We start from the raw sequence: 144179 nt of genomic DNA, 5'->3' as shown, positions 1-144179 counted from the left end.
CACAAATTTAAGAAAAATTGCTGTAAACTAAACTGTACAATAAGAGACAGACTAAAAACTACAATAACAGACTATAAATTAAACTGGGCTTTAGTTAATAAAATAACTTGAGTACCTGTACATTCCATTAAAGAATTTGGGATTCAGTGAAATAATAGTGATTACAGTTTTCCTAATGTTTCAATCTTGTGACTGGTTGGCAGCTCTTTGAATTTGTAGTAGTAACCTATTCTTTTTATTGCTGAATCAATTTCAGATTCATCATATTAGAGATTTAGTTGAATATTACAGTGGCATCCTTTCTTGGGACCTTTGTCCAAATATTATATTTTACACAATGCAGATTGTGTACATTTAACAGCCTCTAAAATTTTGAATTCATTTAATCAATATATGAAAATTAAAAAGTCTATTATTTAATAGATTTATTCTTTCCCTTTAATGTGAAGTATGGTGTTCGACTGTATTTTAAACGGCATCTTTCATTTCAGCTTAGCAAGAATACAAGTAATATTATTTCATTTTAAAAATATATTCTCTGACCTAAAAAATACTTTTTTACTGTAAAGATGTTAAAAACTGATGATAATAATTTCAGTAAAGTTATTACTGTGATGGTTGTTAATAGGTGGATGCAATAGGAGTGAGAAAAAGAATGGACAGATTTGGAAACAGAATATTCACTCTTATAATAACATAAATTTATTTATTTATTTTTAAATTAAAAATAATGATAAAAAATAACAGGCATAGTAATAACAGTATAAATAACCAGCAACATTAAATATATGGCTGATAATAATTATTAAATTTCTGAATAATAACTTATATAATTAAATGTTATCTTTCACAACATCAAAGCAGTAAATACTTTAGCTTTTAAAGCTATAGTATATCTTGATTAAAAATAAATGGCAATTGCATTTGCAATTTGACATAATTAGATGGATGACAAGTTGGACTGCACATGAAGAATATGTTGCTTTTTTTTAAAAAAATACAAAAAGGCACACTTTTTTCATCACCCGGTTAACTCATACATTTGAAAAATTAAAAATTATGAATATATTGTCATATAAAATTATATTTTTTAACTGTAAGTTTAGTAATAAGATTCAATCCTTCATGTTATTTGGTCCCTCCTTTCACCTTTTCATTCTGTCAGATTTCTATGATTATTTTAAAAGAAACAATGTATGTATGAATTACATAAAGTTAATTAAATGATAAAAATAATTGTATTAATACATTATTAATGCTAATTATAAAAGCCAAATAGTCCTTAACATACGAAAAAGTTCATATATAAAACATTCATTTCTCACTTTGTTAAAACTACAACATAAAGAAAAAATCATTTGCTATGATAAATTTAAAACAAAACAAAATGATGTTTTTTTTATGCCAAAAAGCTTTAGTACTGTAACAATGCAGCGTTTATCCCGTTTTCACACTCTAATTATTTTTTACTTAAGTAAAACAAATTTTCAAGTTCATGCCAGAACATTTTAGTACATTCATTTATATTGTTAATAATAACAGAGAAAGGTTTTTAAAAAGTATTAAAATAAATTCATTTTGTGGATTAATAAAAATTAGTTGTGTTTTATAATAATGTTATATAACTACCATAATTTTGCTTTTATTTTTAAGAAAAAAAAATATGTAGAAATGTATTCTGTCTAATGCATTATTAGAGGCAGATTCCACTGGATTGATTTTTAACCGTGGTGCCTGTATTTACATTGTATTTTGCATGCAGCATAGTATCGTCTCACTGGTTTCAGATAACTAATATTTTAAGTGTGGTGATATTACAGTTAGATTTAATATGTACTTTTGTGTAATGTTTTACGTAATAGGGACTAAAGTTTATGCAAACTAAAAGTTATACAGATTAAAAGTTTATACTACTTTTTTCTGTCATCCTAGCTAACAGTAGGACATATATTACTTTATTATACTCTGTTAATTAAAAAATCCAGTAAAGAAAAATTAATTTTATATCAATCTGTGAATAAAATATTTATGTTTTAAAATTACCTGAAGCCTTCATAAAATTGGAAGGGGGTGCAATATTATATAATGAACTGATGAAATTAATTTATAAAATTAAAATGTTTTTATTTACTTAGGAAGTCTTTAAACAAACTGTATATGATAAAAAATCAAATCTTTCAAACAGCTATTCCAGAGGATCAGAGAGGCCAATCTATTATCTATGTTTTGTACGTCTTATTCCAGAGAGATACACGTAACTTTGTGCATGAGAGGTACATAAGAAAGGTTTGTGAGGTCTTTATATGTGTGTGTTCTGTTTCTATGAGTCACTACACATATATTAGAATCAGCCTTTTAAAATCACCTCGCAGAAGCAGAACACATGTATAAGGTTATTAATCAGAATACATATTCTATTCAAACCATGCAAAAACCAAGATCTCTGTACACTTGCAAAATATGAAAATTTATAAATACAATAAATTTGACAAAAACAACATATATGAATTTACACAATATAGACTGAACATATTTGGCTACATATTAAAGGAGTTTACAACTTTATAAAGTCTATTACTGTTAATGAGAGTGCCACCAATTACTTCATTAAAGAAGGAGCTGTATAATTAGCTTTTGAAAGTTCTTCTAAAACAATTGCCATACAATTTATTTATGCCATACTTATTATTTTTTTTTTACTATCAAGTTTTTTAAAGCTGTTCAATGAAATTCTTTCAGTTATGGCCTTTGTGATTAAACATTAAAATAATATATACATTCTCTCAACCTTTTTTACATACTATTTTATTTCATTATTTGATTTTGACAAATAGAAAATCCTCTGAATTAAGAATCCAAAGTTTCTCCAAAGAAATCTTTGAAAAAAAAAATGTTCAAAGATATCAAAGAATTTCTGAATATGAATTACAGATTATGTTTAAATTATTTTTAATTACAAGTAAGTAAGTGTATTATTTCCCTAAGCCATTCTTTGACATCAAATTTCACATATTCATTAATATTTTTTCAGTAATATTATTGTTTTAAAGTGCAAGCAATGAAAACATAATTAATAACAAGTTCATTTGAAAATAATTATTATCTTAGGGAAAAAAAACATTTCAAATCAATACATTTAATTTAAAAATATGTCTAAAAAAGTACCAACATTAGTTTCATTATCTACCAGTAGAGTTTAACAGCAGCAGAGCAGTTTATTTTAATTCAATGACAGATACTAAACTTAATTTCCATAGTTTTTAAGGTATTTTAAAATTGTTTTTTGTAAAAAAAGTTTGTTCTGAAGAAGCAGAAATCTATGCATTAGCAATAAAAGGAAATTACAAGAAAAAGAGCAGGAAGTAGTAATAATTAATTTTGACATATATTCTGCTGTTAGGATGAAGTTTGCCAATATTATGCATGTTGTTAATAATAGTTCAGGAAATTAAATCCTAGCAACTGAGTATGATTATTTACTAAAAGTAATTAACACCTACTTACTGCTTAAAATTATTATTTCTTTCTCTTTTCTTCACATTTATGTCAGTTATTGAGCTGGTAAGCATACCTCCCTATATTTTAATTTTTCAAGATATGTTTTTAATCTAATAATTTCATATGTTCTGATAAAGCATGAAATTCTCTGAAAGAGAATTGCCATGAAGAATAGAGAAAGGAATAAAGATATAATAGGTGACAATTAGTTTTTGTAAATTTTATATTTGAAGTTATACTTCTTCTGGCGTGTTAGGAGAAATTGATCAGTGTATTTTTAGCAAGTTACAGAGGTTGCGCGCGCCGATGTAACACACCATGAAGATTTGCGCAGGCCCAAGTGGACCAGTTTGCACGCAAACTCATGTAGTGTATAATTCAGTCAGTCGTTCAATGCAATTAAGTGATTTGCACATGTTTTAAACATAACAGATGTTGAGTCGTAATAAATGTTTATTTATATATGTATTTATATACACGGATTTCTGAAGACGGATATTTTAAACTGTGAATATTGTTCATATTCATAAAATTTTATTTATATTACAGCGTATAGTTATTTATTTTTTGTGTATCAAGATTTGAGGTTATATTTATGTACGTATTATTTTTTTATGAGTAAAATTATATTTTTAAATGACAGAAAATAGCACACATCACATAAATTCTTGATTTTGCATAAGTAATTTTAAATTTACCTAAAACAAAATTTTTGACAAAATACACTATTATAAAATAAAACTATTTGTATCATATTTTTTATATCATAAGCCGCTGATAACCCTCGTGCTTATTCAATCGTCATCCGATGAATTAATGGCACTAGAATATATTCGATGAACTTTGTTTTATATGACAAGGAATACGTCTATACTTTTTAAACTGTATAAAAAAAAAAATATTAATTTAATTTTTTATTCAAACCTTTATACATGGTATTTAATGTCACCTATCAATCGTTTGTTCAATTCAAATTTGTTTGAATGCGTAAAAAATTCCTTTTTTAATTCACGCCAAAGAAGTATAACTTCTTACGTGCATATAAAGTACACACAAAATTTTTTTTTGTATATAAATAACTGAACTTTAGTAAATTTTCCTCAGTTTAATTATGATAACATGAATGTAATGAACTACATTTAAAAAAAACACCAAGCATCTGTTAGTCAAATAAATTATAATCTAACAATTACTTTATTTTAGTGAAACACCAGTAGTTGCATCAGTAAACTCTTAATTCATACATGTAGAACTGACCAAATAATTACTAAAAACCTTTTAACTGGAGAGTAATAAGTAACTGTGTATAAGGATGTGATGTTCCATTACTATATGGAAAAATTTTCATCCAGCTTTTCACACAACTGCCCAAAAAGGAGTGTAATGTTTTTAGGGTGTATGTATGAATGTTTGTTTCATCGAAGCAGCTCAACGGTTGAACCGATTTTGATATATGACCCTGCGTTGTTATCCTTATGTTACTGGTAGTGTCATAATCTATACAAATATATTCAGTAGTGGAGATTTGCCAATTGAAGCACAAACTTTAATGAATTTAATTACTGAACTGTGAAGTGTGAGCCTCTGTCACTGTGTTAGCTGGGTTTGAATTGAATGATTCAAATCAGTTGAAATTATAAAATTACAAAAATATAAGAATTAAATTTACGTTAAATAAAATAAAATAATATTAAATAAATTAAAAATATTTCTGTTTAATAATAATGGGTTTCCTCTGGAAACTACAGGTGAGAAATGGAATGGAATGCAAAGTTGGCGGGAGTTTATAGATTCTCCCTACGGATTGCAGAACCTGGACAGTGTCCCTTGCTGCTGGATGATTCTATCGGGCGTGTTTTTAAAGGTTTATTTTAGGTGACGGGTCTAATTTTTCAATTTTTGTCTTATTTAATATTTTGTGTTTTTAAGGACGGATTTAATTGCATTCCAATCCGTTGTTAAACCAGCGTTATCAAACCCATTTTATGGGCCGACCGCGGAAGGCTAGGCTTATGAAACCTGTCCTCCCGACGTAATTCCCCTTCAGACCGTCCACTGAAGTCCTTTCGGTGCTAACGCTTCATAGGCTAGCAGGAATACGCCACAATGGGGCACTAACTGTATGGAGGGAGCAATGCGCCCCCTTCTTCGGAGGAGTTGCAATTGCTGATTTAAGTTAATTTAAATGTAAGTTTTAAAAGGAGAGGTTGAGTAGAAGCTCTTCATCCACTTCTGTGATGGCTGCCTTTCGGGACGCATCTCTGCTGGGCTCTTTTCCGGACTCCCTACAGGTGAGGCTAGAGTGTTGAGATGATGGGTGAACCTCGTATGAGGCTAGACCAATCATCATCATCAACTGGTAATGAACAGAGTATACCCCTGGGGTGTTGCTTTGGAGGTGCAATGGGGAATGCTCTTATAATATCTCTGCAAACAATTGTCTGATTTTCAAAATTCAAATGGGGTATTTGTTAGTAGGTTAAAGGCTAATTTTTGGATGCATCAGGTACACTCTCAATCTCACAGATCACAGTTGTATGGAAATGCTGTTATATATTTGCAACCAATGCTCTGATTTTCAAAATTTAAACAGGGTATTTGCTAGTTAATACAAAACCATGATGGAACCAAACCAGAACATAAGAGCAATGTTTTTTTGGCAGTCATGTTTTTAAAATTTTTAATATCTATCTCTTGTTCTATTCTGCAATATGTAGCAGAATAAAATCTATCATTTTCCATAGTTAAGCAACTGTGTGTAGGAGATTATTTGGCCATATTTCAGGCATCGTCAAAGACTCACTTTTGACTTTTAATTCATCATTGTCATTATGTGTAATCAATAAAAAGTTCTCAGGAAAAGGAAAAATAATGCTGTCATTTCATTACCAGTACTTAACTCTACAACATGAGATCTGTCATTTATTTGAGTAATGAATATGTTTATTTTAAAAACTAGGGCAAGATTTTTATATCGTAGGTCTAATCTAATAATTATAAAAGTCTTATTTATGAAAAAAATCTAATTTAGTTTCCTTAATCTGTATTATATATCTGAGTGTAAACAAGCAATAATTAAAAAAAAAATTTTTTTTAAATAAAGCAATTTAAAAAGATTTTTGAGAAATTTTAGTATAGCTCACAAAATTTTATTTTTATCTTAATTGTTTTTCGGTTGATAATTTTTGTTACAAACTGTTCAGCAATTTATACAATTTTTTTCTAGATGAAGTGTTGATAGAAATGTTATTTGAAAACAAATCATTAATCACTTTATCAAGAGAATAATAATAAAAAACAAGACTTTGTTGAAGGAAAAGAGATTTTTTTATCGTTTGATTTTTATAAATTTTGTTTTTTATCTTTCATTCGATCCAACACACTTGTAAGTACAGTATTATTATTTACAAATGAATAACAAATTTAAATGAGTCCTGTCATCCAATATACAAACTTTATTAGATAATTATATATATATATATATATATATATATATATATATATACATGATTAACTACATGAAGTAGAATGAATTTTTATTAAATGCTAAACTAATTCATACATAAAGCTATGAAATATTCATTCCTTCCATGCTGTAATTGGAATAAACTGATTATACTAATCCCTTATGAGGTATAGGGTCGAAATCAAAATGACACGAAAATTTGATCACCCATGCCTGATGCAGGAACCACTGCAGGTGTAAATATTACACAAGCCACTTTATTATGTTTTCAATAAACTCAGTCATGGCAGCCGGCCTACTAGGTATAGTGTGGTAATCAAGAAGTTAATAATAAAATGTCAAAAAGCAATATTCTAAAATTTAAGAATTGCCATAAAAAGCAACATTTTTCATTAAATCACAATTTGCTACAAAAACATTTATTAGAACAATTCTTATTATTGGTCAAAAACATGTCATTTACAAGATAAATGTTTTTTTACATATTCTTTTTGTGTACAGTACATCAATAGTATACTGTAATAACCAGTTACACCAAAGTAAACACAAAAGTTACCAGTTAACACCAAAGTAAACACAAATTATTTATTTCAATGTATTAATTTTTGAAACCGTTATAACAATAATAATAATAATAATAATAATAATAATAATAATAATAAGTACTTACAATGACATATAATACAACATAATTTAATTTATTTATTATATAAATAAATTATAAATTTATAAATTACCAATTTATAACAAATAAAGTATACAATTATATCAATTTTAATTATACTCTGTAATCAAGTGGAACATTAGGTGGGAAGAAAGAGCTGCGATCACATTCAGCTTCACTTAGTTCATCACAAAGCTTCATTCGTGTTGTTGGGCTTGAAAATGTAAAAGCAGTTTCCTTGGTCATGTTATTACTTGTGCCGTAATTCCTCTCCCCTCTAGCAGACATTAAACTCTTCTTTTTTGGAGAATTCATTCTAAGATTAAACAGAGAATCAAATGTTAATAGTGCTTTTGTAATACCAAAATAGAACAGTGTTAAAACATACATGTGTGTATATTTACATAGATATACAAGTATGTGTATGTATATCTGTAGGTAAAATTTAAACTTCATTGAATATATCATTCACTAGACTACTACATCAAAAAATAATCAGGTGCCTAGGTAAAGCACAGATTTAACTGCTATTCTTTAAACCAAATAGGGCTATTCTTTAAGCCCTTTTGGGCTTAATGTCAAAGAAAAAATCCTGAACAACATCATTTTTGTCATAGTATAATAGTGTATTTTCACTAACAGAACTACAGAGAAAAATTTTTATGTATGTCAACTAATAAACAACATTATTAAAGTATATGTTTCAAAACTTTTTCATCAAATTTCTTTAGATTTATCCTTATTGTACCCTGTTTCTTAGCAACAAATAGTACAGGAACATTTCATAAATACAAACGGTAAAAAAATAAATAAACCAAAAACAATTCGATGCAATAATTCTATAGATGGAAAGTTGTTTCATTCACAGAATAAAAGAAAGTAAAAATCCTATTTTCACAGTGAAGTTGGTAAAAAATAAAAGCAAAATATTATGATTATATGCCTATTTCAATGAGATTCATTAACTGGAAACATGGAACTGTTTTTGTATTTTTTGTCTTATAATCACTTCTCTTGTCATATTGATTAATGAATAAATTTCAAAAATTATTTGCTCAAGATATTCATAAACATACTTAAATCTTCCTTGCTTAGGCTGTTGAAATCTGTCATCTGGGCTAGGAGAATTTTCAATAGATGTGCTAGATTCCAAAACGCTCCTCAAACGATCTGAAAATATAAAAAAAATTCCAGTTGTTTTCTAACTTTGTAGTATTTATTCATTACAACTTGAGAAATTTAATGTCACTTTATTACTGTATTCAGCTATCATAATTCATGGGTCAGTAACTGACCAATAAGTATAAGTGTATATAATAATCATCTACTAAAACGATCTACAAAAATTACCCTTTACAGCTAATTAAAAAGATTTTGAGATTAATATAAAATACTTTATCAAAGCTTCATAAAATATAAAACTGCATTCAACTGTGGTCAAAGATTGATTGAATTGTTCTTTAAAGTAAGCATAACTAATCTTGTTAGTTTATACAGGAAGTATAAAATTGTTAGGTAGTTTAAACATTTAGCTTTATCTTTAAATTTACATATTTTTTTTTTAGAAATCAGTTTTTTACTATTTTTAGTTTATTTCTGTAATTTCAATTTTATTTTGATGTTTGTGTTCTTTTGAAAAATATTAGAAGTTGAGCTGTGTTTGAAAATTTCTGATTCTATTCTCATACATTCTGTAATGTTCTGAAAATCTTTTAGGTAGATTTCATAAGAAAGCTACCTATTATAATGGGTATCATGATTCAACTTCTGGAAAATTTTGACATCTTTGCATTTCACATCCCCCAGACTCCAAAACCACTGTCAGTTCAAAAGTTTACATGTACATTTATATATATATTTCACTCTTGTAGACATGATAACTGCTGTAATTTTGCACCATCACTTTCAACTTGATACATAAAATATAACAACCCAGAATCTCTGTTGAGTTCATTAATGGGCAAAATTTAACCATGGGTGTAGAAATGGGGGCCTTTTGATATCACCAACCATTATTGGCTCAGGAGGTGGAAAAAATGGGAATTGGAAGAAAAAAAATCATACCATCCTTAATAGGCACAGTACTGAATTGGTTTTAAGTGGTCATTAGTCCTCTAAACAATACCTAAAACTTTTTTCTGAAACAATTTTTTATATGACCAACCCTTATGAGAAGGGAAGACCAAAATGTTGCTGGAATTGTAAGAAGGTTGTTGTATGCTAAACATGTGCAACTTTTTTCCATATGCAACCATTGTCCTAATGATTAAATTTGAAGTTTTTCTTAACTTTAAGGTGGAAATATTTTTTGTCTCCTACTTAGCACTGGTGAAATCTACCAACAACTTTTGGCATGCTGAAAGGGATTTTTTTTATTTGTGGTGGCTTAGTAGTGTATAATATTATTAATGATGGTGTTTAATAAATTATATTAATAGAGACAGGTGGTCCAATTTGTTTGATTATATATATAAAATCATAACTAGGATTCCCAGTAATTCAAACCTAGGTTTACTACTATTTCCCTTATTTTATAGCAGTCTTTTCTTTTATATTAAGTATTTATTGTCTTATATTTGTGGATGTTGCTATTTGAACTGATGTTATATACTGGTAAGATAAGTTTAATACAAATTTGGTGTAGGATGACATTAAGTGACTGTTGGGTTAAATTGACTATATTATTATTTTATAATAATAATAATAATTTTTTTATAATGAGTGACCTCCTATCACCAATACAACCATCTGCCGCCTCCATGAAAATACCTAATCTATAAATAAGGAAGAGAGGTAGACGAAAAGTGCAGCAGAACAGTTGAAAAACCATAATGTGTGAAAAAACTGTAATGTGTACTATCCTATCAGGAGCATAGTAGATCACCAAAAAATACATCTCATGCACAAGTTGCTGCAGCTCCTGCAATTTCTTTCAAACTAAAAGACATATCTCTGAACTAGCACTAGCTAATAGGGTTGAACGCATCATCAATGAAAAATTAAAAAGTTGGCCAACTAGAGAAAGAAGCCCAAACAGGTACAGAAAATAGCAGATGTCACTAAATGCAGGTAGAGAAAATCTTCAATCATAGAAGACAGAAAAATATTGAAAGTAAAACCTGATAATGAGATAATGATTGGAAATAAGAGACTGTTTAAAAAGGAGTTATGGAACCTATAAAAGAACAAAGAATTCCAAGAGACATCCCAACCTCGTAGGAGGAAAACACCCATCTTGTGACGTTACCGGTCGCCACACCACCCCCTCTCTTCCAAGCCCTGAGGGGCTTTACTGGAGGTCGTCTTTAGACCCTCTAACTGATTACATCTCACAGTTATCAGCCAGGCCTCAGTCAGGATGCCATCGATGTAAATGCCTCGGTACACATTGGCATCAGTAAAATACATATCAAATTTATGTAGGCTTGAAATGGACATCTTTACATCCAACCTAACATGATTCCCTCAAACTAACTGACCGAAACTGCAGAAGCGCCAACCCCGCGCCTAGTAAAGATTTGACAACACCATTTGTGACTGTGAATGCCTCAGAGAACGAACGAGTTTAAAGTTAAATCAGTGCTACATTCATACCAATCAAAATTATGTCTTACACAACGTAGAAATTCAGACCTACACCCAAATAAGTCGATCAATTTAGGTCACCTAACAAGGGGAACACAACCTCATTCCGCAATGAGCTGCTGGAATTTCAGTGCAGGAGCTGGGACAAACCCCGCATCACCACCCGGTCCCATCATGGTGTTTCACATGGCATTCCTTCTGCCACCGGCAGGGGGAAGCCATACCCCCAGTCACACGGGTTAACATACCTCGGCGGCATGGCCATCCCCACCAGCAGGAGCCCCAAATCAAATCACAAACAATACCAATACCAATATAACTGTGGCACGATGCCAATGCGCCTACTTCAACCAATCCAATGCCTAAGTCAGAACCCTAGCCACCCATGATCCTACCACGACCAAGTACCTCGATTAAGTGAGTACCTCGTTTGTCAAATGTGAGTGAGTTGCAGCCATTGATTATAGAATTAAATCCTTTATGTATTTGCTTACAAGAAACACATTTTAGGAATGCTAATTCTTCGAGATTGAAGGGGTACAACGTAGCTTGATCAAACACCTAATCATAGATCAATAGGAGGAGTTTCCATCATTTCAGCAACTTGTGCCTTTGAAGAAGTTTATTTTGCACTGATTTACAAGCATTAACTATACATATACATTGTCCAGTCAACATCACCTTATGTAAAATGTACTTGCCTAAGTTTAACTGGAGAGAGAAGATTTACATAAGGACAACTGCCTGTTCCTAACACTTTGTAGGAGATTTCAGTACTCATAACCTACTTTGGGGGTCTGAGCATTTAGACCCCAGAGACAACTTCCTAACAAATTCAGATCTAGTATTACTGAATACTGTACAGGAACTTTCTTTAATGCTAGAGAGGGTTCTTCATCCTGCATTGATTTCGCTTTTGCCAGCACTGCCATAGCACATAAATTAGACTGGAAAGTTGTTGAGGATTTACATGAAAGTGATCACTTTTCAATAGTGGTATCATAAAATACTCCTGTAAAATTTTCATCTATGTGCTTGCGAGCACATTGATAAAAAGTTTGTGAGTCTTTATGAAGCTGTAAGTGTAATAAAAAATTATTTTGATGGTTTCTTAAACCATAAAGCTGCAACTGAAAAGGATATATTATTTTATACTCAGAATAATTCGTATATAATGAAGATTTTACTGAAGAACAGTTCAATTACGCTTTAAGTAAATCAGCAAATACTGCTGCATATTCAGACAATATCTGATACAAAATCATTATTCAAATCATTTCAAACAAGATTCAAAAAGTATAAATGTCCTAATGCTAGATGTCCTTTGCAGTGACATCAAGCAGGTCACTAGCATTATTTTCTGCAAAGAAGAAAATACTAAAGTTCTTTAATGAAATTTGATTTTCCGGCATATACCCAAGAACATGGAAAAAAACAATTACAGCTCCTATCCTCAAAAACAGGAAAGATCCCTTGAATGTACAGAGTTACCGCTATCTCTCTAACTTGTGCCTAAAGAAAATTTTTAGGGTGTTTGATAAATTATCGATTCATGTGGGTGCTTGAAAAAGGAAAATGGATTTTCCCCCTTCAGATGGGATATAGAAAGTTGCATTCTATCACAGACCAGCAATTAATATTGAAAATGAAATATTAAATAGTTTCTTGACAAATAAACACTGCATTGCCATCTTTTCTGATTTAGAAAAAGCTTTTGACATGACTTGGAGATACAACATTTTAAAACAGTTACAGGATTGGGGAATAAGAAGGCTTCAAAATCATTAAAAATTATTCAATGATAAATAAATACTGCTTTAAATACCATTAAATACTATCAGGAAGGAAAATTCTTTTGTGTTAGAATTGTGAACCAATATATATCACTTGTGAAGTTGGAAAATGGTAAACTTCAAGGATCCTTTTGCAAGTTGCAATGAACAAGCCAGTTACTGCTATACCATCTGATATTGAAAGAAGTTTATGGTAGATAGCAATTTTCTATGCTAGCAGTCAAATTGCAATGGTTAAATACAAGCTACAGATGGCTATTAACAAGCTTGTTGAAGTAGCAAGTACTGGATTCCAGTTCTCAATTGAGAAAATATGTTGTGTATATTTTAGCAGAAAAAAAAATCAGCTAACAGAATCCCAATTTTAATAATAGATGATAGCATTATTAAATACAAAGAAACAGTTTGTTTCATAGGTCTCACTTTGGATAAATATCTTTCATGGAGGGTGCACATAATGGAAATATTAATGAAGAATAATAAAACCCTAATTGTTATCATGTATCTGTCAAACTTGAATTGGGGCTATAATAAAAAAGTATTGTTGAGACTTTGTAATGCGTTGGGCCAATCTAGAATAAATTACGGATCAATAGTGCATGACTCTGCCAAAAACTTTCATCCAAGGAAACTTGATGAGGTGCATAATAAAAGAATCAGGCTTGCTACAGGAGCCTACTGTAGAAGCCTGATTGACAGTATTTTGTCAGAAGCTGGAGTTATGCTGCTGAATTATAGAAGGGAAATTTTATTATTAAGTTATGCAGCTCATGTCTTGGCTATCCCAAGACAAATAGACTTTGCTTCTCTTTATAGACATGATATGGCTGAACAGTATTGAAAAAGATCTACCTTTTCCAGACTTACTGGTATGAGAAGATTGGAAATCTGTGGGTACTATGGTATTGATTTACCAGACATCCTGCTAGTTTCCACTATGGCTAATGCCAACAGTGGAGGGCCACAAGGACTTAAAAAATGGGATAGAACAGGGAATACAGGATGTTTACATTTAGAATTCTTTTCAACAATTGGTATCTGAATACAAAAACTACACTAATATATTCACCAATGGGTCAAAGATCGAGATTGGCATTGGAAGCTCTGTAGTTGTACAAAATGAATCTTAGTTTTGGAGATATCTAAAATAGCCAGTGTCTATACAGCAGTTATACATTATTCAGCATGCTCTTTGCTTTGAATTCAATCTGTAAGGTTATACTGTATAAACGATGCCACTCCAACGTTTGAGGTCAGAGGTGACCTGGCCATATTGGACCTGGACCTGGCAATATTGGATGGACGGTGGAATCACAACGTGTGAAATGTCATCAGGCTACGGAGACTGCACAGGTGGCTACCTGTGGAGTAATTTACACAGGAGGCTATTAGGGGTAACTTCTGCTTATTGTACACTGTCATATAACGCAGTGTGCGTATTGGCACCTACCCCGCCAATCGAATTAATGGTGAGCGATCAGACAAGAGGGTCTGAATAAAACAGAGGCAAAACAAATCACTTGCAATTACTGGGCTAACAAGTGGAGAACCAGTGTAACATCAGAGTGGACCAGACAGGTGATCCCCAACCTGGATTTGTGGTGTGAGAGAACACACGGTGAAACAAATTTTTGCCTAACTCAAATGTTCACGGACAATGGTGAATTTGAATAGTTTTTGTACCACATTGGGAGACACGAGTGTCTCAATTGTATGTTTTGCCATGCTGAAGACACAGTTGAACACACTTTTTTTGATGGACTGAATGGGTAGATCAGAGGGCTAGGGCTGGTGTGGCTGGCTTGACACCTGGGCTCCTTTTTCCATACATGCTGGCTTCGTCAGAGGATTGGAGGCTGGTGGATTCGTTTGCGATGAAGTGTTGAATACCAAAGGCATGGAGGCTAGGAGAAGGGGATACTACTTTAGGGACGAGTGGATAGCCCCAGTCGCGAGGGCTGGTATGCTTAGGTGTACCGATTCCAATGAACTGCTGGGGACTCCATGGGAGAATAGGTGGGGATAAAATAAAGACTACTAGGTGGGGTTCTGGGAATGACATAGTCGGGACTGGTTCCCCTCCCTGGTGATTAGAGGCAGGCATACGAAAAGACTGAGTCCGGTCTCTGGACGGGTGGAGGGTGGGTGGAATGATTGGAGGCAGGAATGTAAACGATCCAACCGGGAAGCCGACCTGCCATGCCGGTAGGTGGAGAGGCTCCTTAGAGTTCAAAGGACACTCCCCTGGGCTGAGCTTTACTTCATTGTATGTCCAGCCCAGGGGAGTAGGGTAAAAAAAAACGCTAATCAAAATGAAAGAAAAGTTTAAAAAAATAGTACAAATTTTAAACATCAATAATATTTACTCTGACAATTGTCTATAGTGAAAAATTTACAATAATTTATAAATCTCAGGATTATATAAAATGTATTCATGAGTTGATGGGAATGTATGCAACAGTTACTTAGACTAGACGAATATCTTCTTTTTAGAAATTGTATTTTTTACAGTTTTGGTGAGTACAAAGAAACTAGAACCAAAATTAAATTTCTGAAAAAAATATGGCAAATAAATAATTTAGTAGACTTCCTTCTACAGTTTCACAAGCTGAGTAAAAATTTTAAAAGAAACGAGATTAATATTCTGTCCAACTCAAAAAATAATTAATTGGTAGTGAATACAATCACACATGATAAGAAATATATCAATGTTACAGAACTATTATAGTGTGGTAATTGCATGTTACTTGGTCTGCATTTTTTAAATTGTAGATTCAACACAAAGTTGTGGCCCATGATGTAATAGGTAATAGGCTCAATTGGGTAGCAGCTGTCAGTAATTATAGCTTACGATCAATAGTTACTAGTGTATCAATAGTAAAGATAACTTTGGTATGAAATTGGGTTAATATCACTATTACTCTTATGTGCTAATAAATTATTATTGCCTTTAGCTGGTGTGTAAAATCCTGTTTAACCATTGGTACGTTAAAAAAATCTTGCTTAGTACTTAATTTAAACTGAAAAATTAAAAAATTTTGGGTTCAGGTCAGCTGAATCATTGGATTGTGTCATTTGGCCAAAAACTGTGTGTAGTTGTATAAGCAGAGACATTGCTGCCCAGGAACACAAATTTCTACAAGTGTTTAAATAATGTCTGTAGTATCCTCATCATTTCAAAAGTGATTTCATAAACTCTAAATGAAATAGAATTATCCACAGTTTGTCAGACTTCAACATTAGAAGTTGTTGAACATTGTCTTTAATCTTTATTTTTCTTGACAAACATATGGTGCTTGCTTTTCCTTAGCTGAACCATGCAGAAAATATTTTTTTAAATAAAAATACTACACATGTTTTTTCATATATGATGAGAAATCAGCACTTTTCATTATAAGATATAATTTACTATAAACATTCTGGTTCTCTGTCTGTAGTTTCAACAAAATTACAAGAATTTATGTGTATTTCCTTGTATTCAGGGGTAAAAAATGTGAGGTGAAGCAGGCACAAATCTTTTTGTGCTTAAAGCTTTTATGAATAATGTTTGATAGCAGAGTCTTTGTTACTGATATTTTAATGATCAGTTGTTTTTAATATTCAGAGGTGGGGTGTCATTTATAAGACGGGGATCACATCCTGCTTGGTTTCATTTGTTTACATCACTGAAGGATGACAGCACCTTTCTCATCGTTTTCTAATGATTCCTTGTCATCCTTAAAATGTTTATATTAATTGAAAAATGATCCTTCCTATATGCCACTTTCATCATTTTTACACTTTTTTGAGTTTTATATAAAATTTAATACTCAGTTGTTTCTCTCTTTGAAAACTAGATGAGCAGGAAAACATGCAGGATGAAGCACTTTCTTATTTGCGAATAACTATTCTGATGAAACAAATTGAGCACATGAAGTATCATTCTACTTATTTCAGCCAGCAGCCATTACATAGCAACCATTTACCTACACAGAAATTCTATTTCTTAATTTTTAAATAATTTTATTTTAAAGGATAATAACTAGGAAGTTTATCACTTAAAATATCAGTTTTGGAAACTTTTCAGACATACTTTATAACTATGGATATGTCACTTTTGTAAAGTAATGGATATTATTACATTATACTAATTGACACATTACATAAATGTGATTTAATGACATGGTAATGTCACTACATATTTATATGTGAAATACAGGTGATTCAAAGAAACAGGAAATTTTAAAAATGAAATAACGTTAATGAAAAATTTTTTTAGAAAATGAATTTTATTTCATGTAATTGTACAAATGTTGCCATTTTAGGATACTCACATTTTAGTTTATTTTTTAAAGATGACATCTTGCAGATGACCTCCTCTTCTATGTAAACACGCTCGAAGTCTCTTCGTTAAATTGTTCATGGTTTGATGTAACATCTCAACTGGAATTTCCGCAATTGTTTCTCGGATCTTTGCCTTCAGTTCTTCTGTTGTAGCAGGTCTACTGTGGATCACTTTGCTTTTAAGGTGACCCCACAAAAAGTAATCGCAAGCTGAGAGATCAGGCGATCTGGGAGGCCATCTAATGTCACCATTTTGTGAAATGACACGTCCAAACAATCGGTGTACAGCTGCCATCGATATTCGTGCAGTATGTGACGTTGCTCCATCTTGTTGAAACCAGGCTGTGTTAAGAATTGGTGGAAATTTCTTTTGTTGTTCCACAACAAAGGTTTCAAGCACGGCTACATAACGACCCGACGTCACTGTAATCGCAAGACCGTTGTCATCCTCAAAAAAATAAGGGCCTATAACACCGTAAGATGACATAGCACACCACACGATCACTTTCTGGCTGTGCAACGGATGCTGGTGTAGCTGCGTAGAATTTTCTTGTGTCCAGTATCTGAAATTTTGCTTGTTAACAAATTCACTGAGGTGGAAATGCGCTTCGTCTGACATCCACAGTTCGTGAACAAACTCTTCGTTATCATTTATCTTCTGAAGCATTACATTACAGAATTTTGCTCGCCCAACTGCATCGTTCGGTTTCAGTTCCTGGACGATCTGCAACTTGTATGGATGGAATTGCAAGTCCTTCACTAACATTCTTCCAACACTTGAACTATGCAATTGTAAAGATGCTGAGAGACGACAAATTGACCTATGTGGACTTCGTGTGACAGCATCTTGTAAAGCTTGAACATTCTGTGGTGTACGGACGGTTCGCTCACGGCCTGGAGGTTTATTTTTCATTGCCGAACCAGTTTCCTCAAAATTAGATATCCATGTTTTAATTGCATGTGCTGATGGAACACGGTCGTGCCATCCCAGATTAAAATGACGGCGAAATTCTCTACGCGCTCCCTCCACACTGTCATTGCTTTTGTAAAACGCTTTGATAGCAAATGCACATTGTGCACCACTCCAAGGATACATGACAACTAAATGGCAGGTTAGGTTAGAGAGGCTGGCGCCACTTATCAAGTGGTACCAATCGCCCACGGCTACCAACACAACTTTCAAAATTTCCCATTTCTTTGAATCACTCTGTATAATATGTTTTGGAAATCCTCAAATACTCAATAACTCTGTCGTTTGGTTACTGGAAATGTAACAAAAAGTTATGAAGATACTAAAAGAAAGTGTTTGTTGATCTTTATAAATTGCATTTTGAACAGTATTCATGAGTAAAACAGTTAGTTCATCACCTTAATACCTCATGTCTGCAAAATATATGGATCATCTTAGGAAGCAATAATTTGAAAATTGTTCATCATAGATAAAAACAGTAAGGTCTGTAAAGTAATGATTAAATACTGACTCCCAGACATATGCGAATAACTAAATTTAAACAACTTGAATATAGTTTCCTTAAGTGTCATTGGTTCCAATGACAATTGATACCACTTAAGATTTTAAATAAAACAAAGCTTAATAGCAATATAAAAATATAACATAAATAATAGGAATAATAATACGTAAACAGACTATGCCTAATATTGCTGTAGTGGCGGTGGAAGGAATCTAATCTTGTATCAGAATCTGATCCTAATGAATCATAGTCTTCTATATCAGAATGGCCATATTCCTGTAAAAAATAACAACAAATTATAAGTCTAAAAAACTTTGGATCAAAAAATCACTAATATAGATTATTAAATTTACATTTCTCTTGTCACTGTTTCACAATGGAGAACGCACATTTCTCGTGACGTTATCCATAAATATACATAGCTGAAGTTGGAGAGATAACAATTTGATAGATTGGTGGATTTCCAAGGTTGTAGTTTAACATGAAACTGCAGCACATTTGGATTTTTTTCTTTGATCAATTGAATTTTATATTCTGAATGTCTCCAAATATAAAAACACTGCAGATTTAACTGCAGTTTTCTTAAGTTGAGGCAGATAGGTAGTCACTTCCTCGTACATGTAATGAGTGTTCCTGTAGTTTGTTATATTCATCGATTGCTAGGGTAGCATGTACTATTACTTAGAAACTAACAACAGAATGGGGGCTAGAGGCCTTTTAGAAAAGCCATTAGTGTTAAAATGTAAAGGGTCTCATTGGACTTTAAAATATCAATCTCTTTCATAGGTAAGCTAATGTTTTCCTTCATAGGAAAACTATTGGAACTACTCAGACACAAAACTTTACTTTTTGGAATAACTCGTTTATAACTTCTCTTTTCTGATTTTAAAATCCATCATTTTATCTAATTATAATTCTAAGCTTAATATCTCTTAAATCTTGTTTTTATAATGATTTTATAAAAAAAAATGTACCTACAGTTATGAATGTAACTATATTCGGAGATTATATGTAAGCTTGGTTAATTTCTTTCATTCTGAACAAACAAGCAACATTATAAAAAGTTTGAGTTTTAGAATTTGTAAGAAGTACAAGCTACTTTTTCATTTCTCAATAACTGAGTTTACTAATACTTATATTTTGATTTTAAACAGGTATGTTAGAAAATTTTTACTTTAAAATTATTTTTAATGGACACTGATTGGCAGGTTTGAAATTGACAAACCTGCAAATCAATATTGCAATGTATTTTATTGCCTCATATATATATATATATATAATCAAGCATTTTTTCCACTGTTCTGAATTATTAAAATTTAGTCAATAATAAAATTATAAAATCAAAACCACCAAATACAATACATTAAAAAATAAGAAACGCAAACTGTATCACTTTTAAAGTCAATACTGTGTCATCACCAGTTAAAATTATAAATTAGAACTATATGTGGATATTTTTTATGAGTAATTTATTATTTTAATCTCTGGCAATGAAGTATTGACTTCAAAAGCACTACATTTGGCAAGTGTTTTACATTTTAATGTACTGCATTTGGTGGTTTTTATAATTTTACTATTAATTAAATTATATATATAAACCCACTGCTGTTAAAGTGATCTGACATGAGATGTCAGTTAGTGACATCCAAAAACGGCACAGCCATTCTTGCTGGGAATAGCAACCATCTCATGCCAGGAGACTTACTGCAGAGAGGACTGAAGTGGTTTCCTTCTTCACTAAGACAAATATACTGTTGCATAACCAGTATGTTAAGCTTACTGAAATGCAAGTGATATCTACAAGTGATAGCACCTTCATTTTGTTCACAACAGTACTGGGTATATAATAAACACCATTATTCTCAGAAAAAGCATCTCTGACTAGTTCTGCCACAATTTAGTATGTTTTATATGGGTCATAGTCATAATTATGACTGGGATAGATAGTATAAGACATAATGTAAAAAGAATAAATTAATCCCCTTCTGTGGGAAACTAACAAGTCAGTAGGGGAAAAGTATTATTTATAAATAAATTTGGCCAACAACAAAAAATGAAAAATTATAATTTTCCTAAAAAAACTATCTATAAATTATGATTTAAATTTAAATGTACTTATAGATTTAAAAGTTGTTAAATCTATAAACTGTGGTAAAAATTTAATTACCAACCATGAATGATAATGTTACATGCTAAATCTAAGACTGTCCTGAAATTAAACAATTAATTTATATTCAGTGATACATATCAGTGCTGCTATTTCTGCCATAACCTACAAAGGTAGTCCAAGAACACTATCAATTTCTTATATATAGCATTAATATAACTAAGAAAAAGTGTTTTAATACTGTTATTGATATTATTATTAACTTTTAAAATAACAAAGATGGTAATTCCTTTTTTAATATTATTGTTTAATAATGAATAGGTGATACAATTTTTTATTTTCAAAATATTATTCATTCCACTTAAATTATATAAGCTATATGAATATTTACAAAAGAAAACAACATATAAATGAATTAAATTATAGAACTTAAGCTATATCTTTTGACTAACAAACAATAAAAACTCACAGGTTTGTCAGCATAGCATTCAACACCAGTTAAACCAGATCCTTGAAATACAAATGTCTGAAAAGCTCTTTGGCTAGAAACAAGGTGTGGTCTGTTTGGATTTGATAGCTGAAATGTAGCATATGGATACACCTCATCTTCATACTCTGCAATATAAAACGGAAAAACTATTTTAGAAAATGTAAAATAATTACCAAAAATCATAAAATTAAAATCAAATAGATATAGTAATGAATTGCTGATTATTCAGGAAATAAAGTTTTGTAATGTTTCATTCATGCAATTCAAAACAGAAAATAATACACCATATGAGTAAGTTAGTGTCACAACTGTAATGATTGTAGGTGACCTGACATGAGTTAAAATCTCATGCAAAAATGGTAGGGCCATTCTTACCAATAATATTTGTCAACCATACTGAGCAGATTGAAGAATGAATTGGATTTCTGTTGCTTCTTTGTCGAGTCAAACATGTTGTAGCTTATTAACAGGTCAAGCCCTCTGAATGCAGACGATCATTGGCATACAAGTGATGCCTTCAATCTATTCACCACACAGCCTGACTGTGTAATGAAAATCATTACTATCAGAAAAAACAACTCTCATTGTGTCACTTGTACTCGGTAGATAATATAAAGCAACAATTACTGCAAATAAATAAACAATATGTAAAAAATGAACATCTAAATTATAGTAGAACAGTAGAACCTGGTTATAACATTTAGTTACACACTGGTTTTAAATATAAGTAGGTTCAGTCATATGTTCATCATGAGATAGATAGAACAGAGAGCACCTCTAATCACAGAACTTATTATTTTATGTTAATATTGATTTTTAGTTTATAAAAAAATTTAAATTTCTAACTTAAAGCAGTTAAAAGTAAAGAAACTGGACTTCAAACATTTCAATGCTTTAATGTCCCTTTTGGTTCTTAATGTCACTCAGAAATGTATTGATAATGTTTTCTTTATTACCGCAATTTTGAAAGCCTATATTTGTTAGCTATATCTATAAAAATATCGTTTAGATATGAACTACAAAAAATTTAATTTAAATAAATTATTAATAAAAATATTGTTATACACTTATTTGTATAGAGAATTAATCTTCTTTTTTAATTTTATGTGATCAGGTTTTACTGTAAAATGAATGCAAAAGAATTCATTAACATGCATAAGTGATGCATGTAGGGTGGTGTTTTCTGGTCTTGCCAACTCCCCTTCATGTAAATTCTCCAGCTTTCTTCTTGATCTTCTCTCTAAGTAAAGGAACAGTCCTAAAATTTAAATCCATTTAGTCATTTGAAATAAATTTATTAACTGTCTAATAAACTTGAATACAAGTCGTGGACGAATGTAGAATTAACAATGACATAGGCATTTTTTGCTTGATTAATTCTCAAATGAATTTTACAGGTAAATGAATAAAATTATCTTAAGATATTGAATGATGAGAATTTTTTATAAATGTGGATATCGATTTTGAACTGTACTGAGTGCCACAGATGAGGTAAAGATATCACCAATATTCTGATGAGATAAAGAATTCTTAAGAGATTTACCTGGAATAACATCTTCACAACTGTCTCTATCTTCATGAACAACAACTTTCTTTTGCAGAGCAGCATAATATTCTTGTTTTAGGCCTTCAGGTGGTTTTTCAGGTTCTCCAATCACTGTATTCCCTTTCCAGACCTCTGTAAATGAAAATGGTTTTCATTTTAGTGAAAATAATTACTAGACTATTACTTTTCTACTCTATTATTTTATAATATTATTACATTAGCTAGTTATTCAACCTAATATAGTTATATCACAGGAAGTAAATAAAACTATCGGTTGTTGTGCCAACTTCATGTACAACAAGAGACCAGCAAGTGCCAGTAATAATATACAACTTGATATAGAAAATTATGCTTTCTAGTAAGTTACAGGTAATAAATAATATTCTTATTCATTTTTTAATATGAATGAACAATGCTGCACAAAATAATAGCTATATTTTATTTAAACATCATAAAAGGCAAAAAACATAAGTATTTCAACACAAAAACACACTGTAATCTGATATACATACTTGTATGTAGGCAGATGGTGACAGTAGCTAGTGTCAAAATTAAAGCTGAGAGTGAAGCAACTATGGGAAGACTTACACGCAGATCCCAGTATAATGATTTCTTGTTTTCACTAAATTCATTCACTTCTGAAAATAACAGAATATTTTTATTCATCTGTAATGCAAATGACAAACCTTTATTGTAACTTTTGTCATTCTGAAAATTACAAAAAAAAAATATTAATTAAAAAACTCATTTAATACAAAGGTACACAGTCCCAAACGTTTTGGAAATTATAAGTACAGTATTTACAAATTTTAAAATGTAAGGAAGGCGAGCAACAAAAATATAAGAACCTTTTCTTTTTAACCCACAACTATTAATGGAAAAATTTTCATATGTAGAATACAATCTTTATGGTGCATATTCATCTCAGACATGTTTTTGCAGGTAGAATGAAGCCTTGGAGCAAAAAATTATGATGGAAGTTTTTAAGTAGTATGTTTTGACATTCTTAGAACTGTTATCTAAATCAGGCTGCAATCCTGAGGATGGCAGTTTGTTCAGAAGGATAGCAAATAGATTTTAAAAATTGCAAATTTGAGATCTACCTCTGTTGAGCTGCCACAATCCAAAAACCTGAAAAAATACAAATGGCACCTCAAGGTACTAATCCCATTACAAAAGAATGTTTTTACTATAGCAGAAAAATGCACTCTAAAATAATATAGTACTCTTGCATGGACTCCGGTGAAAAGTAGACATTAAATTATTCCCCTTTTTTTCTATAATGACTTGGTTTAATTTTGACAATACCTTTTTATCTATTGCTGCAACTATTTCATGGATTGTATTGTTGTTTAAATAATTGTAACAATTTACAGACGATTTAACATGGCCTACATTATGATATACAAGGCATTTCTTGCAGTATAATAGCAGTTCATTTTAAAGAATGCTTTTAATGTAGATTATGCCCGTGCTGTGATGATTTACAATGGCCCTAAAAAGAATGTAACTCAACATTTTTAATTAAAAAAATTTTTTAAGAGATGGTCATTTAAATATAAACTGAAATTTGTGTACATAGATTTATTGACATAAGATAAAATTACATATAAATTACCTTATTTTTCTGTACAGTTTCCTTCAATAAAAATACATTTTCTTTACCAGATATGTAGCTTCCTGATCCCCTCTTCAAAAAACAAAGATGGCTACCTCAACAACCAACTACACACATAATGCTAGACTGTGGCATTGTCTTTGAATCTTTCCCCTCTTAAAGCATCTTTCAGCAAAGTAAAAATGTGGAAATCACATGGTGACAAGTCTGAATTGTATGGTGGGTATTCAAGAGCTGTCCAATGAATTTTAGTGAGTTTATCAGGAGTCTGAGTTGCTGTATGCGGCTGTGCGTTGTCGTGGAGTGCCTGGAGTAGAGTAAAAATTTCAGAGGCTATAACAATTTTGTTGGCAAGAGATTGGGTTATAATTCATTGCATAGTGGACGATGGTACCTCCTACTCAGACATTCTGCTATTGACATGGGAACGTAACCTAAAGGGTGTGTCTGGCTGGTTGCTCCCCTCCACACATATCCATCTAACTACCCACAGTGCTCTGCCACATTTGCTACTCTTCATCAGTTCGAGTAGCAAAAATCCACTTTATATTTGAATGACCCTCATAGTTAAACTACTTGCATTGGGCATGGAGGTTCTTGGGGAAAGAATCCCTCCAGATCATGATGCGACATATGTATATGTTGATGATGATACATACGTACGTATTTGTATGTATATATAAAGAGAGAGAGAGAGAGAGAGAGAGAGAGAGAGAGAGAGAGAGATTAATTTTAATTAGGTGTGCTAATATAGTAGATACGCAAGTTAGTTATTTGTCTTCAAAGTCTAAATGACCGCAGGAAAATTCATACATTTGGTGTGAAAATGTCCATAATTGTCAAAAGTGACTTTTGCCACATTCCAACATCCAGTTTCTTATAGTTATCAAGTTAATGATGTAAGAACTGTAAATTGATGACTGAAACTGCAGCCCATCAATTAATAAACCAAAAAAAAACTATCCTTTTAATCCTCAGAATTTAGCGTTTACAGGTTTTCTGATTAAATCTTAGATCAGACAATTGCAAAATATCATTAAATATTAATAGTAATGTATTGTAATGTATTGTGAAAATAAAACAAAATATCCAAAACATCCTCCATCAGAACTGAAAAATCACAAATTCACAAATAACATTTACATTTTACATATCTGTACTATTCGACAAGCAATATTTTCATGTTTGTTATGTGCCATATTGGGCTCAATGAATCGTAGACTTTTGTTCACAAATTATCATTGCTTTCTTATTTATAAGTAATGATAATTGTTATAATAATTCACATGCATAAGCAGAACTGATTCATTGGAGATATTGTAAAGGTCAAGTTCCAACTTGCATCAATGTTATCTGATTTACCAATTTAATTGTTTTTTTAATTTTTCTGTGAACTTAATACAACCAGTTTTGACTTGAAACAGTTTAGTTGTTTTATCAATGTTTCAAGCTTCTATGGTTTTTTTTGGAATGAATAAACAGTTATGGAGCTAATTGTTTTCTTTCCATGTATGAGTATTAGCTCTTACATCCTTAATGTGACTAGTTTTTGCATTAAATTCTAAACAAACATTAAAATAAATATTCTAATCACAAATTTGTAAACAAGTGACATAATAAATAAGGGATTACTAGTAATGCAGTGAAATAATAATAAATGAAAAGAATATTGAATAATACCTCCACTAGCAGTAAGTGTTGAAACAAAAAAATATGTTTCAGAACTTCCCGCATCATTATGGGCAGTAATTTGCAAGTGATAGAAGGTGGCTGGATGTAACCCTGATATTGTGTAGCTGCTCCCATCTTGTACAGATTCACTTACTGAAAGTTAAATAAATGCATTTTTGTTAAATAATGCTGGAACATTAATAAATAAATACATGCATAAATTTAAGGATGAGTAAACAAAGTAAATTTTAAAAATGTATTATAAAATTATTCTTTCTAGTAATACTGAGATTCTTCTAGATCTAGAGCATTTAAAAGAAATTTTCCTGTTTCAGTAAACATGGTTTGAAATTCAATATTTAAATATTATATGAGTACAATGAGAAATTTTCATAAATTTCTTTAGTGAACTAGCAGTTTGAATAGTGAAGAGTATGTAAATGAAAGCAGAAGTAAGTCATGTTATGTCATTTAAATTGATAGTATGTGCCATGTAGGTCTTGAATCATGAAAATGTTTATATCATCATATTATTATATTTGTTTCAACTGTAAATTTTTTTAAACGAAAAGTAAGCTTCTAAATGTATAAAATAATACTGTTGAAATTTATCATGTTTTTCCATGATAACTGGGGATGAAAAGTATCTAAAATCATAAACTTTGAATAACTTACTAAAACTTTCTTCAGTCATTCCTGCAACATCAGTGCAATTTTCAGTGAATGTTGCTGTTGTTCTCATCCTGGCATCAAGTGATGTTATTTGTTGGTTTTTTTTTAATTAGGCAAGGACATGTTTAAAATGGGTTGAAAGTGTGTTGATTTCTAATTCTGTTCATCTAATGTATTGTGTGTCAGTTAATATATTTCATATTGGGCTGTGTTGAGATGTGGTTGTTTTTGAGTATAAATCCAACAGTATTGTTGGATTTGCAATTTGAGGCTACAAGGGGGTTGGTGAATATTGACTATGGTGGTATAGAGGGCTTTCAATGTTCATTCTATCTTTGTTGTTCGAAGCTGCTTGTTTGATCAGTGTAGAATGTTACATAGTCAGAACAGTTAAGTTTGTTTATTCTAATGTAATTGTGTTTGTTTGGGATAGTGTTCTATATGTAATGATTTGTTTAATTTAACTTGTGAGCTATTTTCTTTGAGTCTTTGTTTACATATATTTATAAATTAATGTGATATGTTTATATATCACCTTAGATAATTGTCTAAATTTTATTTGATATCATGAAGTTATATAGGAGTTTCAGGATAACATCCTCACAATTTTTTTTTGTCAGAATCTGTATATCTGTCACCAGATTAAAATAAATCTGCACTGAAAATGTATGTTTTTTATCATTAACAAGGTGAAACAATCCCCTCATATAAATCTAGCAAACACTAAGCACTAACAAACATAAGTTGTACAAGATAAGAAAGCAGGCAATGGAGTAGGACAGTATGTATATATAATACATATGCATAGTCTAATGAATGTGAAAAGCTGGTGCCCACTCTCTTTGGAGGGGTGTTTTGAATACACTGTATGAACAATTAAAGTGATCATTTCAGTAGAAAAAAACTTAAGCCTGCATTTCTGAACCCTTGTCACAAAAAAAGTGGAGAAGATAATATCACTTTAACTCATAGAATACCATCATTTAACTTTTGGAGAAGCACATTCATGTTCACAAATTATTCATTGGTTTTTCTGAATTCAAAATTGCATTAACATGGCTGCCTGCAGCTTCATTACTAAAAATAATCTATTCATGAAGATATTTTTGAAAATTCTGTGTTTCTAAAAATATTTCATAGCACTGAATATGGTTGAGCTTATCATCATTACTGAAAACCTGATTATTTGTTTGTGATAAGTTTTCAGTCACGGATCTTTACAAAATATTCATCAGTATACAGTGTGTTCAATTTAAATTGTGTTTTATAATTTTAGAAATCAGAACTTTGTAAAAATGCCTTTTAAAATACAGTAATGTTTATATCATTCTAATAATTTATTTTTATCCATTCTTATAGTAGTTATCACCTACAGATCTGATTGTTTTGAAGTTTTCAGAAATGTGAAAAAATGGATAGCCAAGAATTTTTAGCAAGATATATAAAAAAATCTTTTTTCCATTGTTGTTGAATTAATAACATCTATCAAATTAGCTAGCAATCTTCTTCCTTATTAATTGATATACACTGTCATTTTAAAGCTTGCTGAAATAAATTAAATGAACAAAATCAATTAAGTCATATCACCTTTCTACAGTTAAATTAACATTAAAAATTTATTTAATTAAATTAGAAGCAGTGCTGACAAAATATGCTGAATGGTACTCACTAAATTTTTATGCGTGTGTTGTTTAATTCATATAATTTTAAGCATCCATTTAACATTTTTATATTAATGCATTTTAATACCAATAAAAAAACATTATTTTATTTCATCACATTAGTTAAAAAGTTTAAAATGTATAATTGCACAAATACATTGAGAGAATAATCAACAGAGTAATTTAAAAAAGAGATTTACCAGTGACCCAGTCTTCTGATTCTCTTTTCTGTTTCACAATGAAATGTAATATCTGGCAGTCACCATCTTGCCACCTTTCCAGATGTATTGTTAAACCGTGCGTTAAACTTGTTATGGCCTGAAAAAAGGTATTGTATTAAGTCATCCAGTAGGTTACAATAAATGCCTTATTTTATAAATTAGAAGTATGTCGTTAATATGCTAAGTTACAGCTTTGTTTAAGTTTAAACAAGAATAGCTCAAAATTAGTTTTTTCAATATTCTTTAATTAAACTTTTGTTGGTTCTATCCTTAGTTCATGATTTTTGATCCAATAAAAATTTTATATAACATAACTAACAACTATTTGTTTAATATTTCTGGAAAATAGAAAATCTTTTACAAAGACTGATTCATAAATATGTAGGTCAAAATTTAGATTTACAGTGATCCACACATTAGAATTTACTTCTAATGTGTAATGTACTTCTAATATGCAAAATAATTTTGCATATATTCTTAAAAATTTAGCATTTACTGATGTAGTATATTGAAATGCATTACAGATATAAAACATTATCATTCATAGGATATGAGCAGCATTTGGTGTTATTACATTAACAGAGACTGTTAAATAGAACATGAAAGACCAAGACAGATAAAGATTTTCCTACAGCTTTTTTTTTTTATAAAGCTTTTAATACAAACATTTAACATTTTATAATATAAATTTTGGAGAGATTTGACTCTATTCACATACTGTACATAATAAAATAAAATTATATATGAAATTGATGTAAAAAGTTTAAGCAGAGTATAGTATACATCTTTTTGTTGATAAAATAGATCTGAAGCACCTATAAATTGTATGAAGTTAATATGTTTCTTGAGACACGGAGTGTTTTAATTACATATCACAACTACCATTAAAAGTACATGTGTAATTATGACATTTAATGTAGATTCTTCTTCTTAAGAGTTTAATCGGTTTCTGCATTGTCATTTTTTTTGAATTCATAAAGAAAAAGGATAAGATAATAAAAAATTTAATACCAGGTGGGGTGGAGGAGCAGCTGGCTCATTTCCTAATGTACGAACTCTCAATATTGGTCCAGGACTGCCTTCACCCACCCTTGTTATAGCAGTTAAATATGCTTCAACATCAGCACCACAAGGCAATCCTTCAATGGAATAATATTGTAACCTTTTACCAATTCGAATTTTTGTCCACTCTTCCTGAAATAAAAATAAAAGTGCTATGAAACAGCATACTTCATCATCTTAGAACAAAAAATATATTCATCAACAGCTATGATTATATTTCATCAAACTTAACTATAATAAATTGTTAGAATTAATATAAAAATATTATTAATAATAAATAATGACAAAATTTAGTAAACTCCTCAGTTACATTTGAATATCCAAATATAACATATATGTATTTAAAATTATTAGTCACACATTTTTTGCCAGAGTAAGAATTGTGTTTATTTTTATAAGAGTATTTAAAATAAACGAGAAAATAAATGATAAATTAAATAACCAATATTACAATTTAAATATAATAAATATTCCTACACCAAACAAAAATTTTCTCTATATTTAATGGATTTTAAAATTTATGTACAGTAGGTATAACTGAAATTTTAAAATTTATATTTATTTTTATTTTATACTTATAAAAAAAGATTAACTGTTCATTAAGTAATTAAAATAGTGTACATGATGTTTTTTCAGAGATATAGTGTTAAATTTATTGAAAAATCTTCTTTTTTTTTGTCTTCAGTCATTTGACTGGTTTGATGCAGCACTCCAAGATTCCCTATCTAGTGCTAGTCGTTTCATTTCAGTATACCCTCTACATCCTACATCCCTAACAATTTATTTTACATATTCCAAACGTGGCCTGCCTACACAATTTTTTCCTTCTACCTGTCCTTCCAATATTAAAGCGACTATTCCAGGATGCCTTAGTATGTGGCCTATAAGTCTGTCTCTTCTTTTAACTATATTTTTCCAAATGCTTCTTTCTTCATCTATTTGCCGCAATACCTCTTCATTTGTCACTTTATCCACCCATCTGATTTTTAACATTCTCCTATAGCATCACATTTCAAAAGCTTCTAATCTTTTCTTCTCAGATACTCCGATTGTCCAAGTTTCACTTCCATATAAAGCGACACTCCAAACATACACTTTCAAAAATCTTTTCCTGACATTTAAATTAATTTTTGATGTAAACAAATTATATTTCTTACTGAAGGCTCGTTTCGCTTGTGCTATTCGGCATTTTAAATCGCTTCTGCTTCGTCCATCTTTAGTAATTCTACTTCCCAAATAACAAAATTCTTCTACCTCCATAATCTTTTCTCCTCCTATTTTCACATTCAGTTGTCCATCTTTGTTATTTCTACTACATTTCATTACTTTTGTTTTCTTCTTGTTTGTTTTCATGCGATAGTTCTTGCGTAGGACTTCATCTATGCCGTTCATTGTTTCTTCTAAATCCTTTTTATTCTCGGCTAGAATTACTATATCATCAGCAAATCGTAGCATCTTTATCTTTTCACCTTGTACTGTTACTCCGAATCTAAATTGTTCTTTAACATCATTAACTGTTCCATGTAAAGATTAAAAAGTAACGGAGATAGGGAACATCCTTGTCGGAATCCCTTTCTTATTACGGCTTCTTTCTTTAATTATTACTTCTATTATTTCTTTAATTATGTTCTTCAATTATTACTGTTGCTGTTTGGTTCCTGTACATGTTAGCAATTGTTCTTCTATCTCTGTATTTGAACCCTAACTTTTTTAAAATGCTGAACATTTTATTCCAGTCTACGTTATCGAATGCATTTTCTAGGTCTATAAACGCCAAGTATGTTGGTTTGTTTTTCTTTAATCTTCCTTCTACTATTAATCTGAGGCCTAAAATTGCTTCCCTTGTCCCTATACTTTTCCTGAAACCAAATTGATCTTCTCCTAACACTTCTTCCACTCTCCTCTCAATTCTTCAGTATAGAATTCTTGTTAAGATTTTTCATGCATGGCTAGTTAAACTAATTGTTCTGTATTCTTCACATTTATCTAAACTTTAAAAAATTTTAAATCTTGAACATGGTACTGTGGATATGTTAATTATATAATATTAGCTATTATAAAAATGCACCTTATCAGCACATAATTCCTTATCAGGAAATATCCTCTAGATCTTTTGGCTTACTTGAAAGTCATCATCAGGAGTTAAAATATCAAATCAAAGTCAAAAATTAAAAATCATAAGTTAAAATGTGTAAACAGTTATGACTATCTGGTCCTAACAGTATACTGAAGGAAAAATATATATGTACTCTGGTGGATTAAAATGAAATCAAACGGAACCATGTTATTAAGAAGATAATTATTAGATTAAATTATTATTTATTTATATTTAGTATGTTTTTAAATAATATATAATCTTTTAACATTTTTTGTTCATTAATTAACTTTTTATTATTACAGTAAATATGACCATATAAAAAGGATAAAATTATTACCAGATAAAAAGGATACTGGTAAAGGATCTGGTAATAAAATTATTACCAGATAAATTATTACCAAAATATGCATAAAAAATGAATATACACCTTTTAGTCAAAAAATTGAATAAAAATATATATAAAAAAAGTGGCATAACACCTGCATATTCTACTAATAATAAATTAATTAAATGCATTAATAATAATTATAATAAAAAATCATACAATAATGATACCAAATTTGATAAAAAGGAGTATACAATCTTGTTTGTGAGGACGGTATGTGACATGATATACATGGGTATGACTAATCGCAAATTCTCCATCTGTTTTTAATTGTTAATATTATTTAAATTAAAAAATTTGTGCAGATTAAATTTGTTATGATTAGATAAAAAAAAAAGAAGTTTGGTAACATACTCCAGGTGTCTGACAATTCCATCATAGATTAACTATTATTAAGTTTCCTGAGCTATACAGTTAACTGCAACTTGTTAGATCCTGGTTGGTCTACAATGTCTCTTATATGACAGGTGTGAAGTAATAGGAAATTCCAATCCATGTTTAGTAAACCAATTCCTGTACATCACTAAAGTTTTAATAATGAAAGGTGTAATTTTTTATTTATTTTGTTATTAACTAATGGCTACAGCAGTTGATATCTGTCATTAACAAAAAAATAATTTGTCAACGGTTACACGGTGAAGATTGCATTTTCTTTGGATATACAGCTTTTATTGGTATCATTTATTTTTTGTATAATATGTATGTGCACATTATATTGAATATGAATCTAATAAGATTATTTTCTCAGTTTTGAAGAATATACGTTAAAAACAAACTAAACAATTAATTCTTAGTTTTTTGTCTAAATAGGTAGGCATAGTTTTCTCACACTTTGAATAGGAACTATGTTACTAGCGAGAATAAAACTAGACTTACTCTAATGAATAATTTATTGTAAATATTATTGATATATATTAAAAATTAAAATAAATACAATATGTTTTCATTAAAATTATCATCTCTAATATTCTACAATTTTTTTTTTTTTATTGATGGCTTTGAGTGCTAAAACATTAGCTAACATCTAACATCACATACATGGCTAAAAGGCCATGGATGTACCTAACCACAGACAACATTGAGCAAAGCATTCTAGATGGAGAGATATAACCAGTAAACTCTTCAATTGTCTGCTACTCTCCACAGATATTATTTTAGATATTAATAATTGTTTTGCTAATGTACTTCTACACAACAAAACAAATATATTTGAATGATTATGTTGCCTTACATGTAAAAAATAACTTCTCTTGAGTGATAAAATATTTACTAATTTTTCTTACCATTAAAAAACTTATTGTCAGAGGTGTCCATTCTTCCTAAAATCAATAATATAATAATCCATTTAAAATTTGTTATTTTCCCCAGATTATGTATATCCTAGGAAAAACTTCCATGACTGCGAGCAAAAATATTGTTCACTAGTTTAGGTATTACTGCTTTAAGTAGTATGGTAACAGAATTGGTAAATTAATGAATTTTTAAGAAATTTAATCATAGTACATATTCATGTAGATCTTTACATCAATAGCAAAGAAATAAATCATATATTTTCACGATTACATTAGTTATTAGCCTATTTTAATTCTAGGAATTTTACACTTGTTAAAAATTTCACTAACAGTGTTAAACTCTGTATGTAACTATAAATGAAAAATACCTGTGGATGCAGTCTGTAAGATAAAGAAAATTCAACTAATCCCACTGCATCAGTCAGCTTTGACCAACTTAAAGATACATTTCTCCAACTAATGCTATTAACATCTAACTTTGGTCCAACTGGAGGCACTGTAATGTAAAAATACTATAAATACTAAATACCAATTAAGAAACAGATGGATATATATTTAAACACAAACACACACACACACACTCACAAACACACACATAAACAATATTTTATTAAATATTATAGACTTAATGTAATACATTCTTAATCTTTTAAAGTATTTTGTTCAAAGGAGTACAAAACATGTACAGCATTTCTTAATGATTCAAAATAAAAGTATAAAAATTATTTGAAATAATATACAGTTACAGCAGATTAAATCTTTGATATTAATAATTATAATAAATAATTACATAATAACAGAACATTATTAAAACTTTTCTTAACTGCCAAGTATCTAAAAACGACAAAAGTAAGCAAAATTTTCTTTATCATCATGTGGTCTATGACATTATTCAAGCAAGTATAAAACAAATGCAGTCTCTTCTACTGTTCATTAATATGACATTTTTATTTGTCAGCCCTAAAAATGTAATCAGATGAGAACCTGTTTATTATCAAGAATTTCAGTAGTGAATAATGACATTTACTCATAAATGTTAAAATAACAGCTTAATTAAGCTCAAAAATAGACTACATTACTAATTTGTTAAAACAAACTTGATGATCTAAGTATAAAATGAATAAATCTGTACTAAAAGCTTGTTGTGCAAAGAATAAATGAATAAAGGAATTTAAGAAAAGTAATTATAGGTAATATTATATAATATAATAAGTAATATAATTATATTTATAGGTAATATTTACAAAAATTAACAAATAAATGAATTAAGTAATTACAAAATTATAATTCTATACGCATACCTATAACAATTAAAGAGTGAGTTGTTGTTCCTGTGTTGTGTATATTATGCACAACGCATGTGTAATTTCCAGAGTGTGCAGCTTGAACTTTATCAATTCTCAAAGTACCATTATTCATTAGAATACCAGTATTTCCTGTTATAACATGTCCATTGTGTGACCAAGATAATGAAGGCTTTGGCATTCCAACAGATTGGCAGTGCAGAAATACTTGAGTTTTCCATGCAACTACAAAATTCTGTCCAACAGTCACAATATTTGCTGGGACTGGAAAATAAATACAATTTTTTTTTCTTTAGTTTAGTTTTATTTTATACATTATTGTTATGCAGCAATATAACAAAATTAATTTAAAATTTTTGTGATTTTATATATATATATATATATATACATATATTAAAATAACAAACACAACCAAATACATGTGCAATGTGTTGCTGAATTAATATGTTTAATAAGTAAAAAAAAAAAAAATTAGTCAAAATTTTTAAGTGTACATTTTCTAAAATCATTGAAATAAAATCAAATGATCAAAAAATGATTTTTTAATAATGTACCTCACATCACTTACTTTCTTTACTGTTATGGTATATAAATTCTCTAAAAATTATGCTCCCAGAATTTTGTGTTTCTTAGTGTTTTGAGTTTCTAGATTCAAAAAATGCGGAAATCTTGATCACATACAGTTATTTATGTATGAACATAAGTATAAGTATTGGAGTCTATTTTAGCTTATGTTTCAGAATGGTTTTATTTGTAATACTAAAATTTAATAGGGTAAGTTGAGTATTAGAAGATTGATTCCATTCAATTTTTGAAAAAAAAGAATCAAGTGAAGGAGTTGGAAAATATGGGGTTGATTTATCTTGAAGGGACTTGAAATGTGGGACAATGCTATTCACGCAGATTTTTAGTTTATGCTAAGTAATGTAACGTTATTTCCCGTTGAACCCCTAAAACGTTGTGTTTTGAAATTAAAGAGCTTAGAACTCTATTTAATGTTTTAAATCATCAAATGTTAGTGTGTAATATTGTAAGCTCTGTTCCAACCTTGACCTTTGACCTCTGCTCTATGCAAATAACAGCTACAAAAACACAAATAACACGCCAAATTGTAATAACAAATAATAAGCAAATTTTAATGCACTTCGGTTCTGTGACGAAACGGAAATAACAAACGGGTGGTGTTACTTGCACTAGTAAATAAAAATAAAACCGGTTGATCGAGAGTGTACTGATGTGTACAACAGTATAAAATAGTTTGTGCGGATTAAAATGTTCTTTGAATCTTTTAAATCATACGAACGGTTGTCGAGATATAATTAAATTTCCGGATAACTGAGATTCGGTTTATCAAGTTACTTGATGTATAACTGTTAGCCCTTAACCTAGATACACATACACCGTTTGAATCGTGAAAATCGAACGAACGGTTGCGGAGATATAACAAAATTTCCTATTAACCGAGATCCGGTTGAACAAAAGTGTACCTGACAAGTTAAACAGTTAGCACTCAACCCACTAACACATGCGACGTTCAAATCGTGAAAATCGGAGGAGTGGTTGCCGACATAATGTAAGTGCACCTCATTGCACCTCCTAAAATAAGCACCCCAGGGGCACCTCAATGTTACTGATTGATGGTGTGTGATGAGATTAGGTGGCGAGAAATTATCCCTAGGGAAGTTAAATTTTTTTTCAGACATCCAGGACCAACCGTTTTCGAGATATTTGCGAATTTCGTTCGATAAATTCGGGTATTATAAATATTTTCCACATTTGAGTCGCTATTACAGTCGCAATCTATTATAAACCTTCTGTTTATACGAGGTTCTGATAAATTTTGCTTATACTCGCGAGTATGGCGGATGCGGATTAGGCTCAAATTTCAACTTACGGAGAGCCATCGGAGAGTTTGCGCGGTACCAATCCTGCACAGATTTTACGGTAATCCAATCGCTCGATAATATGGCCTACTCGTTCTTTAGATGTGCCTAACTGAATAGCGATGCGTTGCTGGATGATTCGTCGGTCACATTGAAGCAAATTGTCCACCTCCTTTCGATGTTTCTCGTCAGCCACAGAAACTGGTCGTCCGCTGCGAGATGCGTCCTTAATTGTCGCTTTACTAGCTTCACATTCGCGAAATTTCAACAGTTTCATTACCGTAAACTGCTTTTAAACGATGAAAAATATTCGTAGGATTCACATTTTCTACTATCAAAAATTCGATCACGCGCGCTGCTTTAACCGTATTGACTTATTGGCCGTACTCGACTTCATTTTAACTGCTACTGAAAACAAACGGGTAAACGGATTTCAACGCATTATCGAAGGTTTTTAGGGGGGGGGGGGTAGTTTACCCATAATGTGCTGTCACGCCTACCTCGATAGTACCTTTTGTCTCCGTGTAGTACGCTAGCGTGCAAACTTTATCAGCCGAGCCTCGTACATTGTACTCCTGTTTAGTGTAGTATATACTAAACAAACATATGAGTATATAACTAAACATATGTTAATGTATTTAGTTCTTGTAGTAGTCGTATTTCCTAATTTATATTTCACTTGTTTATAAAACTTATATCGAGTGATGATTAGATTACCTGCTGTTATAGTTGAAACCATACATACAGCGTGTTTAGTCGTAATAACCACTGTATATTCTAATATATATTTCACTAGCTTGTTATATTTAACTATTGTTCGAGATGATACCGTACGCAAACCAGAATAAAGGATACTGCTGCATTATAATTGTCTTTTCAAATTTTGGTTCTGTAATATCCATCAAAAGGAAAACTGCAGAAGATATAGTCGCAGCATTCAAACCCATATTGAAAAAGCACAAGATGAATCGTTTTCAAACGGACGCATCGATTTGAAACCGTTGTAACGACGACGGAAAAGAATGGCACAACTCCAAATGAAAAACTTGCTAAAACATTACAATATTAATCAGTATTCTATTTACTTCAGCAAGAAAGCCTCCATAGTAGAGCGTTTCAATCGCACTCTGAAAACTAGAATATGGAGGAAATTCACGGAACTGGGTTCTCGTAAATGGCTGGACTTGCTACATAAATTAATCAATGAATACAATGGCACAAAACATAGTACTATATAATACAATGATACAAAACATAAGACATAAACAAAAACATCAAAGAACTAGTATAGCGCTGGACAAACGTGAGAACTATGAGACCCGCTCAGATAAAATAGCCGGGATTCAAAATTGATGATCACGTACGCATAAGTAAACCAAAAGGAGTGTTCAAGAAGGGTTATCTGCCCAACTGGAGCAACCAGATATTCGTTATCGATGTTGTACACATTGAAAGAAGACCGTTCACTTATGAACTTACCGATATATTGGGCGAACGTATACTAGGTAGGTTTTGGCAAAAACTAAATATCCGGACAGAAACCTGATAGAAAAGGTCGTATGCCGCGAGAGTGATAGGATGGTGGTTAAATGGTTAGGTTGGACGACGCGTATAACAATGGGTACTCAACATGGGTCGATAAATCTAAAGTTATAAATATGTAGAAGATCTAAAAGAAAAAATTATGAAGTTAACGAAATAGAAGCGAAACATACCCAATTTCGATATGTTTACTAATATTGTTGATATCGACAAGAAGAAGAATAGACACGAACCTTTGTTACCAAACACAATACGATGGATCATTTGCAACAGTTCAGGCTGCGGTAAAAATAACGCTGTGTTAAGTCTATTAGTCGATCTTAACTGGTTACGTTATAAAAATTTGAACTTGTACTCGAAATCGCTTCACTAGTCAAAATATCTATTGTTGGGAAAATTAATGGAAACACTGCCAGAAATTTTGTATATAATAATGAACAGTTTATCACACCGCAAGAGGCGAGATCGCATTTGATGATGTTGCAAAGAGGATCAATATATAATGAAATGTATTTCAGTATGGGCAGACACAAATACATAGATTGTTTTTATATGACACAATCGTACTTTAAAACACCAAGATGACATCAGAAACAACTGTAACGCTTTGATATTATTCGAACTGTCGGGTAAAGATGTGCGACACGTTTACAAGGACCATGTCAGAAAGGATATTTCATTTGACGATTTCAATAACGTTTGAAGACGTGGGTTAAACCGTACGGCTTTTTAGTTACTGACAAATCCACCGGGCTGGTCTAGTGGTTAACGCGTCTTCCCTAATTAGCTGATTTGGAAGTCGAGAGTTACAGCGTTCAAGTCCTAGTAAAGCCATTTATTTTTACACGGATTTGAATACTAGATCGTAGATACCGGTGTTCTTTGGCGTTCTACAGCGATTGTAGCAGTGGGTTGAGTGCTAACTGTTGTATACACCAAGTACACTCGATGAACCGGATCTCAGTTATTCGGAAATTTAATTATATTTCGGTAACTGGTCGTACGATTTAAAGGATTCAAAGGTCATTGTAATCCATAGGCTATTTTATAATATTATGCTATCAGGTACACTCACGATCAACCGGTTTACTTTTATTACAGTGCAAGTAACACCACTCACCATAAAACGTTTCAATTTGATTTTACTTTTATTGCTTGTTTGTTATTTGCGTTTTGCCACAGAACCGGCATTTCTAGCAAATTAAGTTCGATACGATTAAGGTGGTGTTACTAGTATTTACTGTAAATGAAAACAAGAAATGATTTGGTGAGTTACTGTTAGACTGTAAGTGAAAGAGATGAACTAGATTTCATTTGTAAATTCTCAGGGTAATTTTATTTGAACAGCAAAGATATTTGCAGTATAAGAACTTTATACTTGTCTTATCTATTGTACTTAAAAGTGTTAAGACTAGCGGTCATGCTAATGTCTTTTGTCAATGGGACTGAATTCTGCTTTTCATTATTTAAGTAAGTGTGAATAAATCCAGACGATTACTTTTAATTCTGTTTTGTATGTAACCACTGTCTGTTATTATTATTATTATTATTGTTGTGACTACTATATTTACTATTTGTTTATTATTGACTTTATTATTATTAGTGTTTGCTATTGCAATTGTTATTAACCTCATTATTATGAGTTGTTTTTTTATTGTCTTTTATTATTCTTATTGTCATTGTTGTTATTGATTTGTTTTTGTCTTACTTATGTTTTTTAACTAATAAATTGCAATCATATAAACATTTTCAACCGTCAATCTCTCAATATCCTAATCGAGCCGTGAACATGCGACAATATGTACTCTTATAAGAGACATTATTACTGTGTTCACCACTATGACTGGCTGTGGTGAGGCTTATGATTAAGGGCTTTATTATGATTTCATTGTCATTTTTAATAAATTGCCGAACCATTTGAAAAATCTACCCACAAATTTACTTAAAAAACAATTTTCTTTTATGGAAACAATATTACTTTGTTTTGAATTTTTTTAAATAATACTTAAAAAAAACAAAAAAGACAAGATTTAATATATTAATCATAACATTATTTCATGTGTTTCTATTTAAATAATTAATATGGGCTTAAAACACATCTTTTTAGTCTCATAATTTCTTTTTGTATTTTTAATTCAGTTTATAATGACAAGACTATATAATGTACAAGTTAATTATTATCTGCAATTTAGTTATATTTTTGTTTATGTTGGTAGTACTGTCGTGTTGCGTAGATGATGCATGCAAGGTTTAATTGTTATGTCTGTGCAGGTCTGATGCTACTAGGTTAGTTCCATTATCGTTGCACTGCTGTTAACCATGGCTGCTCCGCTTTCTGTTTGCACCAAAGAAGAGCAACATTAGTGATCCGGTTTTTGTAGTCGGAAGGTGTATCAGGGGCCGAAATTCATCGAAGACTTTCAGTATAGTTTGGGAACAGTGTGTTGTGCCACAACAGAATGTCTACGATTGGACTGAAAAATTCAAAAATGGTCGCACAAGTATTACACATGACGAAGGACAATGCCCGTCCACTTACTGCTGCCCTCACTGCTGAAACGCTCCAGAAACTCAACTTTGAAGTACTGGCTCATCCTTCGTATAGTTCTGAACTTGCCTCTTCTTACTACCACTTGTTTGGTCCACTCAGAGGCATTAAGAGGCTGTTGATTTATCTCGGATGAAACTGTGAAAGAAGCGGTGCATTCCCAGCTCGCAGCTCAACCGAAAACCTACTTTTATGAGGGCATCAGGAAGCTTGTGCAACGATGGACCAAGTGCGTTGAAATGCAAGGGGACTATGTTGAAAAATGATGTACATGTAAGTTTCCTATTTGTACTGGAATAAAATTTATAACTACATTACGGATAATAATTGATATCCTCGTGATAATAATATCCTGATAATAATTAATATCCTCGTATTATTCTATATCGATCAGAAGAAAAAATTAATTTATTTACTGAACTGAAAGTAGTATACATAAAATTAGAAATCTATAAATGGTAATAAATAATAATTGCATTATATATCCTGCATCAGTTCAGCACATACCATTTAACATTCTCTTTTCTTGCAACTTAAATTTGAAATTTTACCAAATAATTTGGTATGTAAAGATAAATATATTTCTGAAAGTATTTCTCCTTCAAAATTTTAATATTTATTTCCTGTGTGTTAAATGTTTCACTAGCCACTAACATTTTTGGAAACCATTATGAGTGCTGAGCAACGGATCCCTTTGTACTCATTTATTTGAGATGCAAAACTTTAATAATATTTACTTACCTCTGGTACTGGGAGTGACTGTAACAATTCTTGATGAGGGGCCTTCCCCAACAGATGTTACAGCAGATACCCACCACTCATATCGAGTATGTTCTCTTAATTGGCTGACTGATAGTTGTGTTGTTGTAGGAGAGAGTGATCTTTTACTAGGATCTTTCTGAACACCTCCTTGGACCTAAATTAAAAATGAATTACCTAAACTTTCTAACTAAAACAAAAAAATCATCATTACTCTAACACCAGGAGATAGCTGAATAATAATATTAAATACAAACAAGGAGTTATCTCTTAACAGGATTAAACACTCAAGCACAGAAACTACAATAATTAACTAACACATTTACTAATGGAATAATACAGTAATAATAATAAAAATGCCCTGAGGTAGATAATCCCCACGTCTGGAACATACTATCTACATTCCATATCCAGAGTGGGAACAGGTGTGCATAAACACAATACATATAGCTGGCTAATGGGACTTCGAGTTATTTTCCTTGGAAATGCTAATTTTTTTCTCTGACCTAATTCCATCTACAGGTCATTACAAGGACTGGAGTTTTTTGCCACCAGCATATGTGAATCTCAGAACAATTAGGAAGTAGATTCACACCATCTTTAGAGCTGGCGATGTGGCAGCCAGGGTCGAGGTGATTGTAGGTGTAATGGAGACCCTTTCACTGTAAAAATTCCCCCCCCTCCACAAGCAAGCATGTAGCTAAGGTGCCTCTATATGCTGGTGTATGGGAGCCCTGAAAGCTTTGGTGTGTAGGGGCCTGTAGTCAGTGCAGAGATAGCACATCTGCTCTCTGCCAGGACTTATGCCGGTTCCACTGGAGTACCGGATCAGACCTTCAAGGTTAGTAGCCCTGGAGTGTGGGTGTACCCTGGTGGCTAAGCTTGCTACAGAAGGGATCATATATACTGCAGAACCTTGAACAATTCAATGTGACAGGGGGTGCATGATTTTAGAGAGGAAAATTGTTAGCAGTTGAACATCTCGACCGACAATGATTTATGCAGAGGCAGCTGCTGCCCCTTCTTCAACCAAAGTTAACATGGAGCAATTGTTTTCTGATCTTGCGCCAAGTCTTGCTACTATAATAGAAAAAATCATTGATACTAAGATGGAATCTACTCAGAGAAAGGAACCATTAAAACCTACGAAGATGCAGCCACAGATGGACATTGTACATAAGTATAAGAAGACATCTGAAAAAGCCAAAGACATGTCCTTTGACCAATCATAGGCAAAAGAAGGTGTGGCAAGGGTGCAGAAAATGTTTGAGCTTGGTGTGATGCAGGTGCAAGTTACAAAAGAGAAAGTATTGGGTACAGAGACTGTCAACACACAGTTATGGAACCTCCAAAAGCCCAGAGGGCACTTGTGGAGAGGGCAAGTACTTTGGCCACTCCAAATATGTTATTGGAGAGTGCATCAAGTTTGGACTTAATACAACCATGTTAACCACTCCATCTAGGTTGGCATCACCTGATACTAACCGCAGAACATCACTGGCAACTGAAATAGAAGAAGATACCATGTCGAAGGCCTCGGATACCTGTCATCAAGGTGGAGGCCATAAGGAGGGTGGAGATAAGGAGGGTGGATGTAAGAAAGGATGGTCAAAAGGAAAGCCTAGGCAATAAACAAATGTTATATGTATATGAATTAAGATTTTCAGTTTGTATATTTTTTTATCAAGAATGATTTAATAGTCTTGAGTTCTTAATGACCAAATTGAAAGTATTTTATTTTTATTTATTTTGTTTTTCGGAAAAAAGGACTAATGACCATTGATGCCACTAATGACAGTTGATGCCCATAACCTTCCCAAAAAAAAATCCTTAACAATTCATACAGTTCTTCAGAATCTACTTTTCTGGGTTATTTACTAGATCTCTGAAATATAAAGTCTGATTGCATATGGTTGAGTATTTAAATAATCTATTATATTACTTTTGTTAAGCTTATACTTACTTCTCTCTGATACAGGTAATATCTTGTGATTTCTCCATTTGTATGAATAGGTGGTACCCAACTAATTAAAGCTGACCATGGAGCACTAACTGCTGCACAAATTCCAGCTGGTTTGTCTGGAACTATTAATTATAACTTGGTATTACCAAAATAATAGTATTATTACTGTTTGCTCAATCTCATAAATAATTAAAGATTGATACCCAGTTACAGTTCATTAATTTTTTTTAAACCTAAAAAAAGTAAAAGTTATTTTTTCAGCAGTGCTTTTATATTTTTAAAATTATTTCTCTTTTTTCAACAATTTTTTCCTTAGCAATTCTTTTCTTATTTTGTATTTTTTACATAAAGTATATTTGAGATCTATTTTATTTGAAATTATTTATTTTTCTTTTTTTTATCTTTAATTATATTCTCTCAGTATTATTTTTATTTTCTTCTGTGCTGATTCTTGTATATTTAATATTAATATTGTTTCATTAAGTAGTGCTTGATGTGTAAATATGAATTCTGTCAAAACAAAGTTGCAATAATTCTTTTTATTTAATAAAGACTAATAAAAACTTGAAGGTGAGAGCTCTAATTTTTTGTCTGCATTACGCTCTTTTTTGTGAAGAAAAAATTGAAATTTATTAAATATGGAACTATAATTTATAATGTGTACAAGAATTAAGTAAATATAGAAAGCCAGGAAAGGTAAGCTGCCAAAAAGAAGAGATAAAAAAGTGATTTTCTCCACTGCTTCTAATTTCTAGATTGGACAGTAAGAAAGAAAGAGAGAAAAAATATATAACTTAAAGTTGGAATCTAGGATGTAAAATAAACTTTAAAGTTCTGTTGATTATTTGGTACTTTTGGCAGAGAGAGAAATGATTCAGAAGTTTGGAATGTTATGGACATACAATATAAATAAAATTCAATTTGGAAATAAATATAAATTATCCTGAATATATTTACAATTTTTGAAATTTTACAAAATTTCAGGAAAAAAGGTTGTAGTAGTTTAAAAAACAACTATTTTTAATCATTAGACTTGGAGACTAATGAATATTAGTAACCTATATGTTTGATTTATGAAAGATCTAAATAAAAATATTTCTTTTGTTGTATTTTCGATGTGTTTATTTTTTCTTGATGTACGTTGTTTCATGACTAAAAGATCTTTTATCAAAATGTGGGTTCTAAAACGTGCATCAGAAAATTCTAATAATGACTGTACAGTAATGTACATGCAGAATAAGAATTAATCTTTCATCTCACATACTGGTGGAAATTTCCTTTATAAAGAGCTATCAGTGTAATTTTTTTCATGTATTACATTTATTTACTTGTAGCTTAAGACCATTATATGATATTTCTAATTGTCAGCCACAAGAAATGACTACAGTCCCTTCCTTCACCCAGAGAGAGTACTCTGATTTTGAAAATTATGAGAGAGGATTTTTTTTTGTATATAACCACTAGGTGAATTCAGTCATTTTGATTACCTCTATTGCAGTAGCCTGCCATTACATCCTTGGCATTCTAGTTTATAAGTGAATATAATGTAATGTCTATTTTCATGTGGGATAGAGAATGCATATATATTTTAATTTTTTTTTATTCTATTCCATGTACTATAATAGATAAATTTATTGAACTATTGGGATCAAGATGTTTTGGTTATGATATTGTGCTTATTAATGTGAATAGTTTGTGACAAAAATATACAAGTAATATCTATTATATTTTATTCGAGGAATTAATCTCTTTTCATGTTTATTTTAACCAATACTCAAGTGAGAGGTGACAATGTGTATAATACATTCTTTTCCACAAAAAAGAATATGTTAATTTGTTACCTGATAATATCTATTTCAGTCTTATTTATAACTGTAACAATGTAAAACCATTAAGGTACAAGTGGCTCCAATCAGAGGTTGTTTCTAAGAATAATGGTGTTCATTAGGCAGCCGTTCCTTTGGATGAACAGAGTCAATGTGTCCTGGCAAGGCTGAATATCACCAGCATTTCAGTGGACTCATACAGATAAGCAACACTGTATTCAACTTAGTGAAGAAGGCAAAAGGAAACCATTTCATTCTTACTTTCCTTAATAAGCAGCCATGGGATGCTTATTATTCTATGAATATGAAATTTTCAGGAGCGACTTTGTCTGATATCAGGTTGCCTAAAACCATTACAGTTATGTTACCTACACACATAAACTTAAAAAAAAAAAAACATTAAACAAAGCTTTTGTTTAATACAAAAACATAATTTAAAATAGTTTCAATGGACCAAAGTGCATATGGGAGCTATAAAGTAGTACATAAATATCTAGTACTTATGATGATGTAAAAATTAAAACATTTTGGAAGCATAAGTTTGAGGTTACTTATAGTCAAAATTGGCTGACTCCAGCATCTATTTTTATGATTTGTCAGATTCTTTAGAAAAATATCTAATAATTTTGTTAAGTGATAAAAACACTCATTCTATATAAAGGACCAAGATAAGCGTTATTAATCCTAATATTAATGTATTTATATTTAAAACGTGAATTACCTACAACAGGTGAAAAATTTCCAACAAGTACATTATGAGGAACAAGAACCATGAATTAAAAATTTCATTTTGTGAAATGATCGAATGTTAAATGTGAAACAACATTTTTGTTTCCTAATGTAACTAATTTTCTACAGTTCTGCTTAATTAGGACCTTACTGATCTTATTGGTTGCTAAAATATTGTCCCCTTTTAATCCTATTGACCATGAAAGAACTCATTATAAGCTTTTTCTAGGAATAGTGATTTTTAAGCAGGTAAATTCATTGTTGTTTGTATTTTATAATCAAAACTTTTAACTACACAATCTATATTTATCATTAATATTTTTTTATTACATTCAGGAAATTAGTTTAAAAGCATACCATCCTGAGTAGTGTGACAGAAGAGTGGTGGGCTCTGTAGTCCGACTCCAGCTGAAGTAAAGGCAGCAACCTGTATCGAATAATTGGAATATTTTTCCAGATTTGATAGGGTGATTTTCTCATCTGAAGTTTCAGTCATCATTGGCTCACTTTCATCTCAAAAAAATTAAAAACTTATTTTAAGTATTTAATTAACTGCTATATGAGGGGTGGCTATTAAATAATGAGACTAATGCTGTAAAATATTTAATTTTAAATTTATACATATTTAGATATTATCCCCTTTGCTATCCCTACAACGCTCCATGCGAATTTTCCATTGTTCGAAACAGTGCTGGAAGTCTTCTTCTGTGAGCTCTTTCATGACGCGTGCCGCTTTTTCTTTCACAGCTTCAACGGTCTGAAACTTGTTCCTTTTCATACAGATTTGACCTTAGGGAACAGATAAAAGTCACATGTTGCCAGGTCAGGTGAATAAGGTGGATGGGATGGTCTAACATTAGGATGTTATACTTGGCTAGGAACATCTTGACAGATAATGCAGTGTGAGCTGGTGTGTTGTCCTGATGAAGAACCCATGACTTGTTCTTTCACAATTTGGGTCGTATTTTTCTTATTTTTTCACAGAGCAAGGACCTCAAGGTAATAATGTTGGTTAATAGTTTGACTTTCAGGAACCCAGTGATGGTACACAATCCCATGAATATCTAAAAAAACAATAATCATCACTTTGAATTTTGATCATCATCTTCAATGTCTTCTCGGCCATCTTGGAAATGCTTAAACCACTCAAAAAGTCGTGCACATAATACAAATTTATTGCCATATACTTTTTTTAATAAAAGATAGTTTCAGTAACGGTTTTTCAAAGTTTCATATGAAATTTCATGACAATTCTTTGTTCTAATAAAACACTTAAAATTTTTTTGGCAAAACAAAAACACAGATGTTATTCAAACAAAGGCCACGGTCACACTAATAGGTTTACAGAAACTGGAGTGGCAACAATCGAAAGAGAAGGCTTCATGCTTTACAGCTGTCGGTTTTATGAATTTGGCGCATGTGCAGTTCTTCTGTAGCAGCATTAGTCTCGTTATTTAATAGCCACACCTTGTGTGTAATTTAAGTTTTAAATATAATAAATTAATATGTAACAGTACTACAGTACTCATTATTCCTAATTAAAAAATAAAATAAAATAAATAAATCAGTCATATGAGTTTGGCGACAACTATAGAGGTTAGATACTGAACTATGTTGCATTCTTCATTGTAAAGTGATAGGGATGTCTGTATGATTACATGCATTAATTACATTATATACATTAGTTACAGGCTAAAGAAAAAAAAATTTACTTTCTTTTTTGTTCATTGAGGTACTGCACCAAATTTGCTAGTGTTACAGCAGATAGACCTACTGATGAAAAAGTAAAAACAGCAAAATTTTTTGGTGTCAATTTAATATATATCTAAATATAAAATTTTCTGTGATGGGATCATTGTATTGAGGCATTTTCATTATTAAAAAGTTATCAAGGTATAATGTGAAAACCTTAAATACATCTATTTATCATGTATTTCTTCATACACATAATTCCTATTCTATACATTTTTGTAAAACTTAGAGAAGTCATTTACAAGAGATATTTATTTTTAAAAAAAAATGACTATATGAACTATGAAAATTTTGGATAGAGAGAGCGTATTCTAAAACTGGAATTTATCACTATTCCTTCAATTTTCATTTGAGAATATATTAATTACGTTGTAGGAAAATATTTTTTACTTCCCATTAAATTATGTTCAAAACACCAAGTTTAGTCATAGGTAAACACACACTCATAATTCAAAACTATATGAGTGGAAAAAATCTTTTATTGTTGTAAAAGATATTTTCTGATTTGACATTTAAAGGATGTAGCCATGAATAATTTAAGAGACTTCATGTCTCAAAAAACAAATCTTTTTCTAAATAAATCCTATTATGAAAATTAAAATTAAATTATTAAATTAATTAATTTAAATTTATTTAATTTATTATTATTTTAATTAAATTTAAATTAATTAATTAAATTATTATGAATGAGTTGTTGTAAAGTATTTAATTTGGTAGATGAGTTACTTATATTGACAGCTAATATAACTTAAATATTATCGGCATGGGTTGATGTTATAAACAAGTAATTTAGTATTTAATTTGCTTTAAAAATTCTGTATTGAGTTTTGTCATGAACACTGCAAAACTACAAAATTAAATGAAGAATTACTGTTTAAAAAAAAAAAAAATTAGCAGAGGAAAGCTACAGAGATCCAGAAAAAAACATTACCTTCTAAAAAAATTTAAAATGGTTAAATACACTTACAAAAATGGTATAACAATTATTAAAATACATATTTCTTCTAAGACTGTCATATCAATAAACAGAAATTGCTTGTTGATAATCTTTCCGTTACTTTAACAACAAAGCCAGTGTGCTAATGACAGCAGAAAATAAAACTAATGATAACTAGGTATGTACAGACAGAATAGTACATTTATTTTTAGATTTTTTAGAATGTGCAAATGACGGGATATAACATTGTATTAATATTATGAAAAATTATAAACACTCATTTCAAATTATATGGAAATTGTTCATCCAAAGGAAATTATGAAGCAACACAATTTCTTCTTTAGTAGAGATACTCCACTAAAAACAGCACCATAGGTGGTGCTGTTTTTAATCATCCCTTCTTCTGAAAGGTAGGAAACCTTTAATATGTAGCTGAATAATATATCTGATCTATATATTGTTTATTCATTTCACATAATATTTTTTTAATGTAGTTATTTGTAAGTTTATTTTGTTCAAGTATATAGAGATCATGATTTTTATGTGCTGTGGTTAATGTTTTTACATATGTGTCCTATTTCTGTGAGATGATTTGAAAAATTTGATTCTACTATGTGTTCAGTTTATAAATTAAAAAAAAAATACATTAAATGAATAAACATAATATAGCTTAAGTGCTTTATTATACTGCATCCTAAAGTGGTAACTTTTTAGATGGGTGCCATTAACAAGACTGTTACCGTTAACTCCTTCGAAGAAGTTGCTACCTAAATTTATTTGAAAGGCTTTTAAAAGAAGAAACAATTGAAAATTTTCATATAATTTGAAAGTGAGTAGTTTATAATAAATTTAAAATGTAATGTTTCATCATGCTGTTCAACAAATTGTGTATTATCAAATTAGAATTTGTTAATAATAAATGAGGATAAAGTTAATACTCACAAAAAAGGTCATGTGGCGGGGGAAGATAATTATAGAATATTTTATAACCCTTAATTATTCCATTATGGGTACCAACAGGAGGAGAAAGCCATGAGAGATGAAGGCTGATTGAACTAACTGCTTTGCATTCTATATCCTGAGGAGCCTCTTCTGGTGCTGTTAAACAAATTAAATAGTCACAGATTTTCATGAAAACTAATAAGACTATTATGTTACACTTAAATAGCACAGAACCATTAAAGGAAATATCAAATTTATTTTTGTAATGTGTGCTCTCTAAACTTGGGTAGCCAGCTAAAAAAAAAACTAATTAAAAAAAAAAAATGGGATTGTTATTTAGTGTTTTACAAGAAAAGTAGTACGCACATAGGGTAAATATATTTTCAGTCAAAATTGGTTAATTTAGTTAGTTAATTTAAAACCTACTGTTTCTTTATTATTTTTTATAGGTTAAATTTAATATTTCTGTTTCTCTATTCCAAATGTTTGATATGCTTCATTTTTAAAATTCTTATCGATTAACTATTTAAGTATTTTAACCCTTGCTGTTTTCCCCCAGAGAGAAAATAAATTTCTAAAATAAATTTTAATTTTATGTGTTCGGGTTAGATTATGGTTGTTATTCATCCATCATCTGTTTACAACACATCTCTTTAATAAATTTTGACTAGGCTATTATCCAAATGATGTAACATAGACGTCACTCTTTCTGGTATGACAGCCATGTCAGTTTTATTTTCTTCAAAAAATATTCTCGTTTCTCTTCTTGTGTGCCTATGAAGATTATCTGAAACTTAACTGAACTCACATATGTTAACATATACATAAGTTAGAACACTTCAGTTAATAATCAAATCAGTATACTACAATTAAATTACTGGAATGAAAATATTTATAGCTTATTTGCATGTGTTGTTCATATACACCAACATCTATTCAGGTGATGATAATTCTCATGCGTTTCCCCCACCAAAAAAAAAAAAAACAAAAAAAAAACATCTATTCATCTATGTGTTGATGATATTTGTCCTGAGTTTGATATAAATGGTAGTTCTTATTGGCACCTAACAGATGCTATATCACTTGATTTAGGCGGTAGACAACTTTATTATAATCTGATTTCAATTAAAAAACCATTTCTGTCTGAGGGTGTAAAAAAATATAAATGTAACTTTTTATATGTTATGTATTCTTATTCTTCATTGATTTCCTAAATAATAATTATGTTCTGTTATTCAATGAATACTTTCCTGAAAAAAAATGTGCATATATATACACAACAGGGGTTTTTTTTTTAACTAATGACAGAAATTGTTTTTTTTTAACCTTTTTGTAAGTTTTTCTTATTTATTTATTTATTTTTTGCATTATATGAAAAAAACAACTGAAACAGCAAACCTTATTGAATCATAATACGTAAAATTTTGTTATTATACTTTAATATGTCAACCAACCATTTATCTATACCGATCTAAATAGTTTCTCTCTTTAGTTGTATAATGCACCTCAGGGGTAATTTTATTCTTGATAGATTCTATCTTTTTAAAAACTTAAGCAGTTACTCAGAACAGAAATATTATCCTTAAAAGTTGCTAAGAATAGTTCCATCCACTATGATTTTACTGTTACTAAGCATAACTTTATTGTTATTAGTGATGTGTGTGTATTTTATAAGGAATGATGTAACATAGGATACAAAGAATGATGATTAAAGTTTATCATAAACTTTAAGCATAACAACTTTAGGATCTTCTGCATTTGCCACTGATAACCTTTTTTAATTTTTAATAAATAGATAAATAATTTTTCATGTTATTTCCGTGTAGAAATAAAACTTTTACCTGCTTGTTCTGTAGTTGCAGTTATTTCTTGGCTTGTAGGACCTGCTCCTACTCTGTTGAATGCCTGTAGGGCTAATTTGTATTGTGTATAACTATTTAAACCATTGAACACGTATGGTGGTGGATGAGCATTTGGAATAACAGTCTGAACTGTACTAAAATTATATCGTCCTTCACTATAAAATAAGGAAATAAATAAATAAGGAGGATAATATAAATATAATAATAATTATGCATATCTATACACAAATTAAATAGCAGTCATTTACCAAAATAATTACAGTTACTTCATTCATCATTCTCACATAAATATAAAAGCCGAATCACAAATCACTTTTTTAAATACTGATTGCTTTACCTTTTACTTATAACCATAAGCACTGATACACTGTAAGATCAATGAAAAATGTGTCTGTGAATTCATGATTATATCATAAAGATTTTGTTCAGCCAGGAGATTTGATAATATCCCTCACTTTCTGTTTTTTTTAAACTATCTAAAATCATGTTCTTATCCATAGGATCATCTTGATTATATGTATAAGATATTGCTGTTTAACTGCAATAACTGATTTAAATTTAGTGTATAAAATCACACACTGTGTTTTCTGATGGAACACTGCCATTACACTAACTGAGACAGTAAGTGTGCTAACCAATTTGCATCTTTACAGGGCAAAGTTGCTGCAATGACCAAAACAAAAACTCTGAACTTTTCAACACAGTTCACTGAATAATCAAATAACCTTAGCTATTTTACATTTAAATCATCTAAATTTTTTTCAGTGTTCCTTTATTTTTACATTATACTGCTATGGAAACCAGTTAAGGCTAAACTTAAGATGATAAATTATATTTAACAGACTTTATTAAAATGGTGATTGTTTACATTGATTAAGCTGTAATTTTCATAACAGACATACTCACAAAAAAAAAATCGTAATTATACAGTAATATGAAAGGAAAATTACTAATACATAACATATTTATCATTATTATTAACAAGAAAGACCGAATCATTCTATAGGGGTTATAAAATAATATGTTCTAGAATAAATAAATTTAGCTAAAAATCAAAAATCAGTTAATTGGTTGATGATCTGATTTTGATAAAAAGTAACAATGAATTTATCTATTGAAAACTGTCAAGAGTGAACAGTCAGTAAAAAAAAAATCAAATTATCTACTTTTAAGTTTTTCAGCGTATAATAAAAGAAAATCAGAAATGGGAAACAATTCTAAAACTAAATGTGCCACAAAAACATACTATTAGAAGGAAAAAAGGTAGTAAAATAAATTATTTTAAATCTCATTAAATACTGGTATTTATAAAGCCAAAATTCTGCTGGGTGGATGTAGTGTATATAATATGTTGTTTCCCATAGCAAGTGAGATTTGTGTATTTACTACATTTCATAGTCAGCGTTGAATTATTAGAGCAGTGATTTTCCCCCCTTGGGGACATTAAATGACTCAAAGATGGACTAAATAATAAAGAAGGATTATATATACTTGCAGTATAACTGTTTAAAATTCAGAGTTATAATAAATACATTGATAATCTTAATAAATAAATAAATAAATCATAAGTAAATCAACAACTTACAGCTGATTTAAAAGCCCTAGAAATTTTCTTCAGACAAAATATATTTTTCACATTTTAATCTATATGAAAATCGATTCAAAAATAAAATAATTACTATTCTCTCTAGTTGCAAGAAAAATGAACAGTTAACTTCTATGACTCCTTAATTAATAGAAGATTGATTTTAGAACTTGATTAATAGAACTTGATTTTGTTCAGTTGCATCTTTGTTTAAAAATAAACATTTGATTATTAATTTTTTGTCCCATTCCCAACAAAATTTATGGAGGAGTTAATGATAAAATTTTACCCTAAAAGGAGACACCAGTTAGAAAATATTTAGGAATTACTGTGCTAGAGGATGAAGTGGCAGTTGGATAAATCCAATCTAAAGGCAGAAAAAAAAATAATAAAATTAAATCTAAAGGCAGTTGGGTAAGATCCTAATCTTACCCAAGAATGAAGTTCCTATTCCTAATCTTAAGAGTGAAGTTCAGGCTGGGAGGTCATACAAAAAATTTGACTTTGAATCCAGTCTTAGCTAGATCTAAACTAGCAAGCTCTGGAGTGAAAATGAGTGCTTTGAACTGTCTAGACCCTATTCAGCATATTCAAATGAATAATAAATTACTCATTATTAATTAAAATGATTGATGAAAGGTTCAAAATGATAATGAATGTCATAAGCTCATACCTAGCTTGCTTTATTCCTATGTAGTAACCTAGAATAGGGCCATTTCTTTCATCTGGATGAGGCGGTGACCATGATAGCTGTAAACTTGTTGGCCCAACACTTGATATAATAACATCAACTGGAGGTCCTGATGGCACTTCAGATTCAGTCATAGCACTCACTGTCATACTGGGTTGGCTTGGACCTAATGCATTGACGGCTATCACACGAATAAAATAAGTCTTATGTGGTTTTAAGTCACTAATAACAACCCAAGTGTTTAATTCACCATATTTTGGGAATTCTGGCCAATTATCTGGAAAATTAAATTGAATATAATGTTATTCTCATAGATAATACAATTTTTTAAATACAAACTAAGCAGTTATTGAAACAAAGTGAACAAAAGTATGTTCAAAACTAAAAATATTTTTGTTTACATTAACTTAGTCATTTTATATTAAACAATCATCAGTAAACTATGAAGAAAAAGTATAAATAAATAAAAAAAGAAGAAATTATAATAATAATAATTTATATATTAGTGTTATTGTAATATTAATAATAATTGGTAATAGTGTTCATGAGTTCTGTTTATTTGTCAATTAATGTATTTTTATAAGTATAAAAAAAGAGCATGAATCCAACTAGGCCAACTAGGTTTAGATTTTAATAAATATCTTTGTAAATGATTTTTAAGCATACTTTTTCCACTTCAATAAACAGGTTTCAATTGAAGCATATCAATAAGAAATAAAATTCCAGAGTAAGATTTTGGAAGTGACTAAACAGCCACTTTTTTCTTTTTCTCTACAGGTTACTGTGTAAGTCTGAATTGCAAGGTATTATTTGTATGTTTTTGCTTTCTATTACAGTAGAAATGATTTCATCTCTGAAAACCTCTTGCAATAACTTCGTGGACTGCCTGGCTGTATGTGTGGTTGTGTTGTGTTGTTGAATCCAAGCATTATTAATTTCATCCTTGGTTAGCTCTCCCATGAACTGGTGAATAATTTCATAATAACAAGCTGAATTTATTGTTTTTGCATAGAATATTGGGCAAACTATTCTTATCCTATTCAATCCTAACCATTCTTATCCTTGCAACCCACACCCCAATCTTCTTGTCATGTAGAGGAATTTCATATACAGCATGTGGGTTGTTCGTAGACTATAAATGTGAGTACTTTATGTGTATGCACATACCTTAATAAATGGAACCATGACTCATTGGTACAGAAAACATAATTCAAAAAATTGTCAGAATTGTCCATTAGGAACTGTTGAAACCATTCACAATATTTAATTAGTTTTCTGGAGTCTATGGCCAAAACTTTTGTACGACTTTCACTTTATGTGGGGTGAGACTAAGGTTCTTATGAATTGCCTTGTGTGCGTTACAACAGCCATATTTTTCTGTTGGGAAAAATTTTCATGGACTTGCTGGTGCTATATTGTTTAGCAATTGATATGTCTTGCAGTTTTTCATTGAGTATTGATGTTCTACCACTTTGCTCATAGCCCTTTACCGATCCCAACTCCCTAAATTTCTTGATTTGCACTTTTATACTATGTTGATGTGGAATTGGTGTACTTTGAAATCTAACAGAAAACTGGTCTTTCATTGTCTGTAAAGTCATTATGCTCACAGAAAATGTATTCAATGAGAAATATTCACTATTTTAAAGTTAACACCATTCTGAGTGCACATGGAAAGACGCGGAATCAACTGTTCAAGGGTAACAAACACACAATGAACAAAAAAACCAGATATACCTTATCATTTCAAGATCACCAGCCTGACTGGCTCATAGGAGTAAACTTCACACAACGCAGGGTTACCAACCTTTGCAGAAAACATTACTCATAGCACATGGAATACAATCCCTCAACATATAATCATGTTTATATAGGTGTATAGTTACTTTTTGAATGCACTATACTTTTCTTACATCATGCTCATAGCTTCATATTTTAAAGACTAAAAATAAATTTAATTATAGTTTTAAACAATTACATTATTATTTCAAAATATTACTGTAAACAATATCTACAACTTGAAAATGTCTTAGTAATGAGTGATTTAAGGAGGAAATTTTTTTTGTATTATTCTAGGTATTAGAATTGAAAACATTTTGAGATGAGTCAGCAGTTTCATATACAATTTAATTACAATATAACAATTATGCTTTTCTGAGAATTCAGTTTGTGTTATATGAATAGGAACTGAAAATTCTGATGTAGTACATATTTTATATATATATATATATATATATATATATATATATATTTTATTATGGTTTATTTAATACCAAATGCTGTAAACATTTCAGTTAATTAGTGGGGGTGCTGCCCCAGAAAATGTTTTTCTGGGCATTTTCAAGGCCATGGTTAAAGTTTTCTGTAAAATAAAAGAACTGAAAAAAAATGAATCAAATAGAATAGTTGGAAGTGGGATAATAATCTAATTCTACACTTGATAACATCAAGTGGAAATAGGGGATGCTGCAGTTCCACAGTGCTTATAGATGAGTCGCCACTGATTTTAATGTGATCAAGTATTTAAAAACCAAATATGAAAGTTATTATTAGCAATGTTTCTTGCAAAATAACTGCTGATGAGGTACTAAAAATGATCAGAGTAGATACAAAATAAAAATGATCTTTAATATTACTTTCAGTAACTTAAAACATGTATTCCTTCAGCTGAAGGTAATACTTCACCCAAAATAATGCCATGTACAGCTATAGAAAAACGTTTTACATTATAACATACATTAATTACCAAATTGTTCTTAAAGTACATCACAATACAGCATAAAATTGTTCTCAATAAACCTATAAACTTCCTAGCATAATATATTTTATAGGATTTGAAGTGAAGTCATCAATGAATTTTATCTTCTAGTAGTAAACTAAAAAATAAAAATTTTATCTTCTAGTAGTAAAATATGCTAGCAGTTACAAAATTTCCATCCTACTGCATCATAACTGTTATTGCTAGCTCTAAAATAGTTTGAACAAGGTTTAAAAGAAAAAATATGTTTTATAAGTAATTAAAGAATGAAAACAAGTTTAAACAATATTGTTGCACATTTAATGAACAATATGTAATAAATAAATAATAACTTAAATAAATAAATAAATAATAACAATAAATAATACAATTTTTACTTTTACTATTTTTTCTTGAAATCTGATTGTTAGATTGCTCTTTAATACAGGATAATAACTAACACAGGATAATTAAAGAGCGTGCAGGTGACAATTTTGTATGTAGTATAATATTTTTTCAATTTTTAAAAATTTATTTAAATATATATATGTAAAATCTATGACACTCCCCCAGTAACATAAGGATTTGAACGCAGGGTCATACATCTAAATCAGTTTGGCTGTTGAGTTGCTGCAGTGGAAGAAGCATACATACATATACCCTAAATACATTACTTCCTTTTTGGGCAGTACAAAACAAATTTTGGCAGTGCAAATATATATTACTGATCAGTTTGCCCTTTAAACAAAGATTTAAAGTTGTAAAGAAACCATTTTAAGAAACTCTAAACCAGTATTATTTAAGGAATATTTGCCCTTAAATTCTTTGTATTAAAACAATTTCACTGATCCTAGTTAGCATCTTTGGTGTGTCTATTTTGTTTTTAATTTTTAAATAACATTATTTCCAGTTTCTAAAAGAAGTATGTTCAGTTACAATTTCAACTCAAGCAGCTGCAGTGAATGTGGATTCCTTTCTTTTTGTTTATAAGTATGCTTAAAATATGGTGGTCAACTGATGAGGATTCTCTATCATATTTACTACTCATGGAGTGTCAAATGATATTAGAAATGCTATAAATGTATATAACATTGCTACTACTATCTCTCTCTCCCTCTTTTTTATATATATGTATGTGTGCGTGCATGCATATGTATGTATATATATATATATATATATATATATATATATATTCCCTGAATCATATGTTCTTCTTCTTTAAAGAAATGCAAATCTTTTGAGCAAATTTTTTATTCAGCCACAAAAAATATCTTAAATTTGCAGCAAATTTAACCAGAGCATACACTGCAGAGCTGCAGATAATGCTACTACTATCTCAATAAATTTATGAATCTACTATTTTCATTAAGAATTACCTCGACATGTATGCATGTACAAAGAATTTCTGTAGCCCATAAGCAACAGAGAAAACATTTAGTTCTTATCATGTAGAACCACATTTTGCTACATTAGATCATATCATTCTTCCACTCCTTTATGAAATAAGATTTACACAAATAAAATTCCAAATATTTAAAAAGCAGGAAACCAAGTTTAAAAAACGATTATTTTTACCTAGTTAATGAGTAATATTAATTCTACTCAGCTGTAACTGAAAGTATATAAATAATGATGCAATACATTACTTAAATGAGGGAGTTTAAGGTTCTTGAATTCATTAACTATATGATCAACCATTTAACTTTTTTCATTCACTTGTTAATAAATTTATAAAAATCTTAAAACCTATATATTTATACAATAAATATAATAATTATATTCAATAATTTATTGTATGCTATTTTTTATCATAATAAAATGAATATAAATATAAATTGTACATGTTGATATTGTAAACTGAAGTTGAAACATATGTATTAAATAAAGTGAAATAGAGTGAGATAAAGATAATTAATGATCAATTAATTAAGATTGTAATAAGAAAGATTTACTCTATAATTACAAAGATTTGACATTATAGATAACTCTGTATGTTTGTTGTCATTAAAGAATGGTAATTTGATTTTCAATAAATTACTCCACAATTCCATGAGCAAAAATCCTGCTCCTCTTTTCAGCTCACATCATTAATTCTTACTACAACCAGTTCTAACCTACTCACATCTCCCTTTAAATCATATAGGCTACTAATGTATATCGACTTCTAGTACGTCATTCTCTGGCTTGAATGAAATACTTCAGGATTATTTTCCTGTATGAGCTTCGATACTTTCTGATGACAATCTTTTGAGCCATTCAAAAAAATTGACCAGAAATTCAAATGGGAGAGTATTTTATTTCCAGAATGTTTTTCCCACAGGACGTCATCACTAAAAATTATTAAAAAAAAAGTGGAATGAGGAAAAATTCCGTCAGAAAATATGGCTACAATTTTATACTGATTTCAGCCATACAATACTCAAAACCTGAAATATATAAGTTCTAATTTTTTATAGTTCAGGCTAAATTGATTAACTGGTGCCAACAGCTACTGAGAGTTTTGCTGCTGTATAAGAGAAATTATTATTTAATATGATCTCTCCACAGATATACACTTGTTATGCTAGCACCTCTTATGCAGCTGTCTACTTTTTAAACTTATATAAGCTCTCTTATCGAAGACAAGTTCCACTATTTGATACAGGATAGAGGGAGATTAAATTAATATTCAATAAGTAATTTTTCATTCATGTAAACAGTTATAATGTAAAGACATTACCTGTATTAATGGTATAAGCTATGCTATAATATAGAATGGGGCTATTGTTGTCAGTTGGTTCACTCCATGCCACTTTTATCTCCCTGCTTTTACATTCAATAATATGAACATCCCATGGTGGTTCAGGTGCATCTGAAAAATGATAAAATTCTACAGTACTTATTTTATAAAAAATCGAATATACTAGGAGTATGCTAGAGTATACTAGAGAATGCTAGGTGCAGGAGTAATTAGATGAGTAAACTGTTGAAAATAGTTTACTGTTCGAAACTGAAATACGTCAGTTTACTTTCTTGGATTAGCTTACGTTTTAACCTTAGCAAAAAAAGCCTATTTAATGACAGAGATTACGTATTATGTTATAGTGTTATCTAATTTTAAAAGGCCTATAACAGATAAAGTATTTATAAGACTGTAATAATAAATGATACTACTTTTTTTTAATGAGTTTTTATTTCTTTAAAACCTAAACAAATATTAGTTAATGCTTTTAATATCTTTTCTCAACAGTTTACCATTTTTATAAAGAAAAAACTTTACAAGATTATTTGGATACTGCTGTTTTCAAAGACTGAATATGATCATTTTTTTAAAGATGTGTCACTTCAGTGGTTCATTTTAGAATGACAGGGATGTCTACAAAATTTATTAAAGGAGTTCTACTTTTATCGACCATTTTGATATACTCAGAACAGATAACTTTCGGTCTGTTTATACATACACTACACACGGTCTTTTGTACATTCACTATTCGCAAACACAGCAGCTTTTGAGTAGCACATGGGATGAAGAGACCATGAGTAATAATATTTTGTGTATGTACGAGGGTTATTTTTTTTCAAGGTCCGATTGGCCACGAAATTAAAACCACAGTGAAAATAAAAAATTGTTTATTTGTAAAAAGTACTTACATAGTTACGCTATTTCTCTACATAGTCGCCACTCCGATTTAGATTTTTGTCATAGTGTGGTACCAACTTTCCAATACCCTCGTCATAGAACGGAGCCACCTGTGTTTTCAGCCATGTTTCTACGCTGGTCTGCAGCTCGATGTCTGTGCCAAAATGTTGTCCTCCTAGCCAGTGTTTCATGTGAGCAATGAGGTAAAAATCGGATGGAGCCAATTCCGAGCTGTATGGTGGGTGAATAAGAAGCGGAGAGGAATGTTGTCATCAGGCATTGTCTTTCTCCATGGCAATCCTCGGCTGCACACTGCAGCTGTAACAAAGAAGCTCCTGCAGTGTTTTCGTTGGGAAGTGTTTGATCACCCACCATACAGCACGGATTGGCAACTATGTAGAGAAGTAGCGTAACTATGTAAGTACTTGTTAAAAATAAAAAAATTTTTAATTTCACTCTGGTTTTATTTTCGTGACCGATCGGACCTTGAAAAAAAATAACTCTTGTACATTGTAATAATTTTCTTCAAATATTTTATTAAGTTTAAAGAAATTTCAAAAAAAAAAAAATTAAAATATAGTACTGCAATGCAAAGTTTAATTTTCTATTTTCATTATGAGATTATACTGCCAAATAGTAGGCAATAAGACTAATTTATTTTGGCAATTTTTCTTGGGAACCCTAGGTATACAAATGACCACAAGAGGTTTTAACTGGTTACCAAATTTACATTACCCTAGAGTATATAAACTGAAATTTTATAAATAATTTTATTTTAATCTTATAGTAGGCTAATGTTTTGTTATTATTCTAATATTTACAGTAAGACCACAAAATTGTTAAATTGAATATTAAAATGGATCTTCTGCTATTTGTATACATCTGGCACCACAAGTCTAACCTTATTTTAGTGCAGTAACTTTTTGTAATATATCTGTTGCTTTAATGTGATATAGTAATAATTTATTTTGAAAATCAAATTGTAATTAAATAAACATGGAGTATTAGATATGATTTAATTTCATAGTTACTCTTACAACCATTCATATGCTACTATAAAGAAGTTTTAATAAGAGAAGCATCCTAAAGAGGTCAGGAATTATTATTGTAACGTGTACCTACTGCGCAACTGGTAGGAGCAGTTGTCACAGTAACTTGGCATCTATATTGCCAAGGTTTAGTGGACAGAAAGAACTGAATAACTGGCTGACCTTTAGCATACAATTGCTTTTTTAAGTTAGAAAGGAATGAAAGAGTAAGGGAAGGAGAATAGAAATGGAGAAAGAATCCGAAGCCAGGTTTAAATAAGGAGCTAGAACTGTGTCAATATTTTTCCTCAAACAGCATTCATTGTTAGAGCAAAACATATGTCATAAGTTGCTTCTATCATCAAGGATACTTTAGCTGACCTAGAGTTTCAGGGTTATTCATTCTTTGAATACAAGACATTAACAAATAAACACATTCTTACTAATCTTTTGAATGATTTTTTATTTCTACAGTCTTTATTTAATTTAGAAATTTTTTTTAAATTTAATCTCATGTATAACAGGTCTTTTGATGATCATATTATGTTATTTGATTTGAATATTATCCTTATTCATTGATTACTATCACTGACATCTTTATTTTTTTTAAAGATTTTACTTAAATATCAGTTTCATACGTATGGCAGCTGCATATATCAATTTCATACATGGAACTGTCAGTAAACCTAGAGATACAAAAATTTATTCTAATGACTTTATTTTATATTCAGAGATCTAATAGTGTTTCCTGAATTTAAAAAATTTTTTTTTGTGATTTTGAATATGATGATACCTCAAAAAAAGATTTTGTATCTAATTTAGCAGTTTAATGTATGTATATTTTATTACATCCATTTTACTGAATTTTTTTTAAAGATTCACATTATTCCTCTGTACTGTTAAATTATATTTAAATTCTATTAAGTAAACCACCTAGTACAGAATATTGAGATAAGACATATCTTACCTAAATTGTTCATCAAAGTACTTTTGTGGGCTCCCACATCCTCAGTCACCATTGAAATGATTCTGTTATTACTTTATTATGCAATATTTGCATAAATATTGCTTACAACACTTAAATTAAGGTAAAATATGTCTTATCTTGGTATTCTGTACTAGGTGGTCTATTTAATAGAATTTAATTTTATATATATATATATATATATATATAGCCAAGCAATTGTAGCAAGGCGCTTGCAGAGGGGAGTAGATGTACGGCTGTAAATAGAGGAAAAAGTCCCTTGCTAGAATGGCTCTGCTCTGTATATATATATATATATATATATATATACACAGTATATGTGAGATGTTACTTTACCATATAAAACTTTTCCCTGAAATTAAGTTAGTCAATTTTTTAATCACTAGAAATTATAGCTATCATTTTATTATATATTTTACTGTAGCTTTGTATAAGTAAGTTGTGTTGTTGTTTTTATTCTGAATGTCATCAGCATATGTAATAGTTTATTAATCAAGTCCATAAATCAATATTAAAACTTTTACTAGACTACTCCTTTATTTGATCATGGATATAAGAAATCAAATGGGACAAGAATAAACTATGAAACATGTAGTTTCGATTTAAGAAGCTGAAGTATGTGTTATAATTTCATCTTCAACAAGCGTATATTTAACCTCAATACATTATTAACTGTTACTAAAGTAAGAATTAAACCACTCAAGTGTAAGGAAATTTTATAGCAGGTTTCCAATGGTCATTAAGATGAGAGTTATATAACTAACTTTTAAAATGTATTAAACATCTCTTGATTGACAATTACTTGTCGAAAGTGAATGAAATGTACAGAAAGCATGTATTATATTAATTTTTAATATAAAAGTTCTAATTATAAGTGATTGTAAGTATACGTTTTAATTCTGCTTATTATAGTCAATCGTGCCACTAATATAAACAAAAATTTGATTTATGATTTATTGCGAATAATTTACTTAAATACAATTAATTATTGTTTTTTAAAAATTTATAAATAGCTCATTGAATGTTACAGTCATTAACCACAAATAAATGCTGTTAAGCATATAGTGAGACTATTCACAACATTGCTTAACTTCAATGAGCTATAGAAACTGCTTTATTAAATGATGTTACAGAATTCGGGATTTTATCCTTCCTTCACATCCTTAAATTTCCAAGATGCTACTCCCTCAATGGTTCTGGTATTATTGACCCATAAACTGTAAGGGAAAAAAAGGTAGGGAAAAATAAAAAAAATTGTGAGGGAAAATATATTATTAATTTACGATTTACACGTATTGGAAAAGGAAAAACTGATAAATTTAATAAATTTTTTATAGATTTTAAAAATAATAAAATATTTGAATTTAAATTACAAGTTGCATAATAAGAAAATAAGACATTCTGGACACAGGAAAAGACAATTAACCCTTAAAAACTAGCGGTTTTCAATATCTAGAATTTTTTCCAGAGTAGAAAATATAAGAGGTTATAAAATAAGATAGAAAATATAAGAGGTTATAAAATAAGAATACAATGTTGAAAGTTGAAGCCACTTCTAATTGACTAGTTAGATCACTTATATTAATTAATGTTGTATAGTCTCAATCTGATTGGGTTATGGTATACTGTTGGTAATATTTTGGAATTGATGATTCTACTACTATAGGAATGTCATAAGGAGTAGCGATTTAGAATAAAAAGAATTAAAAGTGGAAACAAATCACAAATTATGTAGCCACTTTTTATACATCAGTTGCTGTATATCACAAAAGATATAAACATTTTTGATTAATAATTAAAAACTATGCTATAATTTACTAAGTGTACATGAATCCAAGCAGAAGAATATATAAAAAACACTATAAAATTTTCAATAGCTTATGAAATTTTGGTCAATTACCCTGAACATATAAACTGATAGCAATTTCATCTCTTCCGAAAGCATTTGTTGCAATGCAGACATACTTTCCTGAATCAGAAGCAGTAGCTTGCTTGATAGTCAACTGAGAGGACACAGAATTTTCAGTTATAGTTTCCTTATTCTGATACCTAAAAAAAAATGCATAAAATTTATTAATGAAGTCCGTAAATCAATATTAAAATTTAAAAAATTTAAAGGTCCAAATACATTTAAATTAAAGGATATATTCTTTGTTATAGAATTTTTGGACAAATGATTTACTAGACACCAGCTGCAAGATGTAATGTGTAATTATCAAATTAAAAAGGAGAAAATTTCTCCAAAAGCCTACAACTTACTAATTTTATGTCTCTTTTATTGGAAACTAATTCAATAAAGAACTAATAAAGAAACTAATTCATCTTCTAGTGAATCGTCGCAATATCAGTACTACAAAATATAATTTTTCAACATAATCTAATTATAATGTAGATGAATTCACTTATAATGACACTGATTACAGAAACCTGTCATTTTTTATATAATTTGAAGATTTCTTAAAAATCACATCTGAGTAGTGTTAAAATTGATGACTATAAACATAATGGTATATAAAGACTATTCAGAGAATTTTGTTAAAAAAAACTTACTTGTTAATTTAAAAGTTATTTTAGGTTACCTCCTTTACTCTTCCCAGGAGAGTATAGTATTTCCAGCAGTGTTAGTGTACTTGTCTCAGAAAATGTTTCATTGCTGGAGTGCTTCATGAAAGTCTGTTTTGCAGAATTGTACATATACTCCATGATACATTTCCTTTAATAACTTTAATGTTTGAAATCAGTGGCTGTTTAATGTTGATTTCTGTTTAAACACATTAATGTTCATAGAACCAAGTTGAGAGAATAGGATTGATGAAAAAAATAATCATCATGTGTTTTGCTAAAATCCCTTTTGACTATGAACAAGATGTAGGTCCATTGTTTTAATGCAGCATCCATGAACTGCTATCCCATGCCTCTTGACAATTCTTTCAGTTTGTCTCTAGATAATTGATATGATGTGAAATAGAATTCTATGTTGACTATTTATCCTCACAGGACTAACTCCTAATAAATCTCATACCAGTAAAAAAAAACAAACAATAATACAAACACTGTGAGTATCTTTATCATTCTTTTATTTATATAATGTGATGGTTGTGCTTAGGCATCTACATTGTAATCAATACTACAGTTCCATTTTTCTAATGAAATTTATCAGCCGCCTTTTATCAACCTTTATTTGGACAATCCAGAAGCTACTGACAGTTGACAACTAATGTAGTTTTCTTTTGGCTTTTTCTGTAGTTTTCTTTCAGCTGTTGTGTGATAAATTTTGCACGTAATGAACATGAACAGTACATGAACAGTTTTTCTCTTAAAATTAATAAACACAAAATGTTACAAATTCCTATTTCTTCTTACAATAGATACTAAATTTTTCCAGACAATAACATGCAATTTTCTGGGAATATTGTGACTCAGTAACAGTGTGGCTTAGTAAAGCTATTGAGGTCATGGTCTTCAGTTATTATTCTGCCTAATTTGAAACAAATAATTCATAACATGGCGTGATGCATGACTCGTATATTCCTCTTTATTATTTTATGTTAACGTTTAAAAGGCCTCAATTAAAGATTTCTAAAATTTAAAACAATGCTTGACATGTTCATCAATATTCATGTTTGACAGCGTTCATCTTCATTCATCTTTTTCAACAAAAAAAATTAAAAAAGAACATAAACTCACTTAAAAAACTATAAAACATATGCTATGAGTAACAGTGTTGCTTGGTTACATAAGTAATGAGGGAAATATAGTACAAAAGAAACTAAAAAACAATTCACTACTTAATACATAGCAAATTTGGATGCTTTCTTCAAAGATCTATTTTCTTGATAGACCTTACTTATATAACTTAAAAATAACAAAAATTTTGTATACAAAAATTCAAAATATGCTTTTATAATGAACACTGTTTACACTGCAGTAGTTTATTTATTAAAAAATAGATAAATATTAATAAGAAAACAAACAAAAATTTTACACCATTTTGATAAATGCTTAATACAACACTTTGTACTACTTGTAAGATACTGTTTTAATGAGTTACTGTAATTATCTGAAAGATATTCTCCTTACAACTGCTAAATAAATGTTTGAACTACACAAAAGATAAAGAAGTTATAAAATATAATTTAGCTACAAGACTACAGTCAGCTAAAAAATAACATTCAGTTGTCATTCGATGAAAAATTTTAAATACTTATACCTGATTCATCACAATAGTAAAACAATAAGTATTTTATCTTTAATAATATCAGGCAGCTAAAACCTGGCAACAGGTTATATGCAACAGGATTTTTTTTTCACCTTTGCTAATAACCATTTTAAAAATATAATTGTAATATTTTCATTGCCACGGTTATGGAAAAACATTGGCACCTAAAAATTGCTCTTGAAAATTCTCACTTTCAAATAAAATTTGCCAAAAAAGTAAAACTATTAAGGTTTTTTATACAATTTTATAGCCTTGTTATTTTCATTTCATGTATGTAAAATGTGGTAATCATTAATGTTGAAATATAATGTAATTTTTAGAATTTATATAAGTGAAATGCTTTTCATTTTTAGGGATCCCTCGTTTGTAAAAAAACCCATTTCTTGGTCTATCATCAGGCCATTGCACCTGATTTTGATTTTGACTTTATTATTGTAAAAATATCAAAAGAAAATATAATAAAATTTTTAAATATAATCAAAAGAAAATAAAATCCATTTGTATTTAATTTTAAAGATCCTTGTGAAAATAGAAATTAAATTGAAGGTAAAATCTAGATACTTTAATTCAAGACTATATTCTAAGAATGAATTCTATTTACATTAATAATAATAAGTAGCAATAGGCACCAGTAACATTTTTAAGAAATTATTTATTTACTGCGCATTAATAAAAATATATATTGCACAATCCAAAAAATCTATGCTAGAGTTCACATGAAGATAGTTTCTATTGAATGAACAAACTATTTTGTGAAAAATTCTAATGAAGTGATTGAAAACAAAAGGCCAGAATAAAAGATTCAGCAATATTCTCAAAGTGGTCTTTTAAAATAATCCATACAATTTTACACCTCTAGTTTCAATAAAACATCATAAATACTTTTTTATTTTTACTTTAATAATCATATGAATATCTAAATATTTAATGACAAGATTTACATAAATCACTACCTAGTACTGTAGTCAGGTAGTGGTGCACCATCACGCTTCCAAACCAATGTCATAGGAGTATCACCTTTAGCTTCACAGTGAAGATTTGCTGTACCACTGCTGTGTATGCGTTCCTTCAGCACAGGAGAAATAAATCGAGGAAGAGCTAAACATAAATTTTATGAAATGGAAATATAACAAAAAGATTCTGAAATAACTTTTTAACTCTTTAACTACTTTAATAAGTGGGAAACATATTTCTAGATTACATGAAAAGAGAGAGAGATTACATATTAATAAAATCAGCATAGATTTTGAGTATTTTTTTAAACATTAAAAAATTAAAAATACATTCATAATAGATCAGACTTACTGATTATATAAATTATAAAATTAATCAAAGGTTTAGTTATAAAATTATCAGTATTAAATGCAGAAAATAATAATTAGGCAATTTTCTTACCATTAACAGAAAGAGTAATTACGGCACTTATACTAGCACCAATACCATTAAAAGCTTCACATAAATATGAACCCTCATCAGCTTCAGTAGCAGCAGCTATTGTAAATGTTCCATTTCTGTAGAGAATTGGGCCAAACTGGCCACTCTGGTTTTCTGAAAAAAATGAGCATTATATTAAAATAACAATTACTATTTCAGCAGAACAAAAGAGTAAAAATTATGTTATATATGAATTTGAACGTATCGACATGGAATAAGCATATACTGATAAAATATTTATATGTATAAATTAATGTACTAATATATTGGTACAAATATTAATAAATTAACAAGATAATTGCATCATAGCAGCAAAATATACTTATTTACTTTTATTTTTAATGCGACAGAAAATAGATAAACTAAATTCAATGTCACTGAAATTCAGTGTAGCAGTTATAGAAGTTTGATTACCAGGGGCAAAATACACTGGTTGCAGCCAAAAGTTTTAGATCAGCTTTGTTTTCTGGAAGATGGGTGTATCAGTTCAAACGTTTTGTAGGAGCTGAGTCAATGGTAGATTAATGTCAGCTACTTTTTTCTGAACCTAAAAGAAATTAAACCTTAATATCTGATTAAGTGATGAACCATAGTATATCTGATAAGTGATATCATAATAAACAACATTAATAAAATGCCAGTTGTTATAGATGAAGTATTTTGTCTAGATTTATGGATTTGGTGAAAAATACAAGATTAAAATGTTTGGGGAAAGCATACAATTTATACAGTAAAAACAATAGGAGTGGTTATAAGCTTTCTAGGAAAATAAGAATATAAAATAATATATGCTAATAACTGCAAGATAATATTTCCATCAAAATAAAACACTAGTAAAGAAAATTTAATATTTGTTCCACAAGCACCATTATGTTTTTTTTTTTTTAGTGTTGGCTGAATATAAATATTATTGCTATAAGGAAAAATAAGATTTTCTGTTTATACATTTTGGCTGTAAAAAAAACCCAGCAAAACATTTTATGCCAGAAATTGAGATGGTAAAGATACTTTTATTGTTTAATATTTTAATTTAATTTCCACAAAACTTTAATGAAGGAGAAATTTTCTCTGTGAAAGTACAAAACATGGAGGTAAAAATAAACCATTAAGTGGAGAAATGAATTTTTATAAGTAGTATACAACATTATATGTAAATAACCAATATAAAATGTACAATTAAAATTTACAAATATATTTTGTTTGTCATAAAGTCTATTTCCTCAAGTTCCTAACTAAGTTACACTTAACTCAAAATACTTACATGACCAAGGTTTGTCTCATATTAATTAGGTAGCTATGCTCTTTACATGAAACTAAAGAGACCAAACAGACAATTGCAGTGATATAAAAATTGCATTTTTATTATATTTTTCTTTATGGATACATTTTTTCTAGTGTTTATTTTTGTGCTAATTACTGATCTATAGTTAGAATTTATTTTATCACTCTTAGTTTGAAATAAATGGAACATTAAACATCTATTTAAAAAAAAAATGTTAATAATGTTAAATGGTTTAATATATTTTCATAAAACTTTCTAACTGATGCTCTTCTTTTGTAGTTAGCTTTTAATATATGTCAAATTATTTTTCACCAGTAATCTGCTGGTGTTTTGGTGTTCCATTTAGCTTTGTAATGGTTTTCCATCAATAAAATATCTTAGTGGAACATTCATGAGTTACTTCTAGGTGAGATGGAAAGGGTTGAGACAAATATAAGTAATTAACTTTTAGTGACATATTACATCCCATTGTTCTGCATGAATTAATAACGTAATCTACAAAATCCGGATAATTGAAATCAGTTCTTTAAGGTGTGGATAAATTCTTCATGATTTACAAAGTTACATCCATGGATGGTCAATTGCTATAACAGCAATTAAAAAAAAATAGGAAATAAAAAACAAAATTTGAAATTAAAAAAATAAGGCTAAAATAATACGAAATTTCTCTTTCATCAGTATTTTGTGGAAATTAAATTAAAATATTAATGTTGGAGCAGATAGATGAGACTTAATAACAGTAAAGAGATTCTTGAACTACATAAATCACAACATGATTTAAATCAAAATGTTATGGTTGTTAAAATCTGTACGGAGTGCCATCATTAAATTTGCCAACTCAGGTGCAGTGGTGCTGCATATACCTTCAAAGTTTTCACTCATGTTGGGTACCAATTGTTGCTGGAGGGTTAGTTGGTATCTTGAGTATTGTTGACACTGTAAAGGGCTATTTAGTATGTTGGTTGTTGGAGTAATCAGCAATGATGGCTGAGTAAATGGATAGTTTGTGAAAAGAGCTGTTTGGTTTATGAACATCTGCACTTGATGGTTCTGACAGCTGGGCTAACTCAGATGTTTCCCTTGAGTCAGTTGTTAAATGAACTATGTCAATTTGCAGTGAGGAGGTTAGACTTGAAAGCCAACTGGATTATAGGGATTCAACCTTAAAATGGTTCTTGAAAAGAATCATTTGTGCATACAAGCAGATGATAAAAATCACTACATAGTTGACAATGGGGAGTCCCCTTTGTTGAGCATCTGGTCTATTGTCTTTAAGCGGGAGGATTGTTAAGAAATCAGAAGGAATAAAGAAATTGTGGAGAGGGTAAACGTAGAGGGTGAAATAAAGTAGGTAGTTGATAAAGAAAATAAACTTGGTAGAGAAGGAGGGGGAATCAGATGGAGGAAATGAATGGTATACATAGATGATAGGTAGTTATGATACAGTGTAGGTGGTATGCTACTGGAACGGGATGAGCAATGAAAAAATTACCAGGACCAGATAGATACCGGATAAAATTTCATTATATCTCATAAGAGAAGCAGGTTCAGTTGAAGTGGACTGGTTATACTGAACTTTCAGTAGCGTATGGAAAAGAAAACTAATCCTGATAACTGGAAGAGAAGTGATAATTTCCTGTTTAAAAAGGGCAATGAAAACAATGTAAAAATTATAAGAGCACACACTGGTGCTGTGGTCTGGTACTGTTAAATATTCTGTTCATTATTTTTTAAAGAAAATGAACTGATAGGTGAAACTGTAAGGGAGAAAAATATTAAAATAATGATTTTGATGATATGATAATAAAGACCTCCAAAGCCAGCTTAATGTTGGGATGATGTTATGAAAAATAAAAAGTTAAAATAGATAAAGAAAACAGTAAAATGACAGTTTTTTGAAGAGATAGGGAAGCAGGGAGATATTGTGCTGGATGGACAACCTTTGGGAGTGGTTAGATGTTTTAAATACTTGGGAAATGAGATTTTTTTGACAAATCAGAGAGATGGAATATGACATAAAGGGTCTGGAATAAAACTAAGATTAATAGGGAAATTGAGAAGTTAAATGGTTTCCTGTTGTCTTCTTCAATGAGAAAAATACATATTTACATATCAGTATGTCAAGTTCACCAAATGTAGGTAATATTCAGCCCTATGAGTGATACAGAATGAATGTTCATTTTGTTGATCACAAGAACTGGCTGTAGAGTGAATAACATTACTCTCAGAGAAAGAAGCTGACTAATACCCACTGCATCTCAGGGGCTTTATGTGTGGCAAAACTACAACAATGATTGCAACAGATAGTGTAAAGCAACATATTTATGTACTCCGTTTTACAGATAAACAAAGTAATGCTAAAGAAGGCAAATAGGCTGTCAGAAACATCAAAGGACAGACTAAATATAGATATGGCAAAAATTTTCAAACATTTTTTTTGTACTTTAATACTATTATTATTTTACTGATTTTCATATTGATTTTTTATTACACACACTGCTTTAACTTAACATTCAACACAGTATTGCTCTGGCAAATGGTATTAATAAATATTTTGACAACTAGGATGGTCTATTATTCAAATTGACTGGAAGTGTGTAATATTTATACCTTTTGCTTTCCTCCAGTTATGTTGTGGTACTGGATATCCATTAGCTTGACACTGTAAAGTAACCGGATGCCCTGCAATTACACTCATATCTTTTGGCTCTGTCACCCACTCTGGTGGAACTGTAATTATGTACAAATAACTGCATATTATTAAAATTCATGAAAAACATTTTAAATATTAGTTTATTTTTAATTAGTTACATTTTAAGTAGTCAGAACTTGTTGAATACAAATTCAACTCTTTAAAAAGGAATATCTTTTTATTTTTTTAAGTGTAGTGAAGACAAATTATTTTTTGTTTATTCCAATGAAGTCAGCATAGCTATTAATGTTTCATTCTATCTCTTACCTTACTTTTTGGAATTTATCAATCTGCAACAACCACACAAATTACTAAAACATATCTGGGTATAAAACCATTATTTTAAACATACTTTTTTTAATAATGATAATAATAAAAATCATAATTTTTGTAAGGTGTATTTTACACCAACTGGTTGGATAGTTAGTGTAATTTGATTCCTGGCAAGAAATCAAACTACCTATAATTTCACTTTTTTACTTATCAGCCATCTCATCTTCCTTGTTAAAATACATGTGCAGAATATACAAGGATGTAAAAATAGTAATAAAAATAGACAATTTTATATAATGGAAATATGTTTATATGTATACACTTAAAATTATTAAGAATGAAATTCTTAATAATCTACTTTCTTCTAAGCTCTATATCACAACAGTAATAAATGTTATTTAATTTAAATTATAAATACAAACTTTTTGTTGAGATGAATTAAAATTATTTTCTTCCTAATATTATTTAAGCAACATGTTTGCTACTAACAGATTATGATAATGTCTTAGGATTTTTATTTATTAAAATGCTAAAGAAGGCAGAAACATCAAAGGACAAACTGAATATAGATTTGGTAAAAATCTCCAAATATTTTGTAATCAATTATTTTATTTTATTGATTTTTATGTTAAATAATAAATTAAAAATTAATTTATCAATTTGTACCAGGACTCTGATAAAACTTCAAGGTAAGAGATCTGAAAAACCCTCAGACAGAGAAATGTAACTGATGAATTTATTGGTTGTAATCACCCAAAGTCTATGTTATGAGAAGTACAAATTATGTTGAAGTAATTTAATACATTTCTTCACAAATTACACATGTCAGCATCTGTAGGTAGAAAATGTTAATCACTTTTCAAGAACTTCAGCCAGGGTGTTCTTTAATCTATTTTTCTTATCACAATTTTAAATTTTATTATTAAAAAAAGTAACAGAGAATTAAGAAATTCTACATAGGCCACAATATCTTGAAGCTATAGTATTTAATAGAGACAGCATCAATGATGTAATAATTATGGCCAGTAGTGAAGAAAATTTGTAAAATAGTTAGAAGGTTTAGTAGAAATAAAGAGGTACTTAAATTTAAAAAAAAAGATTCAAGATGAAAGCAATAATCTTTGGCAAAGGACTGTCACATAGAATATGAAGTTCAGGGCTTTCCAGTTGAACAAGTTGCCCTAGTGAAAAATTTAGAAGATATTTTGCAGCAAGATGGAAAAATAACTAATGAATTAAATAACAGATTTTTTGCTAATTATCAGCTTTTTAATGCTTCAAAAATTGGGTTTATTGAGAAGAAAGGTTTTAAAATCACAAAACTGGCAGTTTGCTGTTAGTCTACCTATATATCTGTCCTTATATATATTTGTAATTTCTGAATTTGACAAAAATGCATGTCGTTCGGATAAGTCCTAGAAATGCATTATCTGTGGAGACAAGAGATTAAGACCCGATTTATACCTGACTATATTTATAATCAGGGTATAAGGAACACTCTTGAAAGAGGTACTACTAAGAAGTAAAATAAAAAGTACTCAATTGTGTTGGTTTGAATTAATAGTGAAAGACTTCATTGTAATGATTTCTGTCATAAAAACTCAACCGCAGTAGTAATTATGAAATAAATAAAGCATAGTATTAAAGATGCCTCTTATCCTGATCTGATAAAAAAAATATTTATATGATACGACTATGTAGAGTGTGATAAGATCTAAATGAGTGTTTCAATAACGTGGTTTGGGACACACTTTTAAAACTATATTGGTAAGGAAAAATTATTCAATTAAACTTAGAAGACATTATAATTAGTCTAAATGATGGTCTACTGGAAAATATATATATATTTTTTAAAAACCTATATAGATAATCTATCTTACAATACAAGACATGATGGATTTCTTATTGACAATTAGACAAGAAAAGCTGAAATAGTCATATTATGTACATCTAAAGAAGTCAGAATAGATCAGGAGTTGGTAAAAGCTAGTCAGAGGAAATAAGTCAGTATATGCTGCCTTCATAAAAGTTACACTAAATTTTGCATTTCTTTTTTAACTTAAGAAAAAACTTATTTTTTGCCCAGAAAGAACCACTTTCTCAAAAACTATAACAGATCAAATGCTCAAATTTCAGCCAATTATAAAACTTGTTATTTTACATAAAAACATAACAATTATTATTTAAAGAATTATCCTAACCTAATTTCTGTGACAGAAAATTTTGTCTAAACAGATAAAATTAAAAGTTAATATATAAAAAATGTTTTATCCTTAATAATTAATTGTAATAAAAGTGGTAAATAAATAAGATGTATCTAAATGTACTGCCAGTGTATTTCAAGACCATCTTAAATATTTAATGAAGTAGTTATTCCTAAATTGGAAATATTTTAATATTAGTTAGAAGGTCATTTAATCTCTATAAAAAAATGTAAATGCTCCATAAAAATTGTATACTATTAAAGATTTTTAACAAGAAAACCATCCTCAGGACTATAGGTAGGAGTACTTGTCATAGTTACTTGGTGTCTGTACTGCCAAAGGTTATTTGAAAGAATGATTGAATAGCTGGATGATCTTTAATGCTCACTTGCTTTTTTTATGTCTCTAGGTAGGAAACTAAAAGATGTCAACATAGAGGGTGTTGCAAAAAGTGTTTACTGGAAGAGTGTCTAAGTCATAAAATACTATTTTCAATAAAAATATTTTGAATCAGTATTTTGAATTACATGTATATTTTCAATGAACATATTGCCTATTGTGCTATCATTAACAATTAATAAAAACCACTTATAAACACACCAAAATAGCAAGCTTAATATAAATTTATGATTTATATGTAAATGCTTTTCAAATCCAGGATTTATCATCAGTTATGAAATACTACAATATTAAATTCTGGTGTTACCATCAGAATTACAAGTAATGGTAGTAATTCATTATTTGATGTTATTTTTTGTAACTGTTGGTAGCATGGATTCAAAAAGCTCATTGTACAGCTGATTAGTTTATATTAAAAAGCTCTTGGTATTTTGTTGTGTTCACAGTGGTTTTTATTAATTATATAGCAAATTATTATTATTAAATAGCAGCTTTTAAACTCTTGATTTTAATGTAAACCAACAACATCAAATCATTTTACGAGTAAAGTATTACATTTTTATATAACATGAATACATACCTTAATCAGAGAATAAGAAACACTCAGTATTACATTTTCTAGAAATATACTTGATCAACCATTTTAAACTATTTTAAGAAAACTACTGTTGTGTCAATAGAAGAAAAGTTTAATCTATGTCCTGGTATACTTAACTGGCATATCCTGACATAAACTGCTATATTAGCAGAATTTTTCTTAAATGCAAAGTAATGAAAAACATATGAAGAAGTTGACTCATAGTACTCCTTCTTGATGCACTTAAATTAATATCTTTTTTCACTTCTATCAAACATAAAGCACTTGTTATTTTTAAATTACTTAGTGAAGATGAGTGTTGTACATGTTATTCACCACACATGTGGTCATAACTGATTGTATTGGCAGCTGTAAGATGTCTACTATTCTTCAAGATTACTTTAATATAAAAATTCTAGAAATGGAAGTTGTAATACCAACTAATAATACCATGCTATAATGAAACTGATTATTTGAAATCATCACAGGATGTACTATAGTGTTAGTAAGTCTTTAAGGCAAAAATGAGAAAAAAACTATAATATATAAAAATGGCTTTATATCATAAGACCATGATATAAAACCATATTTTCTAAGACTTATGATTAAAGAATCTAAAACATGCTTCTTAGAAAAGCAAAATTATACATACACTTCCGTTGTTACACAAATTATATTTTTATTCTTTTTTTTACTAATTTCCTGAACCTACTTTTAATAAACTTTTAGTTGATGTAATCAAATCTATTATCAAAATTTGTTATAAGCTGTTTATACATTTTAATGACTAACTTAAATGGTTCCTAATTTGTTACAATTATTGATATATTTATGACACATGTTAAAAATGAATGAGTTATTCCAATAATTTCTTTGCTATTATTTTTTGAGTCCTCAGATTGGGCTCCTGATCAATTTGCAACAGTATTGATTTCAATGTGTACTGAAAATAATTTAATTTTGTTAAATACTTGTACACTTTTATGTGGCTGGTACATCAGTCTTTGAAGAATCCTTCGGTATTAAGTGAGGGAGAGATGAATTGATGACTATTCTTGAAGATTACCTTTACATAAAAATTCTAGAATTGGAAGTGATAACTACCAATTAAGAGTACCACGCTTAAATGAAATTGAATATTTGAAATCAATACTCTTAAGTATATTAATCTCAAGTATAATACACCATGCTAATTATGATAGCACTGGAAGCATCTGAGTAGGCTTGGATTTAAGCAATTTACTTATAAATGTACTTATAACTTATAACTGATTTTTCACTGAATAGCTTTTTCTGCTTGATTTTAAATATTTGATCATTTAAAAATTGATATTGCAAAATTTTATTGGCATTTAACTTTTTATGTACATTATTAATTAACCTTTTATGTAGGTAATGGTGTAGTTGATACAGCTTGATCAGAGTTAAATTAACCAACTGCCATGCTGTAATATTGGGGTTACAGCATTTTAAAAATCAGATACTTTCAAAATGATATAAGTAAATAAATATATCAGACAGTTTAAAAACTCATTAGAGACAAATAATCTCATTTGACCTGTGGTGGAAATTTTTAAGTTTGGCTTTTTAAGGGTTAAGCATTTAATAAAAAACACATTCTTCGAGTGTAATCTTATACAAGAAGTTAATTTTTGAAATAATTATTATTGAAATAATTCTTATAGTATTCATTTCTCTGTTCAAAAGATTTATTAAACATATTTCAATATAATTATTAAACAGTGTAATATTATGACACTAATAATATGTAAATGTACTTAAGAATTATGGTGAATATTAAGCTATTAATTCTTTAATGACAAACTGAGCTAAATTTATACTTAACAGCTTTCTTTACTTTTATGAATGTTGTTTAACTGCATGATGAACCATGATAACATTTTAAAATGATTAAATACTAAATGACTCCCTCAAAATAAGATAACATTTTCTTCCAAAGGTACTGTAGGGCTATTTATCAGCAATATTTTTAAGATAATACTACTAGAATACATAACTTAAATCATAACCTTAACACAAGCCTTAACAGAAGAGAATTGTTTGACAAACAACAAATATTACACTAGATCTGTCAATGGGATCAAAATTTCTCGTTTTCTACCTAAAATATTTTTACAACAAGTTGAAAACACTCACATATTATTCAATGAGGAACATGGAGAAAAAAATTTATACTGAATGGCACTGCTATGCTGATGATACTTTACTTCAATACAAAGAATTCATAAGACATTTAAACAGTTCCATTCTACCAATCTATCAACAATTTACAACCAGACACACATGTCACAGTAGAATTTGTCAATTAAATTACTTAACTTCCTTGAGTTTACCCGTATCCTAAATTTGTAACAAATATAAATTTGTCGCTTGACAACTATACCAATTATCTCAATATAATTAGAAAAAAGGAAAAAGAAAACATCTGGCACAGATCATTGATTACCCACCTACAATTATAAACAGTATATATAAAACACAGGATAAAATAAAAACATAAATTGTAACAAAAGATACATATAACTAACCAAATATCATATAAAATTACCATCATTTTCAGGAAAAAAGATTATTGTATTGCTTTAAAAAAAACAAACATCAGACAATACAAAATAAACACAATACAATATCATACAGCAAATTAACAAAAATGCATCCTGACAATTTGGTAACCCAGGAGTAAACAAATTAAACTCCAATTATCTCATTAAATATTTTATTGGACAAACTGGTTGCATATTTTTTCACCCACAGATACAAAGAATACATACTGACATTTCACTGAATAGCAAAATCAACTTTTATAAATCACTTCATAGAAACACAGTATACATACAAAATTGTTAACCACAATATGCAAATTTTCCACATAGAGGTTACAAAAACACACACTTAAACAATATACAAAAGATTAATTAAGAAGTTTATGAATGCAGTAAAATTAATAAAAATCACATATTAAATGAAAAAAAATACATATATTAAGTATATTTGGTTACGTAATCTTAATTTTACTTATCTTTGTATTTAATTAAATTAATAAACACAGTTTTTGTCACATGAGAGTATTATTGTGTTTCTACTGTAACTTTTTACATTGAATTCAGAAATGCAATCAGAATTCCATCACTTACTATTCTTGCATGACAAAATTTTTGAAGTATTGCTTTTGGAGAACTGTACATATTTTTTTTTAGGGATAATTTATGCACTGTATATAAAATAGTATTTTAAATGATTTCTAACAAGGTTGGGGTACAAACATAACATTACAAAGGCAATAGCTATATGTGCACAATTGTTCATTTCTGTAGGTTCTGATATGTTAGCACAAAGCAGTTTTCTGAGTCATACAATTAACACATTGGTATTGCTTAAATGTTTGCTATACATGCACTTACTGTAGTTTCATTCTGTTTTGTGATTTATAGTTACTGTGTCAAGTGTGTTGTTTTAGTGAATAAATATGCCAAGGAAGTGCATAAATGATCCAGATAACTACAGTTACATGTGTGGAGATTTGATGTTTAAAGAACAACAGCAAAGTTTGAATCAACTTGTTGAAAGATGTTATGAACTAAATTTTGGCTCTAAAGTTGGGATCAAGATAAGAACTGGGCCCCTCAGATCTGCTGTTCAACCTGTCTGAAACATCTGACAAACTAGGGTAGGAATAATCACATATGAGTTTTCTACACTGATGGTTTTAAGTGAACCACAAAACCAGTTGTTGTACTATTATTTCTGTATTACAAAGACAAAAGGAATAAGTTGTAAATCCAAACACACAGTGCACCCGAATTTACTGTCTGCTTGAAGCCAGGCTTCATGGTGAGGACCTACCTGAACATTGCATCCTCCATCACATCTAACTTTAGAAGATGAATTGGAATATAAGGTAGCCACTGAAGTTCGACATGAGGAGCAAGATAATCCTACTTTTGAAGCAGAGTCCTCTTCCTGTGAACTTCGTTTGATAACTCAAGTTGAATTAAATGACCTTGTTTGGGATTAGAACATGAAGAAATAGGTCAAGATTTTGGGATCTAGGCTGAATCTTCTCTACACATTCACTAAAGCGTGTTTCTTTTGTAATCATCAGGAAGAGTTTCAAGATTCATAGTCTGAAGAAAACAGTTTAGCGTACTGTAAGAAAATTTGTGCTGTCATAAATGCACTTCATCATGAACATAACTACAGAATGGAGATTGTTACACTGATTCTTTGTAAACTATTTTAAAGGCTGTCCTTTTGCACAATGGAAATAAATTCCTTCTGTGCTGTTAGCATGTGCAACATGAAAGAAACTTATGACAATATGAAAATCCTGTTGGAAAAAATTCAGTACAAGTACTGTTGGACTGTATATTGCAATTTAAAAGTTATTGCATTATTGGCTATTAATGGGTTTGAGGCTCAGCTACATTAAATTTTGTGTGAATGGGGACAGCAGGGAGAAGACAAATAATTATATTAGGAAGGAATAATTATATTAGGAAAGCATGAAGCTCTTACGCCTGGAGAAGAAATGTTATATATCTCCCACTAGTTAACTTGAAAATGATTCTTCTACCTCCTGTCCATATAAAATTAGGGCTTTTCAAAAACTTTGTTAAGGTGATGCATAAAAATGATACTGGAATTCATTAGTTGAAAGAAAAATTTCCTTGTGTTAGTTGTGCTAAAATCAAAGAAAGAAGTTTTGTGAGTCCCCAAATAAGAAATGTGATTACAGATGGACAGTTCGAAGAACTGTTAAGCCAAGTTGAAAATTCAATGTGGAGGTCATTTAAAAGTATTTTGCAAAACATTTTAGGAAATCATAAATCTCCTAACTACTGTTACACTATGAGTGAGTTATTACAGTCATACAAACATATGGGGTGTAATATGTTCTTAAAACTTCATTTCTTGGGTTCACACCTGACTTCTTTCCATACAATCTTGACATTATCAGTGACAAGCATGGGGAATGCTTTTACCAGTAAATCTCAGTCATTGAACATAGATATCAGTAACAATGGAGTGCATGAGTGCTTGTAGATTATTGTAGAATGCTAAAGAGGGATGTTCCAGATGCCAAAGACAAAAGGAAAAGAACAACCATGAGTTAGTTAAGTTGAATACTACCCTGTGTGCATGTAATTTTTACACTTCTTTCAAAATTTACCTATAGATTTTAAAAAGAAATGATGGGTGGTGGAGGAAATCTATTAAAATATTTGAATTCAGTTTGGAAATTTCTCTATTATGATCACATATTTTGTTATTTGTGCCAAAAAAAAGTTTAATTTTGTTCCTCAGCGTTATTACTTGTCTCATATTTAACGTTCTTAATTTAGTGGAAGAGCGATTGAAGTAGCCATTAAATAAAAATTTGGTTCAACTTGTAGTTAAAAAAATATAATAATTAGCACATTTTTAATAATAAAATTATAATGGTTTAATAACTCTCATGGAGCAAGGAAAGTATTGTATGTCAGTATGCATGCATTTTACAGCTGTTCTTCAACATGCTTCGCTGAAAATAACTGAAGCCTATCTCTTGCTGAAAATCACATTTTGACACAATTTACATATAGAATATTAATCTTTTCATAAGTTCATAAAAATAGAGACCAAGCATTAATAAGCATTATTGATATGTAATTAAACATGTGTTCAAAATTGCAATAGAAAATACAAAACACACAAAATGAAAAAGTGAAAAAAGATAAATTTATATTGCAATATTTATATATAAACATACTTATTGTTAATTAAATATCAGACAACTAAACTACTAATTAAGACTAAAACCTAAGGAAAAATAAAAAAAAAACATTTTAAAGACGATTAATTTATTTTAACACATTACATAACTAAAAAGTGCTGTAAAGTTTTTGAAAGTGTGTATCGGCAATAAAAAAACTGCTTACTGACATAATATATCAGAAATAAATGGAGAATTAAAGAAAGAGAAAGAAAAAGAATCATGCGATTCAGTTATTTTTTATTATTAATTACTACATTGAAATAAAAAAGCTACGAGCACACAGAACAAATATAAACACAAATGCAGAAGAAATATTCTAAAATTTTTGGAATAAAATACATGAAATCATCTAAGATAATATTGAGACACACAACAAAACTGTTCTATGCTTCTTTGTTTTAGATAACATAATATTTTTTTTACAAATAACATAAATATGCTGAAGAATATAAGTAAACAGATAACACTGATGGAATATATTTACAGAATAATATTAAGTAAGAAATGTAGTGTTTTGAATTCAATAATTACTGTTAGAAAAAAGAAAAACAAAAATAATTTCATCAGTTTTGTTAGGGAAATATGATGTTTATAACTTTTTTACTGTAGAACTAATGACAAGTTCATTGATGCTAAGATCAAAATTTTAAACATAACTAAAAGAATGATTACAAACACAAAGATTTATAACCCGGTTTAACTTCAATATAAGCAATTTTTTTTTATACTGGAGTGTGGCAATATATACTTTCTTTGTTTTTCATGAGAATGTGTGAGGGAAAACAGTTGTCGAAGAGCAGTCAGTATAGTTGCTACTATTATCAATTATTAAAGAGCAACAACAATAAACAGGTTGAAAGATAAAAACACAGACACTCATTATTTATGTGAAAGATAAAGACAGACGCAGCAGAATATGTAGCAGATAACAACAGTATGATGTCAAAACCAATCCACTCCTCATGTTGACAAAATAAATTGAGATAGATGTAACAACTATTCTAAAGCCTGCACATTTTTATGCAAAACAAAGATTAATATGAGTTAGTGAAGAGTATTTAAAATTATGGTCAGAATAACTTGTAATTAATTTGTGTTAAGTGGTATTTTATACAAATATACAAATATTTAGCAAAACGTGACAAATTTAGTACAGATTACTTTATTATATTAATTAGTATGAAATGAATAAATATAATAAAAAGGTGAAAATCCTGTGCATTAATTTTCCTGTTTCCAGGCTGTAAGAATTTACAACCAGCATTCTGTTATCTAATTTCTATCATTTAAGCACATTTTTATCAAATTTAATTCAAATTATTATTTAAATAATCCTCATTCTGAAAACAGGGAAATAGACAAGGTTATACGGCCAAAAGCCAATGAAACATACAAAGTATAAAAAATCTTTTTTTTTTTTAAATTATGTTTTAAACCAGCTAATCGATAATTATTCTAGTTAAAAATGAAAAGTTGATTTATATGAAAAAGAAGATTTTATTATATATATATATATATATATATATATGTAGACAATGAACAGATTAAAAAAATATTATAGAAAGGACAAATATAAAAGAAAAAAAAAACAGAATAAGTTAAAATACAGATCAAAATCTGGAATCAAACCTTATGGTAAATGACAAAGTGGTACTTTAGTAACATTAAAAAAATATAAAAATTAAACAGGCTGTAATAAATAATTAGACAAAAATATTAGTTGCCTACATTAAATAAACAGTTATAATTTGTTTGTATTAAATAAAATAATTATAAAGTCGACAGAAAAATATTGTAAACAATATAAGGAATGGAGAGATATGCAATTTGTTCAACAAATTCTTTTTCCCGCAGTATTTACAGTTGATTATAATTTCATTAGTTATATGGTAACTTGGTAAAATATTCCGGAGGTAAAATAGTCCCCCGTTCGGATCTCCGGGTGGGGACTACTAAGGAAGGGGTCACCAGAAAATTAAAAAATAACATTCTACGAGTCGGAGTGTGGAATGTTAGAAGCTTGAAAAAGGTTGGTAGGCTAGAAAATTTAAAAAGGGAAATGGGTAGGACAAATGTGGATATAGTAGGAATTAGTGAGGTTCGGTGGGAAGAGGAAGGCGACTTTTGGTCAGGTGATTTTAGAGTAATTAACTCAGCGTCAAATAATGGGCAGGCAGGAGTAGGTTTCGTGATGAACAAGAAGATAGGGAGGAGAGTGGAGTATTTCAAAACGCATAGCGATAGAATCATTGTAATAAGGATAAAATCAAAACCTAAACTGACAACGATTGTTAACGTCTATATGCCTACAAGCGCCCATGATGATGATGAGGTAGAGTGTGTATACGAAGAGATTGATGAAGCAATTAAACACGTAAAAGGAGATGAAAATTTAATAATAGTTGGAGATTGGAATGCAAGCATTGGAAAAGGCAAGGAAGGAAATATAGTGGGTGAATACGGGCTGGGCAAAAGGAATGAAAGAGGGGACCGACTTATAGAATTTTGCACAAAGTATAATTTAGTAATTGCCAACATCCAATTTAAAAATCATAATAGAAGAATATACACTTGGAAAAAGCCAGGCGATACTGGAAGGTATCAGATAGATTATATCATGGTTAAGCAAAGATTTAGAAATCAACTCGTTGACTGCAAAACTTACCCTGGAGCAGACATTGATAGCGACCATAATTTGGTGATAATGAAATGTAGATTGGGGTTTAAAAACCTGAAGAAAAGGTGTCAGATGAATCGGTGGAATTTAGAGAAGCTTGAGAAAGAGGAGGTAAAGAAGATTTTTGAGGAGGACATCGCAAGAGGTCTGAGTAAAAAAGATAAGGTAGAAAATGTAGAAGAAGAATGGGAGAATGTTAAAAAGGAAATTCTTAAATCAGCAGAAGCAAACTTAGGCGGAATAAAGAGAACCGGTAGAAAACCTTGGGTTTCAGACGATATATTGCAGCTGATGGATGAACGTAGAAAATATAAGAATGCTAGTGATGAAGAAAGTAAAAGGAACTATCGGAAATTAAGAAATGCTATAAACAGGAAGTGCAAACTGGTGAAAGAAGAGTGGATTAAAGAAAAGTGTTCAGAAGTGGAAAGAGAAATGAACATTGGTAAAATAGACGGAGCATACAGGAAAGTTAAGGAAAATTTTGGGGTACATAAATTAAAATCTAATAATGTGTTAAACAAAGATGGTACACCAATATATACTACGAAAGGTAAAGTCGATAGATGGGTGGAATATATTGAAGAGTTATACGGAGGAAATGAATTAGAAAATGGTGTTATAGAGGAAGAAGAGGAAGTTGAGGAGGATGAAATGGGAGAAACAATACTGAGATCTGAATTTAAGAGAGCATTAAAAGATTTAAATGGCAGAAAGGCTCCTGGAATAGACGGAATACCTGTAGAATTACTGCGCAGTGCAGGTGAGGAAGCGATTGATAGATTATACAAACTGGTGTGTAATATTTATGAAAATGGGGAATTTCCATCAGACTTCAAAAAAAGTGTTATAGTTATGATACCAAAGAAAGCAGGGGCAGATAAATGTGAAGAATACAGAACAATTAGTTTAACTAGTCATGCATCAAAAATCTTAACTAGAATTTTATACAGAAGAATTGAGAGGAGAGTGGAAGAAGTGTTAGGAGAAGACCAATTTGGTTTCAGGAAAAGTATAGGGACAAGGGAAGCAATTTTAGGCCTCAGATTAATAGTAGAAGGAAGATTAAAGAAAAACAAACCAACATACTTGGCATTTATAGACCTAGAAAAGGCTTTCGATAACATAGACTGGAATAAAATGTTCAGCATTTTAAAAAAATTAGGGTTCAAATACAGAGATAGAAGAACAATTGCTAACATGTACAGGAACCAAACAGCAACAATAACAATTGAAGAACATAAGAAAGAAGCCCTAATAAGAAAGGGAGTCCGACAAGGATGTTCCCTATCTCCGTTACTTTTTAATCTTTACATGGAACTAGCAGTTAATGATGTTAAAGAACAATTTAGATTCGGAGTAACAGTACAAGGTGAAAAGATAAAGATGCTACGATTTGCTGAAGATATAGTAATTCTAGCCGAGAGTAAAAAGGATTTAGGAGAAACAATGAACGGCATAGATGAAGTCCTACGCAAGAACTATCACATGAAAATAAACAAGAACAAAACAAAAGTAATGAAATGTAGTAAAAATAACAAAGATGGACCGCTGAATGTGAAAATAGGAGGAGAAAAGATTATGGAGGTAGAAGAATTTTGTTATTTGGGAAGTAAAATTACTAAAGATGGACGAAGCAGGAGCGATATAAAATGCCGAATAGCACAAGCTAAACTAGCCTTCAGTAAGAAATATAATTTGTTTACATCAAAAATTAATTTAAATGTCAGGAAAAGATTTTTGAAAGTGTATGTTTGGAGTGTCGCTTTATATGGAAGTGAAACTTGGACAATCGGAGTATCTGAGAAGAAAAGATTAGAAATGTGGTGCTATAGGAGAATGTTAAAAATCAGATGGGTGGATAAAGTGACAAATGAAGAGGTATTGCGGCAAATAGATGAAGAAAGAAGCATTTGGAAAAATATAGTTAAAAGAAGAGACAGACTTATAGGCCACATACTAAGGCATCCTGGAATAGTCGCTTTAATATTGGAAGGACAGGTAGAAGGGAAAAATTGTGTAGGCAGGCCACGTTTGGAGTATGTAAAACAAATTGTTGGGGATGTAGGATGTAGAGGGTATACTGAAATGAAACGACTAGCACTAGATAGGGAATTTTGGAGAGCTGCATCAAACCAGTCAAATGACTGAAGACAAAAAAAAAATAGTTATATGAAAAACTAATGAAAAACTAATTTTTAGTTATACTAAAAACAAATTGTTAGGGATGTAGGATGTAGAGGGTATACTGAAATGAAACGACTAGCACTAGATAGGGAATCTTGGAAGCTGCATCAAACCAGTCAAATGACTGAAGACAAAAAAAAAAAAGTATGAAAAACTAGAAGGTTGCAGCTTATGAAAATTATACTACATATAACAAAATGTAAAAAAATGAATTTGTTTAAGGAAATAGTTTATTCTACAGCTATGGACTAAAACTGAACTATGGAATGAAAGGAAGTAGAAGGAAATTCTACTACAGTTGAATAATGCAGAAAATGGGTTAAAAAATGAAATCTACATCATTTGCCTCTACCAAGCCAAATAAGGCTGATTAATTCACTTATTCATAATAAATCCCATAAACTATCCATTTTAAAGTAGTTTACTAGTTTACTAAATGATATGGAAAAACTAATTACTTCTGTCTTATGTCACTTTTACATAATTTTTTTTTTAAGGTAGCTCAAATAAATTTGTGGATGGAGTTGAAACATTAAATAAAAGAATGAAATAATTTTAGAAATACTCCCCTCTAAAAGTCACTAAAAGGAAAATTGAATCTCAAATTTTACTAAATTTCTATTAAGATTTACATAGATGACATAAATGAAGCTGTTATTAAGCAGCACATAAATAATCTTACATTTTGAAGGTGTTGAATATAATGTACAATGTTATTTGAACCTAATGTAGATACAGTTTATAGAATACTTATATTTTATTATCTCTTAAATATGAAATTACATCCATGTGAAATTGTAATCTATGTTTTTATATAAGTGTAATTACCACTAACGGAGAGTACAGCTGTGTGTGTGACAATGCGTGCAGGATTGCTTGCAACACAAGTATAATTGCCAGAGTCACTGCGACCAACACTTGATATCTTTAAGATGCTTGAATACAGATCAAAACGGATGATATCGATTACTCCTGGCATGCTTATCAGTGGAGCCCCATCTTTAAGCCAAGTAAGATTCAGCGGCAAATCTCCTCGGTGAACGTTGCAGGCCACTTGGGCACGAGAGCCTTCAGCCAGTGCAGGAAAAATGAAAGGCGCAATTTCAGGTGGAACTGAAAATTGAACATGCAGTGCTACTTTAAGGAAATAAAACAAATTGTGAAATTTCATTCCCTGTACTCAAATAAGTAATGTGCAGTGACACATCAAAAACTGAAATGCAAATGTGTATATTTGTGCAGAACAGTGCTGAAGATAAATGAGGGCAAGAAAAACATTTTCAGTATAAGTTAATGAATATAAACAAACACTCCAATGAGAAATTCATTTTCAATTAATCTATTTTACTGAACTGACTCAAAATAATGTTAAAACTATACTAATAGCAGTATAGTTTAAACTTGTATAAACAAAGAAAGTTTGTTTGTTTATCTGGATTAATCTCTTAAACTTTAAAACTCTTTTGTTATTTAAAAAGTAATTTTTTCCTAAATAACATACACTCTAATTACATCACTCAATCTAAGGCCTTGATCTTATTGATTCATCAGTAAATCAATCAAAACTCTACATACCCATCAGTATGATTTTACTTAAACGTTTATGAAATTCTTTAACTTCAATGATCTATAGGAATGATTTTAATACATACGTCGTGGTCACTGGCATTATATCTACATTTTATTTCCATTTATTTGTTAAGTTACTATTTCTTGGATGTGAAACATCTGGGGAATAGCAACTGGAAGTATCAAGTTGTGGCAGTATCATGTTATAAGGTTGAATAGCAGGTTACCATCTTGTAAAGGACCCTCTGTTTGTCTTGTCATTGTTTATTTGCACCACATTGTTTTACATTACATTATTTTATTTAACATATTAAAATTTCAGACCCATAATATTAAAATATGAATTTTTTAAATTACTTCAAATTCAATATCTACAATTTTGTGATCAACAGTAATGCATGAAATTTATACAAAAAAAGAATATACTGTTAAGAGTTTAATACTTGAATTTAAGGAGGTACATACAGTTTTTAAGTGCTAATACAGTACTATTTGAACAATCTAACGATTTTTTTTATTAAAATCTATCATGGTAAAGAGTGATAATAAAAGAAGTACAAAGAGGTAGTAATTATCATTTTATAAGGTAAAGTAAAGAGAACTTCATTTACATTCAATTTTTTAGTTAAACAAACAAAACTTTCATTATATTACATTTTTTACTTAAATATATTAATGCTGAAATTTTCAGATTAAACCTGAATATTAATATTCACTTTTAAAATAAGCAATTTAATATAACTAAAATTGTTTTACATGCCCTCAGCTGAAAAAATACTAGTGCAGAAACTTGTGCAGTGCTAAATTACAGCCAGTTGCAGTTAATTTATGGCTGTATACCATTGATATTCAGCTGAACTGAGTGAGTCGAAGTTGCCACTGGATTCTGTGCTTGACAAGTGTAACGACCACCATGTATGGTTGCTAGCTTCTCTATTAGCAGGGTACTACTGAATTCTCCAACACTGGTGACAGTTAGCGATGGAAGTTTCAGTTCTGATACAGGTGCATCATCCTTTAGCCATTGAATTGTCAGTGGTGCATCTCCTTTTGTAACCAAACATTGAAGTCCCACCCGTTCCCCCAGCTGGACTCCATTTTCCACAGAGAATGGATAAATTGATGGTGGCTCTGTACACACACTAATCTATATAATCTTTCAATATTTAATATTCTGAAAAAAAATAATTATACCTACCAAAAGTGTCAATATTTATTCAGTTCCACATTTTTTCACATTATAGCCATTAAGAACCAGACTCTTGGCTAGGTGACTTACAGTTTGTAACATCAATCACCACACAATATAATCAAGAAACAAATTAACAAAAAAAAAAAAAAAAAAAACACAATACAACCATGATAAAAAGTAGTCAAGAAACAGAATCAGAAAAAACAACACATTAAAAGAAGGTAAAAAAATTAAATGGATACTTTCCTTGACATAATTATATAAAGGAATCCTTCATGAAAAAAAAAACAATTCCTGAACAAAAGAGGGGTTCCAATTTGTTATATACTTATGCAGTTCTTGTTTTAATTAGTGTATAATTTGTAAAAACATGTTTAACTTGTATAACATTGTATAACTTGTGTATCGACTTGAGTTGTTACAGAATGCAAGCCTGAGATACTTGCATTTTTTAAGGTTCAATGCAATGTTCTAGAAACTTCCCTGTGGATAAATTAAGGAAAATATTTTGGTTGGAAGCATTGAAATCAAGAAGAAACATTAAGGGATTATAATTACTTCATAAAATATTTAATAATAAAATAAATTCAGAGTATCATATGAGTTAGATTTTTTGTTTCCCTTATATCAATCGCCCATTTTGGGTTTAAATTTTTTTAAATCATGCAGTAATAATTTATCCTGTAACAGATCATGTACGTTTTACCAGATTATCAGTTTGTAAAATCCCTTAAGAAATATCATGATAAACACATTGAATTTACTCTGACATTGTCACGAACAATCTTTAATTTCTTGATTTTACTCTTGATATGTAATAATATTTCTAATTTATTGAATTAATACAACAATCTATGCTTCAAATCTATCATTATAATTATAATAAATATTTGTAATTTTGCATTTCCAATTAATATCATAATTTTAGAATCAGTTTTTATTTGTTTTTTATCCATAATTTTATTTTGTTTATACAGGGTTACGGGGCTAAAGATATCCAAAAGTAATGGCCTATGTTTAGGAACCAGTCATTGTAATCTCTTAAACATAGGCTCAATCGACAGGAAACATCTCCAAGATTTATTCTGTATACTCTCAAGGTCAGCAAAATATGCATGCACAGGCAAGCCAACTCACAATGCATTTGTAGTCAGTAGTAGTCAGTCAAGATGTGGATCTCATAACAGAAGGTTCAGTGGGTGCTTTGGTTAGCAGAATTTCAATCAGTAATGTGTATTAAATGGTAAGTACAAATTGAGTGGAATATCGATCTTCCTGCATCCAAGTATTCGTCAGTGGAATACAACTTAAAGAGAGACTGGAAGCTTGGTTTCACAAACTGTAAATCATCTAAAGTTTTAGTTAGTGACGGATGAGACTATGGATTGTGTACGCAATGCATTCACTGCCAATCCTGTAAAGTCAATGTTGGGGGGGGGGGGGTTGTTACAAAATGCAAATTCCTTGTTCCACTGTTCATTACATTTTTCACAAGCGGCTCTGTTTGCAAGCATACAAGCTACAACTCCTTCATCATATTAAACCATTGCCGCCTACAATATAAGTTTGCTGCAGGGGTAATGCATCGTATTGAAAACAATTCTAATTATCTTGATACGTTATTAATTAGTGATGAGGAAACCCTTTCATACATGCGGGAAAGTTAACAGAGAAAATTGTCAAATTTGAGGTATTGAAAACCTCCATACAGTAATCGAATATGAAAGGGACACATTGAAAGTCAATGTCTGGTTAGGACTGCACAAAAATGGCAGCATCGGTCTGTTTTTTTTTCATGGCACCCAATGTGACAGGACACATGTACCTCAATATATTTGAGAACTTTGCTGTTCTTCAGATTCCTGTAGGCTTCAGTTTTCAACAAGATGGTGCTCCATGCTCCATCATACTTTCATTGAGATGTTACCATGTTCTTAAACAACAGTTTCCCCAGTTGTTGGATCAAATCAGGAGGTCCAACTACATGGCCTCCTAGATCTCCAGATATCACTCCTTTGACTTTTTTACTTGGGGATTTATTAAAAGTTGTGGGTACCAAAGAAAAGTTTCAGATTTGGACAGTTTAAAACAGAGAATTTTTGAAGCTGTAGTCTAATAATGCTGCAGATGCTTCTAAACACCTGGCACAGTCAAATTTTTTTTAGTCAAGTTTTTAGCTTATCGTCCAGATATCTACTGAGCTACAAAAGGTGCACAAATTGAACTTGACTACCTACATTAAAACTTGGTGAGTTGCTATGTTTATAAAAAAAGTTATTAAACTATATTAACTGGTTTTCTTAATGTAAGCTGTGACTTTTGGTTACTTTTAGCCCAGACACTCTGTATTTTCTAAACTTAAATATTATGTTTTCTCATATTTGGTATTACAATATCATGGTTATATACCTTTATTTTTACATTACATATTACTATAATGCTGTCTTTCTGTGTTCAATTATAACATATCTGAGGCTTCTATATTATAAAATAATTACAAGTGCAGATGGCAGTCTTTAATTCCTTAACAGTTGCCATTTATCCATATATAAAGAAGAAAAGTCAGGAGGATTAAATCAGGTGATCTTAGAAATCAAAGTCCTCCATGATGTTAAAGTGCTTTTAAATACTTAGAAGTATATGACTGCCAAAGTTATCTATTAGTACCATAGTCAAGAAGTGTTCCTTGTTGGAAGAATCATTCAGTTTATCGTTGTAGACAAATTATAAAATGATTGGGTACAAAATTTCTGAACATTTCCAATATGATTTATGATATTTCCTAAGAATGTAGGATCCACACAGTTTGTCATCTTGTATCTAAATACACAGAATGAAAGGATAACCATTTATTTGTACCTACCATGGAACTAGAGCTGAAATTTATTAACTATACCTTGCACAGAATTACAGTGAGATGTAGGAGTTCCCAAAAAACTCCGGAAATTTTTTTTTAAGAGAGTTTATGCATTTATTACCAGATTCAAAAATATGCTTCCCTAAAAATGTAAATCCTGTGATATTTAACAAAAAAAAATACATCTTTCATGCACAATCTTTAACTTTATAGAAACACAAAATCATTTGACATAAATATATCCTCTAGAAAACAAAGCAGAACACAATGGGAAGGAAGGTATAAGAATTTTCAGGTATGACCCAATAAGTTCATTGGAACTAGAGAGATAAGTACAGTAAGTGTAGTGTATTCATACACTGTGAAGGCACTTTTTGAATGCATTGTATATTTCCAATGTAATACAGAAAAAGGAAAAGCAATGCAGCATGAATAGCAACTTAATTATAAATTATGGCATGTTATGTATTAGGTATGTTCTACGTGATTTGTTTGACTTTAAAAACTCTGTTGCTAATCCCACCATTGAAATATAATTCCTCCATCTTAAAAAAAAAAAACAAAGTTTGTGAAATTTTACCAGGGATTCAGTTGAAAGAAGTAATAAATAAATATGAAGAAATAATAAATTTTACACACACAAAAAAATTAAAATACACAAGTCAACATTAACAAAATTATGAAAGGAGCAGTGATAAATTCTGCTGTCATTTACTGGGTTTATGATCACCAAAATTTTAATTTGCAAATTATTACAAATATTAGTAACTACACTTGCCCTGTAATGCTTATAATGTACATTCTAGAGTGTTTTTCCAATCATTTGATTAACATTAAGGAGTTGACAGTTGGTTAAAGGAAAATCTATTATGAAATACTATACAAGGAAATGGATTGAAATCTACTACATTAACTTTTTAAAAATTACTTCTTACATACCATGCTATCATTTCATTTATAAACTTGGCCCAGCAAATGTACGAGCTTGTGATTGTGATGTCATGAGCAAACTGCATATTACTACTCGGCCTGAAAGCATCAACTCTGCGTATCAAATTAAAGTATTACTTATTATCATATTGTACGTGGTAATAACTATCATATTTACATTTACTAATTATAAACAATACATAATTAATTCTTTTATAATTTTTATTTGTAGTACATTTTTAATTGTAAACAAAAGCTTACTTGAATTTTCTTCATGCATCTAACTCAAACTTCTAGCAAGTTCACCATCCTCACTAAATGAATCACTATCACTGTCACTTTTATTTTCACTTTCACTATCAGAGTCTACATGTATAATATAATGTTCTGTCATTTCATCTCAGTGGTTCCAGTTTTTCATACTCTTTTTCAATATTTTTTACTTTTTCACAATAGGGTTTCCAGTCATCTTCATTCATGGAATTAATTTTCTTTGTAGTTAATTTTTCAACATTTGTGAAAGAAAATGTTGTGTTATGACTCGCCAGATGTCTTTTTATGGCTGACCATACAATCTTGATTGGATTCAAATCAGGAGGGTAGGGTGAGAGTCTAAGAACATGGTGCCCATGTTTTTTCAAAAGTTCATCTACATGATATTTTTGTACTGTAGTTTTATGTAACTTTACTAATTCATAAAACTCTGGTTTCAGCATTTTTTAACTATACAGAATATGAGTGCCCATTTTATGAAATTGTTTGTATTCATGCTGTCATCATAGTTGCCACTTTTTGAACTGGCTTTCCAAGTTAGTGATGTGTTCAGAATAAAATCAATTTCTCCTCCAGCATGAATTACTATTAAATGGTCACCTTTATTAATTGGCACATGAAGATCCACAACAATACCATCAGACCATGACTCTGTCAAACAATGCAAACTTAAAACGTATGTTTCATCCAAATAAACAATTGTAGCATTACTTTGCTTTGTTTCTACTTAGCCATTGCCTGCAAATATTCAATTCTGCTCCTCTTGATATCAGATTTCTTAATTAAAAGTTTTCTGTTATTTTCAGTTTTACGGCAATTGAAACCTAATTCTTTCAAAATAACAGCTAAAGTTGATTCATTGACTTTAAAATCAATGGAAGACTGAAGTTCTTCTTATTTTTTTTAAAGTAGGTAAATTCATTCTTCTTTCAATGAAATTTATTAACTGTTCTTTTAACTACACCTAAATCAAAACTGTCCAGTCCACTAACAGGTTTCGAACGTCGTTTATACTTTTTTGGCGTGCTGAAAGAACATGTTTGGGATGTTGATTGAAGAATCATGTCTTTTTTTCTCTTCTGAGTTTTTGAACCTGTGTTCTTGCTATCCCATAAGCAGCAACAGTTCTTTCTCATTTTTGAATGCCAATAATATGTTTGTCGTCAGTTAATTTACCTACTTCTAGAGCTTCTTTTTTCATAAAATCATTAAGATTATTGATAATTTCACATGCTTAACTCATAAGTTTTTTTCTTAACTACGGATTTAAATTCTGCCATAACAAACCGCACTAATAACACACAAACAAAAATAAAATAAAAAATAATATATTATAAAACATTTGCGAAAAACAATGAGTAATTATAAAATAATATGATTGCACAAAAATGCTATCCGAATACCTTCACTGAACACAATATAAACTGGACTAAAGTTTATTTCTTTATACACACATTATGTACTACGAACGACACGGATCTAAATATAATCATGATGAAAGACATCATTTCTAAATTTTTATATCATTGGTTAAGGAATTGTTATTGTTTACAAGATTGAGTTATTAAGCGTTTTTATACATGTAATCAACTCAAGTGGAAAGAATTGAATACACAACATAAATGTATTGTTTGTAAGTCGAAAAATGAAATAAAAATAATAATTACGCACAAAAATAATGTTTTGGAAAACAATAATATAATGACATGTCAGCATGTGACGTGACAAAACAAGCTCGTAAATTCGCTGGTGCAACTATACCTATTTAAAAAAGAAAAATCAGTCCACAGTCAGAGGTATTTGCAACATTTTAAAAACATTATGAGTGTAGTAGCACAACATTAATGACCGACCTCAATTGTAATTCACGATCAGTTTCGTATGGTTCTAGAATCATAACCGTATTGAAAGCATTGATAGCAATCTTAGTTTATTTATCAGCCATTATGGATTTTGTTGTGATTTTTGACAAATAAAATATAGTGATCAGGACTTCATTAAAGATTGGGCCAAATTTTAACCTAAGAAGATAAACTACTGATATAGCATCTATGTGGTACATTTAAGGTTCTGGATTTGAACCAAAGCATGAACTTGAAATTTTTTACCATTTTAATTATACATAAACAAATATTTAAATAGAATTAATTTATTAAAAAGTGGTGACAAACTCAAAACTCAGTTTGCAACAGAAAGTACTCGGTAACAAATTTAAATTGATGGAACATTACTGGGACTAGTTTATATATTATATATATATATATATATGTACGTACAGAAAGTGCCAAATTTAATAGTCACAATTCAGAGAATTGTCTCTGCAAACCAGCCCTATTCATATTACAGAAAACATTCCAAATATAAATACTAATAGTATGATAATTTTTTTTGTGATTAATAAGTGTTGGACTTATGAGTACTGATGTTCCTTATCCATCCTGTAAACATACAAACAAATATTTGGCTAATCTGCTGCGAATAAAATTCCTAAATTTGTATAAAGTTCACATTTCCTGCTGTGAATAAAGTTCACAGCAATTATACTGTGAATAAATGCTTCCTTAAATCTGATGTAACAGCCGGCCTCCATGGCATGAGCGGTAGTGTCTTGGCCTTCCATCCGGAGGTCCCAGGTTCGAATGCCATGCCGGTCAGGCATGGCATTTTCACACGCTACATCTGTCATTCATCTCATCCTCTGAAGCAATACCTAACGGTGGTTCTGGAGATTAAAAAAAAATCCGATGTAACAGAACTTTGTTTATAAGTTTTTAGTACCAAGCACAACATAGTTGAGAACATTGGTAATATGTGAAATAAAAGTTAGCTATTTAAGCCTTGAGTCAGATGGTACATTCAGGGTACATTCTTCCATTTAGTACAGAGATAGCAGCAATCTTCAAATGGAATTTCAATCATCAAATGGAAGTAAAGATAGTTTTTAAATTATTTTTGGTCATCTATGATGGTACATCATAACTTTAAGAGGAATAAAAACATCAGCACTTTTTTATAGAACAATTTCATAGAAAAACAAAGAAGATCCAATTTCTGGTAAACCATTAGTAAAGCTGATCACTGTAACGAAGGCTTATTAACAGTATATTTTATTTATTCAGTGAAAAGATCTATCCCAGATAAAGTGAACTGAAATAACATGATAATTTATCGTCTAATTTAATGCATAGTTTAGCATGCTAATTAAAGGTAAAGCTACCGGTGACTTATTCCATAATTCTTGGCCTTCAAAAAACCCAACATAACCTGGCTTAAAGTAATGGGTATTTGCTGATGATCACCATACCTGCTTTAAGGCAGGTAATAGAAAACATGAAGATTAAATGCAAAACCGATTAGATTAACATTCTACCAAACTTAGTTACAATGAATGACAAAAATAAAGTATGTGAATTTTAACAATAGGGTCAAGTGAACTACTTACATTCAAAGAAAAATTTATTTGTGAATAAAAAATAATTTATCACACATTTCGAGTAAAGTTTGAGTAGGCTGAAAAAGGGATGATTACTTACCCATAACTGCAATCTCAACAGTACCCTTATCAGAATGTCCTTGCCTATTTCGAGCTTGACATGTGTACATTCCTTGATCTGTTCTTTGTTGGACATTCGATACCACAAGTGTTCCATTTGGATGCACTGTTTGTCGTAAATTAATTGGCAATAGTCTACCATCTGAAATTGACAAATTATTTTTATTTATAAACTGATGTGCAGATTTTAAAAGTTAGAAACTGATTATCACAGCAAAATATACATGATATGGCCAAATGTTGAGTTCTTGACAGGTCTAGAATTGGCCCGCCATATATGTTGACCACTGTATATTAACTGATCAGATCAAAAAAATGATAATGTAATTAAATAAACAAATATATTATACAAAAAGGCTTTATTCAGAAGAGGATCGTAAAGCAAGATCATTAAGAATGACTAAATATTGGGAGAAAGTAAAAGCTAAGAACTTAAAGGCCAAAAGATCGGCAAAAAAGACTTGAATTATTCTGACTAAAGTGGTCCTTTGCGGCCAAAAAATATATTTTCAATTTCAGTAGGCCTTTCCCCCTCCAAAAAAATGTTTAGAATTCTCTCTAAAATTTATTTATATCATATACGCAGTTTAATGACAGAAACGTTTTGCATGACTTATGTAGAGGTTGTCTAACCGCTGGTGGTGTGTCTCGTATTACGACGTCTGTTCCTCGCATGTCGGTCCTCGCCCGTGATGAGTGGACCCGTCGGTACTTTTTACAGATCACCCACTGCTATTACTTAACTCTTAATATTTAATCCACCTCTCATTCAAAAAATGTGAAAAAATAAAGTATATTTATAAGATATGCTAGAAATTTAATCACCAAGTTCCATGCCGATAAGATTATTTTTAAAAACGTTACGAAGAAAAATACTTTTTCCCATTTTTTTATTAGTAAAAATAAAAATATTTACATAAGTTTCTCAAAATAATTTTTAGTAATAAAAATCAAGGACATTTCACTAATTCAAAGGCAAACGCTTGTAGCTCTCAAATATCTGCAAGTAGGTTTTATGTTTCATTTTACATTGAGAAAGGAAAACAAAATAGTTTTTATTTAAAGTTCCTATCATAAAAAATAACGGTTATGCAACTGCGTCTTTGTTTATTATCGGCTTACTGCAAGACGCCCGCACTCGAATACACATACACGTCTGATCTGCTACCGTCGCGTTTCAGTTGGTTAGAGAGTATCAGTTCAACCCACCGGGATGGTCTAATGGTGAACGCGTCTTCCCATATCAGCTGATTTGGAAGCCGAGAGTTCCAGCGTTCAAGTCCTTGTAAAGCCAGTTATTTTTACACGGATTTGAATACTAGATCGTGGATACCGGTGTTCTTTGGTGGTTGGGTTTCAATTAACCACACATCTCAGGAATGGTCGAACTGAGAATGTACAAGACTACACTTCATTTACACTCATACATATCATCCTCATTCATCCTCTGAAGTATTATCTAAACGGTAGTTACCGGAGGCTAAACAGAAAAAAAGAGAAGAGAGAGTATCAGTTTGTTGAGAACGGACGATTCTGTCAAATGTAGTGATGTCACAAGTAGTGCTGTGTTTAATTATTTTTGTGTTATATTTTTGTATCTCTTGGAATTAGTTAGAACGTTTAGTTAGAAGCTGGAATTAAATAAATTACTACAATTAATAATATTAACCGAATCATTTATTGGAATTTTAAAAAAACACTTTCAATGTCCAAATTGAGAAAAAGTAAAACGCTTCACGCGTAGAATAAAGAAATATTAATGAACGTGATAAATTACATAACCGAAGAAGCAACAAATAGATAATTTTTATTTATACAAAAAACGTTCTTGATCGTGTGTCAAAAGCAATAAAGATATCTGTTACAATACTCAAAAATAATTAAATTTGAAGGGAAAAGGGGAGAAAATCCATTTTTCGGGTCACCGCGTATAATAATTAAAATGCCTAAAAATTTTACTGAGTTAGATAGTTTTGATATGTGCGCTATTAGACGGTTAGTCCGTAATTATTATTTAAATGAACAACCTGTTCCTACACTAAGAAAACTTCTGCCGAAATTGAAGAAAGAGGGATGTTTCGTGGAGGCAAGGATAGTTTAAGAAAGGTTTTAAAATCAATTGGTTTTAAATGCCAGAAAAGAAAAACAATTAGATTTCTTGTTGTAGAAAAACATCACATGCGATACAAGCGATTTAAATTTTTGCGTGCTATAAAAGCATTTAGGGAAGAAGGCAGACTATTGTCTACACTGACGAAACCTATATTCATGCAACTCATACGCACGCCAAAGGTTGGAGTCTAATAAAATATAATGAGGTAGAAATGAAAGTTTCGTGTTCAAAAGGATCTTTTTTTTCCTGTTTAGCCTCCGGGAATCACCGTCAAGTATTACTTCAGAGGATGAATGAGGATGTCATGTTTGAGTGTAAGTGAAGTGTAGTCTTGTACAGTCTCAGGTCGACTATTTCTGAGATGTGTGGTTAATTGAAACCCAACCACCAAAGAACACCGGTATCCACGATCTAGTATTCAAATCCGTATAAAAGTAATTGCCGTTATTAGGATTTGAAGGTTGGAACTCTCGACATCGAAATCATCTGATTTGCAAAGACGCGTTCACCACTAGACCAACCCGATTGGTATTCAAAAGGATTTAGAGCAGTCATAGTGCACGCAGGCGGTGGAATAGGGTTCATTCCTGGCTGCTTGGCCACGTGGAAATCAACATCGATGACTGGTGGTTACCACAAGGAAATGAATTTCCAAAATTATTCTAAATGGATTAAAGAAAAGATAATACCAGATTTGCCGGAAAACAGTAAGTAGTTGATAATGCTTCTTACCACAATGTTGAGTCAGTCAGGGCTCCGAGTTCATCTACTAAAAATGCTGAAATGCAGAACTGCCTAAGAAACCATATTATTCCCTTTACAGAGAATATGCTAAAAATTAAATTTACGAAACAAGGACCATCACAAACAGTATGCTATTGACGAAATTCTAGCTGAAAAGAGATATACCGTTCTCCGTCTTCCACCTTATCACCCAGAATTAAAGAAAAATATCGGAAAGAAAATTTCCGAAATTGGACCAGCAGAATGGCAAAGGAGGTGTGTTTATACTAAGAAGGTTGAAGAAGAATATCGAAACGATCAGGGAATTTTAGAAATCACGATAGAATCGTTTGTAATTAATGTGGACAATGAAACTGACAACTCCAGCGATACAGAAAAAAGCGAAGAAAAAGATGATGATAACGACGACCTATCAGGATTTGAATAGATGGGAGAAACATCATTGTGAAAATTGTTAGGTAAGATAAAATTGCATGTTTTACAAGTTATACTAATTAAAATGTAAAAATAACGTAACATTAAAAACAAAATAACAATATTATTAGAAGAAAACAATACGTAACGTAATAATAATTATAAAAAGAATTTTTATCATAATAACTTTCATAGTGAAATTTTTTTAAAATCAGCCATGAATATTTATACAATATTCAGTGTAATAAATTTATTCAGTGTTTAATAAATTAAAATCTTTATAAAAATATTGAAATAGATTACCGGTATTAAATTAAATAATTATAACATTTTCAATAAACGAGTTACTGGAAGCGTTAATAAGATAATCATTTTTACACAAACAAATAAAAGAACTATTGATACAAATATATATTTAATAATAATACAATAATAATAAAAAAAATAATAAATACAAACTGTTTATATTTAAGATTTTTTTATAAGCATAACGGCACTAATGAAACTGGTATAAAGATGCGTGAAATCTCGTACAGCTAGCGCGTGACTAGGTTTTAGTTGACCATACTGTACTGAGTCTCGGGACTGACTAGTACGGAGACCACGAGCGGATAGACAACTTCTATCACATTCAGAAAATTTACAAATGCCATTTACAAAACTGTTCTTATTATTAAAACCTAGCAGTCTTTTCGTGGTCGGGAAGTCACCGTACCCCTAAAGTTAACGAAAAATATGAGTTAGGATATGTGTTTAGAATATACGGTATTTTCTTTGGGTCGGTTGGCAACAGTTTTTTACAACGCCATACACTCTTGAGTAAGAGACATGACACGAGTAGTTACGGCATCGAAGAGCGGTTAGTAACAAGTGTATGGGCTCATAAACTACAACATACGAATCAAACAATGAAGCTAATTAGTGATATGTTTCGGCAACACTATGTAATAAGCCGCCACCACGAAAAGCTACAATGTTGGCTTGGGAAAAACGTGCGTTTGAATCAGGCAGTGTTAAAGATAGGCCGCGGAGTGGACGAAAGTTAACGCGGTTAGAAACGTGCTGCTGTTGCAGTTTCCATTGAACAATCCCCAATGAAATCAATTCGTAAACCGTCAGTTTAACTTCATATACCGCGGACGACAATGCAATACCATATGAAAAAGGGCTGTAAAGTTAGACCATTCGTCCGATGTTCATCAATGAACTGTTAGATGCAGACGTGGAACGTCGCGCTGCATCCTGCCGGGCTTTATTAGACAAATTCCCCGCTGCAGTGCACCGTGGAAAGGTGCTTTTTACTGACGAATGTGCAATCTATTGCAGTTCGCGTGCCAGAAAGGTGTTATTTTGGACGAAAGAAAATCCTTATTACGCGACAGAGTTGGAAAGAAGTTCATCCTGCATCATGATATGGGCTGGAATGACAGCTCGTCATTTGTTTGCTCCTTACTTTTTTGACGGGCCAGTGAATGCACAAACTTATTTAGAGATGTTGGTGGCATAGTTAATACCACACATTCAAGAGAAGGATCTCATGGAACGAGTATGGTTGCAGCAGAATGGAGCACTTGCAAATTTTGCTCTATCAGTTCGCCCGTTTCTGAATAAAAAATTTCCAGGACGTCGGATTGGACACGATACTCCAGCCTCACCAGCTCGTTAACATGACCACCACGAAGTCCTGATCTCACCACACCAAAAATTCATTGAGGGGAATTATCAAGGCACAGGTATCTGCACATCGCTACACCACAAATGAATTGTGTGTCCCTGTGAGGGACGCCTTCCGTAACGTAACACCAGAAATGCTCTGTTGCATGTCCATAGGGCGTGGTGACATATAGAATTGTCCGTGCAACATGAGGGCGAACACACAGATCCACTGGACCACTAAAATTAATACTACGTATCATGTGAGTAAATAAAATGATTCGTTATTATCTCATTTTACATTTATAACGCATTACAAATTTTTAGTTGTAACTTTAGGGGATACGATGACTTCCTGGTCACTCTGTAGATGAGAAATTATGGTGTAGATGAGAAATTATTATGGTGCATAAAAAATTATTCATCAACTACCTCAGCTATCTTGCTAACAATTGAATTCATGTAAAAACTTCATTGTGCTAAAAATAATGGAATTCTTATTTTTTCTATTAAGATAATACTTTCAAGACGTTTTAGAACAATTTTTTAATTTTGATGTTTGTTAAAATGGTAATAGAAGCCAAGCCATATCCTGCTTACTTTAGAAAGGGAACAATTTAGTTCTAGATACTTAATACTTATACTACCATGTGCAGAACACTTATAAAGAACAGAAAATAATATAACCTTGCCGATTGGACATAATAATACATTATTGAAATCAGATCAATGGATATGCTACTGCACAGGTAAAGAAACGAACTGCCTCAGCATTTTTGTGAGCTAAGAACTAGTACTTTAATTTTTCTTAAAATGTCCAGGTAAAACAGATTACACAGTTCGTTTATGTTTAAAAACACCAATTTGCTGTGCAATTTAGATGTAAGTAACTGCAAAGTGTTATCATTATTTTATGTCGTGTTAGTAAATCTTAAATCTCTTAAAAAAAAAAAAAAAAATGTAGTAATAAAACAAATTCCATGCTTTAATTAGCCGTAAAAAAAAGAAACAGGTAATTTTTGTGCCAGTTAGATTTCAATTAGTATCTTATAACTCTAGTTATTTTCAATAGCACTATTTCCAACTTGGTATCAAGTTTTTTTTTTTTTTTTTTTTTTTTTTTTTTTAAGGGCGAAAAACGGTTGAACGTTATCATCGCCCGGAAAATAAATAAATAGATAAATAAATAAATAAAAATAACTTTAGGTTTTTAGATAAAATTAAAACTTAAAACTACTATCACAGAAACAAAATCCGGAATGGGTGTAAAAGGCCCATTCTCGGATAACAAAAACACTAATATAAAGGATAAACAAGATGGTTTCTTAAGTTTTTTGACTTGATAACTAGAATAAAATAGGTCCTAGAATTGTATCTCCCGTAGTTTTCATGGTATTCAATGTAAAACAGAAAAAATTCAGTGACCAAAAATACGTTTTTTTAGGTTTGAAATTAACTTTGTTAAATTTCTAATAACAGCGTATATTTTGTAATCAAAATATGTAGAGAATTTAATTCTGAGAAAATGAATGTAATAAAGTCTATAAAAAAGAAAAAAAATCAACTTTTATTATTAAAAACAAAACAGAACAAAACTTAACAGAAAAATGATTATGAATTTGTAAAAACGGCTAATTTAAGTGCAGTAAATTCAGACCTTTGAAATTTAAATTGGCAAAATTAACTGTATTTTTCGAAATTAATTTGAATATTAATCATTGTTGTCATAAAATTGTAGTTAAGTGTTAATAATAAATGTTAGGCGGTTTAGTGGTTTTTAACATAATTTTGATTGTATTTAATTATTTTTGAAAATCAAGTTATGTAACCTTTCTGTGTTTATTGTATTCTAAACTTTACTTACATTTTTCCAATTGAATCTGAATTTAAAAAAGTAAAATTCCGTTTTGAATTCTTTGTTTTAAATAATGCCGCGTCTCTTCACAAATGCAGAATATGCTGATACGATTTTTGTATACGGCTTTTGCGGTGGAAGAATACCGACGTAGGTATCCTGGACGAGTACTCCGAAACAGTAAAGTGTATTGTAGAAATTTTAATAATCTTCGTGCGAGTGATATACTTCTCAGCGCACATGTTTCATCAGTGTCAAACTGGTCACGGTGATGAAAAGGAAAATATTCTTCAGGTGGTACAGTTTAGTCCCACATCGAGCACGTGAAGAATTTCTACAAGAGTCCACATTCCACGAAGTACAGTATGGAGGACATTAAATGCTCATGGACTGCGTCCTTATCATTTCAGAAAGTTCAAAACCTCCACCTTAGTGACCATACTAGACGACTGCAGTTTTATTCTGTTTTGTTTTTAGTAATAAAAATTGAATTTTTTGTTTGTTTTTCATAGATTTTATCACATAAATTTTCTACAAGTTTTGATAATAAAATTTTCTTATTTATTAGTAATTTAACAAATATATTGTACTTCAAACCTAAAAAAACTTGTTTTACTTTACCGAACTTTTCTGTTTAAGTTGGATGTCATGAAAACTACGGGAGTACAGTTCTGGGACAAATTTTATTCGATTTTTTAGGTCAAAAAACATTAAAATCCATGATGGTTACCCCTAATATAACGCCTTAAAAGTATGACCTCATTTCATCTGGGGAATTGAAATCTGGGCGAAATGTTTCGCTAGCAGTAACTTGATAACAATGCGGTTTCGGACATATGTTTGTATGACAATTTTTTCTTATTTAAATCTTTAGAATCAGTTTCCAAATTATTTCCCTTTACTCCTGAATAACTATACATACAAAGTGTGATTAAAAATATTTGGATTAGATTTATTTATTAAAAAAATACAACATTTATACATTTTTATATTAAAAACAGCTAAATGCTGCTTTAAAACAAAAACAAAAACTGTTTTAGAATGTTATTTAAAACTGCTAAATGCTGTTTTAATTATTTGGAGCATCTTTGAAATTGTTTTTGGGGTTTGGAAAATCATTCATCACATTCTATTAAGTGTTCAAGAAATCATTTTTCTTTCAAGAATGATTTCAGGCTTAGAAATAGGGAAAAGTCACAGGGAGTCTGGGTTTTACTATTATAAAACCTGTGAAATATTGTGTTTGGGAAAAACTACCACCCAAAAAGTATACATGTGCATTATCCTTATATTGTGTTGTCAACATTTAGAAATGTTTTTTGTTTTTCAATATGATCAGTTATAATTTTCATGCAATACTGATCTTCAGTGGTGAACTGAGTCTTACAACTCAAACTACAAGACTGAGTACAATACTGAATTTTGTTGTTTTGAGTTCCTCGAACAACAACAGATCTTGGAAGTAGTACAACTTGATTCTCTGTCCTGAAGGAAAGTATTCAACATCCAAAATTCTCTTATGATTAAAAAATAGGGGGGGGGGGGAACCAGTCAAAATATTTTTTTTCTGTTACAACTGTGTCATTTTTATTTTAGATTTGGGAGAGTTAAGGATCTTCCTCTGTGAATACTGATCCTTAGTTTGGAATCATAACTATAAATTCATAATTTAGTCATCCAGTTATGATAGTTTCTATAACCTTTTTGTTATTTTTTGATGCACTTATGCAGGTCACAAGGAACTGATATGTGGACCTCTATCAGGTGTTTGAAAGCAATTTTAGCTCAAATTTAGCTGAGACATGTCTCACATCCAAGTTTCCATAAAAATGAATTGAACTGAACCAAAACTCTTAAGACAACTTTTTCACCACAACTGTGTGACAAGCTTAATATTTTACTAGTTATGAGTCTCTCAGACTTTTCATTAATTAAAGAATTTTACTATTTTTTTTTTACTTATACCACTCAAAATTTTGAACATGACAGAATCCTTTGTACATAGATTGTCTGTTGATTTAAATAAGTTGTCTTTGATGTTTTGGCGATTTTTTATCAAAATTAGTCACAAGTTTTTTCAGCATGACAGTGATGCATAACTTTATAAGATTAAGAACATAACAGTCCTGTCAATTAGCAGAGAATTCATTAAACAAGTACATCTGCTGTTGTTTGTAAGGTTAATGTTTACCAAACCTGCTTTCAGCTGATCAATTTTGACTCAAACTACCAGTTCAGATAATTTTTGATCATACTTTATATAAGTAACAGTCATACATGTACTTAACTACAGGTGTGAGTGAGTATATATTTCAAGTGCTGTTGTTTAATTGGAAATGAAGGGTGAAAAAAATTAGGAGGGGAAACTATACTGAAATAGTGTTTTATCATTCCTCTTATTCATTGTAGAAATGAAATAAAAATAGATCAAGGGACAGGTTAAGAATAATGAAAAAAAAAATTACCGGTTGAAGGTGTTATTTTGATATTAGGGAAAGTATAAATTAAGCGTAGAGTCAACAAAATGTCCTGCATAACATTATAGATAGAACAAGAAGATGAAAAAAAAATTCATAGTTGTAAATAGGAGTAAGAAAAATGAAAGAGATAAAAATTCACAAAGAATCATTGGAAGTGGTGTGCAATTTCAAATTTTTGGGAAGACATATCAGAGGATGAAATCAATTAGTTGGAAATCAATAATAGAGTTCTGGTGTATCAAGTGTTATGCATTTTTCAAGTTGTATTTTACACCAATTTTTGTAAATGGATTTGAAATACGTGTAACAATTATAGCAGATAGCAATAAAATGCAGAAGAATGAAATGTTTAATATGTAGGATTGTAATCTGTAATAATACTCACTTGTTAATAAAAAAAAAGTAACCTAACAAATTGGTAAAGTATTTTTAGTTTTGAAGGACAAACCTTTTTCCCATGTTATACTATGAATAGGAAATCCTGCTGCTGGACAAGTTACTATAAGAATCTCTCCTGCTACAGCTGAGATCGGGTCCATCTTTCTGATTGATGGTAATCCTGTAAAAATTTTAATGGAAAATTTGAATAGTATACAAAATTTCATACATATTTTTTAATTTTAAAATAATGTTATATAAAATGTTTACAGTTTCCATCAAAATTATTTGATGAATGGATTGCAGCCTATCAAAGTAGTGTTGTACTGTAACTTTGCTATAGTCTACACAAGCAAGAGATATCAGTTAAAACACCGACTGCATGATCAGTTGGTGGTATATTCTGATACTGTTTTGATCTATTGCTATTTATAGTCAAACAATTTATAACAACTATCCCATAAATTTATCTTTGTTTTACTCATCAGTTTTATTTCTAGTGGCAACTGTAATATTCTAATTACACATAATTTATTATTAAAAAAAAACAAAATAATCTATTTTTCCTATCTTTTAATAATTTTAACTACTTAAAAGTAACTATTTAAAAAAAAAACAGAATTTGCATCAAAAACTTCTCTAATTTACATGTGAGTGTCTGTTTTGTTTTGCAGTGCATATGCATGGACTATCAGAAATGGAGCTTAATTGACAATTATTTTTTTTAATATTCTGGAAAAGGAAATTTAAAAGGTGATTAATAAATAATATAATCTACACAAATATTATACATCTAAGGTAACCATGAATAAATTTACAAATATAAATTACCACTTAAATTATCAAAAGTCACTTTACATATATATTTTAAATAAAACATAAATCTAAAAATAATAAAAATTAATTTCAAAATACCTACAACACAGAAACTGTCAGATAAAAAAGAATGAAATTAGAAAAGAAATCTACAAGGCTCAGATTTGGATTTAACTTGTCATCAACTAACAGTTTAATTTATAATGGATAAATTAATTAAAATATGATATGTTTTTCTTCTGCTAATGAACAATGTGAGCACAATTGGTTTAGTTAGCAATAGAATATTTTGTATACGCTAGTGGTGTTATATAAAACTTCTGACTAGTGATATTAAGCCTAGTAGATGCTTAGATTCATTGTACCACCAAAATATTTTATGCATAAATTTTCGATACTTTGTACTGGAATAGGGTATGTGCAATATCTGTACATTAAGTAGCATTCAGATACGTTTGATTTTTTAATACATGTTCATGCAAGATTTAGTTCTTGGTGTTATATAAGAAAGTTTAATATAACTTAGTTTATATAACTTATTTTATGTAACAAAGTTTTGTATAATTTAATTATGCAGAACAAAGCTATTACAGTCATTCACTTTTAAAAAATGCCAGTTAAGACTCAATGAAAGAGCACCTATCATTCTTGACTTTAGTGATAACCAGGAACAAGTTTGTTGAATGTGGGTTTAATCATTTGCAGTTTACCTCATTTCACATATTTGTTTGAGATGTTCCAGGTGTTATGAAACATCAGGTTGTGAGGGATGCAATTTACCATCTTACCAAAGGACTGAGTAGCAATTTTATTAAAAATTCAAATAAAATGTAAATAAATATATGCTTTCTATAATATGATATATTGCACATTTTTTATTAATGCAGTTTGTTTTGTGAGAATTTTATTTGAAGAATATATTTACATTTTGTCTAAATAAAATTAAAGAAAGATAAACAATTTTTTATTACGTTATTAATAGTGGAATTCCACATAAGTTCATACACATCAATATAAGTTACGTAATGTCATTTGTAGATTAATCTATGTCAATATCTATACATAGATAAATATAAATATACTTTTACTTGCCATATATTCTTAAAGGTGCAGAATGACTAGTTTGACCGATTCTGTTTACAGCTGTACAAGTATATACTCCGCCATCTTCAACGGCTACTTTTGATATATTTACATGACTTATTACATCTCCAGTTACAGATACATACTGCCCAATTACAAACCTAAAAATACAAAAAAAAAAAATAAATAAAAAGATTAATATAAGTTAATTTACAAATATCATTTGATGATTTAATTTGAAAATATGATTTATTTCAATCCTCCTATAAAATGCTCAGCCTAAAAACATCTTATAATTTGTAATTTAAACCATGTCACCTTTTAAGCCTAACAGATGATCTCAAGTTTTATGTTTACATTAAAGTTTATTTATCGTAGCAATACCAGTTGAGATAATTTTGGGTTTCTACTGAAATAATTTCTGGATTATGCATTCATGGGATGATTTGTGGGGTGGTTACGTGTGCTTCCATCAAATTCTTAATGAAGTTAAGGAATTATTTAACATTTATTGTAATAACAAACTCATTATTTTTATTGAAAATTTAAGGCATATAGAATGTACTTGTGACATATGTTGAATTACAGTGATAAAAAAAATTAAATAAATTTATCAGTTCTTTCAACAATATAAGCCAAAATTGGCAATTACTTATAACCGTTCTAAAATAAAAATCTACGCTTCAATTTATTATATTAATATAAATCGTTTTGTTCTCATCGCTAAATAAAAATTAAGTTCCAGTATTAAGAAAAATTATCTCACAGAAACAGGTTTTTGAAAATGATAGATGAGTAGTAAATAAATGTTGCTTGAAATGAATGAGCTGCGGTTTTAGCATAAATAAACTGAGGTACCCGGTTACAAAATAAACTAAAAAAAAATAACGTATAATTTTCAGATGTTTTGTCATTAAAATGACGGATGAATGATGAGTCGTTTCATAGACTCTATACATCTTGGATATAATTAAGTGAAATTTAGCTTAAATGATTTATTCATTTTTTGAAATTATTTGAATTCATACAAATTAAAAAAAAAGAGAAATTCTTGAGTTAAAACAGGACATCACTAAAAAATATGTAAAAATATTTTTTTCCCTTCTAAACTTGTTGTATCTTGGTAGATGCTGTTTTTCTTTTTTAATATTACTGTATTTATGAATCTGCCTAAATGGTAAAAAAATATGTTTAGGCAAGATGTAGAGTAAAAATTGTACAGCTTTATTACGGAGTAAAAACTTACTATAAACAATATTAAATATATAAAAATTATAAATGAAACATTTTGTTTTTTAAAAACTAATTAATGAAACTGATGGTTATTATTTGTATAAATATATTTTAGTTTAACAATATTATTACCGTAAAATTGTGGAAAACTATTTCCAATGTGTTATAAACGATATGTATTCCGTACACCATGTTCCTTTGCAAATTCAATAATATTGGAAATTCCTCTTCAAATAAATCATCGACAAAATCCGAGAAATTTATTAAAATAAACTAGCTCATGATATAACAATTCATCGACCTGGTTGAATTCCACATATATTAAAAATATTTAATAATAAATGACACTGTTTTACAACTTTGTAATTAAATATTAAATCCTAACTGAAAAATAGCATAATCAAGAAAAAAATTACATTTAAATAATAATTATTAGTATTTTTAACTACATCTTTTGACCACATGCCAGTAAGGAAGTCATATGCTATCATATAACATATGCCATACGCCATGATGTCATATGCCGTATGCCATCATAAGGATGTCATTTCAATCCCGTAAAATTTTTTTACTTTTCTGGATATAGCTTTTTTGCTGCTCCAGGGACTTAGCTATATAGGGAAGGTATAACGATCTGCCAAACTTTTAGGTTCAGGTTTTATGCAAATGTCGATACTTCAAAACCTATTAGTCCAAAAACATACAAAATTGTAGAAATTTTCGTAGATGTATATACAAACGTACGACTACGTATTGGGCAGTATTTTAATTAATATCACAGGACTGGCTCATCATAAATTCTTTGAAAATGGCTGAAAAATTAAAAATGTTAAAGTTTGGCATATATATACACGGCATACGGATGTAAAGGGCTTTTAAGAGGTCATTGTATTTCTTTTTCTATAGCGTTTGACCGATGTAGAACATTGTGCGTCGAAACAGTTCAATTAATACAGGTGTCCCACGAAGAAACGGAGAAACTTTCAGGACATGTTTTACTGGTGAAAATAATGAAAATAGTTCATATAAATATAGGTTTGGAAACGCTTTGTTACAGAGTTACGGCTAGAGAAAGATTCCGCCCAGATTTGGAACCCAGAAGGTTTAAAATTTGTGGCCAACAGATTACGCCCAGCGGTTAAACTTGTGTCATTGGCTTCTTCACAACGCTAAGGTAAATTCAATTTTATTTACTGATGAAGCCCCTTTTTATGAGAAACAGAGTCTTCAATTCTAAAAATAGTCATTTGTCGAGCAAACACAATACATTGTGCTGTGGTAACTAGTTTCTAACATAGATTTCATATTAATGTTTAGTGTGGGATTATTTACGAGAAAATTTTGACACCATTTATTTTTAATGAAAAACTTACGGAAGATGCATACGTTCATTTCTTGAAAAATAATATGCCGGCTGTTTTGGAGGATGTACCTTTTACAAAATAGATCTCAAATGATTTTCCAACTCGGTAGTGCAACGCCACATTTTTCTTTAGTAGATAGAAATCACTTGAATGCTAATTTTTAAACCAGATTGGACACCATGATCAACTGACTTAACGCCATTAGATTACTTCATTTGGGGCCATATGAAAACGATATACTGAAAAAAAGTTAATACTAAAGAAAAGTTATTCATTAAAATACGAAATGCTAGTGAATTTATATGAAACGATCCTGATATGAAACGGAAAACTACCGGAAATATTTTACGTCGGGCAGAGTACTGTGTACTTTGTGAAGAAGAGAATTTCGAACAATTACTATAATTGAGGTTTGTTATTCAGTTACCATTTATCATTTCATGTATTTCATTTTTTTGTTTCCCTATATTAAGAATAATGTTTATTAGGTACAGAAAAAATAATACGATTTTTTGTCTATTAGTTGTCTGTTTTGCTTCAATAAAACATCGACTTTTTAAAGTTTTTATTGGCTGCATTTACATTAATATTCTCAAAATTAAATTCTCTACAAATTTTGTTGATAAATATTTCACATTAATTAGTCATTTAACAAAGCTATTGTACTACAAACCTAAAAAAACGTGTTTACTACAAACCTAAAAAAAACTTGTTTTTCGACACCCAATTTTGAGTTTTACGTCGAATATCTTAAAGATTACTGAAGTTATAGTTATAGGATCTGTTTTGTCCTATTTTCTAACTGAAATTACATAAGAAGCCACCAACTTTACTCCTTCATTTGGGTCCCAAAAATTACAGTAGGGCCTCTTGTTATTAGAAGAGCTGATATCCAGGCGTAATCTTTCGCTAGTCGTTTCCAGGGCTATATTTATATGACATTTTTTCATTATTATTATCAGTAGAAAATGTCTTGGAATTTCTCTATTTCTTCGTGGGACACCTGTATATTTCAGAGGCAAGGTATTTGTTGATTTTGTTCTGTGTGATGATTTTTTTTGTTTATTGTTTTGAAAGCTACATTGTATTCAGTTTTTAAGATTTCTGATCCTTAAGTTTTGTATTAATGTGATGAATTTTTGTTTTTTTGCTCTTTTTACTTTTTAAAAATTTACAATACTGATAAATAACGCCAATTCTTTTAAGCAATACACTAAACAATTCGTTAAATAATAATTAAAATTACCATTATTGTTGCTCAACTGATAAATATAGACTGCTATTTTTTTCTCTTGCTTTTCATTCTAATTGTTTAAATTACTTGTTTTGTTTGATGTTTTTAAAAACTCAATTCACTTTGAGTAACTTTAGGCTATTTCGCGTAGGATTATAGCACGCTCGACAAAATAAAAACATCAAATCCCTCAGGCGATATTAAACTCGAAAGTATAACAAAACGAGCTCACTTACAACTCACTGTATCAATCTTTACGAGTTGTAAACCACGTGAAAAACTGTTCACTTGTTACTTACTGGGCAGCTAATATATGATGAAAAAATAAGGCATTAAAAAAGTAAGTACATTCATATTAGTGTAGTCGCTCCTATGTAAAGAAATATAAAAGTATATAGTATATAGAAGAAAGAAAAATCAATATGGAATCCATACAATGTAAGTAGTAAATTAAGTATATTTAATTAACTAACTTTATTAATTTATATTAAATTATTACTTAAATACAGGGTAAATTAAATCGGTGGCGTGATATTTCCGCAAAAACATCGTGCCGTACCTGTTGATTTTGAGGTAGAAATATTTGACCGGTACCATTTCCATTGATTTTATGAGGAATGTTATTCATTATGTAATAATAAATAAGACAGCAATATATTATTAATGGAATGAGTCACTGGGAACGCTGATTGTTAACGTATGTAATATTAACATTAAAATTATGAAAAAAGTGGACATAAATTACATTAAACAAATATTTTTTTTTAATTTGTATTAAAATAAAACGCGGGTTACGAATTAAGCTTAATTTATTTTCTCGGAAAAACGTAAATATGAATTAAAACAAAGAAAATGAAAAAAACCTCAAATTATATACGCTTGAAAGTTATGCAGGTTTTTAATAAATATATAAATTTTATTAAAAATATAAAATAAATAACGAAAACATCAGTTTATAAATTCCTGTTCTTTTAAAGGGTTCATTTCTATCTTAACATTTTTCGGAGTATAGAAACCAATATCCTAGATGCAACTACGGTAACAATAAAGTTTTTTTTTTAAGTTATCCAGTTTAAATCTGCATAAAATACACATATACTGTTACCTATTTAATTATAAAACAAAATGCATTTGGTCTACAAAACGGCTCGTCAGATGATAAAATTAATTCTTTATTAAAATTTTTATATATAGCATTAACATTTAAAAAACTTAATTAATCGTGTTTAATTAAAGGTGTGAAAAATTATAAATATAAAAATATAAATTATAAAATAAAAAAAACTAATGTAATTATAGATCATATTAATTATTTAAATGCCCATAAAATGATAAGGGAAAAAATTAAATATAACAAAATTACTACAAAGTAATTAATAATTCTATTGAAAATTATTTTGAACACATCTTATGTGTACGTTAAACGGGATGCATAAAATTCAGATTGTTTTATAAATTGTTAAAAACGATAATTGTTAAAAATGACAACATAATTATAGTAGGATCTTTCTCGTAAGCCGAAGTATTCTGCCGAGTTTTACGAAAACAGTTCTGTTGTCTAGTTTGGGTATTGGAGAGTAGTGTTATTTATTTAAAAACAAATGATTATTCTTTTTTCAAAGATTGCACATTCACAAATATATAAACCCAAGTTAAATGTATTTAATTTTCTAAATATCAGTTTATACGGTACATATTTGTAGGCGCCAGATAATAAAGTTTACCTTTGTATTTTGAAAACTCATTCTCACTTTTTGATGAAGCTTCAAGAGATGACATTCTACCTTAGATGGGAATATACATAAGCACGATAAATATTTAATAATGCTGACAAACTTAGCGGTTTATTAATATATAAATATCATCGGATAAAGTAATCGATAATTTAATTAGCATTGCAGATACATATCGGTAATTTGCTTATCGTAACTAATAACCTCCAAAATAGCTGAAATTCAGTACTACTGCTACACATTGCTAATTAACAATCAATAAATTGAAAACAATTTAATAAGAGCAGCGGTTAGGTTAAATACATTTTTTATCGTAATAATTTTCATACCGTGTTTACTGTTATTATATTTCTGTATAACATATCGGAGGTTTTTCAGTACAACAATAAAATCAAATTTTTTTAGTAAATGACAAGCTGGTAACACCAAAACAACTTACGTGATCTATTTTAATACGCAACCAATCCATCTCATTTCCTATAGGAGATGAGTTAAGTCCCAAATAAAAAAGGTTTTTTCTGTTCTAATTATATAAGAAATAACTTGAAGAGAGTTAGCGATGTATTAAAAAAAAAACGAAAGTTTATTTTATCTGACAGAATGGTAATGATTATGATACCAACTACGAAACTTTTGCACAAAGCAAGAAACAAGTGTGGGTGGAAAGACAATGATCACTACGTCTGTCAATAAGAATTACTACTGATTTTTTACAGTAGTTTCATTGATATTATAAATCGTATTAGTTTAAATGCGATTTATAATTACAGAAAACTTAATTCGCCGTTGATTTTATTCTCATGTAAACAAACCACAGTTTTACTATTACAAAATACAGAGTACATAAGTTCTTGATACAGAACTTTCTTTCCAGTCAGTTTACCATTACCAAATCATTCTCATTCACTCGCCGAATTAATAAAACTCTAAGCTTGTCATCATTATTAAATATTTATTACGCTTACGCATATTTTCGTCTAAAGTATGTTATTTCTTAGGGCTCCATCAAAAAGTCGGAACGAGTTTTGATTTTGATTTTTGACTATATTTAATTTTTTCAAGATATAAAAGTAGGTTGTTAGATCATTATTTTGGCCGCAACCAAATACAGTCAGAGTCTCAGAGTCCTGAGACTCTTACAGAGTGAATCGTGAGATCTATGTTTAGAAAATTAAATATGTTATCTTACACTTGTGCTTATATTTATTAATATGCAATCTTTGTTAAAAAGAACATTGACTTATTCTTAAAGAAATAAAAATATCCATCTTTACTAGATCAGACAACGGGAACTGTTTTCGAATATCTCAATGTAATACTTCGGCTTTCCAGAAAAGGGCCTTATATTGTACTTTATAATGCTGGTTTCATTAAAGTTTTACCATGGTTTCCCTTGATCCATCCCGCAAATGCTGAGTTAATTCAAATCGGTGGAGTTGCATCTACTCACTCCTGACATGATCTATGTAATGTATTGTTATGTACCAATCAGAATAAAAAAATATTTATTTACTTAAAAGAACGCTACGTTCTGACCGGTCGCGCTTAAAACAATTTTGATGTAAATTAATAAAAAAAACAGAGACCAAATATGGTTTTTATCTTTTACAATACCCCATCGGTAGAAGCTCAGGGGTGTTAAGTCTGGAGGTAGAGCTTGGAACCCCGAAGCACATCCTCTTGGTCCTATACATCTCTCAGGAAAGGTTTTGTCAAGAAATTCAATTACGTCACGATGATAGTGGGGTGGAACCGCATTTTGTTGAAAGTAATACAATCATTCTTTTTTTTAGAAAAATATTGTTTACAACCCTAACCTGTTTTGCTAGTTATAAATGAAATATTCTTTCTAGCGTAATGCTTTTACATTATTTTACCCGCTAGTGTAAGCAGATTCGGAATGCTATTTTCATTTATAGTATTTCGTAAACAAGCCTAAACGCAGTCAGTTCCACATTATTTACGCGTTAAACTACAATATTTAGGTATCGTGTTACAATGTGAGAACAGTAATTGTGATTTAACTGTAACCTCGCGTAATTTTCTGTTTTAATTTTTTTTAAATATCAATATTGTAAAATTGTTTATGTAAAATTTACAACTCGTTTATATTAATTAATTCTAGATTTAAAAAAAAACTTATTACTTAATTATATATATATTTTTAAAATTACTGAACATTATTTGATAAATAAATTTAAAAAAAATAGATTTATGCACATAAATTAGATAAAAGAACTTAGCTGGGTTTTTAAGCCAATCAAGTTCTGTTTTAAAAAAAATTGTATTAGTAAATAAATATATTTACTCAAATTTTGAAGCAAAAATTTTCCTTTAAATAGGAGAAGAGGGGTTCACAAAAAGAGAAAAGTAGCATCACAATACAGAAAAATAATTTGTTTTTAGAAGTCACCACCTATAAGTATTTTCATTTATTAATTTCAGTTGATGTAAGCCGTGGTAGACAAACGTAAAATAACTAAATATTTTATTAAATAAAAGAGACTATCTAAAATTTTACTAAATAACACTACTTCATCTCAGACAACTCAAATAATCGAAATAAATGCAAAGAATTGTCAAAAATAAGATTTTGCAACGTAAGAGGGAAGATATACTTCCCTGTTTTGTTCCGTTACGAGTAAAGTGAAATCTGGTTAGTCATTTCTGTGTCTTTGGCTTATCGAAAGAAAAATATATTTTATAATAATATATATTATAAAAATATAAAATATTATATAGCTTATCGAATATAAACGGTGACACTTATTTCATCAACAAGAAAAAAATTGTGAATGGTCACTAATAAAGGGAGGGTAGCCCATTAAACGATAACCTGGAAGCGATGTATGCCATTGGAGTAGTTATTTCTTTTAACCTCGTTACGAAAATAATTTGTTTTCGTGAGGAAAAGTATTGGTATGAAGTTGAAGACTACTTTTGTACAGAGTAGCGCACGAAATGATCCACCATTTGGTTTTGTTAAAAAATTTTAACAGAAAAGTAAAATATAACGTGTTTACCATATTATTTGTATATAAATAAGTGAAATTAAATCTTACCAACAATTCGTCCGTAGTCTCTTTTCTAGTACTTTCGGTCATTCGACCATCTTCAGGAAAAGTTATTCTTCATTTTATATCATTAAAATTAAATTATGTAAAAAGTAAACTTAAAATTACAACAACTAGTTGTCATAGTATAAAGTTAGTCATGTCTGTAAGAAGGTCGCAGTTGTTATGAGTTTTAGTGGTTGGAAGGAGACAGTCTAGGCATCCTGATAATTATTAATTATTTGTTTAAATAAAATATCGTCCTCGAATCTAGTTTGTTCATTGATTAATTTATTGTTATAATAGTATATATTGAATTTTTTGAGGATACTAGTTTTATAAAAGTCGTTCGAAATAACTAATACTTTAACATAAATATCGGGATTGTAGGTGTGCTTATTTTGTAATATGTGTCTAGCATAATTTCATTTATCCAAGTGGCCTTTCTTTATATTGTCAATGTGATCTCTCTAATAGAAAAAGAACGAACGGTTGGTCATATATCTATATATATATATTCTAAATGGCAGTCTTCACATTTCAGACTACAGACTCCTTGTTTATCTAAGATATTTATATTTTTGGAGTTTGCTATTTTAGTATGATAGTTACTGTTTATAAAACGTATTATTTTATTTTTGGTGGTGTATGTTGTCTTTAGATTATAATTTTTATACATTTTATCAAAATATTTATAAAATTGGTTATTATGTTTACTATATACCTGGAAATTATATTATACTTATCACGTGTTCAGTATGACCACCATCACGTCGTCTAGCAACTTCTTCAACACGAACTCCTATGTTGTTAATAACTCGACGACAAATATCATCTGTTATCTCGTTGCACGCCTCAATGATCAGCCTATCAGTGTACGAGAATATTTAGGGAAAATCTTTTCCTTGAGAAATTCCTAAAGAAAGTAATCACACGGATTCAAATCAGAACTGTTCGGGGGCCAGTAGTGCCACGCGAAAAACGATTAGGAAATCGGTTTGAAATGACCTATGCGTTAAATGTTTCATGTAGATAGTCTAAAACAACATTAGCTGTGTGCGTTCTGGCTCCATCCCACATGAACCACTCGTTTTCTAATCGAAACCTTTTGCAAGAAGCTGAGGAAAAAAATTATTACGCAGCATGTTTAGATAACATTCACTGTTCACTGGCCAAAAAAGAATGGCCTTATTACCCCATGACTTGAGATAGGGGCCCATGCCGTAATTCTTGGAGCGTGATGCACCTTTTCACGAAGCACGTTTGAATTTTTGGAAGCCCAGAAACCCACATTTTGTTTATTAACGACCTCGTTTAGGTGAAAATGAGCCTCATCTGAAAACCAAACACTGTGCAGCGATACGTCTTGGTACACAACCCGTTCAGCGAATGTCATTCTTTGATGTTTGTTATCAAACGTTAATTTAGGCAAAACTGTTAATTTTTACGGATACAAATGCAAATCAGTTTTTAAAATTCGTTGCACAGATCATCTAGAAATCCCAAGTCGTGCTGCTGCTTTTCTTGCTGATTTGCCCGGGCTTCTCAGCAACACTGCTCTGACAGCTTCGACATTATGTGGAGAACGAACATCGGCATGCCGTTCGCACTTACTCTCAAATATTGAACCACCACTATTAAATTTTTCGTAAAGTATACCTATTATTTTAAATGAGGGCGACCACCGAGTTGGAAAAGAGGAACGAAACCGTCTTTGTGTAAGCGCCACATTTTTCGTTTAATTTTAAAACAACACAGTCATTTTTAACGTTAGAAAACAATGCTTTTAGGTTTTACACGTAAATTATTATTTATTTATTTAATTATATTTTTAACCCGTAACTTCCAGATGAAAAGATATTATTACACTCTGTTCAACAGTCGGTCTTCCTTTGTCAGCCATCTTGGAAAGATACACAAACAGCGTACTCGGAAAGAGAAGAAACTAATATTCATGAACTACTGTCACTTCTGCCGACATAAAACACATTAATGTTTATTAACCTAAACAATTATTGCCAAAATAAATATTGAATCATTTCGTGCCCCGCTCTGTATAAACAAATAAAATTTAAAAAAATAATCTTCATCTTCTAAGACCCCGTTGTAATAAATACTTTTATGAATTAGGTTGGTGATTTATTAAAAATTCACTAAGTTTCAGTAAAGAACTTTCATTTCTTACTATTAAACAACAAATAAAATAAAATAATTTAATTTTAGCGAACGTGTCTTATGTGTGGATTACAGAATATATGAACAACCGCAGCTATGTTAGGTCCATTAGAGTCGGATACGGATACTAACGGTCCACACTTCAAGTAGAATTAGGGTTAAACCTGAGATCCTAATTCAACGGGTATTTTATATATAAAAAAGTTTACTGAAATCGTCAGAATTACCAAGAGTAATCACTTTTATTCCGCAATTTAGAAATAATTTAGCCTATAATGTGATTAACCACTACAATACAGAAAACAGAAATCAGATTTTTGTGTTCTTTTGTAATTTTTGATTTTATACAGTTATGATTTTTAACAACATAATAAAAAGAAAGGTAAGCTTTATTATCTGTATAGTACAAAATACAACATAAGGTACGAATATAAGGCAAATAATATTTACGCGTTCTATACATTCATAAATATGTTTAACACTTAAGACATACTTTTGTGTGCTTAGTCGTCCTTCAGTAAGTAAAATCTAGTTAAGAAATACTTAAAATATTGTCAATTTACTTATTTACGCGCAATTTAAATCTAATATGAATTTTTTTTTAATGGTTAACCGATTTCGTAAGAGCGATTTATAATGATTGTAAAAATAATACGTAGAAGGGGAATAACATTATGTGTACTGAAGGGGCGATGCCTAAGTGAGCATTTTCTTTTATAATAGAGTGAACCTTGCAAAAGGGCCACTTCACTGCCAAAGGAAAGCGGCAGAGGACTGCTCCGGCGGAGTCATTTTCCTCCTCTTTGTTTGGTTCGAGTAGAATGGGGAATAGCAGGGAAAAGTAGTAAGGGTATTATTTGAGGGTAGTAGGTGGCGAAAGGGAGGTACGAGTACGGCAGTAGCTAAGTAGCGTGTAGGTGAAGTTCGCTCCTACACGGGAAGCCGTGCTTCTGCCACTCTGCGTTCGAATTACAGAACGAGTGGTTTTATGCCACTCGTTTTTTTATTACATGTTTTGAAAAATTGAAATTTTCGAAATTAAAAAAATTGAGAGTGTTATTTTAATAAATGTACAGACCGTAGAAACATAAACGAATCGCATGAAAAAAAAATCTGAAGCGAGACTTTTCAAGTTTTGTCTAAATTTTCACAAGTTATAACCGTAATTGCATTGTTTTCGTATACGTACGGTATAATAAAGGTAATTTAATAAAGATAATAAATTTATTTAGAAACACGAAAATAATTTATAAAAAAAAAAATAAATAAATAAATAACTGGAAAGCATAAGATATCTGGTTTGCTTGGCATTTCTCCCGCCACCACCCCGTTCGGTCGCCCTAAAGCATAAGACAGAATGTCTGTGTCACAAACGACTACTGAACCTCGAAACAGTTTAGCGACCAGTGTCCTAAATAGCTCCTACAGCTTATCTAACAGCGTGAGCGGTCTAAGCGCGGTGCCATACACCATCGGCTTACGTGTCCCAACCGCTTACTTGTCATATATTTACTAAAATGGGTAGGCGTACCCCGTCAACTACTAAAAATATATATGACATCCATAAATTAAAATTTACTTTATTTAGACAGCAATTCGCTGCCACGCCTAGCTCTCTGAATGCCAGCAAGTACCTGTCGACCATATTAAAGCGCTTGGAGCCCTAATTGGCTGGTGGTCAGCCATATATCTCAAGGTTAGCTTCCCACAGCAGTACGTTAGGAGTCTTTCCCTTAAGTAAACTACTGATCAGGGAGGTAGCCTTCTTTCCTAGGGTATTCTGGCTCCACTGGCAAGTGTGGTTGGGTCGGGGCTCCCCGATGATGGAATTAAGGACCCTCATGGTATGAGAGGAACGCGAGGGGGCAGCGGTACGCGGAATGCGTGCTGGCTGCAGGTAGTATAGGAGGGTAGCCCCATAGCGGAGGGGTGGGTTAGCTGTCCGGAAGAGGTGGTTGGCTCACTCCGATGAGGCTTAAGGGACCCCGATGGGAGATCCTCCGGTGGGAGGCAGTTAGGGTGGGCAGAGACTGCTGCCACGGCACACTGAGGCGACCATGCTATGTCTTAATATGTGGAGGCTGGTTTCCTTGGGGTGCTTAATAAGTTAAAAAAAAAGAAAAAAACGTTCCATCTTGCAGCATCATAACAAAACACGCTTCTATCTTGCTCCGCTCAAATATTTTTGACCTTAAATTGAGCGTAACTCAAGAACGACCCAATTAATTTTCATAAAATTCTCACATGCACAACTTCAGATACACTAATTCAGCATAACTAAATTTAAATGGAATTGACAAGTAATTCTGGAGATTTTCGAGCCACAAAATTCATCGCATCGTCGTCAACAGAAATAAAATACCATTATTGCGTTCATATTATTACAATATAAACTTACTGGTATACTTTTTATTATGTGTTTTTTTATATTCAGTTAATGGTATCCGGATTAATGTGTTAATCCAGTTTCTGAAGAGGTGAATTCGTGTTTGACCATCGATTAGGGCGTAAAAATGTAATCATTATTTTATTAAAAAAAAAAATACAAAAAAAAAAAAAAATTACAAAAATATATTTGATTACATATAAAAATTTTTCTTTTATATGCTTTTATTTAACGAAATATTTTCATTACTTTTAATTTTAAAATTTAATAATTATTACATTTATTTATTGGTTATTTATTAGATATTTATAGTATCTATTTTTTACTTTTCAAGGCATTTTTATATATTATATTTTTTGGTTTAAAATGCTCAATTTGATTTAATTCTTATTTTTTACTTTTTAGAGGGGTTTTCTAATTTTTTTCCTTTTTTTATTAATGTTAATATTAATATTAGTTAAATAAAAGCTTTTTTTAAAAAATAATTTTTTATATGCAATCAAATATATTTTTGTAATTTTTTTTTGTATTTTATTTTTTTAATTTTTTGCTTTTTAGTTTTAATGAACAATAACTTTTTACATCCAAAAAAATATTCTTAATAATATTTATATCTGAATATTATTGTTTGTTCAAGTTTGTTTGTTTATTAAGACTAAAAAGTAAAAATATTTACTTTTATACATCTAAGTTACGTACGTGTACCAAATTTCAATCATTTTCATACGATAGTTCATGAGAAATGAAAATTTTCAACTAAATGCATGAATTTAGCGTACGGGTAGCGCGTGGGGTGCGTGGGGGTGGGTCATATAAAATTCCGACACCGTAGTGCTGTATTGTCATCGAAGTTACAAAGGTGTACCAAATTTCATTGATTTTCATACGATAGATCAAAAGATATAGCAGTTGCAAGATTTGATTATAACTAAAGCAAGTTAAATAAAAGCTTATAAAAATATAAGCTTCTGAAAAGGGTGATCCGAGTTCAATTTGTTCCTAAAAATTCACTCATTACTTTACTAAAAAAGTAGTCTAGCTGCTTATATTTTATTATGAAATCGACTTTTGTCACGTGTTTTATTTGAAATATATTCGTACTTTCTTTTTAATATGTTGTTGCTTTAGAGTACGTTATTACAATTTCAGTTTCTGAAAAGGTTCGGAATTAGACCGTTATTATGCATTGCATAATTTATGAATAATTTATACTAACATACTGATAGATCCTTTTGTTTAGTAACGAAAACCATTTGTTTTTACGTATACTACAAAAAATGAACCCTCTTTTTGTTATGAGATCACATTAAATTTATCTTTACAAAATTTTACTTTACGATAGAGCCGATCCGAGTTTGACCATGGGCTAGTGTCTGGCAATTTAATGATTTGTTATTCAAAAATGTAATACTTATGTTTTCTATGATAACAACTTGTTTTTACGTATTGTAACTTAAATAAATAATTATTTTAATATGCGATTACGTTAAATTAAAACTTTTCTAATCCCAAATTCTAAAGAGGCGAATCTGGGTTCGAATATCTATGAATGCCAAACAATATAATCGTTATTTTATTAAGAAATAGGTATCTTCTTAAGTTTTATAATGAAAATGATTTGTTTTTCCCAAGTGTTAATCTATTCCTCTTTTTAATGGCATGTACGTTAAGTTTTCATTAAGTTTTAGTTTCTGAAGAGATTAATTTGTGTTTGACCACCGATTAGTTCCTATCATTGTAACCGATATTTCATTTAGATAATCGGCTAAGCTCCTTGTGTTTTACTATGAAAATTAGTTGTTTTCTTGTGTGAAATCTTAAATGAAAACTCATTTTTATATGTATTTACATTTCTAAAATTCCTGATTTTAACGAAGCGGATGCGAGTTCGACTACCGATTAGTGTCTGTCAATTTAATTGTTACTATATTTAGAAAAGGTAAAACGTACTATGTTTTATTTTTACAACAATTTTTTTTACGTATTCTACCTAAATGAACTGCTTATTTTAATGTACGATTACTATAAATCTATTTACTTTTTCACAATCTGAATTTTTGAATGGTCGGATCGGAGTTCTACAATTTATTAGCATCAATACAGCAAATAAATACCTTTTTTCTAAGGTAAATCTTTACATCTAATGAGATATTATTTAAAAATTTTAGCAAATTAATAGAAAAGAAGATGGCCTGGAAAATTAAAATCATATTTGTTGTGAACATTTAGGGAAAATACAAGAGCTAAACACAAATTAAACAACCTTTATTATATTTTTTATTATTATTTTTATTAATACCATGCAGGAGCCCATATTCTATTGCTACTGACAACCGAGAGGAATGCTTTTATATATGTTTCATCCGAATAAACATGTTAGATTGTGAAATGTCAGCTGCCGCCACCTTGACGTTTTGACACTTCATCTCTTGCAGTATTCTTCAATTCCTTGTCTCAAATGACAAAACTGTGTTGTATTAACAAGTAAAAAAAAAAATAAATATGCAAATGCACTTAAGCACATTATAAATTTATTTATTTATGAAATTCTTTTCGAATGACAGGGGTGGAATAAGGAATGGTATTAAGAAATAGATTTATATCTAATATAAATATTATCTTTGTCTTGTACTCTCTATACTAAATTTATTAAAATTAAGTTGTTTATTGTAGATAAAATTTATTCTGAATTTTTTCGCTTTGTTTAAACTACAGAGTGAGCGACATAAAACCGAACGAATAACGTAACCGCTGCAGAATCAGTAGGTTATGTAGGAATGAAATTTTATAAATGATAAGTATAAATTAAATAAGAAAAACATAAAACGTAATTTAAATGTTGCATTTATTTACCCTACTATTACAAAAGATGTTCAAAATGACCACCCTGGGCATCGATGCACTTTTGTGCTCTACGATAATATTGAGTCGTCTGACGCAAAACGCTGTTGTCAATTGCGTCGATTTCTCGTTGAATGTTCACCTTCAGTTCATCAATATTGTGGGGATTCGAAGCATAAACTCTCTTCTTTAAGTAGCCCCAAAGGAAAAAAATCGCAAGAAATTTCTGGGCAACGGGAAGGCCACCGTCCTCTGCTGACAGCTCGTTCGTTTCTGGAAGCTGCATGAACGCGATTCAGTAAAACGTTTGATGTGCGACAAGTTGCTCCGTCTTGTTGGAAGAAGCTGTATTCTTTTTTATTATCAGTTAATTGTTCATAGAATTCTTCGAAAATTGTGATGTAAACTTGTGTATTGACAGTCCGGTCAAGAAATATTGATCCAACTATACGATTACCGGAAACGGCACACCAAACACCGATTTTCTCATCGTGAAGTGGACGCTCGAATAGCTCGTGAGGATTCCTCGTCATCCAATACCTGGTGTTCTGCGAAATAACATGGCCGGATAAATGAAACAATGCCTCATCTGACATGAAATACGATATCGGGTCTATCTGTCCACCAACAATGATTTCGAGAAGCCAGTTGTAATAATCAAGTCGTTTCGGTTTGTCTGTCTTCTTCAGCTGTTGCACAGCTGTACGCGGTATGGCTTTAATTTTAATTCATGAAGAATTTTACAAGATGTGTATTTAACACCAGATTTTTGGGATAACTTGCGTAGTGATTTTTTTGGACTGGCAGTAATTCTCCTTTCAATATCGGCAATGGCCTGTGCAGTCCTAACGGAATGTTGCCTATTTCGTTTTGCATTTGAAACCGAACCTGTTGTACGCCATTTTTTAACTAAATCGTGTATGCTACACTTCGCTGTGATACAAGCATTCAGAAATTGTTCTTCGAATACTTGATGTGATTCTTCAAACGATCCAGAACGAATATGGGCCTCAACTATAGATATCCTCTCCTGGCTTGAATAAGGCATTTTACACAAACACAACTGCACTCACAATACTGCACGCAACAAAACGTATACTGCAATGACACGTAGACACCTGACAAACGGCAACAGCAATCAGTAGTAACATATACATATACATCATTTGTAGATGTGGTAGCGGTTTTCCACGGATGCTTTATGCTACGGAGTCGCCGCACTCCGTCTCCTAGACCGTCTCCTAGTCTTCTTGGAGACGCTGTAAGTAATTTTTAAAAACACATTTTTTTGGCAAAAACTGTCAATTTAATTACTACTAATAAACTTTTCTATCGTACATTAAAATTAAAAAAAAAAAATAAAAGATAAAGGAAGTGTAATAAACAAAATATTCTTTCTAATACAGCGAATGAGTGCAGATCAAAATTTCAGCATAACAGCTCCAGAAAAAGTTTAACAAAATTGTTTCGTTTTAAAAAAAAAATTCCCCTTAAATTATATATTAACTGATAAAATATCATTTTGTAAGTTATACGAGAATCTGATAAGCCAATAAATTCTACAATATTATAGAAAGGATAAGCATAGAATCCATCAGCTAGATAGATAAAGAGAGGTAAGTTAGTTATAGTAAATGATGATTAATCTATGTTAGTACGGATGAAGTGATATTTGCATGATCCGTTTCATTGTTTAAAATACGTTGGTGTTATTTTTTACAACCTATTTAGTCTAGTGATTTTTTTTTTTTAAATTACGGTAAAAAAATCATTTTTTTTCGTAGCGAAGAAACAAATAAAGTTTTCAAAAATAAAAAAAAAACATCCAGAAAAATTTATTGGAAATTTCATGGGCTTTAATTCTTGGTGATTTTTTTTTTTGTTTCTAAAATGGTCCGAGGGATCATTTGTTTGTTTCTAAATTTTCCGAGGGAAGAGTCAACGAAGACAGTCAAAACCCATTAAAAAAAAGATACATAAAAAGAATTTATCACATTTTGCTTTTGCTAAATAAACCGAAGAAATAAATGGCATTTTTTCCCAATTTGTAGAAATATACATTAGCTGTTGTTGCAATGAGTACAATTAACTAGCGAATATTATTAGAAGAAGCTTTTTATGATCTGACTCTGAACCTATATAAATTGTAAATACAAACGTATTTTTTTAAGCTCCTATTTAAAAGGATTCAAAGTAAATCAGATTCAAAGTAAAGCGCAATTCAAGTGTACTGGACGACTGTTAACAAAGTACATATGTGCCAGAAAGAGAGAGACTGAGTGTGATGGCAAGGTGAGGGGTGGAATATTACTGTATTATGAAAGCGTTTCCTAGAACATCTAATGATTCAATAAACACGGATTCATTTTTATTATATTTAATAACATAAAAATTAGATTTTATTTTTATTTATTTATAATTTATAAAATCATTATTTTATGTTTAGAATATTACATTCTATGTTGCGGTAACAACGAGTGGATAGTACTTCACGATTATTCTAGCGTGGGCAGTGGTTGAATGCAGGAAGTTGTTCGGTGAGTTATTGGTAAATAGAGAGTGACAGTATTGTATTCATTCATAAAGTATAGGGTAGGTGTTTTGTAAACAGTAAAAGTAATAATATTTGCAGAAAATGAATTGTATGACCTTGAGACTTTTCTACTGTTATCTTGTTGTTAATGCAATATTAGGTTCTAGCGGTCATTATGAACATTTTAGTAAATTGACTGTATTACGGTATTTATAATTAAACTGTCATTAAATACATTTTCACTATTTATTTGAATTAATATTCTGTATGTTACATCTATTTATTGTTATATTTATATATTATTGTTTTTTTTTATGTCTAGTGTAATATATTGTATTTATAAGAAATTTTTAGTCTGTTAGTCTCTCAATATCCTTGTCGAACCGCGAACACACGACAGTATCATAATAAAGGCTATTTATACTGCACTACTAAGGAAAAGAACAGTACACACCGAGTAGTTTCCATTTATTTCTTGTGTAATTTTTAGTGTGCTATTTTTAGTACCACTGTTATTCTGGGTTTTAGTATTAATTTAACAGAATCAAAAATCTCAAGATGGTTGGATTATCGTCAAGAATAGATACAACTAAAGCTTTGAACGGAATACGCTCATGACTTAATTTTCAGTCTATTCAAATTCATGCAAGAAGACGCTGAGAAAAATGTATTTCTTTTACCCGTAAATAAACTGCATGAATGGACTGCTGCAGTACTACGCTTTCTTGTTCGTACTATTTTTAATATAAAAGAGAATATAGTTCCTTAGCTTTCAAATCCAGTAGAAAAACACAATTGAAATCATGATTTTTCGCCCTGAATAAATTCAAACCTTACAAAAACTGTTTTAAAACTTATTTTCGTACATCATTATAATTCCACTATATAAGAATAATAACCAATGCCATGAAAGTATTACAACTTCGATATCAGTTTTTCCTTTTCCCAGCGATAATTTAAATCCGGTAGATAATTCTTTGATAATAATATATTTGCTGAATCATATTGTCTACCAAAACTTTTTAAATTGGTTTTTTCACATATTTAAAAAAAGTTATATCTAGCATTTACCAAATACTTTTATCCGCGTAATATAATTTAGGGGTTTCACTCCTTCATTCTAATATAATCAATAATATTATAAGCATGATGTATTATATCACCTCTCTCAATAAAAAAAGTAGAATTTCCTCGAATTTTCATAATTAACTTTTTTCATAATTATATCGTGTAAATTGCACGATTTTTAATTTCGCGTAAACTTTATCTTTGCTTTCTGCCTTTAAAACTTTATTTATTGTTGGAATGGCATTTAAAATAAAAGTTTTACATTTTTCGTTTAAATTATTTTTTAAAAAAATTATCTATTCTTTCTTAAGTTAGACATTTCTTTTATTATTCCATGTTATTTCCTTTTATCCTTCTTAAATACTCTTAATACATGGAATTTAACAGTAACACCGACGCAAATATCCAGGCAACAGTTTTTGGAATACTTTTTACAGTGACGTTAGGATTTTATTCTCGTAAACTACACGAGAAATTAACCACTTTTAAAAGCTTTTCAGTTACTATGTTTATATAATCGAATATGTTTGCTCAGTTAACTACAGTTAAATTAACAGACAAAACTTTTAAGAAACAATTAAACCTGCGCGAAAAATAAAAAAAAGCCTCATTCTAATGTGTGATATTTAATTATAAGGCGGTTAAATAAAAAGGATATTGACAACAAATAAAATGTAAAAACAAAACTGAATTTTCAGTAATTAAATACGGACAATAATGAACACGATGTGTTCCTGTGAGTAGTGAAATACATATGTCACTCTCAATTAGATATTTTTACAGACTCAGAGTAGTGCGATAAATGGAAAAAACTACCATATTTACGCTCTTTTTTTTAGGAGACCGCTTCTTATTAAGACGGGGAAAATCCTGGGGAAGTCTTAATAAGACTTCCCCGGGATTTTCTGGTGTACCAACGTACGGTGTGTTCAAAAAGAGGATTTATTTTTTAATCGAGTAATCTGACTGATTTTTTTCCTTTGTATAAAAATTTATTTAATTATAAGGTAAATTTTAGTTAACTGGTTGTGTTATTTTAGTTACATAGTAACTCATAGCTGGGTTTATAAATTAATTTATATTGCCTATGTTTATTTATACCAGGAAGTAATTTTGTTGTTTATCCTTAAACAGGTTATTTTTCTCTTTTATTATAATTAATTGATTTTTTTGTATATACGAGTATTATTGTAGAAGGTGAGGCAAGCAATCCCTCCATACCGAAACTTGCTTAGAGGGATGCAACTACCCAAATTCAGTGCTTTATTTTAGTTAGCTAAGGTATATTTCTATATAGATATATTTCACGTCACTAAGATATATTAGTTTTAACTTTTGCTATATATTTTACATTTAATTGTTATATTTATGTAAAGAAATAATGTAAAATTTATTTGACTAACCATTATTATTATTATTATTCTGTACTAATACAAGCACACAGTTAATTTATTGAGCTTACCGACACATCGGTCTCCATTAGTATAGAATATATTATAATACAGAACTTAGTTTTACATCTAACAGTAACTAATTTTGGCTAAATTATTTATTTTGTGAATTTTATCGTAACAATACAGTACAGGCTTTATTACGACAGACTATTAGCATTTTTTAGTATTTATGTTCTTTTTTCCTGTAAAATTTCACATAAATGTTTCTCGTAACATATACGGGGAAAGTATGAGTGTGTCTTTACACTTCTCCCAAAATGAAGGACTAAACATTTTTTTTTGTTAATGAAATATGTTTAATAACGAATATTAAAATTATAGATACATATATCTTTAATAACTGATAACAAAATTTTAATACTTTCCTAGCATTGGTTATTTATTTTTATGCAGTGGAAAAATAATAATACATGAAAAAGGTTACGTAAGATTTACTTTTTTTGGGTGGGGCTAATATATGATGAAAATTTATGGTAAAATTATCATTATATGTTGAAATACAGTAAAAAAATTCAAAAAATGGTATTTTAAAATTTTTTCCACTCCCCACCCCAAAAATTGTCTTGTAATAAAATTGTTTGATCTTTCCACGTTTACTGTGTTAAATGGAAGAAACTGAAATCAAATTCCAATGTAAAATGTACAACCAATAAAAAGTTACCTAAGATTTTTTTTTGGGAGTGGGAATGAATTATGAAGAAATTTTATTGTAATATTAAAAGTTTAAATTAACCAAAAAAAATCTATATTTTTAAACATTGATCGGCTCCCCCACCCACAAAATACTGACTCCAAAGTAGTTTTTTTTGGATCCCTTGCACTACTGCTATGCCTAGATAGATATAAGAAAATCGATTATAAATGTGTAATAAATAAAAAGATAGTTTTTTTTTTAATTTTGGAGAAGGGAGAATTTTGGGGAAATATGTTTTGTTTAAATACGGTAAGATAACCATGCACGCATGTACTAAGCTAAATATAAAGTGGGGTTATGTTTGCAAACTTTTGAGAAAATTGACCCCCAAAACCTATCTACTCAACCCCCTGGAGATACTGGCCCCAAGATATTACCATCAAATTGCCCCATGTACACGAGTCTCTGCACAAAATTTCATTAAAATCGGTTTACCCAATCAAACGTTATTAAGTTTCAAACACTCCAACACACGTACGTATATACGTATACGAACATTACTCCCCTTTTTTGGGGTTCCTGGTTCATAAACAACAAGAAATGCAAAAATTCAAAAAATATAATATTTAGCATATCAAAAAATAGAATATTTCACTTTCCAGCAGCACAGCTCTAGAGCTCGTCTGATACCAGGAAAGTAAAACGCGTGATCAACATTTGGTTTAAGGAGCGAGTATGATATTCTGTATATTTTATTACTATACTCGCATTTCGTCATAATTCGGGACGAAAAGAGAAAAATCTTATGCAAAGAATTATAGAAACTGAGATTCTGACTTCCGATTTTATTCGGTGTAAATAAAATTGGAAAGTGAGAAAAGAAATATTCAAATGCTATTAGGAACTAAAGGAAATTTCTCTACCTTCCATAAATAAAACTTTTTTAAAAATTATTAAACGTTTTTGGCTTTATGCATGGAAAGGAGGAGGTTTACGAAGTACTGGGTAAATTTTACCATTTGTTTACATAGCGAAATCATGTTTAATTTGACCGTGTTATGTAGGTAGTTTCTGAAGTATGAAATATTTAAAATTTTGAATACCCTAATTAAAAATTAAACAAAGAGGTATTTTGAACCCTCGCATCTGAATTATAATTCTGTGAATTAAATAATTATTACTATTCGCACATTTACTAATTATGAGATTCCCGATAAATGATGTCTGATTAAATTTCAGTATAGTTCATGAAATCTGAATTGACAGTAAACAAGATCAAAATAAAATTAAACGTTTTCGAATTAGAAAAAGGGATTAAAAGTTTGATTGCATTAATGAGATATATAGCTATTGTAAAAAGAGACAAATAAGTAGTAAAAGAAAAAAATACTGTAAATGATGGTATGGTAAGTGAACAATTTTTTATTCCGTAACAGCACCATATAGATTACTTTCAGCCCGTATCATGCGGGTAAACAAATTGAATACGAAAAAATATCATTACACCGAATGAGGGCGTTTAAATCTTGCTTGAAAAGCGTTAAAATATTTGTTTTAGTTTTTTTTAAAAAATAATTCATTGTATATTTGCAACTGCTTGTTTTTTTTTTAAACTAAAACCACTGGGTTATTTACAAAAGCTTGTTTGGTTTGTAGTTGTACTAGATAAACTTATCAATTCTATTTGTTTTTGTCAATAATAGTCGATTAACAAAGCTATTGTACTAAAAACCTAAAAAAAACTTGTTTTTCGACACTGAATTTTATATTTTACTTTGGATATCTTAAACAATACTGTAGATACAGATCTGGGATAGGTTTTATCCCGTTTCTTAGCTCAAATTACATAAGAATCCATCAAATTTACTCCTTAATTTGAGTCCCAAAAATTATAGTATAATAATGCAAGTATATTTTAACGGGTAATCGTAAAAATACATGCGTAGAAAGTTAATAATTTTTGTATGAAATTTCGTAATGACAGAGGCTAATGTAAGAATATGTGAGATTAAGATCCCGGCATTCATTAGTTTTTAATGACAGTGCAAGTTGGTGAAAATTTATATAACTTTTACCCTTTTCATAACAGTCACCTAACGTGAGCAAAAATAATGAAATATGAATCAACGTGATTCTAATCCTTCCAAAGACAAGCCGATAAAAAATAAACCAATGGCAATACTAGCATATCGCAGATTGTACTTAAGTTTCACCGCCCCCATAGATTATTTCAGTAACTAACTAATCAGAATACCGTATTTTCCTAACCAATTACAAGTACGAATACGATTCACCAATCATAAAATCACTACTTCATACCAATCACAACTGTAAAACGAACTGACCAATTATTAGGCAGTAAAATCCAACTAGTCATAATTCCTGTTATTTTAAATAATCATAAGGTGTGAATAAAACGTACCCACTGGAATACACAAACTTTGACCGATAAATATACGTACCGTCCCCAAATGCTGTTAACACTATATCACATACAATCACAAAACTTTACATTTTATCAGACACAAAGATCGAGAGAACCGTCCAGAAAACAATTAATTTTTACCAAACACAAGAGAAAATTATAATCACCATTATTTTATCCGATAAGCGTAACAAAAATATTTGTTAACTAATCCAAATTCAGTTATGATTCATATAAATATATATAACCCACTATATACGATATTTTATGATTTAATTTGATACGTGAAACGATATCGATCTATAATAGTCCAGGGGGTATTTTTTTTTAAATGGGCATATTTGGCTTTTTTGTATATGATAGCTAATCTTTGCTTTAATGCCTCCTAAATATCATCAGAAATGTTTATTTCGTTATGCGCCAGTTGAAAAAGGTGTGCTTAAATTTCTATTAAACAGAATGTAAATAATCGCAAAAATATTCATTATTTTTCTCCTATTTCGCTAGGTAATTCGATAACTGTTCATTTAGAGAAAAGATCGAGAGAAAAAACTTTTATTAAATTTTACACACAATATCATCGGTTGCAAATCGAAAAGTACGTTATTATTGATGCAAAAATAGCAATAATTGTCAAAAAAATGAAAAAAACAAGGTTTTTTGAGAATTTTTTTCGAGTACTTATACATAAACTTTGCCTTAAAGAACTTTTTCATATGTAAAGCAACTCTCCAAATTTCAACCAATGAATAAGTACAACATTTTTCAGTGACTAATAGGAAATTATAATGTATTTTTGATAGGTAAATTGTCGACATTGTAGTAAATAAATTTGTAATGTTTATATTATTTCACAGTAAAAAATTTACGTTAAATATCAATTTCTATTATTATTGAGTTTAATAATCTCCTTATTTTCATTTGAAATTTCTCTTCTTTTAATTCCTATAATATCATGCTACAATACCGAATCCCACGAAGAAATAGAGAAACTCTCAGTCTGTTTAGCTTAAAAAACCGATTTTTAAAAGCTGTTTACTTTTAATTTTCTGTAATTACATTGATGTTCTCAGAATTAAATTTTCTACAAGTTTTAATACTAAATCTACCGTATTTATTAATCACTTAAACTACCTGATCATAGAAATAATTCTACGGAAAATTTTAAAACCAAAAAATATTTCTACTATTTACAAATTTAGTTTAGATTTTTGTTTAAACAGGTCCAGAGGGGTTTTTTAAATTTCAAAATGTAGGAAAAAATATTTCCGTTACTTTTTGAGGTTTTAATGAATTTTTAACAGAAAAAAGTTATACTAAACCAAATACCGGAGGGCTCGTCACCTTTGGCCTTTACACTATAATGTTTGTTTGTAAATGAAAAATTACATCTTATCGATTTTATTAGTAGTGATTTGTAAAACGCCCGATTACTACGCGTTTCTTAAACGTAAATAACGTTAAAATCTTAACTTGAAACACGCACTGACAAAAATTTAACGCTGCCGTAAGATAAATATAACAAAAAAATTATAAATAAATAAATGTATATTAAATGTATATATATATATATATATATATATATATATATATATACGAGGTGCGACAATAAAGTAATGAGACTGATGTGAAAAAAAATGTTGCTTACCGTTTTAGTCATGTTTAGTGTTGTCTCCTTCAAAGTAGTTCCCCCCTGATTGCACACACTTATTCCAGCGCTTCTGCCATTGATGGTAACATTTCTGGAACTCATCTTCTGTAATATCCTCCAAGACCCTCGTCACAGCTTTTTAGACATCTTGTGTTGTTTGAAAATGGTGTCCCTTGACCGCCATTTTGACTCTTGGAAATAGAAAAAAGTCGCACGTTGCGATATCTGGTGAATAAGGTGGCTGAGGTAGTACTGAAATTTGTTTTGAGGTTAAAAATTGCTGTACTGACAGAGCAGTATGGGATGGCGCATTATCGTGATGCAGAATCCAATTTTCAGCAATGTTGGCACGGACACGAAGAACTCGTTTACGAAGTCTTTCTAAAATTTCTTTGTAGAAATATTGGTTCACTGTTTGTCCAGGAGGCACCCCCACTATATGAACAATTCCGCTGGAATCGAAGAAGCACACAAGCATGCATTTCACTTTTGACATTGACATGCGAGCTTTTTTTGGTCTGGGTGATCCCTTTGAGCACCATCGCGAACTTTGGCGTTTTGTCTCTGGATCGTATTAAAGAAACCAACCTTCATCACCAATGATAACACGGCTCAACAATTCTGGATTGATTTCCGTTTGCTCTAACAGATCGGCTGCCACATTTTTCCGTGTTTCTCGCTGTTGAGATTTTTGGGGTCCATTTTTGCACAAATCTTTCTCATACCAAGATCTTCAGTTAATATTAGACGAACCGTTTCTCGATCGATGTTGAGTTCTGCAATCATTTTCACGGATAATCTTCGATCAGATCGTACGATTTCACGCACCCTGGTCAAGTTGACATCTGTCCGTGAGGTTGATGGTCGTCCACTGCGGTCTTCATCTTCAACATTCGTTCTGCCTTCACTAAAAATTTTATGCCACCGAAAAACTTGAACTCTTGACATAACCTCCTCTCCAAAAGCCTTCTGAAGCTTACCATAAGTTATCGTCGCGTTTTCACCCGATTTAACGCAAAAAGAAATGGCATATCGTTGCACAATATTTTGCGGTTTCATTTCTGTGATGAGAGACACAAACACATGTTCACTTATTACAGCACAACTCACGACTGAGCAGTTGCATCAATGTGCCGCTTGGACTAGAAGTAGCTTATAGACCAAGGTCAAAGATGGTGTGCCTACAAAAGCTACAGGCTTGCCACATCTTGCAAAGAAAAATCAGTCTCATTACTTTATTGTGGCACCTCATATATATATATATACTCATCGTATAATGAACCACCATCTAATTTAATTTCAGATTATTAGGGGCACATACAATTCTCTAAGTTTAGACTTTTAAATAAAGAAATTTAAGATGAAATTAGGAGTACATTTTGTTCTACTAAAAACAAAGTTAAATTAGAGTTTGGTCTAAATTGACGAAATAATAATGGTCAAAACAAAAATTAAAATACAAGCGTTTAGTTTTAAATTTAGTCATTTAATTTATTATAATTTTTACCACAATTATTCAATAATCATTAAAAAAAAATATATATATATATATTTGTTTTAAAACGAAAAAGTTTAAGTTATGTAATATGCAGTTTATAAATAAGAATTTGTTAATATCATTTTCACATGACAAGATATTGCATGTTTATATCTTTCAAAGTAGATATATGAAGACGTCTGCTGGAAAAAGAATATGCATTCTTAACGTCTTACCTGATTAAATCCAAGCTTAGCTAAAAACCTGTTGCTATCGTTACCGATAAAGGAAACCGATACCCTAACTATATTTTAATAGGTCAAGATAGAAAGCTTTCCAGGTGTTACTTGTCGGTAACTCTAGGAATAAACTAAACTATTGTATAAATTAAATTTCCACTTGCCAACAATTTAAAAACTGTAGATCCTAGTACTTTCGGAGCTGTTACTCCATCTTCAGGGATTTTCTATAAGACGGTAATTCATATTCAAATCAATAATCGTTTTTAAAATTAAACTGTTATGTTCATAATAGTCGGTCGTCAAGAATAAAATTAATTCGTGCGTCATAAGACAGTAACTTCATGTTTGTAAGATGTTTGCGACTATTATGAAATAGATTTAATGTTAAACGAAATGCTAGCAACCTATTAATAATTAATTATTATATAATTTGTTTATAAAGTATATCATTATCGAATCTGACTGTTCTTTTATTAATTTATTATTATTTAAATATATATGAAATATTTGTAAGATACTGTTTTTATAATAATTATTATTGTATTTTAATATATTCGTTAGTGTTATAATTATGTCCAGTTTCTAAAATGTGTTTAGCGAAATTAGATTTTTCTTTATTATTTTTAATAATACAATTAATACGTTATTTAATCTTGTGACTAAAGGAGAATGAACGATGTGTCATTCCAATGTATTTTAAGTCAAAATTTTTGCAACTAAGACTATGCATTCCTGATTTTCTAAATTATATTTATTATTTTGATTTATTGTAATAGAAGGGTCTTCATTTTTATGTATTTTATTGTTTGTTGTATACGCTGTTTTTAATTTAAAGGTTTTAAATATTTTATTATAATTTATATTATATTCAATTTTAGAGTATTAATTTATTATATTATTGTTGGTTAGCTTTATTTTGTCTTTTACGTGTATTTTATTTTTATTCTGGTGTATAATTTATTTATTAATTTAGTATCATATCCATTATTTAAATCTATATATTTAATATTATTCATTTCATTATTCAATTTTATGTTACCATATTTTAAGTATTTTAATGCTCTATAAATTAATGAATTAAAGGTTGCTATTTTTTTACTCCAAGGATGAAAAGATTTAGAATGTATTATAGTATTCTGTTTTGTTGGCTTTCTATAAATTTCTATATAAATTTTATTAGTGATAAATTTATTGTTAAATTTTGTCCAGGTAATCAATGTTATTATGTTCTCTGTTTGAAGTAAATTTAATATTCTTATTAAAAGAATTCCTTTCTGTAATTATTGTATTTTATTCGTTGTAAAATTGTTGATTATATATTATCAAGGTGTCATCCCCATACCTTTTATATAAAATAATTTGATGTTTATTAATTGTATTGGGTATTAGGGATTTTTCTCGTTGATTCATAAAGATATCTGCTAAAATAGCTTAAAGAGGAGATCCCATTCTTAGACCCTTTTCTTGTTTATAGTATTTATTATTAAATTTAAAATAGTTGTATTTAATACACAATTCTAATAGATTTGTTATTTCATACATTATATTTTTATCTATTTTTAATGCTTTAGAGTATCATTAATTATATTTATATTAAGAATAAAATTAATTGATACGTTTAAATAATAAAAAATTATTGAATGAACAGGTTTGATAGGTTGGTAACATTTCATTTAATATTAAATCTGTTTCATAATAGTCGCAAACATCTTACAAACATGAAGTTACTGTCTTATTGACGTACGAATTAATTTTATTCTTGACGACCGACTATTATGAACATAACAGTTTAATTTAAAAACTATTATTGATTTGAATTTAAATTAACTTCTTTGAGAAAATCCCTGAAGATGGAGTAACAGCTCCGAAAGTACTAGGATTTACACTTTTTAAATTGTTGGTAAGTGGAAAGAAATTTAATGTATACAATTGTATTAATACCAACGGCGCCAAGTACTTAGTAAATTAAATTAAATTATTTCAAACATTTGTTTTTTTTTTAAATGACTAAATTTATCTACTTTCGTTATATTTATAATATATTTTTTGTTTACTATTAAAAACATTTATTTATTTTAATAACACCTACGTACCGGTAAACTGATAATCTCTAATAGATTACATTTGGGTAGATCATTATATTAATATTCCATTGAGTTGTTGACAATGAATTTTAATTAATATTTCAGTTTTACCATTCATTATTGAATTCAAAGCTTTATCTCACAAAACTCTGATTTAATTAAATTTTTGTAAACGTGTACATTCTATTATACAACTACTACATATATTTTTTTCCTGAATAATACGATTTTAATATTAAAGAAAGACAAAGATACCAAATCTATACTTAATAAAAGCGTTACAAAGTAATCGAAAAAGTAAAAAAATTATCATTATTCGTTAAGGCAGAGTGAAAAGTAAAAAGTTACCAACTTCCGAACAATGGATTGAGTAAAAAGTAAACCTTGAGAGCGGAAAACTGTCGCATTTCATACGAAATTCAGTCACTGGAAGTTCAGTTCCTCCCGGAAGATAAGCCCTAAGAGCCAGCTTCTATTTTAACAGTCTGTTTATTGTTTAAGATACATCTCATTGTTTATAATACTATTTAAATTCAACATCATCCATATAAATTTATACCGAGTCATAGACATTACAACATCCGCCTATGAATGTGCGGACGCGTGTATGAGCATACTTCTACTTACATGACATGTACGAGCTTCTTTAAAAAAAATTATTGTTTAGTATTTTATGCAAGTAATCCTGTGTCGCTAACTTAATTTTAACGGACTTTTTTCGAAATATGACTCAAGGGTTCTTATTACCGGTGTTTACATACTATTCAGCATCAACATATTAATTTAAAACTATTTAAAAAAAAAAAAAAAACATTTTCTTAAACGTTATAGACAATTAACAAATTTTGTTTATATAAAATCAGGAAATAAAGTAATCTATCTGTAAAACGAGTAGTTAGAAATCCTGTAATAGTCATCTCCACCCGCTTACACATCTGTTGTTGAGTCAACGTACTACTGAACGATTTAAAGATGAAATACTTGCTTTAAAAGGACGGAATATCAAATGTGGAACCCAATGCTACATTGGGAAGCATGAGTAGTGAGAAAGAAAAAAAAAATAGAAGTACAGAACATATCATTTCAGAAAAAAAAAAATCAATTCCTTTTTGTTGTTAAAAAGCATATAAAAAAACCAACTCTGTCTCTTTCTATATAACTCTGTCTATATGAGATAGCTGCTGATTAAAGTCAAACTGGACGCAAATAGTTTTTTTCTTTTTACTGAACATTTTTATCTTTTTCGCAATAGTGAGTCAAATCTGCTGTACCCGGTCCAAACCAACAGAAAAAATTCTTTTCATTATTAATAATAATAAAAATAATAGTAATATTTAATAAGGTCCAGTCCGTAACTCTGGCTTGGCCTATGTAACACATGGCTAGGAAGGGTTCATTTCCGACCCGTTGGTAGATCGCGCAACTGGTGCTATTCGATAAAGGAAAGGGAAATACTGATTCTCCGTCGGCCTACAGACCGTTATGCATGCTGATTAAACTGGTAGAAAGATTACTGAGATCCCGAATGCACCTTCAATTTGGGGGGGGGGGGGCTTTTGAGCAGGTAGTAATGCCAGAGAGGGTGGTAGTGTGTGGGTTCCAGAGAGGGCACTCTAACATCCAAGCCATCTCTGAGGTGATGCAGGCAGTGGAGCGGGCACAGGGACCTTGTCATGCGGCTAGGCAGTCGCGTTAAAGTTGCAAGGCAGGAATGCCTTCAACTTTATCAGATGGTGCGTTATTTTTAACGAACTTGAAACAGAATTTGGGATTCCTGAATACGCCTCGTCATCGAAGACGACCTACGATAATGGAGGTTTGCTTATATTGACATATACCTGAGGGATCGGCGACTGAGGTACGACACTCGTGAGGGAATGAAAGAGAGGAAGGTTACTGCTCCTTTGGTCTACCTTGGGACTCGACCTGTGGAACGCGTCTTATGACAGCTTGCTCAAGGTTGATATGTCAGAGGACGCGTTTACGATTAGATACGCGGACGTTCTGGCGAATATTCTCCACTCGTAATACCGACCTTGGTCAGCTCAGATTGAACCGGCTGATGAGGAGGGTAAATTGTTGGGTAACAGATCACGGACTCGAACTGGCCCTTTCGAAGACCGAGATTGAACTGCTGATCAAGAGAAGAGTCCCTACCGCCGTTCCTATGAAAATAAGCCTTCAGGAGATCTGCACAAGTAGTTCGGCGAGGTATGTAGGAGTGACTGTCGGTACAGAATTCACCTTCTGAGCTCATATCTACAGGTTGTGCGAGATGGCGGCAGGCGTGATAGTGGTCCTTTGTAGACTGATAACCAACGCGAGAGAACCGAAACCAACGAAGAAAAGGATGTTGATGTCCATAACACATTCATCCTTCTCGACTGTTGTCATATATGAGTGAACGAGCTGGCGGTTAGGAAATACCGCACCACATTGGCCACTGTACAGCGTAGAGGGTTCTGAGGGTTGGATGTTCATACGAGACGGTATCGAAACCCGCTGTTTTAGTAATGAATGGGCTGATGCCTATCTATCTATTTGCTCAGGGGGAAATCTACTAGCTCAGTCAGCAAACTACCAGAGCGGTGGTAGCTGAGCACGCACGGGAGCAGACGATGAACAGGTGGAAGCATAAATGAGATGCGGTAGCAGAGAAGTGGACTAGTCGTCTCATTAAAGATCTGAGACCTTGGATGAGTCGAACGCATGGTGAGGTGAATTTTTATTTCACCCAGTTTCTCACACGACCTGGCTACACATATTACCACCGTATGGGGAAAGTTAGCACTTCGTTGTGCCATATTATTGCGAAAGAGAATGTGATGATGCATGCTATACCTCTTTTTGGTTGCGCTCAGTCTTCCCCGGAACAGAATATAGAGCAAGGCCGCTATATTCAGCGTTACGGGATGTCTCTCTGTATTACATTGTCTAAACAATGTTGACAAATAAGGTGGCTTGGAACACGGTATCGGTTTGTGTTAAACGGATTCCTGAGGTGTAAGAAAGAAAAAGGATGCTTAACAGATCCCTCTGTGTGGCTACGAAGGTGATATGAATAGGATGGTTGTACTAAGGCAACAGACAGCACGTTTCAGACCGAGGTAATCGAAAGCGGTCCCCCGGCAAGGAGGAAATGAGGATGAAAGAGAAATTTTTAGTGGGTAAGAACCCCACAAGATCAGGCGATACCACCACGACTTGTTTTTACTATTTCATAAAAAAAATATATTTCTGATCTAAATTTATTAATAAGTGGAAGCTTTGCAATAGGTATAATTTCCTACTCATCAAAACACTGGTTTCAGTCTAAAAATAGAAAAAAGTTTTATAGTACTAAGAAAAATTAGAAAGATTTTTAAAAATTATTTAGCAGAAAGGTAGAACTCACATAAGTGACGTAAGTAACTTATGTACACGGTGGAAAAGTATATAAGTAAAATACCGAAGGTATACCTTCGGTATATTTTCTCTAAATTAAAATTATCTCTGAAACAAAGGCTAAAGGAAACGGGATATGAGATGTATAAAGTGTTACGTGGGTAGCCCAATGCCCGACCGTCCTTAATTTACCGAGAACATTCTTAATTTTCACATTTAAATTCTTTGAAGATTGATTTAATTCATACGCTTTAGGATAGTCAAAAGGGAGTTCAAAAGAGTAATAAAATCTTTTTGTGCTTCACGGAAAAATGTGTTTGCATAAATAGGCGATTATCAAAACGTGAAACATAAGAATGAATTTCCATTTTTGCGTTAAAAATTCATTTCTTGATAATTTTTGAATTGCCATTAAAAAAAGTACAAATAACAAAAATTAGCGTTCAGAAGTTCAAATTTACATTAAAATAAGAACAAAATTATATTCATCGACTTTTCATACAGCGTTCATTAAATACAAATTATCATATCAAACTAATTACGGACATAGAATGAAAAGAAGTTGTTAAAATTTTCAAAAACGCTCAGGTAAAACAGATGAACGATTTTCGGTGTCACGAAAAGAGATAAAATTTACAGATAAGATTACCTAACTGAAAAATCAAGGTGAGAAAAATAATTAGAGACAAAAATCTACTCAACATTTGAATTTTAACGACTGTATAAATAACAAAAACACGAAAAATGAAGGCGAGCAAAAATAATTGTGATTGAACCGAGAGTGTTAATAATTGTAATCATTTTTCTTTTAAGTTTAATCAAAGAAAGAAGCGAGTCTATCATTCATTTAATAAAAAATGATTTTATTTGAAAATGTAAATATAAATGAAAACTAAATATTTTCTTCTTTTAACAAAGAAAACACATCTTTTTCAACTACTGATAAAAAGTAAAAGTTATTTTACAGACAAATGAAGCGATCAGTCTATGTCGACCCAATTTACAGTTATCGGAATCGAACTGTGGACGAGTAAATTTTTTTTCAGAAATTTTATTGCCGAACAAACATCTATATATTCCCTTCCCTCAGGAATCGTATTCAGGTATTTGAGTATATCACCGGGTTGATTGGGTTCACGTAAATGGTTTTTGTTCTAATTTATTCCGTCTAATTTATTCCATCAATTTTCACTGTCGACTGATTTTACCTTTTAAAAAATGCCACTGGTAGCGTTTTTGTAGATAACAACAATTAATTGAAATTTATTGGTTTGTGTAACATTAAATCATGTAAATTTTTTATACGGTAGAGAGCAGATTTAGTAAAGCGACTTCAGATTACGTAATTTAATACTCACTTGTTAAAAATAACCACTCTATGGTACGCGTACAACGAATCGATGAAAAATATCAAGCGGTAGAGATAAATGTGTGATTTTATTAGTTCGTAACAAGATATTTAAGGGAAATGAAACAAAAAATAACTACGATAAAAAATACATTTCAGGAGCATAATATAATAAAAGTAAACCCTAAGTAGCTTAAAAATTTACAAACCACTCACTACCACCAAGATATTTGAAACACAGTAAAAACAATTTAATACAGAGCAGCGAAGTAGATCTTTGCTTTTATCAGAAAACAGAAGGAAAATTTTTTTCTGGTGGATAATTATACGTGATGAATTTAAAACTGGCGAAGACTGGAGTGAGTTCAAAGGATTCGCAAAGGCAAACTAGTATTTTTCAGTATTAAATCGAGTTTTTTTCATATCGGGAAAAACCGGCAAAATTTATTTCTCTCCCTTTCATTTCCATTCAACACGCAGAAATATTGTAAATGAAAGAAAAAAATCGTACCATATCTGCACTTCACATGAAAGATATCTTTGTCTATTACTTCACAATCTTTCCGTACTAATTCTTTTTTAAGTTAATCAATTTTGTTAGCGATACTTGTATATGTAATAAGGTTGACACACTGACCTAAATACAAAGTTAAATTTTTTTAACCGCCATAATTTGTCTTAAGATGATGAATAATGATTTTTAAACAAGCTCATCCTATTAATTCTAATGATTTTTGTATATTTTCCAGTTCTGTACGTTAAAAAAAATTAAATTAAAGTCGAATATTTATTCTTCCGTACTATGGAAAGTGTAAATCGTCTCTTTCAAACAAGCTAAAACATAGCTAGAATAGTTTCCTATTTTTTTAATATTTCCTTTTGATTAGTTTGATGCAATACTTCATTCCTTTCTGTATTGTATTATTTTTGCTCTTAGAATTATTACATTCTACATTCGAATTATATTACTTGCTGCATGTATTACTGTATCCCTTTTCAGTTTTTGCCCTGCACTGTAACTCCCAATAAAAATGAACTAAATCTGAATGTTTTAATGCAATGGGAAAAACTTAGTTTTTTAATATGATGTCTTTATTTCCTAATTTATCTCTGCTATCAATCTTTACAAAACTGTAAAGTATTGAATATCCTGTAATACTAAATTTCACAACACAACAAAAACCTATATTCTTTTCCTTTCTGGTTTTCCTATTGTTCATTTTTTGCTCCATAAAATGTTTCACCTGTATATAAAATTATTTTAACGTATGTTACTCGTATTTATAATTCCTTGATGGAATGTTTGAATCTATTGGAACTTGTTCTCTCATTAAAGTTCTTCTTCCTTGTAGCAATTTTTTCTTGATATTTCTCATACTATACTCATCTTTCGTGAATTTATTTCTTAAATAAAAAAAAAAATTCTTCTATTTTCAGCTATTATGTCATTCTTCATTATTGTTTTAGTAACTTGCCGATTGATTTTTTTTTCGAATTGACGTAATTATTTCATAATGACTTATTTTTCGCATAAAATTTCATCTAAAACTAATATTTTGTTTCAGATACTGGAAAGATATATATAATGATGCTATAGATTATGGATAAAATAATGTATGTATATGTAAAAAGAGTTGTGAATGACCAGGAAAAGTTTATTTGTGAATGAAAACTGACTTATTCTATTTAAAATAGTATTTAAAAAAAAATGTTTTTCTCCTGAAATGTTAAATAAGTTCCACACATTTCTCCTTACATTCTTATTCATATTACAATAAAAAGAAAGAAATGATTTTATTGCCATCTTAACGAAATCACCGATGCAGTTCACAAACACAAGACTTTCAAAGACTGACGCAAGTGTTCATCACGGTTGAAAATCGTCAATCTATTTCTTTCGATATCTATCTTTAA

General features: G+C 30.1%; 1 protein-coding gene across 1 annotated transcript; it reads right to left on the bottom strand.

Annotated features, from left to right (window-relative positions):
• Window positions 1–47156: 47156 nt before the first annotated feature.
• LOC142322618 (cell adhesion molecule Dscam1-like) lies at window positions 47157–114912 on the bottom strand. Its single transcript, XM_075361694.1, has 15 exons — window positions 114893–114912; window positions 107956–108107; window positions 106118–106228; window positions 96391–96552; window positions 93314–93508; window positions 86865–87149; window positions 71862–71981; window positions 67931–68083; window positions 67489–67633; window positions 64217–64365; window positions 59404–59535; window positions 53930–54224; window positions 51651–51826; window positions 49810–49965; window positions 47157–47242 (listed from the first exon to the last, which is right to left on the bottom strand). Exons 1-15 carry the CDS (start codon window positions 114910–114912, stop codon window positions 47157–47159), a joined length of 2337 nt encoding a protein of 778 aa, XP_075217809.1.
• Between the last annotated feature and the right edge of the window lie 29267 nt (window positions 114913–144179).

This window comes from Lycorma delicatula, chromosome 4 (assembly GCF_047948215.1).
Source record: "Lycorma delicatula isolate Av1 chromosome 4, ASM4794821v1, whole genome shotgun sequence".
NCBI classification, from domain to species: Eukaryota; Metazoa; Arthropoda; class Insecta; order Hemiptera; family Fulgoridae; genus Lycorma; species Lycorma delicatula.
The sequence above is the reverse complement of the archived record's forward strand: the minus strand, read 5'-3'. Positions and strand labels throughout refer to the sequence as shown.

Excerpts from the sequence above, each read along its gene's own strand:
- LOC142322618 (XM_075361694.1), bottom strand. The coding sequence starts at position 114,912 with ATGGATCAAGGGAAACCATG. Across the intron at positions 67,634-67,930 it reads AATTACTCTTTCTGTTAATG|CTCTTCCTCGATTTATTTCT; the intron begins GTAAGAAAATTG and ends ATTTATGTTTAG. Across the intron at positions 51,827-53,929 it reads ATAGGAATAAAGCAAGCTAG|TGAAGGACGATATAATTTTA; the intron begins GTATGAGCTTAT and ends CTTATTTTATAG.